Source organism: Medicago sativa, chromosome 1 (assembly GCF_051527215.1).
Source record: "Medicago sativa cultivar Bolivia chromosome 1, Bolivia_mono, whole genome shotgun sequence".
Classification (NCBI taxonomy): Eukaryota; Viridiplantae; Streptophyta; class Magnoliopsida; order Fabales; family Fabaceae; genus Medicago; species Medicago sativa.
Window position 1 is genome coordinate 15,391,072 of NC_140749.1, and position 144,179 is coordinate 15,535,250.

General features: G+C 34.3%; 10 protein-coding genes, 3 long non-coding RNA genes and 1 pseudogene across 18 annotated transcripts in view; 8 read left to right on the forward strand and 6 right to left on the reverse strand.

Annotated features, from left to right (window-relative positions):
• Positions 1–2,709: 2,709 nt before the first annotated feature.
• On the forward strand, positions 2,710–6,304 carry LOC146953021 (uncharacterized). The gene is made up of 2 exons (XR_015026429.1): positions 2,710–3,292; positions 6,023–6,304. It is a non-coding gene; the product is annotated as an uncharacterized LOC146953021 (long non-coding RNA).
• Positions 6,305–20,855: 14,551 nt separating this feature from the next.
• LOC146953022 (rust resistance kinase Lr10 pseudogene) lies at positions 20,856–22,064 on the reverse strand (annotated as a pseudogene).
• A 3,022-nt stretch (positions 22,065–25,086) lies between these two features.
• LOC146953023 (rust resistance kinase Lr10-like) lies at positions 25,087–27,149 on the reverse strand. Its single transcript, XM_085707577.1, has 2 exons — positions 26,432–27,149; positions 25,087–26,338 (listed from the first exon to the last, which is right to left on the reverse strand). The coding sequence occupies exons 1-2, from the start codon at positions 27,030–27,032 to the stop codon at positions 25,221–25,223; spliced, it is 1,719 nt and encodes a 572-aa protein (XP_085563703.1). The 5' UTR covers positions 27,033–27,149; the 3' UTR covers positions 25,087–25,220.
• A 222-nt stretch (positions 27,150–27,371) lies between these two features.
• On the forward strand, positions 27,372–40,951 carry LOC146953024 (LEAF RUST 10 DISEASE-RESISTANCE LOCUS RECEPTOR-LIKE PROTEIN KINASE-like 2.1). Its single transcript, XM_085707573.1, has 4 exons — positions 27,372–28,230; positions 29,879–29,911; positions 37,877–37,900; positions 39,564–40,951. Exons 1-4 carry the CDS (start codon positions 27,396–27,398, stop codon positions 40,832–40,834), a joined length of 2,163 nt encoding a protein of 720 aa, XP_085563699.1. The 5' UTR covers positions 27,372–27,395; the 3' UTR covers positions 40,835–40,951.
• A 2,412-nt stretch (positions 40,952–43,363) lies between these two features.
• LOC146953025 (LEAF RUST 10 DISEASE-RESISTANCE LOCUS RECEPTOR-LIKE PROTEIN KINASE-like 2.1) lies at positions 43,364–62,848 on the reverse strand. The gene is made up of 4 exons (XM_085707569.1): positions 61,845–62,848; positions 58,121–58,153; positions 46,040–46,063; positions 43,364–44,876 (listed from the first exon to the last, which is right to left on the reverse strand). Exons 1-4 carry the CDS (start codon positions 62,767–62,769, stop codon positions 43,618–43,620), a joined length of 2,241 nt encoding a protein of 746 aa, XP_085563695.1. The 5' UTR covers positions 62,770–62,848; the 3' UTR covers positions 43,364–43,617.
• Positions 51,789–54,491, forward strand: LOC146953026 (COP9 signalosome complex subunit 4-like). 3 transcript variants are annotated; one of them, XM_085707590.1, is made up of 8 exons: positions 51,789–52,117; positions 52,211–52,313; positions 52,461–52,531; positions 53,032–53,140; positions 53,225–53,269; positions 53,356–53,424; positions 53,501–53,724; positions 54,099–54,491. In XM_085707590.1, exons 3-7 carry the CDS (start codon positions 52,497–52,499, stop codon positions 53,600–53,602), a joined length of 360 nt encoding a protein of 119 aa, XP_085563716.1. In that variant the 5' UTR covers positions 51,789–52,117; positions 52,211–52,313; positions 52,461–52,496; the 3' UTR covers positions 53,603–53,724; positions 54,099–54,491. The 3 variants fall into 3 exon arrangements, with proteins under 3 accessions (XP_085563716.1, XP_085563710.1, XP_085563720.1); XM_085707584.1 differs by lacking the exon at positions 51,789–52,117 and having other exon boundaries at positions 52,147–52,313; XM_085707594.1 differs by lacking the exons at positions 51,789–52,117; positions 53,032–53,140; positions 53,225–53,269; positions 53,356–53,424 and having other exon boundaries at positions 52,147–52,313.
• A 2,222-nt stretch (positions 62,849–65,070) lies between the features above and the next one.
• Positions 65,071–67,078, forward strand: LOC146953027 (rust resistance kinase Lr10-like). Its single transcript, XM_085707600.1, has 2 exons — positions 65,071–65,713; positions 65,836–67,078. Exons 1-2 carry the CDS (start codon positions 65,071–65,073, stop codon positions 66,945–66,947), a joined length of 1,755 nt encoding a protein of 584 aa, XP_085563726.1. The 3' UTR covers positions 66,948–67,078.
• A 3,774-nt stretch (positions 67,079–70,852) lies between these two features.
• On the forward strand, positions 70,853–75,134 carry LOC146953028 (uncharacterized). 2 transcript variants are annotated; one of them, XR_015007983.1, is made up of 7 exons: positions 70,853–71,128; positions 71,947–72,092; positions 73,231–73,310; positions 73,399–73,556; positions 74,221–74,362; positions 74,456–74,554; positions 74,749–75,134. It is a non-coding gene; the product is annotated as an uncharacterized LOC146953028 (long non-coding RNA). The 2 variants fall into 2 exon arrangements; XR_015007984.1 differs by lacking the exons at positions 74,221–74,362; positions 74,456–74,554; positions 74,749–75,134 and having other exon boundaries at positions 73,171–73,310; positions 73,399–74,213.
• Positions 75,135–79,708: 4,574 nt separating this feature from the next.
• LOC146953029 (rust resistance kinase Lr10-like) lies at positions 79,709–81,714 on the forward strand. The gene is made up of 2 exons (XM_085707608.1): positions 79,709–80,351; positions 80,474–81,714. Exons 1-2 carry the CDS (start codon positions 79,709–79,711, stop codon positions 81,583–81,585), a joined length of 1,755 nt encoding a protein of 584 aa, XP_085563734.1. The 3' UTR covers positions 81,586–81,714.
• Positions 81,715–85,366: 3,652 nt separating this feature from the next.
• Positions 85,367–89,656, forward strand: LOC146953030 (uncharacterized). Of its 3 annotated transcripts, none has more exons than XR_015008000.1 (7): positions 85,367–85,650; positions 86,469–86,614; positions 87,753–87,832; positions 87,921–88,078; positions 88,743–88,884; positions 88,978–89,105; positions 89,271–89,656. It is a non-coding gene; the product is annotated as an uncharacterized LOC146953030 (long non-coding RNA). The 3 variants fall into 3 exon arrangements; XR_015007998.1 differs by having other exon boundaries at positions 85,368–85,650; positions 87,693–87,832; XR_015007999.1 differs by having other exon boundaries at positions 85,369–85,650; positions 87,693–87,832; positions 88,978–89,076.
• A 22,079-nt stretch (positions 89,657–111,735) lies between these two features.
• LOC146953031 (uncharacterized) lies at positions 111,736–118,297 on the reverse strand. The gene is made up of 7 exons (XM_085740750.1): positions 117,961–118,297; positions 117,583–117,863; positions 116,472–117,408; positions 115,909–116,384; positions 115,040–115,243; positions 114,677–114,922; positions 111,736–111,936 (listed from the first exon to the last, which is right to left on the reverse strand). The coding sequence occupies exons 1-7, from the start codon at positions 118,295–118,297 to the stop codon at positions 111,736–111,738; spliced, it is 2,682 nt and encodes an 893-aa protein (XP_085596876.1).
• An 807-nt stretch (positions 118,298–119,104) lies between these two features.
• LOC146953032 (uncharacterized) lies at positions 119,105–120,741 on the reverse strand. The gene is made up of 2 exons (XM_085740761.1): positions 120,498–120,741; positions 119,105–120,369 (listed from the first exon to the last, which is right to left on the reverse strand). The coding sequence occupies exons 1-2, from the start codon at positions 120,739–120,741 to the stop codon at positions 119,105–119,107; spliced, it is 1,509 nt and encodes a 502-aa protein (XP_085596887.1).
• A 4,592-nt stretch (positions 120,742–125,333) lies between these two features.
• LOC146953033 (rust resistance kinase Lr10-like) lies at positions 125,334–129,440 on the reverse strand. Its single transcript, XM_085707636.1, has 2 exons — positions 128,681–129,440; positions 125,334–126,649 (listed from the first exon to the last, which is right to left on the reverse strand). The coding sequence occupies exons 1-2, from the start codon at positions 129,420–129,422 to the stop codon at positions 125,547–125,549; spliced, it is 1,845 nt and encodes a 614-aa protein (XP_085563762.1). The 5' UTR covers positions 129,423–129,440; the 3' UTR covers positions 125,334–125,546.
• A 1,507-nt stretch (positions 129,441–130,947) lies between these two features.
• LOC146953034 (rust resistance kinase Lr10-like) overlaps positions 130,948–144,179 on the forward strand; it is a 41,612-nt gene continuing 28,380 nt past the window's right edge. Inside the window, exons 1-2 of the mRNA XM_085707622.1 lie at positions 130,948–131,609; positions 132,124–132,261. Coding sequence (XP_085563748.1) covers positions 130,961–131,609; positions 132,124–132,261 — 787 coding nt within the window. The 5' untranslated portion in view covers positions 130,948–130,960. The remainder of the gene's footprint in view (positions 131,610–132,123; positions 132,262–144,179) is intronic.

Below are 144,179 nucleotides of genomic sequence, written 5' to 3' on the forward strand. Positions count from 1 at the left end.
GGTTAAGAAGAAAGATGGAAGCATGAGGTTGTGTGTGGATTATCGGCAGTTGAACAAGGTGACAATCAAGAATCGGTATCCGCTTCCGAGGATTGATGATTTGATGGATCAGTTGGTTGGTGCAGAAGTGTTCAGTAAGATTGATTTGAGGTCAGGATATCATCAGATTAGAGTAAAGGCGGAAGATATATCCAAAACTGCGTTCAGAACGAGGTATGGACACTATGAGTATTCTGTGATGCCATTTGGAGTGTCTAATGCGCCAGATGTCTTCATGGAGTATATGAATAGAATATTTCATCCTTTTCTGGACCGTTTTGTGGTGGTGTTTATAGATGATATTTTGGTGTATTCGAAGTCTGAAGAGGAGCATGCCGAGCATTTGAGGATTGTTTTGGGAGTCTTGAAGGAGAATAAGTTGTTTGCTAAGTTGTCGAAGTGTGAGTTTTGGTTGCGGGAAGTGAGTTTCCTTGGTCATGTGATTTCTAAAGGTGGTATTGTCGTGGATCCGTCGAAGGTTGATGCAGTGTTGCAGTGGGAATCACCTAAGTCTGTTTTTGAAGTTAGAAGCTTTCTTGGGTTGGCAGGTTATTATCGGAGGTTCATTGAGGGATTCTCTAAGTTGGCGTTGCCATTGACGCAGTTAACTCGGAAAGGGCAAGCGTATGTTTGGGATGCTAAGTGTGAGAAGAGTTTCCAAGAGTTGAAGAAGAGATTGACTTCAGCTCCAGTGTTGATTTTGCCGAATCCGAAGGAATCTTTTGTTGTGTATTGTGATGCTTCTAAGATGGGTCTTGGTGGTGTGCTTATGCAGAATCGTCAGGTTGTGGCTTATGCTTCAAGGCAGTTGAAAGTGCATGAGAAGAATTATCCGACTCACGATTTGGAATTAGCAGCCGTGGTGTATGTGTTGAAGATTTGGAGGCATTATCTGTATGGTTCTAAGTTTGAAGTGTTCAGTGATCACAAGAGTTTGAAGTACTTGTTCGACCAGAAGGAGTTGAATATGAGGCAAAGGAGATGGTTGGAGTATCTTAAGGATTTTGACTTCCAGTTGAGCTATCATCCTGGAAAGGCCAATGTTGTTGCTGATGCGTTGAGTAGGAAGTCGTTGCATATGTCTGCTTTGATGGTAAAAGAGTTAGAGTTGATTGAACAGTTTCGAGATTTGAGTTTGGTTAGTGAGTTGACACCGGATGGTGTGAGGTTGGGAATGTTGAAGCTGACAAGTAATATTCTGGAGGAGATCAAGAATGGTCAGAAGGAAGATTTGGAACTTGTAGATCGAGTGGTGTTGGTTAATCAAGGCAAAGGTGGAGACTTTAGATTGGATGAGAACGGTGTTTTGATGTTTCGTGATCGCGTTTGTGTGCCAAGTGTTCTTGAGCTTAAGAGACAGATTTTGGAAGAAGGTCATAGAAGTAGTTTGAGTATTCATCCAGGAGCGACTAAGATGTATCAAGATTTGAAGAGGTTGTTTTGGTGGCCTGGAATGAAGAAAGAGATCGCAGAGTTTGTGTATGCTTGTTTGGTTTGTCAGAAGTCTAAGATTGAACATCAGAAACCGTCAGGTTTGATGCAACCGTTGTTTGTGCCAGAGTGGAAGTGGGATAGTATATCAATAGACTTTGTTGGAGCGTTGCCAAAGACTGTTAAGGGTTTTGATTCTATTTGGGTGATTGTTGATCGATTGACGAAGTCGGCACATTTTGTTCCAATCAAGACCGGTATGTCTGTGACAAAGTTGGCTGAGATCTACATTGAGCAGATTGTTAGATTGCATGGTGTTCCTTCTAGTATTGTATCGGATCGGGATCCGAGGTTTACTTCTAAGTTTTGGGAGAGTTTGCAAGATGCTTTGGGAACTAAGTTGAGGTTGAGTTCTACTTATCATCCCAGACTGATGGTCAGACGGAGAGGACTATTCAGAGTTTGGAAGATTTGTTGAGAGCTTGTGTGTTGGAGCAAGGTGTCAGTTGGATTGAATGTTTACCGTTGATTGAGTTTACTTACAACAACAGTTTTCATTCTAGTATCGGGATGGCACCGTTTGAGGCTTTGTATGGTCGGAGGTGTAGAACTCCTTTGTGTTGGTATGAGTCAGGAGAGAGTGCTTTGTTAGGACCGGAAGTTGTGCAAGAGACGACCGAGAAGGTTAAGATGATTCAAGAGAAGATGAGAGCGTCTCAGAGTAGGCAGAAGAGTTATCATGATAAGAGGAGGAAAGACCTTGAGTTTCAGGTTGGTGATCATGTGTTCTTGAGAGTGAATCCTGTAACCGGTGTTGGTCGTGCTTTGAAGTGTCGGAAGTTGACTCCTCGTTTTGTTGGACCGTTTGAGATTATTGAGAAGGTTGGGGTTGTAGCGTATCGGATTGCGTTACCGCCATCTTTATCGAATCTTCATGATGTGTTTCATGTGTCTCAGTTGAGGAAGTATGTGTATGATGCGTCCCATGTGATTCAAGTGGATGATTTGGAAGTAAGGGATAATTTGACCGTTGAGACTTGGCCGGTTAGGATTGAGGATCGTGAAGTGAAGCGTTTGCGTGACAAGGAAGTCGTTTTGGTTAAAGTGATTTGGGTTGGACCAACCGGTGAGAGTGCCACTTGAGAATCGGAGAGTAGGATGAGGGTTGCGTATCCAGAGTTGTTTCCTTCAGGTAAATTTTCGAGGGCGAAAATTCTTTTTAGTGGGGGAGAGTTGTAACAGCCCGATTTTTCGCTAGATTTATCTTAATTATTTATTTGTGTTTGTTATATGTGCTCTTATGTGATTATCTGCCTCTGTGTGTATTTTTGGTTGGGATTCGTAGAATTCGGTGTTAGAAGGGTATTTTAGTCATTTTGGACTTAGGGGTAGTTTGGTCATTTTGAGAGTAGGGGTAATTTTGTAATTTTGGACGAGGATTATTTTTAATGTTTAGTAGGAGTATTATTTTACCAAGTTACTAGAGAGGGTGTAGTAATTATTTTAATTACCATTAAGTGACCGTTAGTGTTATAATTTACCATTAAGTGAGTAGTGACATTTGGGTGTTAGAATAGAAATGGGTTAGGCCCATTAAGGTTTAAGAGATAAGCCCAATTGAGTAGAGCTAGTATATAAACTCTAGTTGTTGGTGAAACTAGGTTTTACAAACATTTTATCATTTCATTTCATTTGAGAGAAGAGATAGAGATAGAGAGAAGAAAGGGTTTGAAGAGATTGAAGAGGAAGGCTAGAGCTAGAAGAGGGATTCATCATCTAGGAGCTAAATTGAGGCTTGGGTTAGAGAATCTTGGTGCTAGAGGTAAGAGGGTTAGATTTCAACCATAATTCATATCTTTTTCTCTTTACCCATTTTGTTAAATTGATGAATTGAATCTAATTGTTGTAAAATTCGTGCATAATTGTTGTTGTTATGTTTGAGAACATGATTTATATGATAATTGCATGTTAGTATGTGAATTAACATGTTTAAATGCATAGTTGTTGGTGCTTTGTGTTCTTGAGCAAGTTTGATGAGAAATGAAGTTGTGATAATGAATTGTGCATGAATTTGTGTTCATTAGTTGTTGTTATTGATTTGAAACACGTTGTTGTTGGATTGGTGCCTTGGGTATTAAGATTGATGATTGGATGAAGAGATTTTGGGTTGTTGTTGAAAGTTGAGGAAGTGATGATATTTTGGTGAATTTTGTTATGTTGATGAATTTGATGTGTTGATATGTTAATCTCAAAACTTATGCAAGTTTAAGTGTTTTGAAGTGTATGTGACCTATGAACATCTTTGGGATTGAGTTTTGGGGTTGGGATGATCAAAATTGGGATTTTGGGGTAAAAAGGGGTTGGAACCGTCACATTTTGAACTGCTGTGAAGCCCATAATCGGCCCCCGATTTGCCAAAATCGGCCACCGATTTCTGGGTTGATTTTCCAGTTTTGACTCGGGAAAAATCGGCCACCGATTTCCCAAAATCGGCGACCGATTTTGTCAGGAAAATCTGGGAAATATTCATGTTTTTCACCCTTTTTCGTTTTGAATTGGCTTTTGGTGTAAACATGAAAGTTGTAGATAATTTTGTTAGCTTTCCAATGGCATTGGTTTGACTTGAAAATGATATTTGGTTTTTGAGTTATGATGAAAATACTCCAAGGAGGTCTTAGAGACATTTTACGAAAAATCCGCATAACTATTTCTAAGTCGACCCAAACCTTATGGATTGCTTCTAAACTTCGAAACTTGAGTTTTATGAGTTCAATAAAGGTGTTTAATGGTATTTAAACTATGATGCGGTGAATCTAACTTGTTTTGATTTGAAAATGGAAATTTTTGTGAAAAGTGATAAAGGGAGACGAACTTTGTGATTTTTATGAATTCATCGTTTTTGGCCGATGAAATGCTTATGTAATCTCTACTTCACATATGTGTGACTTGAGAGGATACATGACATAGGCTATTGAACTCGTTTACTTGGTTTTGGCTTAGGTGCTCAATTATTTTCAATATTGTGATTTTGAGACGAACTTGATTGAAAATGATTTTTGAGAGCCAATTGCTTATGAACCCTTTATGATTAGATTGATATGATTATGAGATGATGTATGAATGGTTGTTGAGTGATGAATATGATGTTTGTGATCATATGTTGTATTTGTTCCTTTATTTGGATTGTAAGGAATTATGTGGAAGTGTGACAACTATATGTTGATTTATGTGGAAATGATTGATGATGTATATATGTGACAGCTATATGTTGATTGAATAGTGAATATTGTTGGTGATTGTATATATGTCAAGTGGTGGTGAATTGTTGTCGATGCATATATACTAATTGAATGATGATGAAAATGTTTGTGATATGTTGTTGTTGAACATGTTAAATGTTTATTGTTGGTGATGAGTTTATACATGCTAATTTGGATGTGATTGGAGAGGAATGCATGTATATACATATAGCCGTTGATTATGAGGAATTGTATGAAGTTGTTAAACTATATGATATAGTTGAATGTTGATGATAGCCGTTGATTTATAGCCGTTGATTATAGCCGTTGAATTGTTGTGAACATATGCATGGTGAAATGAGTCGTATGTTCATGCATCATATGTCGTGTCGGATGTTATATCCATATTGCCGTTGACCGGATACTTGTATCCATATTGCCGTTGATTATAGCCGTTGATAATGATGTTTTTGTTGCATCATAAGGTGACGACCTTGGAGGAGTTTGGTACCACATGCATCTAGAAGAGTCTAGAACATTGCATGCATTTGATTAGTTGATGAGTTGTGACATATTTGAATATGTGACTTGGTGAATTGTGCATGGGTGAAATTTGGTGAACGTTGAGATTATGTGGATTGATGTATATGTACATTGGTGGATTTTGTTGACGGTTGTGAATAATTGAACTATGTTCTAATTGCATGTCTTATTTGTTTGTGCTTATACACTTGGTGAATCAATTGATGATTGTTATTTTAATAATAATGATGAGGTGAGATTTGTATATGTATATATACATATATGATGTGGTGATGTTCTTTGATAATGATGATGGCTTGCTTATAACTTCGATATGATGAATTGTACTTGTTGAGATAACATGCTAGATGAGTAATGAAGTGAGTAATGTTTTCATTGATTGATGTTGATAAATGATGAGCTTTTGTTGATGACTTGATTAGAGGTTGAATATGCATGCTATGCTATGATAATCATCTGATAGCTTAAAATGTAAGTGATGGGGGATAATAATAATCATGTGATGCTAGTGTTCTAGGAGGGAGGGTTATGTATATGTGATACGTGTATGATACACTTGTTGATATGAACTTCGAATGATGATATGGAATGGTTTGAATGGTATGAGAATCATGAATACTGTGAATACATGTATGATTTGTTATTTTGTATTCTTGAATATATCCTTCATTTCCAATGTTCTTGTTTAAATCTTTTATGGATTATGATGATGTAATGCTAACCCTCAGTGGTCTGTGGTGGACCGCCTACCTCTCTGTATGGATGGGTAGACGGCGTGCAGGATGCTTAGTTGTTTGCTTGTTGATGCCGAGGAGTGGAGTTCCTCTTTTTCATGCAAGTGTCTAGATTAGGGCTCTGATCTAGGATAGTCTTTGCATGTTGTTTATTTGACTATGTATCTTGGAGTTGTTGATATATTCTGTTATTTGGGATTTGGAGAATACAATTGTATTTTGTTGAGATCTGGAGATGTTTTATGATTTTTAAGTATGTCCGCTGCTATGTTGTGTAACATGATCTTTATGCATGTATTGTATTGTGGTTTATTCGAAGACGTAGCATCTATTTCTAGAATACGTTAGTATATTCGCGCGTTTTACCGTTTATTAGAAATAGGGTGTTACAATTTTTAATCGCCCCATTTGGCAAAATGATTTTTAATCGCCCCATTTGGCACATGCATATGATTTGCCCTAAATGGCATATGAATAAGAATCGCCCTATTTGGACACTATTACATGCCATGCTATCAATGCAATGTATTATTTTCTTCAAAATCTTTATAGTTTTATATTCTCAAGCCAGCTTATTAATTTCACAAAATCACCACACCTCGAAATTTATAAAATTTCTTAAAACCTCTAAAGAAAAAATCAACAAACAATCACTTCAATCAACAAATTACCAATTTCATAACTAATCAATCATACTTATAATTACCAAAATTCACATATTCTTCAAAATCAATAACAAAAATTACTAAACAAAAATTCTTATATTTATTAATAACAATTAATCTTTTCACACATCCATTGAATCAAGAAGTATATAAAATTCAATATCATAACCTATTATTTTCATTTAAATCATGGTCAAGACTATAGCCCTTACCTCAAGAACTCTAAAGGCCCCAATGAAAGTATGCTAGGGGATTTGGAGCTTCAAGAGGAAACGAGAGTATTAGAAAAGAATCGTTGAAATGTCGTACCTTTAGCCATGCGCAAGTTATAGAGAGGAAGAAACTTAAGACTTTAGAATGGACAACATGATGACGATCCGTGTGAATCTTGGGTGATGTGGTTACGTGGAACACTACATGGTTAAAGGATCATCTTGGCCAATGTTTCAATTATTTAGGAGGGAGTATACTTAAATAATTATATAGAAAGAGGAAGAGGAAATCTGAATTATGCTTAGAGAGAACGAGAGAGATATATATACTGGCTTTGGTTGGTTTGATCAGTCTAGTACAAGGACTAAGTGATGATTTGTTCCTTTATTTTGGGGAGTGGGACGCAGATATAGGAGAAAGAGGGAGTAAGGTTGGCATGACTAAACTAACAGATAATTTTAGTCACCAAAAATAAGGTGGCGCACAACATAAGGAAAGAAGGAGTCAAGGTTTCACTTAGTTTCTATTGGCACACAGGGAATAAATGATTAATTGAGACTAAAGGCTTATTAACGTGCAACAAAAACTAAGGCTAATAACCATGAGAATAAAACTATCAATCTTACATTTAGTCACACGTTTATAATCTTACATTTAGTCACACGTTTATATTTTATCATTTTTTCTTCAAATTATTATTGTTTCATTTGAACCTATTAAAGTAACTCAAAATTGACCAATCAAAGCATATGACTAGATAAATAATAAATATAAGTAAAATTAAGGTTCTAACTAATTAGTAAAAAAATAATTAGTTAAAATTAAATATGTTAAAAAATATAGAGTGATATTATTTTCTTAAATTCTTTACACATAAAATATGTTGTTGAATAAATCATAAATCTAGAGAACTACTACAAAATATATATATATATATATATATATATATATATATATATATATATATATATATATATATATATATCGGGATGTTACAATATATATAATATTGGGATGTTACAATATTTATGCTACATATGTTTTGTAATATTCCTTCTGAAGGAAAAAATTGTTTATAAATATTATCGGAGGGAGTATTAGTCTCATTTCCTCAAAAAAAAAAAAAAAGTATCAATCTCATTTAGGTTTCTGTTACTTTAGATAATGTTAATCACACAATTCATCTTATGTAATTTACAAATAGTATTAAATCAAATATCAAATATCAACATAATTAACATATAATTTTTCCAGAGTTTTCAAGTACACAGCCGTAGGAAAGAAATTCGAGAGCATAAAGAATTCGGGAAAATGCCCACTTGAGAGTAAAAGGGTTTTCTGAACGGGGGTTGTGCTTCTTCTGAGTATAGATCAAAGAGGGTTATATGCATAAAAGTAACTAGATTCGATCTTAAATTAGCACTGATGGTTTGAAGAAATTAATATCAATAATTGAACATCTTCGAATGCATATTCATTGGAATGGTTGAATGGGCCTATAAAAGAAAGAAAAATGAATTCCTTCAAAAAAAAAAAAAAGAAAGAAGATGAAAAATGAATTTGAACATGAGAGAATCAATAAGGGGAAAAAAGTAAGGAGTGATTGTTTTATTTGTGAGAGTATATAGAATAAAGTGGGTTAGTGGTAATTTTATAGATTTATTGAAGGAGTTGAAGATTATTGGGTAATTATGCTACCAAAATATTAGACTAATTAAAAAAAATGTCACGACTATTTAAACTGTCTAATAAACCTTTTTTTCTTTGAAAAAAAATGTCTAATAAACAACTATTTTGTTATCTCATCATAACATGTCTATATTTTCTATTGTTAGATCCCACCAAAGTTCAAAAATGAAGAAATTTGATATAACAGAGGTTGAACAATATTTTTTGGCATGAAAGCGAGCGACATTTGAAAACTAAAATTTAAGATAAAATATTAAACAAATGACTCTGAAAAACTAACAAATCAAATTATCATAATGTTAGGACTTCCGTGAGAGCCTACATTGAGTTGTATAATCACATAAGAATAAGAGCAACCATACAAGTGAGATAAACATCACATCTTCTTTGAAAGTCTTAAGGCATTAGGTACATGAGTCATCTCATTTATATGTTACTCACATCTATTTTTGCATACAATGTTAAATTCTAACTCACACTAAACACATTAACATCTCTTCATTAAGTGTCAGACTCTCCGTATCTATGATGATACCACATAGAACGCTCTCGCTCCCCCACAAAGTTGAATTGGGATATTATACCACCATTGGGCTTTATTGGGGAGCCAACATTGGTATGGATCGACATGTTTGAGAAGGACAATCATAGAAGTGAGAATGATACCATATTTCATCCAAAATTCTTAGGTTTAAGTATATGAGTTTTCACTCTTTTGATGTTCAACCTGCACTTTTTTATCCAACGTTGGGCTTTAACTTATGTATGTTACATCACAATATTATCTCAAATTTTGCCGAAATTCTAGCCTGTGTTTGACACGGGTGTCCATACTAGTGAATCTTAAAGAGAATCATACAAACACTATAGTTGTCGTTAATTTCATTTTGGACAATACTCGTATTGCAACAATTACTACCACAATTTTGCCTTTTAATAGCACCAATACAATAGCGTTTTCAATAAAATGCTATTAAAAAGGCTACAGACGGTCCTATTAATAGCGCTTATGGAAAAACGCTATTATAAGCTGCTTATGAAAAAAAGAAAGGGGGGTTAGATATCGCTTGTTAGAAAACGCTATTATATTAATGCCCATTTATCAGCGGTTTTGGTGGAACGCTATCATATTGGTACCCCCTTTATTAGCGCTTTTGGAAAAGCGTTATTGTGTATATTAATGAATTAATTAATATAAGAAATAAGTGGAAAATAATTTTGTATTCCCACACTTATCAAAACTCAACACGCTCTCTCATCTTTCCTTCTCAACCATTCCTTCAACACTCAAATACCTCAATCGAACTCACCCATTAACACCAAGGTCACTTCAGTTCATCAACTAACTATCGTAATCATCAACTCACCACTCTCAATTCGTAAAACGCCACCACCGTCTTGCTCAACCCCTTCAAAACCCTAAATTTCTCTATTCTTTTTCTCCGCCAAACTCATAGAAACACCCAAAACTCACTTCTTCTTCTTCTTCTTGCTCACAATCGTCACCAAGAAACCCACCACCACAAAAGCCCTAAATTAAGCTACCAATCCCCAATTCGTTACACCTTCCTCAACATAAAACCCTTGTTTCATAAAATTATCATTATACAAGCTTCTGTTTTGGTATTTTTAGATTTGAGAAAAAGAAAGAGTTGTGCTCCATTGAAAGCTTTTGTTTTGCTTTTTCAAATTTGGCTCCTTGAAAGGTTGTTGAAAGGTTTCACTGTCAGATCTGAAAACGACGTTGTTGTCATCGATGGTCGTCCCGATCGTTATGTCAGCCCTTCCGTGGCACCTGTTTCAACATTACATGTATCCCTTCTGAGGTTTGTTATTCGTTCTTGTTTTTTGTTCTGTTTCTCAACTTCAATTTCGATTCAGTTCTGTTAGTTCGTTTAGATTTTATTTTATAACTTGTCATTTTGTTTTCAACAAAGTAAACTAGTGTTTGCTGTTGATTTTAATAAATAATTTGTAACTGTTTAGTTTTTGTTGTGTATTGCTTATATTGATTAAGTTAATGGAAATAGTTTTTTTGTTATTTTTTATTTGTGGAATCTGATGTGAGTTTATTCGAATGAGGTGTAGAGGGAACTTGATTGTTATTAGCATTGTTCTATGTCAGAATTGAGTGCAATTGAAATATGGACTGTTCTTGATTTGGGTCTAAGCACGCTTCTTAACTAGGATTATTAGCTGGATGGAAGAAAGTCTAATTTGTATACACTAAATTGCATTTTTTTTATTGTTAATTTACTTAGTTTTCCATAGATGCACTTGTAATTTGCTTAATCTAAAATGTCTAATTTTTTATACAATGTCAGTAGTGGCCCCTGTGCAAATTTGTGTGGGTCTAGTGTTAAACCTATAATACTTTTGGCTCACAACTTCAATAATTCTTGGAGATTTTCTTGGATAATTTGAATTCAGTGGCTAATGTCGTTGGATATCTATGTCATTATTATGATGTTGAACTTTTTTACTTTGTACTATGTGTAATTTTAGTAAGGTATATAACTATGTGAAGGTATATAAGCACTGACACGGACAATGAACACGACACTGACACACCAACACCGATAAAATTATGAGAAAATGATATAATCCAATGTAATCATAAGTGTCAGTGTTGGACACAACAAGTGTCGGACACTGTGACACACCTTCAATCATAAGTGTTAGTGGAAAAACCGAAGAAAATTTTGGTTTTCCATTTTGTTAGTATCGTGTTCGGAGATTTATAGAAATTTTATGATTCTTCTTGTAGGTAATTTTTTGACACATTGGAACAGGAAAAAGTAGTTTATCCCGAAAACTTTGCCTGGCATTCGAATATTTCACTAATGCAGTTGAGGAACAATCAAACACTAAAGAGGTGAGTCAAACACTAGAGAAGTTGTTGTTTGTCGATATGGTAACTTAACTAAATCTTTAAATTCAATATTTTTTAGTTTATCATCTATTACATGTTTTAGTTGTCTTATCTTTTACACAGCCCCCTCACTACACCCACAATACTATATATTTGTGGTTGAACAATGTTGAAGGGAAGAATTACGTCACAACTGGATCCTTTATGAAGGCGAGCCTGGTTTGGTTTGTGTTGATAGCTAGGTATTTTATTTTTTTTGTCAGGATCCATATGAATTATATGTTGTCAAAGGATTTGAGTGACTAATGCTAATTTATGATAATGTTGTGCGTAAAACAGATGGTAAACTTGAGTGATGTCTTTGATCTTTCTCTCATGTTTATAAGAAATCATTTGAGTCATTTATGTTTCTATTACGGGATATTATCCTTTTTCCATTGTATATTGATGAAAATTGTGTTAAGGAGTACTATCGTGTACTTCTTGTAATATTGAATACTGATGCAACTTCATATGGATACACTTCTTGTTTATTAGTGTCATTTATGAATAGAATGAGACGTGGAAAATTGATTGAAGCTCCTAGTATCACTTTTTTCAAAGTAGGTGTTCTTAAGTGTCACTATTTCATGCAAAATGTATTATACACTATAAAATTAAGAAATTATTAGTTTTCAGACTTGCTTACAACCTTTATATTAAGGACTATAAATAAGCTTATTTCACTAACTAAAGAGTTTTGGATGAAAATTATACATGTCCGGGTGAGAAGTTTGGTCTTTGAATGTGTTAGTACTCAAGAATGGATTCATGGACCTACTTTGGCAACCAAGCACTTTTATGGACATCGACATGTAATTATTAGTACAATTCTAGCTACTTCATTCTTTCTTGAGTTTTAGAATTCTAAGATAATCATTACTATTGAGTCAAAGAAAAAAAATATCATTAATATTATTCATTTATTTTAATGGTTTTGCTAAATTGAATGTAGCATAACAAAATTTTGATTGGTTTTTATTGACTATAGCAGATTGTGGCAATGAGTTTGAGGAATGAATTGCGTGGTCGACACCAAAACCTGGGAGATTGGTACAAGTACTTGAGCCAAGCAGCACTAGCCATCCATAACAATAGTAAGAATGCATTTCCTTTGATCATTACTAAGTTTGGATTTGACTAGATAGGTTCTTTACATGACCATAAACCAAAATCCAAGTCTCCTCCAAACTCATTAACAAATTCGAACTTTTGCACAGATAAAAAGTAAGACAAAAGTTATGGTGCATAAGTCATTTCCTTATGCACCATGCATAAGCATATCACAACCGTCAGATCAGGGAGGGACACGTGTTATAATCTTATCACATCTTCACCTTCTTATCTCTTTCCCCTAACGCCGTTCCGTCAAACCCTTTCCGTCTTCTCCGCCGTTAATCTCATGGCTTCTTGCGACGACGACGACGATAACAACCACCACTCTCACCACCACCACCTCCACCAAACCTTCGCACCTCACCACCACCACTTCAGCTCTTCCTCTCTCAACCGACCACCTCCACCACACCCTCCATCCTCCGTCCACCCCATTGCCGAAACAGATCGGAAAATAGTTGAACCGTCACCAGCTAACTACTCGCCGTCGCCGGTAAGCGACCAACATGTCTTTCGTTTTTCATTTCTTGCATCAACGCTTTTCATGCTTCAGCATTGTTTACAAATCACCTCAATCTGTTGTATCAATGAAAACTCCATTTTCAGATCTCTGTTTAATTTCCAATGCTGATGTTTTTGCACTGTTTTGATTCGATTCATTTCATAATCATGAGAATGAGATAATGATTTTATTCCGAAATCAATTAGCTTGTGCTGTAGGTGTACATATCTTCCACTTTGGTTTTTCATGTTGAAAAAATGGTAGATGAAGTGTGGGTTTTGTATTGTGTTGGTTATTGTTTTGATTTTGCTTTTGTTGTGCTTCATGGTAGAATGCTTGTTTTGTGTTTGATAAAATTCTGCAACCAAACTTTATGACACAATGTTTGTTTTCTGTTTAATAAAATGCTTCAATCAACCTTTATGGTACAATGCTTGATTTTTGTCTGATAAAATGCTTGAACCAAATTTTATTTACTTCTCTAATCTCAGCAATGTGATTCTCCTGCATCTATGTTCTTTAAATGTGTTTTGATTCTGCAAAATGAATGGATTTGTTTGTTCGAAATGCGATTATGTGTAAATTTTAGATTCGATATTAACTAAGTTGTTGGAAACTTAGGGTTGAAGAAATGGATATTTGTTCCTCGATGGTACAGAAGCCGATCAGTTTTCCGTCACACACAACCAAACTATTGCTGCTTCAACTCCAACAGTGGTGGCTATCAGAGACGAAAGGATACTTCTACTGCAGGAGCAGACATAAAGGTATCATTTCTGTTTGCATCGATAATATTGCATAGTCTGGTTTTAGATTGTTTGTTGTTAGTCGCAGATTTTGATTAATTTAAGATTAATTAAGCTCTGTGTCTTATATCTGCTTATAAATGATTTTTGCCTTATGTTCTTCTACTGCATGAGGCAAAGGATCCCTTTGATAGGATTGTTATAGATGGAAGACAGTTGGCCCTGATGGTATGATGTTCATGTTAATTTATGCCCGTGTCTAGTTTCCTTGGACAGGATTTTGCATAGTTTTCACATTTATGATCCTCTAGTTCTATAATGCTGCAATTTGGCATGGGAAATTTAGAATTGAACAAACAATGTGAAAACTAACCTTTCAGATTATTTTACTTGGTAATGTATGTGTTTAGTTGTTTGGGTGATTTATGTGTGTATAAGCTTCCCATTACATAGGAGAATATTATTTTACTTGGTAATGTATGTGTTTAGTTGTTTGGGTGATTTATGTGTGTATAAGCTTCCCATTACATAGGAGAAATATAACTTTTCATGTTTGAAGCAATATAATATAAAAACACAAGGAATCTTCACCTTCAGATTCATAGGACAAAAGTTCATTACTGGGTTTTTTCCTTGACTTTAGTTTACTAGGAATCCTCACCTTATCATGTCACTTTGGTTTCTGCTCTACCTCTGTCAGGACTTTCTACTTATGTTGCAAATATGGTTGTATGGATCATGTGCTTTGGTTTAAGCTTCTGAGTTTTTTAGATACACAGTGTATGTACTTAATAGTCTTAAATGTATGTACATATCTTTCTTAGATGTTGAAATGTAATTAATTTTATGGACTGCAATTCTGAACAAACTGCGTAAATTCTGGTTTTGTAGAAAGGAGATGGTGGTTGATGAAGCAACTGTAATTCAAGAATTCTTTAGAAATGAAGCTCTCTCAAAAGCATCTTTTTACTATGACATCCAAGTTGATGCTGCGGAAGACATAGCTAGCATTTTTGACATAGCTAGCATCCTTTAGGAGCACTTGTTGTGGAGCACTTTGTTATTGGAAATTATAACATTCACATTCTTTGTTGTTACGTATTCATGATTATAGGTTGTTACAAAACCCTTAGACAGTTAGTTTGGTTTCGCATAGAACACTAGCAAAACCATTGAACCATACTTATAGTTTCAGTAATTGTTTTTATTTAAAACCATTTATCAACAATAATTTTCACTATTCTTTTATTTTATTTACCATTTGACAATTATTTAATAGGTTATGAGTGTGTACTATTAAGTGGTTACTTAATAATGATTTTAATGTTTATCACTTTTTTTTTTATTACAAAACCATTAGACAATTATTTTGGTTTCACATTGAAAACTATCAAAATGTGTACTATTAAGTGGTTACATTGAAAACTAATTTTAATAAAATTGAACATTCTTGGGCCAAAAATTAAAAAAAAATGAACGGTATACTATGATAGATACTATAAAAAGACACAATCAACTGATTATGTCACTTTTCGTAGAAACTCGAGAGGTTTAACACGAAAAACAAACATAAAATAAAGCAAAAGTCTGTTTTCTTTTTCTAGAAGATAAATTGTTTAAAACAAATTAATAATTTCATTTAAAACCATTAGGCAGTTATTTTGGTTTCACATAGAACATTATCAAAACCATTTAACCGTACTTATGATTTCAGTATTTCATGCCCCTAATTTTAGTAAAATTAAATTAAATTGAACATTATTGGACCAACAATTAAATAAGATGAATAGTATAATATGATAGATACTATAAAAAGACACACCTAACTATCAAAACCATTAAACCATACTTATGGTTTCAGTATTCCATACCCCTAAGTTTGTTTCACCATAAACTTTTTACAAATCCAGAAATTCATAAACTTGATACAAACATTAACAAGAAACTTAACACTAATCTAGAAATCCGGAAATTCAATAAAAAAAACATTAACGTGCTAGCTTTTGAATCAATTCTTCATCACAATCTTGTGCAACATGTTGCTGTTTCTTTATTTGATGCTTCTTTTCTTTACCCTTGGACTTTCTTGTTTTCTGCTCCTTCTTTTTACCACCATCAGATGATGAAGCTGTGTCATTCCTTTCCTCCTCATCCATTTGTGTTAGCCCAAAACTGAATGATGGCAATTACTCTAGCTTTTTAGTTTTTTTCACCTGCATGATCAAAGATAACCATTAAATCCATAAATTCAATAAAAAAAACATTAACACTAATCCAATCCGTTATCGGAGGTTATATATCATGTTGGACGTGCTAGCTTTTGAATCAATTCTTCATAGTATGAAGTTGCTGCCTTCTCCACATAGTTTCTTTTGCAATTGCTTGAGTTGCTTAATATTGATGAACAGATTCCAATTCTCAAATCCATAGTTTTTGCAGCCTTGTCATTCTTCCCATGGTTTCTCATTTTACAACTTAGATTCTAAACCAAACATAGAAATTTGTTAAAAACAGTTCCAAAGCAAATCAACGCTCTGAAACCATTTCCACAGCAAAATGGTTTCAGAGTAAAACTTGCTAAAACCATTTACACAGCATATTGGTTTTCAGAGTAAAATGGTTTTCTATATGATTTTTAAACAAAACATACTACAATAAGAAATAAATCAACAGTATGAATTCATTTCCTGAGACAATTAAGATTAAGTCTATTTCACATACATGTAAACCATTTTAAATTCAGAGCAAAATAACACATTTTACAACTTAGATTCTAAACCAAACAAAGAAATTGTTAAAAACAGTTCCAAAGCAAATCAACGCTCTGAAACCATTTCCACAGCAAAATGGTTTCAGAGTAAAACTTGCTAAAACCATTTACACATCATATTGGTTTTCAGAGTAAAATGCTGAAAACCATTTCCTAAAATTAAACTATCTGAGTTGATTTTCCAGAAATTAAACCAATTCGAAATTACACATTATGAAACCATTTCCAAAAATTAAACAACAACATTGAATACCACCGTCCAGGTTAGTAATATTCCTTGGATTATCATGAAAGTACGATTGATGAATACGGAGACATCCAAATAATCATATAAAGAACACTTTTATGACAAATTATACAAAAACATCCAAATAATTAACTACTCCACATAGATATAATCAAAATCCAAACCTCATAGCTACAACATAAATAATGATAAAAATGTTGCAATGGAAAGTACATTGAACATGCATTAGAAATTGTGCCTTGAAATCCAAACCTCAATCTCTAACGGTTTGCTGAAAACCACTAATTGGAACAGAAATTGAGAGAAAGTAAAGGAAACAAAAAGCAGAAAACTGAAAACCTACGAATGGTTTTTGCATGAACGATACATACCTTGTTCATCATCGAAATCCATTGGATCAACGAAAAGAGGCTTCAATGGGATTCAAACAACTGCACATAATCACCAGATTAACAATCGCAAGCAAGGAAATGAAATCGAAGTAAAAAGGAACGATAATAGAAATAGATCAATGAGTAACAGGCTTGGGGAACTCGTACTTGGAAATTGGAGAAGAACGAGGCTTGTAATTAGGGTTTACGAACCTTCCGATTGGAGATGAAGATGACGAGTTCGAATGGAGATGATGAATTCGATCTGAGATTGATCGGAGATGAAGGATGGCGAAGGAGGCAGATTCGATCTGAGATTGATCGCAGATGACGAATTCGATCGGAGATGAAGGACGGCGAAGGAGGCGGATTCGAACGGAGATGATGAATTCGATCTGAGATTGATCGGAGATTCGATCGGAGTTCCGGCAGTGGTGGTGATGATGAGTTTCTGGCGGTGTGTTTCCGGCGATAGTGAAAGGTTCCGGCGGTGGTTTCCGGCTACGGGGGTGTAGAAAGGTTAAATTGTTTTTGTTGGACTAGGTGTTAATGGGCTGGACTTATGCAGGACTTATTAGAATTAAGCTTTCACTTGGGGTGTAGAAAGCAATTATGTTGGATGTAGAAAGCAATTATGCACGGTGCATAAGGATCTCCTTATGCACCATAACCACACCCAAAAAGTAATATTAAAATTACATATGTCCACAAAAGTATCTTTCATTAGATAGTTTAATACTTGAATGTGTCTTTCATTTGTTAGATTGGTCATCAAATGTTTGTTCCGTTAGCCAATTTGGTCTATAATACTATTAAGAGAAGACAGACTCTGGAATAAGAGCAAGCTATATCAACTTTTTTTCCTTTATACAGCTTTGCTATCGCTCCTATGAAGCAAAGTGGCGGACCTTCCAAAAACAAAATGCAGTCACTCTCTTTTCTAGCTCCTACATGATGACAACACCTCAACATTCAGAGATTAACGACTATTCACTCTTTAAATTATTAGAGATAATTAAGTATTACTTTTACAAGAATATATATATACATATAGGGGTTTGCTAGAACACACCCACTAGTTTTTATGTGGGAGTGTTTTAGCAAGTTATAACTAAAAAGTTAATAAATACACCTTAAGGTGTATGTTGCTATAACACACCTTCTAACAAAAACAAGTGGGTGTGTTCTAGCAAATCCTATAGGGGTTTGCTAGGATACACCCACTTACTTTTTAGAAGGAGTATTTTAGCAAGTGAATAACTAAAAAGTGGTTAAATACACCCTAAGGTGTAGCTTTGCTAAAACACTCCCACATAAAAACTAGTGGGTGTGTTCTAGCAAATTCCATATATATATATATATATATATATATATATATATATATATATATATATATAGAGGACATTTCAAATGAGAGGACTCTTATTATGAGAGGATGAGAGGGTTAAATCACAACCCTTAGATCTAATCAAACGGTTATAATTACATGATGTCTTTTAGATGCTTATCTCTTTCCGCTTTCTCTCTCACTCGTAATCCATCTGAGCTGCTATGAGTTGTCTTTCTGCTTCGTCCAGTTCTTACAATTTCATCCCTCTTTCCATATGAATCACCAACCTTGTATTTTTTTACAAACGTGACTGCATTTCAAATTTATATATCATTTATGCAGCACTTGATTTATGTTCAAAGTTCATAAGAAAAATTCCAAATTTCAAATTAATTCTGAAAATGTTTCATTTTATCCCAAATTAATTCATCATTAAAGGAATTATGGCGAGAATCAAAAGCTTGCTGAGTTTCATAGTTAAAAGATAAGCTGTATAAAACAATCTTTCATCCCAAATTCTCTTTCATAAATTAATTAAATTTTTTAATAGAGCTGATATAGCAAATAGCCTCGCACAGAATAATGGTGAAGCTAAATTTGAAAGGGATGAAGTACCAAAAAGAAGACAAACTTGCTATTTGATCCAGTGATTGCTCCTGAGTTTTTTTTACCAGATCCAGAGTTGAATAGACAGAGGATTTTAATTGATATTGATTGAGATAGCACAAACAACAACAATAATTTTGCAAGATATTAGTTTTAATTGATTAGCCCAGATTCTTGAGAGAAAGTACAAATCATGGAGCTTGATTTTTTTATCGCGTTGACAGAGAGAAGGAAGAAGGAAGAGGAGTTAGGGAGACATGAAGCACTGGAAAAAGAAATCAAATCATGTCCACTTTCTAAACTCAAGATTCATGAGATCACGTGAAGTCCTATAATAAGAGATTTAATCTCAGCCCTTTATTTTAATCCAACAGTTAATATTTAATGCTCTCATCCTCTCATTATAAGACATCCTCTCACTTGATACATCCCCTATATATATATATATATGTATGTATGTATGTATGTATGTATGTATGTATGTATGTATACAGTTGAATTTTTCTTGTGATTCTTAATGTAGATTCTACTTCCAAAGTCTCTAAAGCATGTATTATGTACCATTCTCTTACAGGTCAACATGTTCAAGTGAATGACAAGAATGAACTTGAAATTGGTAACTTGGTTCAAAGTCAAGAAGGCTTGTCGCCTAACGAAAACTTGAAAAGGTAAATTAGTCCGTTGTGAGTATTATTTGTAGTTCCTTTGAGTATTATAAAGAAAAGTTAAGCACAACTTATTAGTTTCTTGTTGAGTCTTAACTTTGATAAATCTGAACTGATTACAAGTTTTTGTTTTGTTGGTTCACTTTTGTTCGTAGAATATTTCACGCTTTTGATTTTTTTTTTTGCTGATTCTTCACGAAGCATTTGCGTTGACTTTCCTCATCTCTTAGGAGTCAGGTTAGTTAAACATTTGGTTGCATTTTTATTAGTCTTGTTAGTTCACTATGTTCACCGATATTTGCTGCCGGTTCATTTGCGTTAATTTTCCGCAGTGTATAGTATGTACAAAGTATTGATTTTGATGCTTTTTCAATATGTATATGAATTTTCTTTTTCAGGGAAGCATCCATATCTCAAGTCTTGTTTTAAAGCCAAGGTTTTATCGGTTACATTGGAGTCATCGTTCGTCGGGAGGTTCCAATTAGTATGGAAAATTGGAGAAAAAAAGTCAGAGTTTTGTAAGTTACTTTAGGTTTGTCATCGTTCATATATACATATTGTGCAAAGAGTTTGCATTTTTATGCAAGTGTACAATAGATGTCATTTGTAATTAAGTTTTTGATCAACACATTATTGTTGTTTATTTCTATTAATGGATTATTAGTGTTTCTGATACGTATATATATATTTTTTATCGAATTAGTATCTTATTATGATGCTGTTGCTTGTAGATTTAATATTTAAAATAAAAAAATTGGGACTTTTATTAGCGCTTTTCTGAAAGCGCTGTCAAAGGGGGTAGTTAAGATAGCGCTTTCCGGAAAACGCTAAGAAACATCTGCTTATAAATAGCACAAAAATAAGGCTATCTTAGCGCTTTTTTGAAAGCACTATTGAAACACTGCTATTTAATAGCATTTTGAAAGCGCTATTATAGGGGTTCTGACCTATTATAGCGGGGGCTTTCTTAGAGCTTGACAAGCGCTATTAAACGCCCTAATGAATGCTATTAAAGGGGATATTTTGTAGTAGTTATCTTCGTTTGTAGACCTCTCGAGCTCTTTTAGACAAGTTTTCATCTCTTTTATTGGTAGAAAATTTCACTGAAAAGTAAAAAAAAATTGACAATGAAGCAAAGCAAACGAACAACATTAAGATGATGGATTTTAGGTGTAAGTTGAAGACCCAAAAGAATTGCATGGAACTTTTAACTTGTCTCCCTGACCTTGTAGCATTTGCATCACCGTTTTCATGGACGGACGATGCATAGGTTGCCACAGGATGCACCAAAGTCCCACAATTGCCATTTTTTTTGCAATTCTCAAATCACTGTCTGCATCTATTGGGATTTGTATTTCTTCCCCCTTCAAGCAAACTGTGGATCCAATCTGGATATAGAACTTGGAAATTTTCTTCACTTATGGTTGTGTTTGTATTCTTTCCTCTTCCAACAATTTCCAATAGCAACATACCAAAGCTCTATATATATCAGACTTATAAGAGACATTCTTGAAGTTTCTAGAAAAAACTTCTGGTGCCATTTATCCTAATGTACCTCTGGCTGCGGCCATAGATATAGTATTTTGATTTTTCGAGCACATTTTAGCCAAATCGAAGTCTGTAATTTTTGGGGTGAAATTTTCGTCGACAGAGACGGTATAAGGATTGGTGTCAAAATGAAGAATGCTTTGATCACAACCTTGGTGAAGATACTCTATTCCATTGGCTATGCCTAGACCAATTTGTTGCAACTTGTCCCATCCAAAGAAATTATCTTTGTTGATAGGAGGTGAAATGAATTTCTGCAACCAACCATCTGGGAAAAAGTCATAGACTATAGTACGGTGAAATCCATCGGTGCAAAAGCCAAGCACACAAACAACATTGAGATAATGGATTTTTCCCATAGTTCCCACTTCATTTTTGAACTCCTTCCCACCTCTCTCTGCGTTATTGAGCATCTTAATAGCAACAATAATTTGACTCGACAATATAACTTTGTAAACAGCTCCATGAGCTCCTTCTCCGATCTTATCCTTAAATTTGTTTGTAATTCTCTTTATGTCATCATAGGAGAATCTGGTTGGCTTTAAATCCATCTAATCCTTCAAAAAGTTTTCGATTCTTTCATGATCTTCGCCTTTCATCTTGAAATGGCGATGAATTCGAATAATAGCACCAAGCATAATCACTAGCAAAGTTAAACCGATTATTAAACATGTAAATTTAATATTCAATATCCCTAAAAGTTCTCAGAAAAATTTAAGAAATGGAAGTGAAAGGACATGAGCAAAGTTGTGTCACCTGCAGAGGATAAAATAATGAATGCAATCTTCTTGAGGGATCTCCTCCAAGGCCAGCAAATGAAGAGTAGATCACTGCATAGGAGCAGGAATACCAGGATAGAGGCTCGCCTGATACCATTGAGATGGTTAGTGGCGCTGTTAGGCAGGATGATGAATATTTGGGTCAGGATGAGATGAGCATTGAGCAGTTGTATCTGACCTTGCACGATGTTAGGGAGATGTTGATACCAATATTGACTAGGAGGCATAGGAGGCCGAGGAGGCATCAGCAGGAGCAGGAGTAGTGTCATTTAGTTAGTTTTAGGACTTGTTCGTTTTAGGTTTTGTTAGTTTCATTTCCAATCATTGATGACATTTGTTCTTATTTGGTTGACATTTTGTATTTAACTGATGTTGGTGCATTTCTATTTCATCATGGTAATTTGCGTTTATTTTGAATTAAATGTTGATAATTCGTATGTTGGTAATTTATTATTGCTGCTGATGTGAAAATACAATGAAAAAACATGACATTTTATAAGGGTATAAGTGCAGGTTTTTACAATGAAACATGAAACATTCTATGTTGAAACAGGTTTTAACAACTGAATTTGGTTACTGTTGAGGCTTTAGGATGCAACCGCAGCTACCTATTGTTGTGATATGATCCGGCGGAAGCTAACTGCCATTGTGAGATGATCCGGCGGAAACTAACTTCCGTTGCTTTTTTTTTCTTTTGTGGATGAGCTTCCACCTTCACTTTCTGTGGTCGACAACCCACACGTTGTTTTCTATGTTTCTACAACCCACACTCAACAAATATACAGATTATAAGATGCGTGGTGATGGGAGCGAAGGTGTTCGAACAATGGTTCGAACACGTTCCTTCTCATCATCACTCCTCTTAAAAACTAAACAAAAATCCACAAACCTAAACACCACTTATAGTGACAGACAATTAAGTTGTAGTTAAAACCGCCAAACTTATTACAACTTAATATTTTTTTTTAATGGGCATAAACAGTTTATAAGATGCGTGGTGACGTTGGAGAAGGTGTTCAAACATACAATGGTATGAAAACCTCTCCAACATCACCACTCCTCTTAAAAAAAACCATAAATAAGTTATGTGCCAAATCTAATTGATTTTTTTTTTTTTGTTGTTTTTAGCTTTATTCCTTTTATCACATTTCATTTTATCGTTTTTGTTCACTCATTTATCATTTTTGTTAATTTTGCAGTACATTAAGATGAAAAATATGGTGTTCTGGGACACAAAATGGCCACGGTAGTAAACTGCCGCTGAAAAGCATCTGGTGGTTGTTAATTGCCGATGGGGTTAAAATGGTCATTTTGTAGTGTTTCTTAGCATTGTCTTAAGTGAGAACAACAACTTTTTTCTATGAAACCGTTTTATTCTATCTTCTCTATTGCAACCCAATACAAACTATCTTTGACCTCGTTTCTCTTGGACTTGGTCTACCGAACACTATTCGCAAATTTCCCATGTTCAATATCGTCCTCAGATTTCTCTTCAAAATAAATTGTATCTTGCCCTCGATTCTATCTTATGGAGTACAGTATGCAATATGGATACCTCTTGTTGGGCGGTTTTCTCCTTTCCACTCGTTTACTAATCAAAGGTTATTAATTGCCTGCCTTTATCACATTAATTTCTGTCCCTTTCTCATCTCTTTCTCAGAAACTTCACTCTAGACTTGAAGGCACTCACACCAATTGAGTCCACTCGTTTTGGGTCGTTAGTCATTATAGAATGATGACTAGAAGGCAAGGTTCAAGGTTTCGCTACGTAACTACGTTGTGTATACAAACAAAAAATACATGACTAACTAATAAGAGATATTTCCAAACCTAACCAAAAAAAAAAAAAAAATAAAGATTATGCCTCAAGAAGCTGTAAGCTTTGTCTTTGAGGTCAATCAATCAAATCCATGGAGAGGTAGTGTGGGCCTACAACCAGTAAGCATTGGAGAAGACGGCCGTCCACGAAAATTTGAAACCCCTACTGTAATCTTGAAAAAAAAATTATTTGAAAAGTATTGCAAAAAATCTAACGTCACTTGCACTGATAGACAATTAAGTTGTAGTTAAATATAGGAGCAATTGTTTAAACATGATTTTTACCCAAACAACATTTACCTATAGACAATGGATAAATTGACAACAAAATTATTGTATTTCAGATATTTACCTATTGAAAAATGATATTTAATGACATATTTTGTCTGTAGGTACAAGTTTTTTTTCCTTTCTTTTCTTTCAAATTTTGAGGCCACTCAAAGTTAGAGACCCAGTGTCAATGGCCTTGTTACACTTGCACACGGCTCTGATCTAAGCATATGCAATTCTTTAATAATTGTTTAACGGGTTGTAGAGTTGGAAGCCTCACATTGTTTGAAAAAATGAAGGTTGAACACTTTATAAATGAAAAAATATGTGGTGTCCAACTCATTTGTGTGGTTGCACATAACTCAATTAATGTCGATGATTGCCCGAGCTAGAACATCTTCAATATAGAACTCTTAAACTGAGTTTTTAAGGGAGTTTCATGCGTTTCTTCACCCATTTGTAATTTTTAAATATCAATTCCTAATAAGAATTGAACTCTTCCAATGCAACACTTCTACAAATTTATTAATTGAATAACAACCATAACTACATATCATTAAATCTCAACAATAATTTATAAATTTCCTACCAATAATTCTAACTTATTTAACAGAAAATTTATTCCTGACACTCAAAGATTGAAGGAGAGAGTATGCTTGTATACGCATTTTCTAACTTAATTTCACTTAAACATGCTTTGTAATTATTCACCAATTCAAGTAACTATTTTGCATCACTTTTGGTAATGGACAAAGAAGCTTGCATTGAAGATGCTGTTACAATCCTATAGTTTAATACTCTAAGGAGTAAATATTAAGCTCTTGCATTGAGAATGACAAGCACATCAATGTCCACTAAATTTTTCATTTGACATTCAAATTTTACATATATCTCCTTAAATTTACAAATCAAAAGTAAGTAGTTTGTTTCAAAGTAATAAACCATTGACAATATTATATATCGAACATAAGTCTTTTATTATTTTCATCTAATCTAACTCTTTAATCACTTCCAGCTCCAAACTCATAGGTTTTGCAACGATAGTAGCAGTTGTATTGGTGGAAGTTGAAGGCCCAAAAGGATTGCATGGAACTTTTAGCTTGTCTCCCTCTCCTTGTAGCATTTGCAACACAGTTTTCATTGACGGACGATGCATAGGTTGCCACTGAATGCACCATAGTCCCACAATTGCCATTTTTTTTGCAATTCTGAAATCATCTTGATCTTCATCTATAGGGATTTGTATGTCTCCTCCTTCAAGTAAACTGTGGATCCAATCTGGATATAAAACTTGTGGACTTTCTTCACTTGTGGTTGTGTTTGTATTCTTCCTTCCCCCAACCATCTCCAGCAACAACATGCCATAACTATATATATCGGACTTATAAGAGACATTCCCAAAGTTTCTAGAAAAAACTTCAGGTGCCATGTATCCTAATGTTCCTCTGGCCGCGGTCATAGATACAATACTTTGATTTTTCGAGCACATCTTAGCCAAACCGAAGTCTGTAATTTTTGGGGTTAAATTGTCATCGATCAAGACATTATGAGGATTGATGTCAAAGTGAAGAATTCTTTGATCACAACCTTGGTGAAGATACTCGATTCCATTGGCTATGCCTAGAGCAATTTGTTGCAACTTTTCCCATCCAAGGAAACCATCTTTGTTGCTAGGATGCGAAATGAATTTCTGTAACGAACCATTTGGGAAAAAGTCATAGACTAGAGCACGATGAAATCCATCGGCGCAAAAGCCAAGCAATCTAACAACATTGAGATGGTGGATTTTACCCATAGTTCCTACTTCATTTATGAACTCCTTCCCATCTCCCTGAGCATTATTGAGCATCTTAACAGCAACAAAAATTTGGCTCGATAATTTACCTTTGTAAACAGCTCCATGAGCTCCTTCTCCAATCTTATCCTTAAATTTATTTGTGATTCTCTTTATGTCAGCATAGGAGAATCTAGTTGGCTTTAAAGCTTTGTAATCCTTCAAAAAGTTTTCGATTCTTGTATGATCTTCGCCTTTCATCCTGAAATGGCGATGAATTCGAACAGTAGCACCGAGCACAAGCACTAACAAAGCTGAACCGATGATTACACCTGAAAATTTAGCATTTAATATCTTAAAAATCTCAGCTATATATATAATAAAAAATCAATTAAAGAACAAGAACAAACATGTCTCACTCTAACCTGCAGTGGATAGAATAATGAAAGAAATCTTCTTCTTTAATTTGTGTTCACATTTCAAGCATCCTATGTCAAAATTTGTTCCAGACCATGTCAATGAGAGTATGTTGTATTGAAGCATAGCTCCCCAAAATGAAGAAACACGATCAAAGAGTTTAATGCAGTATACAAGATCAGAATCAACGATTGTTTCATAATCCGAATCAGTGACATAAATTGGACATGATTTGATATCTTGCACACCATTGCCCATTTGATTGTCGTTTCTTAGTTGTACTACTGAAGAACAATTGAAAACACTAATATTGACAGTTACTGAAATTCTGGAGAGATAAGGCTTAAAAGGATAAAAGAATGAAAAGTTGTGATCAAGTAAAATTTGAGATAAACAATTTCTGGGATCAGATAGATCTATTCTTTGGATGTCGTAATAAATGTCCCTAACGATGAATTTTAGAGGGACTGGATAAGTAGGAAATTCAAGAATCTTGGTGTTGTGTTTACAATTGAGATTAAAGTGACATCCAATGGATGCATCACTCAGACCAATTCCAAGGTTGATTAGCTGCAATATCATTACTAGTATTGTGATTGTGAGTGACATGTTGAAGTGAATGAATCACTCTTCTAAATTGTTTAATTTCATATATATCTTAGCAAGCCCTCTTGGAGAAGGCTGAAAGTAATAGAAATATACTAATAAGTCTATGCATTGTAAGTTGAAAATAATGCTGCAAAAAATATAGATTAAGAATATTCCAAGTCCAAGACCAACACGACAAAATTTTCATCAAGTCAACAACTACTATTTTGTCCTTAATAATTAACTTGTGCATTGAAAGTCATGATGGACGGCTAGAAGATCCTTCTCAGGTTCTGTGGACTCTTTGATAATGACTTTGACTTTGTCCTTAAAAGTTACAACAAGTATGTATGTATTTTTAATCCATTTCTGCATCTGTTAGTCATGAGCAGAGAAATGGAATCCTTCTCCTGCTTCCTCCATGTATTCATGGTACTTGTGTTAGTACTTTGTTATCATCATCAAATATGTGATGCAGAAAATACTAATAACCAAACATATTGTCCACCTTCTTCATGCGGCAAAATCACATCCATAAAACATCCTTTTCGACTTAAGAATGACCCAGCAACCTGTGGTGATCCAAGGTACGAGTTATCCTGTGAAAATAACATCACAATGTTAAGTCTGTTTTCGGGTAAATACTTTGTGAAGTCAATTGACTACAAAAACTACACAATTCAGTTAGTTGATCCCGGAATTCAAGAGGATGATTGCTCTTCCATTCCTCACTATTTCTTAACTAAATCCAATTTCACAAGTTCTTACAATTATAGCTACCATGGGGATCCATACGAAGTCGGTGGTAGCGGTCCAGTGATATATGTGAACTGCAGCAATCCAGCGAAGAACGATATTATGTATGTCGATACATCTCCCTGCGTCAAGTGGCATTCCAAAGGCTATGTTTATGCTATTGCTGGCGACATCTACACTGCAAGTTTAAACGTTGATTGCCGTGTGATGCTTGTTGCTATGTCATCACTCGTTTCTACTTCTATTACTCGGTTCCAGTCCCAGAATATTTATCGAAAAAATCTTTCCTACTCGGAAATTCATGGTATGCTAAGCTATGGATTTGATCTTTCCTGGACGAAACGTGTTTGTGAAGATTCTTGTGACATTAACCAACAGGACTGCTACATCGATCAAAGCACGGGGGATGTTAGATGTGTGTCTAATTTTTGCTTTTCTCCATTTGGAATTCAAATCAAATGTGGTAAGTGGGACTTCATTGATCATTTCATTAGACAAATTTTTTTAAACCATCGAATTAATTCTTCTTATATTATTCTTAATCCATCAAATTAATTCTTCAATTACTTTAAAAATATAAGAGATAATAGAATTTTTAGGACTACTCTAATCGAAGGGTAATTGTTAGAGATTAATAGGTCAACATGTTTATGAATATCTATTTAAATTTATTTTTATTTATGTTAAAATATAATTTATATTAAACATAAAAGTCAAGAATGCAAAAATTCACATTTAAATAGTCCTTAATATTGTTGTAACTTATAGGTTTTACGGTGAAATAAACTCTAATGCCTTTTCAGCAAGGCCGTTCCTAGAGTTTTACGGGTCTTAGGCATAATATGAAAAGGGCCCTTACATAATACATCATAATTTTTTTTAGCTCATTGTTGTGTTTTTTTAGCTCTTCATCTCGTTTTTATTTTTATTTCGCTTTTTACTACCAAATAAATGTATTTTAGACAACATCGGAAAATAAATTAAATACTCTATATACACCAAAACAAAATAAAATATCGTAGAAGTAGAGAAAAATAGCAGATGCGAAGTAGACTGAAATTTTAGCACCCCATTTTCAACTAAAATAGAATTTGCTTTGTTATGAAAATTATCCCAATATCTTGGATAATAAATATCATCAATATTTTTAATATTAGTGAAGCATATTATTAGGAAGAAAGGGCCCAAAAAAATATCACCAATTTCTTCGATAATAAATTTTCGAGCATATTATTAAAAACAACCAAAAAAATTTATTGGAGGGTGTATATAGAAATTTCTGTGCTGCATGGGATATATATATATATATATATATATATATATATATATATATATATATATATATATATATATATATATATATATATATATATATATATATAGCAAATCTCACTAAAAGGGCCAAAAACATTAACAGATTTCAACCCATTTCTATATCATGTCAAAGTTTGGGCCTTTTCAGAGAAGTTTGCTATATATACCCCCAAACATCCAAATATTTCTATATACACCCCCAACCTTAAACAAAATTGTGGGCCCCTTACCGACAAGGGCCCTAGGCCGTCGCACTCGCGGCCTATTCCCTAGGGCCGGCCCTGCTTTTCAGCATATTTAGAAGTAGGTTAAATGGACTATTATGAAATGGCCTTTGGACACTATGGTGTTCCTTATAGTCTAACAATATTAATATTACTATTTCTTTTATTTTTAGATTTATATTTAACAATGAAATTATATTTCTTTCACTCTTGATAATGCCTAATACTTCCAATAAAAATATCCATTACACGTTTACTCAAAAGTAAAATGAAAAACCAATTAATTATTGAAAGATAAATGAGGACAAAATTGGTTTTGGAATTTGATCTTTACACATCAACACCATTATAGATTATATGAATGAGTTTTTGATTTTGTACACTTCATACATAAATTGTTTTTTGAGAGAATTTATACATAGATATTAAACTACTAATAATATATAGATTGCATTGTTCAAAAACTTCTGAAGCTAAATAATAATTCGTTGAGGCACCGCACAATTTGTTTTGTTATATCACCAAAAGGTTAGAGCTGACATTTTTATTTTGTGTGTGTTTTTCCTTTTTTAGAACATTTGACAAAGCTGCGTATATCGATGGAAGGTAAGAAAATTCTCTCTCAATAAAATTTACTTTTCTATAGAACATATGGTTCTTGCTATATACACTACAAGAAAAATAGGTTTTAGCATCACCTAAAAATTGGATGTTGGTAGGCAAAAAATGGACGCTAACAGCATTTAGCATCAGATTAGCATCCAAAAAAGTAACGACAGTAAAAGCCTCGAAGCTAAGCACTAGCATCATGTTGGTGCTAAAATAGTATTCACAAAAGTGGACGCTAAAACTGATGCTAAATGCCTAATTAAAGGGCATCTAGATTTAGCGTCAGTGAAATGTAAATGCTATAATCTTGTATAAAATACTGAATTTTGTCGTGTTAGTGTTTACTATGGGGACACTAAAACTTATTTTTGAAATCGGTTAAGACTTTAACAGACTTAAAATGTCTCTTCTTTTGTAACAAAAAACTTACTTTCTTCCCACAAATATGTAAAACCATAATTTCCTAAGTAAGCATAATTTTATACAAATACACCTAATAACTAAATATAACTACAAAATTTAATCTCAAAAATTGCATACCTTGCACTACTTCCCCTTAAATTGGTGAGTGCATTCTAGTGTTCTAGTGTTTTTATTACCAAATTAATAAGTAAACACAAGCTACATTCTAGTTTTTGTATGTTTCATAGAAACACAAGAGGTCAAACCTATGCTAACAAACAATCCCTAACTAGAAAATATGTTCCCATATCAATATAAGAATGTTCCCATATTAATAAAATATGAATCAAACACTACCTACGCTTTCTTTCAAATTTAAAGTAAGGAGAAAAGATAGACCATTATGGTCACAAAATCTGCACTTTTCAACAAAGTAGCTGACGAAAAAAGCAGATTTCATATTCCATAGAAATTCTTCATGTTGCGGAATGTGCACCAATGAAAAAAATTGTTCTCCCTCTTTTGTTGTAGAAAACTACTAACAATATCTGAAAACAAACCAATGCATGTTAATCACATCGCAGTATGGGAAACCCAAGAGTAGTCAAAACAATAATTAGTAGAAAAAGTAGCCAAAAGCTTACAAAAAATATTAAATGAAGACATGATTTGCCAACACCAGAGTCTCTATTAGAAGAAGCATGAATGCATAATTACTGAAAAGAATAACCACAACACATCCGCTCTTATCACTGAATAAAACTCACACTTTTCTTCTCAGTTTTCACAAGAAGGAAGCAATCACATAATATTCCACAAAAGAAAGTCCAATAACCAAGCTTCTATGAACCAAGTACACAAGAACTGTCAAGAACATAATTTGAAAAACAATACGGCCTATAATCAACTCATTACCTAATCAGAACAATTTACAAAACAAGTAAACATACAATGAAACTTGAATAACACATAACATATAAAGGCACAAAACACTCATTTAAAACAATTTATATATATTTAAACAAATCACATGATATTTACAAGATTTCCATTTCCAAAATACCCATTGATGGTTAATCAGCCGCCGCCTTAAATTTATCAATTTTGCTTCCTGACCTATTACAGAATATTGACCCTTCTATCCTGATCCAAGACATGTAGACATGCTGCTCCAAGCATAAGAAATTAAAGCCCAACATAGGAAAGAACATCAAAGCCTCCAATAAATAAAACAATAACCCAAGTAAGGATGGAGAAATTTAATTTTCATTGTTTTGTTAATACTAATGTATAGAATGCCTGCTAGGGTTTACTAGAAGATGCACAACAGCTAATTCAAATTCTCCACCTATTACCGCCAACCCCCAACTAATTGGTTTTGTTTAATCATCACGTGGGAATTGTATGTGGATTGCTATCTCAAATTATACTCCCATTAGCATCACGTTGTGGAGTGACTTAATTACTACTACTGCAATCTCAATCTTCACGTTATTAGAGGGTTCCGACCAACTTTCCGTTCAAGTTATCTCCTTCCTTCTTCTGGTTCAACTGATCACACTTAATTTGTTGCAGCTTTGCTTGCCTCACCATGTCTGATTGGCAGGCAGAGCTTGTGCTTCCTGCTACTGCTACAACAACTGCGACGACACTGCTTCCTTCAGACGCTGCTGCCGTTTCTGCCATGCCACTTGCAAACACTACGCTCTCTCCTCTATACCAACTGCCATTCTGAAACCATCTTTTGCACAAGCCCTTCGTGGAGCTCATGTACAATTTTCTAACCCACTGTCGGCACCATCTATACGTGGGGAAACACTGTCTATCAAAATTACAAATGATGCATATTTTCGAAGGTTTGAGGCATGTAAATTAACCTTTGGGGTAGTCTAGTTTTAAACAAAAGGGACAAACCTTACACTACCAAGGATATAGTTGCAAAATTACAGAAAGTATGGAAAGTTAGTGGGCAGTGGTGTCTGCTCTCACTTGGTCGGGGGTTTTACAAATTTTCTTTTGCTTTTCATGGTGATTTGCATACAATATGGGCAGCGGGTACAGTAAATTTGAAGGCAGGTGTGCTTCGGTTATTTGAATGGACGAAGGACTTTAACATTCACACGCAACAACAAACACACATGCAGTTTTGGATTCAACTGTGGGAATTACCACAAGTGTTATGGATGAAGAGAACTTTGTATGAGATTGCAGGGGCTGTCGGGACTCCATTACTAATTGATAATGTTACTAAGAATATATTGTTGGGACATTATGCCTTGGTATTGGTGGATTTGGATGTTTCCAAGGACATTTTCTATGAAGTTATGGTTGAACGGGAGGGTTTTGTGTTTCCCGTAGCAATTGAATATAAGGGGCTTCCAGACTTTTGTACCCATTGTAAGAGCATTGGCCATAATGTAACATCTTGTCGATGCATGGTTACATCCGAGGAAATCGTACAAAAAGGAGCAACGAGTCGACAAGGGTAAGAAACCGGTGAACTCACAGAGAAGAAGCAAGGGTGGAAGCCACATGATAATCCTGAAGGTATTGGTTCCTCTAAGGATTTTGAAATTGCGGCATCCCAACAGAAAAATGACACACACGCATAGACCCTTCAGGTTGCTGAAATTCAACATGAGAATGTGGAGTTTATTAGCACTCAGGCCCAACAGTCAGTATCGCAAGAGGATGTTGTTCCTACAGATGCAGCACAGTTAGAAAGGCAACTTGTTGCGACTTCCCCACAGCAGGTTGTGAAGTCTGGTACTACCTTTCACATGTCGCTGCAGAATGTTTTTGATGAAATTGTCAGGCCGCCGGTTCCGGTTAATGATGTTCAACCGGTCCTCTGTTTGGTTTCGAATTTTCCAAATGTTCAAAAAATTATGGTTGGTCCGATGATCCAGTGTTACATAAATAAATGGATTTGGTGTAAGAATTATTATTGAACAGTGCCACAGCTGAAGTGCCATCCACTCCTTATTTGACGAAGGCGCAGAAGAAACCAGCAGTTAAGGTGTGGACTATTTTAACCCATTCTCAGGGTCCATCCCCTACTCTGCAATGAAGACTCTCGGCCACAGTTTAGTGGGCTCGGTGTAGTTTGACTTGCTGCCATTTTCTTTGTCATTAGACTTCTTTAGGGATATAATTGACTTGTCTAACTATCAATTTCCCTAGGATTTCAGTTGTTCTTTTTCTATCACTTTTTTTTTGTGGGTATTGGCGTAGTCCCACCTCTTGTACATATTTTCCCCCTTTTTTAATAATATGTATGGAGTAGGCGGTGGAAGATGGGTGTTCCAGTTAGGTGCCAACCTAGTTGGGATGTTTATGAACTCCTTGATGCCTTACCTACTTCTTGCCTTATAAAAAAAAAATGGAATCAACCAAGATGCTCTTGGACAGTCAAGTATCCAAAAGATGAACTTTTTGATAATATAATATACTAATTTTCTAATTAAAAATAAATAGAGAGTGACATCCTTTAAAATAGAATAGAAGTAGAAAAGTAACACTAACTATTTTGTCAACCAATCATTATCTCATCCTTTAATGACTAAAAACCATTTACATAACTCCCTATTAATCTTAAATACTCAAATTCCACCAAAACAAGTTATAAGCGTAGACCTTTTAATCCTACTCGAGGTAAATCCTTGACCCTAATCAATATATAGCAAGGCTCCAAAGAAGTCATACCCTCATCAGTTTCAAAAAAAAAAACATGTCTTAACAAACTCTTTATTTCAAATCTGAAATTGACATATTCATTGTGAAATCTAAACCGCGTCAACATTTGTTTACAACAATTAAAAACTCAAATTCAAAAGAATACTAATTTAAGCCAATATTACTCTAAACTATGATTATCAAGAATATAATAGTACCAAATAAGACTAAACAACAACTAAGTCTAATATATCCCCTTGGGCCATATTAAGAAGCTTAAAATCATCAATATAACAAAAATAACATGTCTAATTGAGTGGCTTCTTCAAAAATCTGAACTAATTATATAAATGCTCTAAAAATATAATTTACGGAAGAAGAAAAATGAAGTAAATGGCCGTGCGTCACTTTTCGGCACAACGGAGGTGAACTCCGGTGTAGTGTCCGCCGAAAAAGTTATTCTAATCGTAAAAAATAATATAGGGTTTTTGTTGCAAATCTCATGGAGAAGAAGATGGTTGGATTAATTTTTCAAATGGAGGTTTGTGGTGACCGAAAAACAAAAGTAAACGTGATGGTTCAAAAATTCCAACATCTTAGATCTGGAAAATATATTAGTGGGTAGTGCAGAGGAAGGAGAGGTGATCACAAAAATAGTGTTTTCTTGTCCAAAGGAGGTTGAATGTTGAGGTCATGGTGGCTAGAAGTGTGTTTGGTGGTGGTGTGTTTTAGAGGGGAAGAAGAAGACATGGTTTGTGTTTTTCACGCGAGAAAGAAGGGAAATGAAAGAAAAGAAAAATAAAAGTGTGATGTGGTGTGTGTGTGTGTGTGTGTGTGTTTGTCTGAGGAAAAAAAACATAAAAATAATTGGAAAATATTGGTAAAAAATTTTAGCTTCAGAAATAGTAGATGCTAATGGAAAATAAAAAAGTGAAATATATTTAGCTTCAGCATATATGGACGCTAATAAAAAAATCAAACTAACTAAATATTAGCGTCAACAATAGCAACTACTCTGCTGGAAAAAAAAATCAGTTGTGTTAAATTTATTGGATGCTAAACAACATTTTGTGGACTCTAACATACACTATTAGTATCATAAATGGTCTGATGCTAAAATTTCTGAAGCGAAATAGCTGTTTTCTAGTAGTGATAGAATGTTTTACAAATTAATTTTTTGGCACACACCTAATAGCATCCACAAGTGGGTTACATGTTTTTAGTGCTTAAAACGGATTTGACCGAGAAAGTTCACTTAAGGCTTAACATTGCACACCTACAGAGGAGCCACTACTCAAAGACTCAAAAATCTAGCATATCAATTACATATGCGTTTTGGGGATAAGTTTTCAACTAATTTCATTTCAAGAGAAGTGTCCACCTTGGAGAATGGATATATTATGTTTTAAGAAGCGATGTTGAACCGGTTGCACGGGCCTTTAACACCGTATGAAAACATTTATAATCATTGCTTTTTGCAATTAATTTAATTTTGAAAATATTATTTACATAAATGTTGCCAAAAATAAAGGATTTGTCATTATTTTTGGGTGTGCAATGAGAGGTAATTTCAAAGATTTGTGAACATTTTAAAACATTTTTGGGTGTGGAATGAGAAAATATCGTAATGAATGGATAAACAAACATTCGTGATAAGTAAGTTAGTTTGTCGGAACATATTGTCCTTCTAAACTCGGTGTTGAATGCAGTTTACATTAAGATGCCAGCAATGGTGCTGAAGTTGATTGTTGGACTTCAAAGGAGTTTTCTTTGGGATGGGGCTATGGTAAGGAGAAAAATTTGTTGGGTGAAGTGAAGAAGAGTGTATTTTCTCCTAAGAAAAATAGAGGTTTAGGAGTTAGAGATATCAAGTGGGTAAAGATAAGTCTTCTCGTTAAATTAAAGTGGATGTTAATTAATGAGGATCATCCTCTTTGGAAGAGGATTCTTATTTGATAAATATGGCCTAAGAGTTAGAGGTGGGGTGAAAATGGGTAGTGAGGTTGGTCTTCGTATGCTTCTAATTGATGGATTGACTTGATGTCTTTGGAGGTTATTGGTGGAATTAATTGGTTTAATATAGGGAGGTGGTGAGGAAGATGGGTAATGGAATGAATACTACTTTTTGGATAGATTTTTGGGTCGGAAATGTCCCTTTACAAGTTACTTTTCTGCGTCTTTTTGTGTTATCCAACCATGAGAACTCTATGTTGGGTAGGCATGGCGAAAATACACGTACCCGTGGGTACCCGCCCATACCCTCCCCGATTTGACGGGTTTTCCCCGCTTTGACTGGGGTGGGGTATGGGTTTGGGTTTTCCCCGATTTCAAAACACGTGTATGGGACGGGTAACGGGGTTATATGTACCCACCCCGAACCCATACCCATACCCGTCCCGAATATAAAAAATTACTTTTTTTTTTTTTACCGTTTTTACATAAATACAAGCACAACTCTAGATCATTTCACTCCAGTCCAAATGACAAATGTCATTGTCAGACGACACTTGGGTTCTCTCTCAAGCAGTCAACGTTGCTCACAAAGGGAACATAATGCTTTCCATTATTGCCATTGAGGTTGGAAAAAAGAACCTTTTTTATTAAAAAAATGATTCACTACGGGTACTGGGATGGGGATGGGATACCCGAACCCGTCGGGGACGGGGATGAGATTCAATTTCTTATCCCCGTTGGGTATGGGTAGGGTATCAGGTAAGTATATGAGAATCGGGGATGGGGATGAGGAAGGTAAAACCCGTCCCCACCCCGCCCCATTGCCATGCCTAATGTTGGGGGAAACTTGGAGTAACTCTTACGGTTTGACCTATTGGAATTTTTCTTGGCGGAGAGAGTTGATTTGTGTGGGAAATGGAACTTGTGTAACAATTCCGTAGGACTATTGGATTTTTTTTATGGATCTGAGGAAAGTAATTCTTGGAGTTGGAGACCGAAGGAGGAAGGGGTGTTCATGGTAAAGTTTTGTTACAATGTGCTTGTGAATTTTGGGCTTCTAGATGTGGTTGTTTGTAGGGAGGAAGAAAAGGTGTTTGGTTACATTTGGAAGAGTCCGGCTCCGTCAAAGGTTGTAATTTTCTCTTGGACGCTTCTTCTTGACTGTATTCCGACACGGTTGAATTTGGCAAAGAGACATGCTTTGGATGTTGAAATGTCCAAAAATTGTGTTTTCGTAGAGGAATCCTCAATTCACATTTTCTTACATTGCAAGGTGATTTCAAAAGTGTGGTTAAAGGTGTTTTGATTTGATGCAATTTCATTTTATTTTGCCACAAAATTTTTTTGTGCATCTTCCTTGTTTGACAAACAAGGCCAGGTCGAACACAAGTTGAGAAAGAGTTATTGGTTGATTTGGCATACCGCCATTTGGATGATTTGGAAGGTGAGAAACGAAATGATTTTCAACAATTGTGTAAAGGATATTGAGGATATAGGATAATATCAAAATCTTCTCTTGGTATTGAAGTTTAAGTATAGGTTGAAGATTGTTTCGTGCTTATGAATGGTGTCGGAATTCCAAAGATGGTTTGTCAAGGTATGCTTGGAGGTAGAGGGATTTTCGGGTGATTGTTTTTTGTATATGTTAAGCTCTATGTGTTGTTGTTTTTTAGTAGCTGCTGTCGGCAGTTTTGTGTTGTCTGCCCTATTCTTGTTTATGTTTGGGGCTTTTGCCTTTTCTGGAATTTTATGTTTCATTCTTGTGGCTTATCTAAATGGAAGTTGACCTAAATTTATCAATGTATGAATAGAAATTTTGTGTTTCGCCAACTTTTAAATAGAAGACAATGTATTGTAATATTTTTTTTTTCTTTTTCTTATAATCTTGTTTCTTATGTTTTCTACCGTTGACGTTGCTACAATTTATTGCAGATATTATGCTTGGAATTGTGAAAGGTAATATTTATCTTTTCTTTTTACATTCATTTCTACGTTATTGTATTTTGTATATTATAATTGTTTTTGTATATAAATAATGTCTTTGATCCCTAATCATCTTTGAGGTGCCTCTCCAAAAGAAAAAAATAACTTTCTATAACTAGTCATTGAGCAGCTTACGTGTTTTCCTTCATTGTATTAGGTGTCATCCTCTCACTTAAAATGTCGTCCATAAAAATGTTTTCAATATCATACTATCTTCATCATTAAGTATAAGACAACTTACACAAATCACAAAAATAAAGAAAGTTAGCAGTAAGATTAAATTTGATTGTAATTATTATTATATTTTGACACTTTTATCTTTTAAGAAAGAATGTTAGTTTTTGTTTTTAAGATAGTGTTTATTGTTGATTAAAGAAAAAGACGTAAATAAATAGAGCAATGTTGGTAAAAATAATATTTAATGCAGTTGAAAATACAAATAGATCTGATTGAAAGAGACAAAATTTTCTCAAAAAAGTCTTATCGTAAGAATAGGAGGTGGTACACATTATTTGTGTTGTGCGAAAATGAAAAAAATTCAGATCATTAACATTAAAAATCGACAAAAATTTATATTAAGGGTGTAGTTATGCTAATGATTTGTTTATAAGAAAATATTATCAACATTTTATTTTTAACACTTTTTCTAACTTTTATTCGGTTATTGATTAAATTCATGTGGGTCCTAGAATTTTTTGTGCGACCCATTTTTAAAAGGGGCAATGGTTATTTTGGTGTCTGAATATGTAACGAGTAGTCACAACAGTCCCTCAATGTATTCAAATTCTAAAATAGGTCTTGATTGTGCATTATTTTAGTCAAAATAGTCTCTTGCATCAAAATGCTTCTTTAATTTTGTCATATTAGTTCTTCAATATACTTAATTATTATCATATCAGTCCTTTTAAGTATTTAGTTATTATCATATCAGTCCCTATATGAATAGAGTCAATGTCAATAATAAAAGACTATTTTAACATCAGGGACTATTTTAAAATCTTGATATATTGAGGGACTATTGTAACTACTTACTACACATTTAAGGACTAAAAGGACTATTGTTCCTTTTTAAAATTCAGGAAACACATAAGTTTCACTCAATAAAAAAGTGTATTAAAGAGAGTGTTATAAAAAGAGTGTCCATCTAAAATATTGAAAACCTCAACAAATAAATAGATTATTGAAAATACCAACAAATTAATACCCCCATCAAGAAAAAAAAGGAAAAAACAAATAAATAAATACTCTTGAAGCCCAAAAAGGGGCCGCAGAGTAGTAGTAATTGATATATTGTCTCTCTTTTTTACACATTTTTTTTTTAATCTGTAAAGAGTTGACTCATATGTAAATCTTAAGTTCAACTCCTATTGTTAATGTGATGACCTCTGTTGTGAGTAATATGTATGTACATATTTAAGTATTCTTTGAGCCTTCAAGTCTACCCAACCAAAAAAAATATTGTTAAACGAACTTCCCGTATTGAAAAACTAGGTCTAACGAGCTTCATTTTGAGCTTCTCCACAAACTTCTTCAATGTATTGAAATGGGAGAGTCTATCACAAAATCTATTGTTCATTATGTTTCATGCTCATTGTCCTTTGTCTTGATTAATTTTATCATGATGTAACTTAAACAGGAATACTGAAAATAATTGGGAAGACAAAAAGTTCACAATTATCTGGCGGAAACTTTGAATTATCTGCCAAAGTTGCTGATTCTAAAACTTCCATTCAAATAGGAAAAATCAGTGGCAGATATCTCTTGCCGTCATTTATAGTGAGATTTACAATGGGCCTCATGGTTTTCGTTGTGCTGTTGATATATACATGTCGAAGAAGGCATATATCAATATACGAAAATATTGAAGTTTTTCTGAGAGCGAGTACTTTGATGCCAACAAGATATTCATACAAAGATATGAAAAAGATGACTCGAAGTTTCAAGGACAAACTAGGTGAAGGAGGTTTTGGTTCTGTTTATAAAGGAAAGTTGAGCAGTGGACCATTTGTGGCCATAAAGATGTTAGGTAATTCTAAGGGAAATGGACAAGATTTCATTAATGAAGTTGCAACCATAGGAAGAATACACCATGCAAATGTGGTTAGACTTATTGGTTTTTGTTTCGAGAGATCGAAACATGCTCTTGTTTATGAATTCATGTGCAACGGCTCTCTTGATAAATATATTTCTACCAAAGAGGATGCCATCTCTCTAACTTCAAAGAAAATGTATGAGATATCTCTTGGAGTGGCTCGTGGAATCGATTATTTGCACCAAGGTTGTGACATGCAAATCTTGCATTTTGACATCAAACCCCATAACATCCTTCTTGATGAGAACTTTATCCCCAAGGTTTCTGACTTTGGTCTTGCCAAGCTTTATCCTAATGACAATAGTATTGTCAATTTAACTGCAGCAAGAGGAACAATTGGTTACATGGCTCCTGAATTGTTCTACAAAAATATTGGTGGAGTATCCTACAAAGCTGATGTGTATAGCTTTGGAATGCTTTTGATGGAAATGGCAAGTAAGAGAAGAAATTTAAATCCACATGCGGATCGTTCAAGCCAACTTTTCTTTCCTTACTGGATTTATAATCAATTGACTGAAGAAAGGGAGATAGAAATGGATGATATTAGTGATGAAGAAAAAAATAATGTGAAGAAAATGTTTATAATTGCATTATGGTGTATACAATTAAAACCGAGTGATCGTCCTGCAATGAACAAAGTAATAGAGATGCTCGAAGGAAATATTGAGAATATTGAAATGCCTCCAAAACCTTCTTTCTGTCCAAATGAAAATATTGAGGAAGACCTAGAAGTCGAGTCTAATGAAATTGAATCAGACTCAGTTGATTTTATTGAGGAAGATACAACAGAGCCCTTGTTGATGAATTCTGCTTGATGAAAGAGGAAGAATGTCCGTCACTAATGTAACATTATTTCATAAAAAAGTCATCCTTATGAGTTGTACTATTGCAATTTACCACTTTGAAATAAATAATGCATGTTAATAGAGCAAGGAGCTAATCCCAATTTGCAAGCATAAATATAGTGAGGTAAACACCATGCTTCCAAATCATTGACGACAAAATTAGAATACAAAGAGTTTTGTAGAAGGATATTTTGATCAAGATAACTACTAAGGACAAAATAAACGAATCCAAGAAAGGAAGGAGAAAACAAGTGCACCATGTACTATATTCTTTTTTTTTTTTTTTTTTTTTGGTCAAGTAGCCTAGTGGCTAGAGAAATTCACCTTAAAGATGAATAAGTGGGGTGTCCGGGGTTCGAACACCAGCCCCTGCACAAATTGTGCATTATCCCTTACCAAATGAGCTAAGCTCATGGGGACACCATGTACTATATTCTTAACTAGGAGGCTTTTCAAAATATGATTATAACATCAATCCACACATATATGAGATTTTCTACTACAAAAATAGTAGCTAATTTGCAAATACAAATTTACTGTGAATTCTGCCATATTTGTTGCAACATTGTTTGGGCCGTAAATATAGGTGTGAATTACCAATTTCATTTGTTTGTGAAATTCATTACTTTTTATTATGGGCAAACAAATGAGTAAATAGTAAAATAGCCAAAACCAAAAAGCCAAAAAAAAAATGGTTAAATTAAACGTCGCAAGGTATGTGTACCTCGTTAGCATCAATGTATACACCTAAATGTGCCTTTTAATTAAGCCTTCTTTTCCTAAAACACAACCCAATAACATGGGGATAATCTAGTTGAGAGTAAACATTAATAGCCTTGATGTGTGGAGAAACTCACACCAACAACAACTTGATGTGTGGAGCAAGGGATAATTAAGCAACCAAAATCAAAGTGTATGGAACAGTTATAATCACAAGCCAAAAGTAGAAAAACAACAGCGAGAGAAAAGGATGAGAGAGCACAAAGAAATTTGTTGACTCAGTTCGGTCCAAATTGACCTAGTCTGGGGGAGAGAGCAGGCCTCCGTTCCACTATATGATGAGTAACGTTACAAAGAGATTTCAATGGGTTACAAGAATAAGTCTCCCGCCTAATTCTACCCAAAACCCAGCCTCTTCCCATAACCAAGAGACTCAATCCTAATAGTGTTTCCCAAGGTGAATCAACCCTCAAAACCTAGTGTTTATTCCAAAGAGACAAACTCTATACAAACCCTAGTTTTGTTGTTGCCATTCTAAACCCTTGTTTCAGCCCCCTCTATCTCAAGGTTTACACTGATACAAAGCCTATATTTATAGTAAAAGAATCTCTCATAAATTGGAACAAAATCAGGCCCAAAAATACGTTATATTTTTCTGAATCTGCGCAAAATCGTACTCCGATTTTGCCAGATCGTGCTCCGATTTTTTACGAATGAAAGTGCCAATTCTGGTCCCAAAAATTCTACTCCGATTTCTCCAAATCGGGCTCCGATTTGACAGCTTCAACAAACTTCAATTTCTCCAATTTTGAGTCACTTTCACAACAATCATTAAGATAATGAGAAGAAATTGTATACACTATAGAAAGCAGAAAACACCATGAACTGACAAACATAACAATCTTAGTTATTATATGGAGCAATCAAATTAACCAAACATCAATTTGTCATATTAGATGTACTGTGCACAACTTAAATTTTTTTCCACTTAGATAGGTACCATGTAATATTCTATTTTTCCTAATCGTAAGACAAGTTGATCAGGAAAAAGAGTATACGAAAAGATGGATATATAGATATATATTGTACAGACGAAACTAACATTAAGTGCTAATGATTACTCAACAAAGCTCAAATTGGAGGATTTCTAAGCCACTGATGGGTCCAATAAAGGATTTAATGAAAAACCTTCCTCAGAAGACCGAGTTTGATACTCATTCAACCCAGGTGTTGGAAGAAAACAAAATAAACCTATACACTCTGGTTCAAAATAAATCTCTCAAACTTGTAAAGACCACTAGGAATAAGGAAGGAGTAATCGGAGGAAATGATTTGTTTGACTTGTTTGATGTTGAAGGCTCCGCTATCTTTGTAGAAAGTACAGTTCACAACTGTCTCTTCAAAGAAGCTAGTGTAACCACCTACTCAATACTCAAACTTGAGGTTCTTCCTCACATTATTATTAAGTGTCTCTTGCGAAAAATTGGTACAACAGACAATATAAACAAAAGTTGTTGAGTGTAATAGATTTCACCATATTTTATTTGAAGTCATTGGTTTTATCGTTTACGGTTAATAGTAGTTATTGAGCTAACTTGATCAAAATATTCTTCAACAAAACTCTTTATATTCAAATTAGTGGTTTAGAAGTAAGGTGCTGACCTTAATCTTCATGCTATTGGGAGTTGCTCCTTTGTCTGCTTGCTCTCGTATGATAATATGTTTTCTAATGGCACACGTTATAAGTGAACCAAATATATAAAATTTGTGTCGGATATTATACATTCAACTTTTTTAAAGTTCAAAATTTATCATTTCAAATACAGAAATTCAATTTTTACCTTCCTTAATGTGTGCCCTTGGGACAAAGATAGCATGAGCCATACTTATTTCATATATTATTTTTCAGGTGGTAAACTGCAATAGCACAATTAACAGGGATGGCTTTCTTATGTACTAATATTACATTATTGACATATATTCCATATATAACATAAATGTACTTCTGAAAGCAAATGAAGAACTCAACACTATTAAGCAGAATTCATCAACAGAGACTTTGTTGTATCTTCATCAATGAAACTAATAGAGCCATCATTTTCAGATTCAATTTCATTAGAGTTGATGCCATGGTCTTTCTCAATCATTTCATTTGGATACAAAGAGGGCTTTGGAGGCATTTCAATATTTTCAATATCTCCTTCAAGCATCTCTATCACTTTGTTCATTGAAGGACGATCACATGGTTTCAATTGTATACACCATAATGCAGTTATGAACATCTTCTTCACATTATTATTTTCCTCATATGTAATTTCATCCATTTCTATTTCCTTTTCTTCAATCAATTGATCATAAATCCAAATGGGAAAGAAAATTTGACTTGAACGATCGGCATGTGGATTTAAATTTCTTTTCTTACTTGCCATTTCCATCAAAAGCATTCCAAAGCTATATACATCGGCCTTGTAGGATACTCCTCCAATATTTTTGTAGAACAATTCAGGAGCCATGTATCCAATTGTTCCCCTTGCTGCAGTTAATGTGACAATGCTAATCTCATTAGGATAAAGCTTTGCAAGACCAAAGTCTGAAACTTTGGGGATAAAGTTCTCATCGAGAAGGATATTATGGGGCTTGATGTCGAAATGCAAAATTTGCATGTCGCATCCTTGATGTAAATAAGCAATACCACGGGCCACTCCAAGAGATATCTCGTACATTTTCTGATAACTTAGAGAGATAGTATCCTCTCTAGAGGAAATATATTTATCAAGAGAACCATTGGGCATGAATTCATAAACAAGAGCACGCTTTGATCCCTCAACACAAAATCCAATAAGTCGAACCACATTGGTATGATGTATTCTTCCTATGGTTGCGACTTCACTAATGAAATCTTGTCCATTGCCCTTAGATTTACCCAACATCTTTATGGCCACAAATGGCCCGCTGCATAGCTTTCCTTTAAAAACGGCTCCAAAGCCTCCTTCACCCAACTTGTCTCTAAAACTTCGAGTCATTTTCTTTATTTCTTTGTATGAGTACCTAATTGGCATCAGAGTACTCCCTTGAAGAAAAACTTCAATATCTGCATACATTGATACATGTCTTCGCCGATAAATATATATCAATAGCACAAAGAAAACCAGAAGGCCCGGGATAAATCTTGCTAAAAATATTGGCAAAAGATATCTTCCTATCACTCTTCCTGTCTCGATGCCAATTTTGGAATCTATATCTTCATCTGATGATGCAGCCTTTTTTGTTAAGCCAAATATTTTTAGCACTCCTGTGATGGTTTTATCAAGGAAAAACAATTAAAACGGAAAACATTGTACCGTTTCTTTACAAACCAAGAGAAGAATTCCCCTTAATGGAAAGGTAAACATAATGAAATTAAGACAATGACCTTAAACAATTTGAATATTTATCATTTCACATCAATATTTTTACATCAGAATTTTTCTTTATTACAGCTTTAATATATATTTACCTCATACACTATCTCATTTCTCTTTATCTTTGTTCTCCTAGAAAGTAGGAAAGATACATTGTCGAAAAACTTTGTTAATATTTTCTTATTACATAAATGTGGTGAATTTTTCTACTAAATAAAAGTTTTGGTAAGTTGGGTTGTAGAATGTCACTATGGTCCGAAAAAGTTACAAAACTCAGAGTGTGTTGATAGTTGCTGATAGAGCTACTTACATATGCCACCAATGATATCCTTACATTGACAATAGGACTCAATCTCATAGTTTGGATGAGAGAATGTTTTGAGGAAATGTAATGCTTTGAGGGAATTCAAATACTTTGAGGTGAATTTCATTGTTTGGATAATAAATTGAACTAATGTAATGTAATTTATGAACTATTTTGTTGAAGTTAAATTTAGAGAATTTCAAATGACACCTAAAAGTTAAGAATTTCAAAATTCTTTATTGTTATATAATTTTTCAAATTTTGCATTTGGTCCTCAAATTTTCAATTTGACCCCAATAAATTCCCAAAAATTGCAAATTGACCCCTCAAATGTTTTGAAATTTACAAATTGACCCCTAATTTCAATTTTCATATTTGGCCCTAAAAATTTAAAATTTATAAAAGTTGCCCAAAAATAATGACAATGAATTTTTTTATTACTCCATTCAAACAAAAGTATTTAGAAATAAAATTAATTTAATTGAATCATTTAAATTGTCTAGAATTCATTAAAATTTCTCAATTACCTCATCCAAACACACTCTTATGGAATTTTGATCTCAACCCTTAATGTGTAAGTAGTAGCCATAATAGTCCTCGATTATGCACTTTGTTAGTCAAAACAACCCCTAACGTTAAAAACATTGGATTGACATTACATTTAATAAAAACAAGATTTAAACAACTTAATTGATCTACAATTAACGACGTAAAAAATATTACATATATACAACAAATATAAAATATTACCTTTAACAATGCCAAGTATTATATCTGCAATAAATTGTAGTCCTTTTATCAATAATCAGAGGAGATAACTTACAAGGTTATTAGCTCATAAAAGAAAACATACAAGGCTATAATGTAGGAAGAAATTCTTTTATATATGTCAAAGTGATAATCAAAATTAACTCATTTGAAAAAAGTCCATATGTTAATTTTAATATATTTCATTGACATATAAAATAATTTCATTTTTTTTTGAATGTAAAATAATTTCATATTAATGTTAAAATTTGTAGACATGATCTGTGTGATAATAATTTTTAATCCAATAGTAAATTTTGTCATACAATATGAGGCAACTAATTTTCAAATGTGTCGTATATTTAGATAGACCTCTTTGTGTCATAATATTTGTGGATAATATGATGTTGGATGATGTAGGGGGTGTGGTTTTAGATGGAGTTGGAAGCATATTGTTTGATCGCAGAGTGTTCTTTGTTGGGTGGTAACTATTTATGGAGAACTATTTATGATGGTCATTACTCTTTGTATTACTTTTCTGTGGATTGTATTGTTGAAGGTTTGTCTCTTTGCGTGGAGGTTATTTTGAAATGGACTTCTTATAAAGGATAACTATGTTGGTCGTGGAAAAATCTCTTTGAAGTTACAATGCCTTAGTGAATGTGTATTACTAGAATCTTCTCAACGCTTATTTAGTGAGTATAATTTTTTTGGGGATGTGTGGAATTTAGTATTGGCTTAGTTGAATGTAATAGTGAAATGACAAATAGTGTATTCAAACATGACAATCTTTTACCAGGTTATAGGTTACTTGAAAGGTGGACATAGAGAAGTTTTGTACACGATTTGGATGATTTTAGTTTGGTTTATTTGGAAAAGGTCGAAATGCCTTTCTCTTCCAACATAAAGATTTTATCTTTGGTTTCTCAAAAAAAAAAAAAAATTATCTTGGATAATATTTTAGAAACTAGTATCTACTCTTTTATATGTGTCGTTTTAAAACAATACTCTCTAATTAATGCAGGGGATTTTTGGATTTTTTTTATTGTTAATAGCCTTATTTTAATTTTTAATCCTCCCAAAAATTCGTTTATTTTTTTGTTGCATCCACTCTCTTTTTCCAATAAATTTGATATGCCATCTTTTCTCCAACAACAAACTACTGTGACACATTCGTCCTCTCTTGTAAATTCCTTTTTCGCACACACTAATATCTCTCCATTAAAATTGATGGTCTCTCTCTTCAATAACAAACAATTGTCAATTTATAGATTGCAAAGAAAAAATATATATATTCAAACTTCACATTAGTCAAAATTTAACTGTACTGCAATCAATCTTCCACTATTTATTCTTTTTGAACATTCACAAGAGTCTTTTATTTTTTCATCAGAAATGTTCTTCTAGTATGCACATGAAATTTTTCACAATGTTACTGCTTCTATTAACATAAATTCAATTCTTCAATCAATCTTATCATAAAAATGTTATTATAGAGAATAGAATATAGTTTCACTAAAGTTTTAATTTACACATAACAGAAAAGAAAGTTTATTTAAAAGAAAAACAATATATTAATTTTAGTTTTGTTGGAAAAGAGTAAGTATGAGTAATTGAGAAATGATATAATTGACAAATTGTACTTTAAAGCTATCAAAACAGCGATTAAATAGAAACAAGAAATATATTAAAATGACACTTAAAAATAAAATGGATTGAGTACTTTTGTAATTTCTAAGTTTATAAATGGTGTGTGAGGAGAGGACTACAATGCAAAATACTTTTTATTTTTCGCAAAACCTTCTTTAATAATGATATGCAATGGTTACTTATCAATTGCGAGGAATGGTATTGAGCAGCCTAAAGGGCCTCATTTTTGTTATTATGGAGTCAAGATGAGATCCTGAGAAATTAAAGAATTCATTTCAATAATTAGGCTTTGAAGGGTATACCGCAACGGAAGTTGTACGTAGGATAGTAAGAAAGTATAATTTGATTTAGAAGAAGCTAAATTTGTCTACCTAAACTGGCACCGAAGATGATCGAACCTGAGACTTAGGAGGAGCACACTCCCAAATCCCAATTCACTACCATTAGACCAATCCAAGTGGGTTTTAATAAGAAAGTATAATTGTGGAGTGGAAAGAAGAGATAGTGTTAAAAATTTGTTTTCCTAATGGTAGGAATTGGTATTTTACTCCTGCATATGAAATGCACCATCCATGGCTATTAGCTGAGGATTTTAATGATATTCTGTGTTCAGATAAAAAGAAGGGAGGTGCGGTTATCCGTGTGAGAAGATGCAATAAGTTTGTTGAAAGAAAAAATGCTTGCAAACTACTAGGGCACCTCACCAATCAAACTAGTGCAGCTCGCCAATTCAAGTTTCAAAATGCATGGATGTGTTGGGTTTGATTGTCAAGTTTTTTGAATAAAGGAGGTTAAAATATTAGTTATTGGAGAAGTCCAACATCGCTTAATTTGGTGAAGCAAGGGGAAGACTAAGGCTATATATTGAACTTAGGTTCTTTGTTTTAGATGCACCAGTCAGTAGCACTTTAAGTTTATATCTGAATTAGCTTAAATATTTGTTTTGTGAGAGTGTGGTTGTACTGGGGAATTGGGGTGACAGTGAGAAAAGTCTATGTGATGTAAAAGATTTCAAACGGTAATAATTCTCGAATTGTCGGTTTGTTAGCCTTTATTTTCGACAGGCTACAATAAATGCAATCAATTAAGTTTGACTTAGGTTTTAAAGGAATCTAAATGAGTTTGACAAGCTGGATCAAGTTTATAGACTTAGAGAGATTTCACTGTTCGATGGAGAAGCTTCGACAAGCAAGCAAGATATCGAAGGGAAGTTGGTACCGGAACGACAAGCCAAGCAACAATTACTGTCGAAGAGAAGTCATTTGAAATTCAAAAGATGTCTGGAGTAGTTATTAGCGGTTATGTTCGACGGTTTCTGTATATGCAGTTACTTAGTATAAATAAGAGTTTTTCATAGGAAAGACGGGTCAATTCACATACACACAAAACTTACACACTCAAACTATTCGCATTCATTAGGAGAAATGAGTAAACAAGTTGCAAATGTATGAATCTGTGTACCAATTTACATTCATTTATGCAATTTAAGTTTATCCTTTAAATTCCTTGCAATTTACCTTTCCTTTAGCAATTTACTTCAACGGATTCGACGCGTGTTTGATTTCGACAGTTACATTCGCACTTTTACGTCAAAAACATTCATGCTTTCTGGTAAATGTAAACACAATATGCCCTGAGATTTACTGGTTGATCTCACAAAGTAACTGTTCTCGGAAACTAGCGTTTGTTTGCCAAAAACCAGGGTAAACGAGGTTTAGACAACAGTCATGGTTTTTTCTCCGATTTTGGAGTTTCCACGTTACATTCTTGTGTTGTGATTGAGTTTATTTTTCTTCTTCAGATTTATTATTTCCTAACAGTGGTATCAAGAGCTTTGGTTCGGTGAGATATCACAATTCTTAGTATTCTTTGTGGTTGCAGCCTTGTCTGATCTTCCACATCAGAAAAAAGAGTTGTGATATTGCGAAGGTGCTGAAGAAGTGTGGTATTATGCAGCTAATATGTCTTATTCAAGCGCAATTAAGTTTGACATAGAGAAGTTTGATGGAAGAATCAGCTTTGGCTTGTGGAAATTACAAGTAAAGGACGTGCAGATAAAATCAAGATTACATAAGGCATTGAAAGGAAACACTTCCAAAATGGAGGACGATAAGTGGGAGAAACTAGATTTGAGAGCTACGAGTGCAATTCGTCTGTGTTTGGCAAAGAATGTTCTTGGGAATGTGAAGAATCTGTCATCCGCCAAGAAATTCTAGGAAATGCCCGAAGGGTTATATTAGGCAAACGACATTTCAAATCGGTTGTTGTTGAAGGAGCAATTCCATAATTTACGCATAGACGAAGGTACGAAAATCTATGATCATCTTAGTATTATGAACAATATTGTTTCTGAGTTAGAATCTATTGAAGTTAAGATTGATGACGAAGATCAAGCGTTAAGGCTCATTTTGTCCCTTCCATCTTCTTATGTTCATCCCAAACCTATTTTGATGTATCCGGAGGAAAGTTTGAATTTTGAAGAAGTTGCAACTAAAATTATTTCTGAAGAAAGGAGGATGAAAAGTGATGAAAGCACTTCATCAAGCTCAATGTTGCTAACAAGAAGTAAGGCTAATGGTAAGAAGATCCAAGCAAAGAATATGTTGTGCTGGAAGTGTGGAATGTCTGGGCATTTAAAAAGAAATTGTCCAGGTGGAGCAGTATCTGAAAAAGACTTTAAGGTAAGTGCTAGCAACATCTCCCTTTTTTTGGGGGATGATGGTGATCTTATCTAAAAGATAAATTGTGTCAATGATATTTCCGCTATACCATGCAAAAGGACAAGTTATTGCTAGCGGATTTAGAACAACACACGGGCATTGGTTGACATTGATGCAAGGTGTGTAGTGAGATATGTCGTTGGCTGAAGAACTTACTAAAAGCCAACTTGGGAGTTGCACCATAATCATTCAGCAAGGTCTCGACGTGAAGAAATTCTTGGAATAGTTCAGTTTCAAGTGAAGTATACTCTTTATGGTAGAGTATGATTGTCGGTATAGACAATGGAAGCGGAAGATGAAACTCTTATAATCAAGGTGGACATTATTGGGTTTGATTGTCAAGTTTCTAGAATAAAGGAGGTTAAAAATATTAGTTATTGTTGTGAGTTCGTTAAAAATCACACCAACAAAATACTTGATGTATGGAGCAAATTAATCAAGCAATCAAAATAATGTGGTTGACAGTTATAAACACAAGCAAAAGATAGAACAACAAAGGGGGGAGGTAGAGAGAGAGAGAGAACACGAAAATTTGTTCACTCAGTTTGGTTCAATACTAATCTAATCTGGAGGAGAGAGTAGCTCTCCGTTCCTTGATAATGATGAGTAACTTTACAAAAGATTCTAAAGGGTTACATGAATCAGTTTCAAACCTAATTCTACCCAAAGTCCCGAATCTCTTCTCGAGACCAAGAGACTTATCCTAACAGTGTTTCTCCATGCTTAATAAATGGTGATTCAATCTCAACCCTAGTGTTTGTTGCCAAGAGAAATATCTACAAACCCCAGTTTTGTTGTTGGCTTCTAATCCTTGTTTTTCAACTCTCTACTCTCACACCTTTCATTTGATACAAGGTTTATATTTATAGTGAAAAGATCCCTAAAAAATTGGAACAAATCTCATGTTGAAAATACGTTTATATTTTTTCTGCATCAGCAAGAATCGAATGCCGATTTTCACTTCGGGCGCCGATACGAGACAGAGGTCCCAAAACAACACCCAAAATTGTGGCCCAATTTCTCCAAATCGGCCACCGATTTTGGCATTTTCAAAAACACCAATTTTGAGTCATACTACAACATTCTCCACCTTGACTATAAATTTATGATGATGCCAATTTAACCATCAATCACTTTGCTGCTCTCTCCATGTTTCGTCTTCCCTTGCTTCCAACTACACCAATTAGCTCCACAAGCTTCCACCCTTTGCTTCTACAACCCTCGTAACTCCTTCCGCCCTCTTGAAGATCCTTGCATCCAACTAAACTAGGAATTTTAGGTAGTTCCACAAGTCTACACCATAAACCTCTTCAGCTCCTCGAAGTGATCAAATCCGTCCTCCTGAATATTCATTTGCTTCTAATTACCTTTGGTCTTTTCACTACAAGAAATGTTGCATTTTGCCATGGAACTATGCCAGGAGCAAGTACCCCTGGCAAATTTACCAGGAGCAATGCCAGGGATGCCCCTGGCAAATGACTTTGGAAAAGGTGGGACCCAATTATCATAAAACAGGGGTTTATAATATTATTTTTTTACCTCTTTTTACTCAAATCAACCAAAATATTATCTCTTTCCCAAAAAAACCTCAACCTCAAAATCTCTCGGTGCAGAAGAGAGAGAGAGTGAGAGAACGACAAGGTGAAGAAGAAGGAAGAAGAAGAAGACGATAGAGTAGCGAAGATGGAGCAGGAAGAGCACAAAGTCTATGGTGCTGACATTTCTGATGAATTAGGTTATCGAATTAGGTTAGGTTTTCTCTATCTATATATTCCCTTTTAACATGAATGAATTGATTTTGCAGGAATTGGAGGATATGAAGAAGAGGCTGAAAGAGATCGAGGAAGAAGCTAGTGCCCTTCGCGAAATGCAAGCTAAGGTTGAGAAAGAAATGGGCGCTGTTCAAGGTTTCATTCTTATTATGCTTTTACATTTTTGAAGATTTGATAAATTTTTGTTGATCGATTCATTATTTCATTGTTTGTTCAATTCAGATATGTTTATAATTTGGTTCAATTATTGGTTTTTTAAGCTTTTTGATTTTTTGATTTTAGATCCTGCCGGGTCTTCTGTGTCTCAAGCTGAAAAGGATGAAGTGGATGCTCGATCGATCTATGTCTGTAATGTGAGTTTCACATACCTTTGATTTTATATTTTATATATGATTAATTCAAATTTTATGTTATGTTGTTACTCTGTTTTATATCTGAAGTATGTTATGTGTAAGTAGAACGTTTAGGTGTATGTTGGTTTTTGCTTATATATGATTTTTGTTACTGTTATGTTCTTTTTGTGGGCTGAGATGTGAACTTCTTGATTTATGGGTTTGTTAGTTTGTCCATAAATTATGAATTGTGATGGTGCATTTTTATAATCTGGTCTGGCAGAGTTACTTATAAAATATCTGTTTTTTCTTTTGAATTGAAGAGGGCTGATTCCCATAAAATATCTAAAATTTGAACTCATACATTTAATTGTGTTTAGGTACTATGCTAGATGTTTTTTTTAACATGTGTTTATATTGACTAAACTCTTATGAATCCTGAGTTACATAGACTCCTGAGTTTGACAACCATGATTATATTTTAAATGCTGTGGTTGTTACTCAGTTTATTTATATTACAGGGAAATTAATGAGGAAGCACTTGGGCAAGCTTTATCTGCTGCCGTTACGTGCACAATATTGGCAGGTGCAGGGCCTCAACGTTCTCGTGTTCTTGCCACACTGTACAAGGTAAAGATTCAATCATCAAATAATTTTCAAATGTGAAATCATCAAAAAATTTCACATTAATTTTTGTGTACTTGGTTGGATTAGGATGAGCGATGTTCAAAGTTGAAGATCTATCCCATACTGCAGAAGGTTTCTCTCACCGCCTTTCCTTTTCCTCTTTGTGTGCCTCATTTGACTTTCCACACTGGTCATATAATGTGATTCCTTATATACAGGTGTATTTGGAAAGAATTCTTCGAAAGCCTGAAATTGATGCTTTTGCAGAAGAATTGAAACCACATCAGGTTATTCAAGTTTGTGTTGTATCTTCATATTTTTGCTTGCCATGACGGGTATGTCTCAGCTTTTTCTTTTCCACAGAAAGCCCTTCTTCCAGACAATTTCACTGTGCTGGACCGAGCTATGATTAAGCATAATCTTCTAAGTGCTAGCAAACTTTATACTAATATTTACACTGGTTGATTGTTTCCTAACGGTTGATTATTTGATATTTACACTGGTTATTTTATACTCCTAATCTGTGTGTTTGCCTCTCTTGTAGCTTTGATGAGTTAGGCACACTGTTGGGAATCCCACCTCCCAAGGTATGAAATTTCATGTCCAAAGTCATACTTATTTCTCAGTGAAGAGAAGTACATCTTATAGAAAGAACAAATATGTCAATTGAATTCAGCATTTTGTATTTCTAATTTATATTCCTTATTTGTTTTTGAGGGAATATTCCCTATTTTTTGTGAAGCTTTATTTAAATTAATCATCAGATTTAAACAAGAAAAAATAATAATTGAAAGGTGTGGCATGGCGATAATAGCTTTTATGTAAAGTACTAAACAAGAATGTTCTGGAGTAGGGAAACCCTGCTGGTAGTGATTTTCTTATGTTCATTCAATGTCCGTCCTACAACTTGTAAGATTTGATTTGTTTTGATTTTTTTCTCCCACAATTATTATACTTTCAGGCTGAGAAGATAGCATCAAGAATGATTTATGAGGATAGGATGAAGGGATCTATCGATCAGGTATAAATGTTAAATAACCATTGCAACCTCTTAGTTCGTGAAAGTACTCTGATGAGACTGCTGTTGAGGACTAGGAAGTGATGATCAAATTTTTAGGGCTGTAGTTGGACCAAGAATTAAGCATTAGCCTGATACTCATTTCTAGATTAATATCTTGCAATTCATTGTTGTGCCTGATTATTATTGATTTGTAATAACATGAGTTTATTGAACATCTGAAGCAGGTTAGCTATGTCATACACATTATTTCATCATATCATATGTTTGATTAATAAGTTGTGAGAGAAGATTTGACAGTGGTGTATGCAGTAACTTTAAATTTTGCTTTCATCATATCATAGAGTTAAACTATCAATTATTTGATCTGTGTGATATGAAAATGTGGTTGGAAAAGAAAATTATAATTTATCTCTCTATGTGACATTGTCATTAATCCCCAATTATTTTTGTCATTAAAAACTAAAGAGATAGATAATATTATTATTTACCTCAACAAAAAAAAGATAATGTTTTTTAAAATTATTTTAATTATTAAATTTTAATATATTGATTTTTTAAACAATTTAAAAACGTTTTTAAAAAAAATAATTCGTACGCATTTTGCCAGGGGTTAACCCTTGGCAATGTTCCTGGCATGGTTTGAAAATGACTGATGTGATGCTGACACAGTCTGCAAAAGCCTGCAAATTTGCCAGGAGCTAAAGCCCTGGCAAAGTCATTTGCGATGAGCAGATTTGCTGGTGATTCTGCTCCTGGCAAAACTCCTGGCAAACGTCCATTTGTCAAGGCTTTCTGCATTTTGCCAGGGCTTCCACCCCTGGCAAAATGCAACATTTCTTGTAGTGTTTCTGGTAATCCCAAAATCCATGTCATACATTATTCAAACCCCAAAGTTCCTTTTGTCCTCTTGAAGAATTCCCTTGCTCAAAACTAGAGCATAAAACCCAAGGTCTCCATAGTCATACCATTTTCGATGTCATCAACCCCACCTCAAGCTGAGATATCTCAACCTCAACTAGCAAATGCGTATATCCACTATGACTTTCACCTTGCAACTCCACCTCAAAGGTTGATCACGAGTATTCTTACCTCCGCCTCTTCAGATTGGCCATGAGTATTCTTTCCACCGCCTCTTCAGGCTGATGTTGAATGTTTAACGTCTCTCCAGACGACTACTTCTTTACAAGGCATCAATCTCAAGGTGTGAAAAATCACCTTCTTCCTCTCCCCAACAAGACACCACCAAAGCACCCAGATCCTCATAACCTTCGAACACAATTTGCGCGGGGTTACTATTGTTCTCCGGACAATCCTTCTTGAAGTGACCCATCTTGAGACAGTTAAAGAACTTAAACTTTGACTTGTTACAGCTTTTTCCCCGGTTACCTCTACCTCCACCATTCCCTCTTGAAACACTTAGGCCTTCACCGTTAACATAATCTCTCAACTACTTGGACTTGGCCAACACTCCTTGGTGCTCAAAGCCGTTTGAACTTCTTCCAAGGTGACAATGCCTTCTCTACCTTGAAAGATTCAATTGATCTCGGTAGAGCACACAACAAGAGAATAGCTTTGTCTTCGTCCTCAAGATGCACCTCAATATTTTCTGAATCGTCTAGGATTTTGTTGAACTCTGCGACTTGCTTTATGACGGTCTTTGACTCCACCATCTGAAATGAGTAGAGTTGTTGCTTTAGGAATTATCAATGAGCCAAAGACTTGGTCATATACAATGACCCCAACTTTGACCACATCGATGGTGCGGCAGGTTCCTTTGTGACATCCCTCAAAACTTTATCCCTGGGGCACAAGACAATGGCACTCCTAACTTTTCCACCATTTCGGTCTTCTCCGATTGTGACATGGTGACCGGTAACGCACCTTCATCCTTTAAAACTTGTGCACAATTTTTTTGTATCAAAACTGCTTCTATCTTGACCTTCTATAACCCTAAATTGTTACTTTCGGTAAACTTCTCGATATCCCACTCTGAACCCAAGGCACCTGAATATCGATTTGATCATTTGCCCCATGGTGGCCGCCAATTGTTGCAAATTTGATAAAAATCACACCAATAAAATCCTTGATGTGTGGAGAAAATTAATCAAGCATTTAAAATAATGTGGGTGACAATTATAAACACAAGCAAAAGATAGAACAACAAAGAAGAAAGAGAGAGAGAGAGAGAGAGAGAGAGAGAGAGAGAGAGAGAGTGTGTGTGTGTGTGTGTGAGAGAGAGAGAGAACACACGAAAATTTGTTTACCCAGTTCGGTCCAATACTAAACTACTCTGGGGAGAGAGCAACTCTTTGTTCCACTATAATGATGAGTAACTTTACAAAAGATACCAAAGGGATACAAGAATTTGTTTCAAACCTAATTCTACCCAAAGTCCCGAATATTTTCTTGTGACCAAGAGACTCAATCCTAACAATGTTTCTCCAAGGTGAATTAATGGTGATTCAATCCCAACCCTAGTGTTTGTTGCCAAGAAAAATCTCTACAAACCATAGTTTTGTTGTTGGCTTCTAATCCTTGTTTTTCTACTTTCACACCTTTCATCTAACACAAGGTTTATATTTATAGTGAAAGTGTCCCTAAAAAAAATGGAACAAATCTCATGCTGAAAATACATTTATGTTTTTTCTGCATCAGCAAAAATCGGACGTCGATTTTATCACTTTGAGCGCCAATTTTTTACGAGACAGAAGTCTAAAAACAGCACCCAAAATCGGGGCCCTGATTTCTCCAAATCGGCTGCCGATTTTGGAAGTTTTAGAAACACTAATTTTTAGTCATACTACAACAGTTATTGAAGCAGTCCCACGTCGTTTAGTTTGGTGAAGCAAGGGGAAGACCAAGGCTATATATTGAACCTATGTTCTTTGTTTTTAGATGCACCACTCAATAGCACTTTAAGCTTATATTTGACTTAGTTTAAATATTTTCCTGCTGAGAGTGTAGTTGTACCGGAGCATTGGGGTGAGACTGAGAAAAGTAATTGTATTGTAAAAAAAAATCACATAGTAATAATTCTCGAGTTGTCGGTTTAGACAACCGGTCGTAGTTTTTTTGTCCAATTTTAAAGTTTCCACGTTATATTTTTTTGTTATGATTGTGTTTATTTTTCTTCTTCAACTCTGTTATTTCCTAACGGGCTGATGAAGAATTCTTATAGAGATATGGTAGTAGATTGTTTGAAAATGCTTGCAAACTACTATTTCTCATAATCTTGAGAAATTTCAGCATGAAGTAAAAAGATGGAAATGAAGTACTTTGAATCAACTTCTTTATGAAAAGAAAAATATTATGGCTCGAAAATAGGGGATCCAGAAACTCTTAGTTGATTTGTATTTCCTCAAGTGGATTAATCTGCCTTGGGAAAAAGCTTCAAATTGAGTTGGTATTATGGTATATATTTTGAAATAGGAGGAGTTGATGTGGTTTCAAGTCTGCGTACTAAATGGCTTGTGGATGGAGATCACAATAAATGTTACTATCATTTGAAAGTAGTGAATCGAAGAAGAAACAACAATGTTGTGATGCTTGGAAATAGCCAAGGTCATTGGGCGGAAGATTGGAAATTTTTTCAAGAAAGGGTAAAAAAATGAGTTATATGGACACTTTCTTTACACTTCTTTTTTAAGTAGTGAGACCCAGATAAGTTTCACCCAATAGAAGATTGACGCTTAGATAGAATGTTAAAAAAAGAGTGTTTCTAAAATTTATCTTTCAAGTTAGAGATTGTTAAAAAGAGTGTTTTCTCTTCCAAATTCGTAACTCCTTGCCCCCAATGTGAATGTGTTGCACTTCAAGGTGCGCTTGCACGGTTGCACCCAAACTAAACATTTAATTGAATTTTTTAGGGATTTGTCTTTTTTCTTGAATATATAATAACAGTAGAAGAAAAATATCTTTATTATGATTTATAGAAAAAAATTATTTAAAAGATAACTCCTTACCTTGCACTAATATGAGCCGCTTTGACAGTTGGTCTACAAAACAAACAAAAATAATATTATCTCTAAATATTTTAGAATATACTACCTCCGTCCCTAATTATAAGACCCTTTTGAGAATTTTTCTTGTCCCTTTTTATAAGACCCTTTTGCTATTTTCAACTACATTAATTATTTCTTTACATACATGCCCCTATTTATTATACATCTTTTTCTTCAATCAACAATAAATAACATGTTGAAAACATAAACCAACCCTCTCTCTTAAAGGATAAAATTGTAAAAACAATAACAATTATAAACATATTTAATACAAATATCCACTATCTTAATTCCCGTTATTTTTTCAAAAGGGTCCTATAATTAGGGACGGAGGTAGTAACAAAATAACAATTTTTTGCACTATTTATCTTTGACTTATTTTGTATCTTTCATAAATTTGTTGAATAATGTATTTTATCAATTAGACTATTTACTACATTTTGGAAGTATACATACATCTTTCAACATCTATTTTTCTATTGGCCTTTTTCTTGGCAGGTGTGGAATGCTATTCTTAGTTTGCTAGGAGTGTATTTTTCAATAATAAGTCATTTATCACTCATGCTCAGCAATTTGGTGATATGTTGTAACCAAAAAAAAAAACAATTTGGTGATATGTTTGGGCGTGATTGAATATTGCACGAGAGGTTTTATGGTATTTAGTTGGTAACTATATTTTTTCTACATGAAAATCAAGGAATATAATGTGAATTTTAGCAAAAACGAAGGTAATGTGAATCAAATAAATTAAATATATCAATCTCTTGGGCTTGGCTCAAATGTAAAGGTTTTTATTTTGAATTTCATCAGTTGTGTGTCCCACAGCAAGGGTGTGCACAAGTATATTGTTAAGTTATATCATACAACAGTGATAGGACGATACAAGAAATTTTAAAATTTAAGATATGATAAATTGGGACAATAAAAAAATATTAATGATAAAGAAAGTGACAATTAATCAATTACATATATTTAAAAAGAGAACATCATTGCTACTATATTATATCTCAAAAAGAACATCATTACCTAATGTACATATTATAATGTCTTTTCATTTAGAATCATGTTTCATCTTCTTATTCTTCTTTTTTAAAGAAATACCAAACCAAAACAAAATAATAGAAATCTTGTATCTCGTGAGTATTGGTTTCGTATCCCTAATGTCTTTGAAATGCATCGAACAATTATTTTGTTTAAAAAAATATATTTAATCACCAGATATTGATACTTCATTAATTTTGAAGTATTTGAGCTTCACAGTTAGGTCAATGATACACAATTAAGGATATTTGTTAGCATGAACGATTTTATATTTAGAGTTTAGTTGGTATGTTCTGTCAGTATAATTATTTTACTGATGCATTCAATGCGCTGCTATGTTAATTAATGAATATGATAATTCATTTTTGTTCATATTCATTAATGAGTAAATGGTCATTTTAGTCCCTGACTCTGCACCTCGTTGTCACAAAGGTCTCTGACTCAGGATTAAATACAAAGTAGTCCCTGAATGTGCATTTCTGTTATCAGTTTATCCCTTGGCGTTAAAAAATTATGTTAATTGATGAGGTGGCAAATGTTTTGTGCTGACGAGGTGCATGAGGTGTCATAGGGACTAAATCCGTAAATTTTGAATTCAATCCTTAAATCCGTAAATCTCAAATCCCTAAATCTCATCCAATTCTCTCGTTTGTTCAAAATCAAATCTTCAATTAAACACCAAAATCGAATCACATAATGATGGATGTTGGTGCAAACCTGTCCCAACGAAGTGTTCGTCATTCGTCAAGATCTGGGTCATCTTCCTTAATGAAGTTGTCCTTAACATATAGAAGAAACAAACAAAAAACATTAAAATAGTCATCAATGTCTCTGATTGTGCATACTAACTACCAATTAGATCCCTAACAGTAAACTATTACTGTCACTAAGGTCCCTGACAAACCATGGGTATTAATTTTGAAGAGAATGATGTTGAGAATGATTTTCCTAACGACAATGACAGTTACCATTCTGAAGAGCTAATGAGCCCTATTAGTACCGATGATGAAGGTGATGGAAATGGTAGACAAGTTTTCCCTCAGTTTAATTCAAATGCAAAGCTTGTCAGTTTCACTTGGAGCTAGGAAGGAAATTTGAAACTTTGAATGTATTCAATGAATTTGTGGGGAACTACACAGTATACCGTGGAAAATATATAAAGCGGTTGAAAAAAATGACAAACAAAGGTGGAGAGCTATATGCAATGATGAAAAATGCAAATCAATGATGCAAAAGGTACGTACTTTTTATAGTAGTGATTGTTTTTATATGTGCTTGTGATGCTGCCACTTAGTGACAATAAGTGTTTACAATCAAGGACTTAACCGATAGTAAGTACGCACAGTCAGGGACCTTAATGACCATTTTAATGTTTATGTTTGTTTATTCTATATACTCAGGACAACTTCATTGAGAAAGATAACCCAGATTTTGACGAATAAGTAACACTTCGTTGGGACGAGTTTGCACCAACACCCATAATCTACTAATTCGATTTTGGTATTTAATGGAATATTTGATTTTGAATAAACGGGAAAATTAGATGAGATTTAAGAATTTTAGATTTAGGAATTTGATATTCAATTGAGGGATATTGATTTTTGGTTCAAAGACCCAAGTGACCATTTTCTACTTAAGCTTTGCTATATATAGCGAAGCCAAATTCACAAATAACCCACGAAAGTACTAGCACCGTTTGATCTGCATTTTGGCACAATTCATGGGTGGTGGGCAAAATACATGGGTGCGTGAATAATAATTTGGCTTGAATCCAGTACATGTCGTGGTGTTGTCGAGAGAAAACTTTTCGCTATAAATAGCTTTTTCCTTTCTACTTTCGCTTTAGTCCATGTGACACATCGTACACCTTGTCAGCACAACATTTGACACCTCATCTGTTAATAGATTTTTTAACACTAAGGACTAAACTGATGACGAAAGTGCACATTCAAAGACTAATTTATATCTAATCCTGAGTCAAGGACCTTTGTAACAGCGAGTTGCAGAATCAGGGACTAAAGTAACCATTTACTCATTCATCAATTGTGATAACAACATATTATTAGATGTGTGTAAAATAATGGTAGATATAGTAAGTAATTAAATCCTTATATTTATCATACGTAATGGAAGGATATGATTCTTTCCGTGTTGACATATACTCATATACATCTGTAAGGTTTTGTTTGCGAATTTGAAGGGGAAGGGAAGAAAATGTTTGGAAAAAAAGGAAAGAGTAAGTGAAGAAATAGAGGACATTCGAAGAAGAGGCTTTGGAGGGTTTATTTTTCTTGATAATATAAAACCGTCATCATTTTGGGGAACTACAAAATTGTATTGAAGGAAGGTTTTAGAGGGGTTATATGAATTCTTCAACTTTAATATATGTTGTTATAATATTCTTAAAATTAAAAATATATTAATCATAAACATTAATATATCATTATCTAGAAAAATACTCTTTCAAAAAAAAAAATCTTTCAATTTTTCCTTATATTCTTTCCTTTCCTCCTCTCCAAACTCTCAAACAAAGCCTAAGTGTATATATGAATACGATAAAATTTTGAGGGTAATAAATCCAATTTTTTATTTGCAATACTTGAATACGTAATTTCTAAAATTGAAAAGAAACAGTATTTCTTACCGCATCTTTTGTGGACTTCAATTCCCAATGGATAATCGCAATATTCATCATAACTTGGTTCAATTGGTTCAGGACATTCAAGATCTCCGGTGATGTCGTTCAAGCCGCATGCTATGTTATAGCCGCAAAGAACTCTACAAGCACCGCTCATCCACGATAGCTGAAATCCATAGAGTAGCATTCCATGAATTTCTTGGTATGAAAGGTGTCGATCTGGTACACCTTCTCTGACTCTGACATTAGGAAAATCTGAAGATGACATAACAACAAGCTTCACTTGGCAATAATCTTTTAATCTCCCAACTGAAAAGTGGTGTTTCGAATAGAAATACTCCTCGTACCCATAGTCTTCGTTATCATAGTCCCTCACGTTGAAGACTGCTGCAAAAGCATAAAGATAGCCTTTAGAGTCTGAGTTGATGCAGGGAGCTGTTTCCACATACTCAAGATCATCCTTCACTGCTTTGCTACACTTCAAGTATATTATATGCCCGTCAGAATTGATTTCATATGGATCCCCGTTGTAAGGAATTGTGAAATTGGATGTAGTTAAGAAATAGCGAGGAATGGAGGAGCAATTACCCTCTTCAATTCCGGGATCAACTACCCGAATTGTGTAGTTTATGTAGTTGATTTCCTGCACATAGTATTTACCCGAAAACAGAGTTAACACTGTGATGTTGTTTTCGCAGGATAATTCGTACTTCTGATCACCACAGCTTGTTGGGTCATTCATAAGTCGAAACGGATGTTTGATGTTGCTGATTTTGCCGCATGAAGATGGTGGACAATATGTTTTGTTATTAGTAATTGCATCACATGTTTGATGATGATGCAGTAGTAGCACAGCAACCACCATCAAAATTTCGAGGAAGCATAAAAGTGATGTTGATTCCGTAGAGCAGGAGAAGGATTTCCCTCTCATGATTTTTACTGAAAATGAATTTTCTTGGTCTGGGATTATCAAAAAGAGAACTTTGTTTTAAGAAAGAAAGGCATCTTGTAGAAGAGGACTTTTAGTAGAGGTTCTTTATAAACTATAAAGGGTTAATAGGCTTTTACCCCTTGTAATATAGATGACTTTTGGTTTTTCCCCCTAGGAATTTTTTTTTTTAGATTCCGTCTTCGTAAAATGAAGATTCTTTGGTTTTGCCCCCTGACCTCAATGAGTCTGCAGAATCTCCTACGTGGCACGCTACGTCAGCAGATTCTGCTGACGTGGCGCGCTGACTGTATAATTATTTTTATTTTTTATTGGGGTACACGTGGCATTTTTGTTTTTAAAAAAATTTAAAAAAATTAAAAAATTCTGTAAAATTGAAAAATTAATAAAAAAATTTAAAAATTCTGGAAAATTTTAAAATTAATAAAAAAATTGAAAAAAATATTTAAAAAAATGAAAAATTAATAAAAAATATTAAAAAATTCTGGAAAATTGAAAAATTAATAAAAATGAAAAAATTGAAAAAAACGGAAAAAAATTTGGAAAAATTAATAAAAATCTGAAAAAATTAATAAAAATAAAATAATCTAATAAAATGAAAAATAATGAAAAAATTATGGAAAATAAAAAAATTCTGGAAAATATTTAAAAAAAATTTTAAAAAGATTAATAATTTTTAAAAAAATGAAATTTTCATTCGTATTTTTCAAAATTTTGATTAGTATATATCTCGAGCTTAGGTTTTTTCAGTGTATTTTTTTCCTTATTCTCGGTTTATAAATACACAAAAGTTCCCGGTTTATAAATACACAAAAATTCCCGGAAAAAATACTAATGAAAATTTCTAAATTTCGAAAAATACACAAAAAACCTAAGCTCATTTTTCCAGAATTTCATTTTTATTTTCGAAAATTTAAAATTTCATTAAAATTTATTTTCCAGAATTTTTATTTTCGAGAATTTCCAGAATTTTTATTTTCCAAAATTTCATTAAAATTTAAAATTTTGAAAATTTCATTTTTCCAGAATTTTAATTTTTTTAGAAAATTTCGAAATTTTATTTTTTCCAGAATTTTTTAATCTTTTTTATTTTTTTCAGAATTTTTTCATTATTTTTCATTTTATTAGATTATTTTATTTTTATTAAGTTTTCCAGATTTTTTAAATTTTTCCGTGTTTTTCAATTTTTTTCATTTTTATTAATTTTTCAATTTTCCAGAATTTTTTAAATTTTTTTATTAATTTTTCAATTTTTAGAATTTTTTTATTTTTTTTTATTTTAAAAAAAAAAACAAAAATGCCACGTGTACCCCAATAAAAAAATAAAAAATAAAAAAAATTATACAGTCAGCGTCCACGTCAGCAGAATCTGCTGACGTCACGTGCCACGTAGGAGATTCTGCTGACTCATTGGGGTCAGGGGGCAAAACCAAAGAATCTTCATTTTACGAGGACGGAATCTAAAAAAAAATTTCCTATGGGGCAAAATCAAAAGTCACCTATATTACAGGGGGGTAAAAGCCTATTAACCCAACTATAAATTATGATCCTCTCTATTTAATTGAACATTTCATTCAGAGAAAGAGAGATACAAAATTATTTTTCTAAATACCAAATGAGTTTCTCCGCAGTTCTTGCATAGACTCGTTTTTGGTCTTGCAAAGTTTAATTCTGTTAAAACACTTTAGAAGTCTCATTCGGTTGATTCGATATATTAGATTAAGAGAAACCATCCAAATGGATTTTCGAAACCATATTTTTACCAAAAATCTTAATACATAAGTTTATATATCTTCTCACATATATGTTGTACAACCTCAATTTTTTATCTAATGTAAGATTTTGAACAACATCTGACACATTTATCAAATTCTACCGAGATTATTCTCACCCAAAACATAGTAAAAAATAAAAAATTGTCTTTCTCAAGGTCAAAGTCATCATAGTATTGACCTGGACTTGGAAGTTTTCATTCATACTTTACCATTTTAAATTAATAATTCTGTCGAGATTATTCTCACCCTAGAGTCCTAGACATAATGCAAAATATATTACTGTCTTTCTCAAGGGCAAAGTCATCATAGCATTGACTTGGACTTGGAAATTTTCATTCATGCTTTACCATTTTAAATTATTAATATTCATATCATAGCACTGTCTTGGACCTGGTAATTTGAGTTCTATTTACCATCACGATTTCCCCTTGGTAATTTGAGATAGTATAACTATAAGATCAGCAAACACGATACCAATCTCATTCAAACATAAAAAAAAAAGTGCGAAATGATTTGCAGTCACAGTTCTTCCTTCATAATAACAATATCATTGCTAATACCTTTGCTTGTTAATGGCCAGAATATCCCATCCATTGGATGTCCTTTCAATCTATCTTGTACACATGATAACGAGAAGATTCTTGAAATAGCTGCTTATCCAGTCCCTATAAGACTCCTCATAAGTAACATTAACTACACATCGCAAGTATTACAAGCATCTGATCAGGAAGGCTGTCTTCCACGACTCTTACTTCAGTCCAATTTCTCTTCATCAATTTTTCCCTTTCGGATTATTGATGGTTCTGCGTTGCATCAGCAATTCAATGAATTGACCAATATTAGTTTCTTTGATTGTTCTTCACTAGGACAACGCCATCTGAGAAAGTACTACCAAATGTATGGAGTTGAGCAGCAGGACATGATTTCTTGTCCAATTTATATGGCAGCATTTGACGAAGATATGGTCGATATGAACCTTGTATCCTGTACCAAATTGTCTCAACAAGTTTCTCCCCTTATTCTTTCACATGAATGTGTATCTGGGATACAACAAAACTCAATCTCATTATCATGGTCGGAAACAAATCTCGACAAAGGATGCTTAGAATGTAAGCACAAATTAAAGAAGAAGATTAGTGTAGCCTCTGCAGGTGAGATACATTCACTTCTCTACTTCATTTGGTTTGATTTTTGGGTTGGTTCAAATTTAAGAGAATTTTTTTTAATTATGTAGCTGAGAATTCTGTAAGGATATTGAATGTATGATTTGTAGGTGCAATCATTGGCTCAATTGTGCTTCTTCTTCTATTTGGTTTTATTTTTCAAATATATCGCTATTTTAAGATGAAAAGCGAAGATCATACAAGAATTGAAAACTTTTTGAAGGATTACAGAGATTTAAAGCCAACTAGATTCTCTTATGCAGACTTAAAGAGAATTACAAATAAATTTAAAGATAAGATAGGCGAAGGGACTCATGGAGCCGTTTATAAAGGTAAATTATCGAGCCAAATTCTAGTAGCCGTGAAAATTCTTAATAATACAGAGGAAGATGGGAAGGAATTTATAAATGAAGTGGGAACCATGGGCAAAATTCACCATCTAAATGTAGTTCGTTTGCTTGGCTTCTGCGCAGATGGTTTTCGTCGTGCTTTAGTCTATGACTTTTTTCCAAATGGTTCGTTGCAGAAATTCATTTCTCCCTCGTACAAAAAAGATGATTTCCTTGGATGGGATAAGTTGCAACAAATTGCTCTAGGCATAGCAAATGGCATTGAGTATCTCCACCAAGGTTGTGATCAAAGAATTCTACACTTTGACATCAATCCTAATAATGTCTTATTAGATGACAATTTCATTCCCAAAATTACAGATTTTGGTTTGGCTAAGATGTGTTCGAAAAATCAAAGTATTGTATCCATGACTGCGGCTAAGGGAACAATAGGCTACATGGCGCCTGAAGTTTTTTCTAGAAATTTTGGAAATGTCTCTTATAAGTCCGATATATACAGTTACGGTATGTTATTGCTGGAGATGGTTGGAGGAAGAAAGAATACAAAAACGACCGGTGGTGAAGAAAATATACAAGTGGAGTATCCAGACTGGATCCACAATTTGCTTGAAGGAGATATACAAATCCCTATTGATGAAGAGGGAGATTTTAGAATTCCAAAAAAATTGGCAACAGTGGGACTATGGTGTATCCAATGGCACCCTATGCATCGTCCGGCGATGAAATCTGTGATACAAATGCTTCAAGGAGAGGGGGGCAAGTTAAAAGTACCAACTAATCCTTTCGGACCAACAACTACAACTAATACAAATGCTAATATTGTTGCAGAACGCATGAATTTGGAGCTGGAGGTGATTGAAGAATTAGGATAAATATATATTAATTATACATATGTATTTGAATAATTGTTCATTGTCAAGGACTTGTTACTTGTTAATAAAGTATTATATTTGTGAATTTGGGTATCTATAATTGAAATGTCATATCAAAATTTTAGTGGGTATCGATGTGTTTATTATTATAGTTGCAGATGTTTTGGCCATAATATAAAGTGTGACATAGGTTGCTTTGAAAAAATATGGGTAATTTATTGAACATTCAATAAAAACTAATCACGTAAGTAAATTTACAAGTGAATCCAAGGATACAAAGGGGACTTCATGATCCTATGAAACCATATTTGAAATGTTGTGATTTTGCACTTTTGCATACTATCAAGAAGTAATAAATTTTATTTTTGTGACCCGCCCATTAAGAAGTATGAAGTACTACGTACATGGGCGGATCTACATTGAGGCATGGTGTGGCAGCTGCCACACCAGATCCCAACCCAAAATTTTTTTTTTATACCCATAACATAAGGCATCTGATTGAACTGAGGGAAAGTGGAAACAAAGCAACGATGTGGGTGTTTGGTTGCACGGTTAAAAAGCCAAAAAACACTTCCAGTTCAAAATCTCTTCTGAAAATCGATTCTTCAACTGAGGAGAAGCTGCTATTCCTAGCTTCTGAAAATCGATTCTTCAACTGCAGGTTTGCCTTCCATCAAAATCTCTTTTTTGCCCTTGATTTGTACTGCTTTTCACCTCCCTCATAACTTTCCATCTAATCAGAATTCATTAACTATGTAGTTAATCAGAATCTCATTCTTAAACACGCAGGAAAAGGAACACAAGCAAATGGTCAAATAGTTGCAGTGTTTGGTACTCAAGGGTAAGCTCAAACACTCATCTTTTGTCTATTAATTCAGTTTTGATAACATTGCATTTGATGTGTTTGATAAAATGTCTAAATAAAAAACAATTTATTTCTTTTGTTTTCCTTGACCTTAGTTATGATTGTTTATTTTATTTTTTTTGCTTGTAATATTAATGATATTGATGGAGTTTGAAAATAGCTTCTATGTTTTTCATCAAATGATAATGAGATTGATGAATATTATTTGCATTGTGTGAGTGCTTTATATTTACTCTTAACAGGTTTTAGATGTCTGTGATTTTTGCTTCAGATTTGTTGTTCACTTTATCCTCCATAAGCTCTATATTTCAGTTTTAACTGGTCCTATATAAGCTCTATTTTTTGGTTCAGTTTTAACTGGTATTTTGGCTCTGATTTGCTGGTTTTCTTGTTCAGTTTTTACCACCCTTTTGGTTCAGTTTTACTGGTTTTTTTGGTCTAGTTTTGCTGGTTTATTGTTCTGATCATAGTTATTTGCAATGCCATGATTTCTTATGTTTGTGGATTGAGACATTGTTGATGGTTTGAGTAGACAAGTTTAAGCACCAGAATGAATCATTTGCCAAGAATGTCTTGGATTCATTAGCAGTGAGAATAGATAGATGTCCTAGACTCATGCATCGAAAACGGATATTGCTCCCAACTCGACCAATGAGGTATTATTTTTAGTATAATTTTGCCACACTAATATGCATTGTCTAGATCTGCCCATGACTAAGTAATAAGGTAATCGACTTAGAATCGAACATTACATTTGTGTAGACATTTGTTCAAGGTTTAAAGATCTAACTTTGAATTCGGTTAATAGAGATATAGCATAATTTATATTGGGACCTGAATTCGAATATGGAACACCGATTTATTCACGCCAAACTGCTTGACAAAAAATATTCGTCAACCTTTTTATTCCTTGTAAAATTTTTGTAAGCATTTTAAATCCCTAAAAATGCTAATGGGAAATATTATAAGGACTAAAAAGTGATTTTATTTCTTCTTTAAAAAAGAAAGTGTGAATTTATTTTAAAGGGACTAAAAATGAAAGTGTAGATATTTACTGAGAACGTTTATTTAATTAACCCTTTAAGCAATAATAATATGCATTTTTTTATTAAATAAATAATAATGTGGTCATATTGACTATCTTACAACTTATTTGAAGGGATTTGAACTCCATCTCACTAAATTAAAATGTCAAGCTTCTCTAACTAAACTTATTAGAATTTAGAAGTTAATATAAATTCTGAGTTTTTCGTTGTACCTAGCTCGTCTCAAGCTTATTTGACATATGAGATGTAACTTCATCTCTTTGATCTTGTAGTTTCTAACAGAGATGACACTTAATGGACATTTAAATAATAATAATAGACGAAAAAGTATAATATATATTTACAACTTTACACTGTTAGAGTGAACAATTTACCTTAGGGTGTGCTTGTTTTAAGTTATATTTGTTGATTTCTAGGAATAAAATGACAGAAATATATATGCCTTTGTTTGTTACAAGTTTACTAAATTTTATTCCCGGGTATAAAATGTTTCTGGGAGTAGAAAATTTTTCCCAAAGAAAATTGTAGGAATAAAGTTCTCATGGAGATGGGAATAAATTTATATATAGTTACCTATTATAATCCCTATTTTTATGGTTCCTAGGAATATTATAAAGTTAACCAACCATATTTTTTCTAAATACTTTGGAATAAAATTCTCATCTTTATATTCCAAGGAATGTTATTCTTTAGAATAAATTAGAACAAACACACCCTTAGAGTGTATTAAAATTCTCATCTTTATATTCCAAGGAATGTTATTCTTTAGAATAAATAAAATTCTCATCTTTATATTCCAAGGAATGTTATTCTTTAGAATAAATTAGAACAAACACACCCTTAGAGTGTATTAAAATTCTCATCTTTATATTCCAAGGAATGTTATTCTTTAGATTTAGAATAAATTAGAACAAACACACCCTTAGAGTGTATAAATGATGGATGGTCCAATGAATCTTAAAGGAGAGTCTGATATCATTTTAAAAATCGTGGTCAAGTCTTACGCAACTTGACAAAACCATTTTGTGATATGAGAATTGTTTCTACTTATAAACACATTGTCAGGTCATCTTTTATCCGATGTGGGACTACTTAACACTAACATTAAATGATTTATGGATTAAATTGGTGAGAGGGTACTATTATAGGGACTACTTTTTTTTTTTTTTGAAGGATAGTATGGGGACTACTTAACACTAACATTATTTTTTATATTATTTGAAATAATTTTTTATATTATACATGTATCGTTAAAAAAAAGAACAAAACATAGGATATACATTATCGGCTTATATAAAGATAGTATCTTTAAAAGCTTATTATTATTTTTGGTGTGTTTATCTAACGGTAAAATAAAACAAAAACAAGAAAACTGAGGGAAATGCATGGTGTATATTTATTAATTACTCTTATATCAATGTTCAGAAGTAGCTATCATATAATATTATTACAAAGAAACTCAAGAAGAAAGTGAGGGCCAAGGCCCACACTCTTGTTAACGTGGCTCCGTCCCTGTTGGCAATTAATTAATAAATCAAATATAGATATTATATGTACATCATAATATTTTTTTAATAATAATAAATCTTAAACAAAAGGGAAAATCTTTATTTAAATTATAACCACCTTTGGGTACTCGTTGACACCTTTACCTTTTGTTTTTTTTACAAGCATTCACATCTTACTTCTAGATGCTTTTATTTGTTTTGTGTTAATTACTTCTAATTGCTTAAAATAAACCGAGTTGGTTTTATATTTACGTCTTTTTGTTTAATTTCCTAATCCATGGATGCACTACAAGAAAATATCAGATTTGCTACCAGGATTGTGCTAGGAAATGTAATGGTAGTAAATATCATAATAATTAACTACCATTTGAATGAAATTAGTTTTTTTTATTTTTTATTTTATTTTGAAGGGAGTGAAAGTTAGTTTCATTTTAATTTTTTAATGTAAAACACAGTCATATTTTTCTCTCTCTCTGAAAACACAATCGTATTTTACAGTGAAATCGTATTTCTCTCTCTCTCTCTGAACTTTCCCATTTTCGATCTCACCCTCTCCCTTGCCGTCGCCGTCAGCCCCTCCCTCGCCGTTGCCCTTGCACACACCGATTCCCACCGCCTTTCCGATCTACCACACACCGATGCTCAATCCGGCGAAGAAATCGTTTACGCTCAATCTGACGAGTTTGCCAAAACTTTACGTTTTTGATTCATGCAATTCTCTCTCTCTCCAATACAAGCAATTTTCGTACCTGTGTTTCTTTGGTAAGAACCCTAATTTTTGTAATTTCACCTCAATTTAATTTTCTAGGTTAATTTCTTTGAATCATTCACGTGTAACTTAGCTTGCAGTTAAAATGATTTGAATTAAGATAAATTTCTTTGAATTGCATTGGAAGTGTGTTTGTGTAAATGAAATAAATATTAACTGAAAACCATGAATAATCACGTTTGGTTCTACTTCAGTTCATTCCTATGGAACCTAAAACCTTGTCCTGGTATTTTTTAATGTTGAAATTCCCTTTGGAGCATGTATGAGTTGTTGTTATGCTGCATCAAACTTTAGAGAACTACTAAGTTAGGGTTTGTTTGGATAAGTAGCTTATTTGGAGCTTATAGCACAAACACTTCTCATGATAAGCGCTTAAGGTTACATAAGGTAGTTTTTATAGGAAATGATAAAATAAAGTTCAATTGTTTTTTGTATATGCTATAAGTGATTTTCAGAAGTTATCTTAGGGAACTTACGAAAATAAGCTGAAAAAAGCTTATGAGAACTGTCATAAGCTGTTTATGAGAACTGTCATAACCATGAACTCTTTCTATCTACCCTTATATTATTTTCATATGAGCATTTTGAATTTTTCATTAGCTTGCTCAACTTGGCAAGATTTATTACGTTTTTGGATTGGCGTTTGATATTCATCTGTTTTGTTGTTTAAACATGTTTATTTGATATTGCAACTTGCCCTTGGAGTAAGGTTTGAGCTTAAACATGTTTATTTGATATTACAATTTGCAATTCTTCATTATAGTTTGTAATTGCAATTTACAAACCCAACACCACGTGACTTGTGTCTCAGATTACATTAGGGATTTTGAAGTACCTGCAATTAAGGTAACTGCTCCAAGGTTCACCGAAACGGACAGAGCTAGAATTGAGAAGGCTAGTCGGGAGTGCCTCGCCTTTGATCAGCTGGCTCCTAGAGCTCCTTTATGCCAAAACATGGTATGTATTTTAATGCTACTTTTGTTTGCTTATTGCAATTATAAGTGTTATTATTTTGTCAAAGTTGCAGTAATTTTTGAAGTTTGGATATTGGCTTAGCTCATGTGAGCAAACATTATAAGTTTATAATAGTTTAGGCTTTCAAACCTCATATATCATAACATTTATTTGCTTGTCTTGTTGCCAAGGCTCCTTTTTTCACTGTCATTTCATTTCTAGACATGTAGCAATTTTTTGAACATAATTTGAAACATATTTGAGAGCAGACCATTGCTTTCAACTTGAAGTGCAAAAAAAGCTACTTGTATATGCATTAATCATCTATGATTTTTCTTTTCTTTATTATACCATTATATGTAATAACTCAGTTAAATAAGAACCTGAATCCTCTTCCACGGTGCAGCAAAATATATTCATGTAAAAAAGTGTTACTGCCTGTCTTCGTAAAAAAAAGTTATAGTGCTGCACTTTGAGAGAGGGTCAAGTTCATTAGATGTCAAAGATACAGTTGACAGCATTCATGTTTTCATGCCTCAAAAATCACAATGTATCACCTTTAGCTTGATTCTCAACACTGCAGTAACAGAGTTCGATTTACAGAGCTATTAATATTACATACCAAATCTCTTGGAGGGTCTTTTATCTTGCAGTTACCCCGAGTAAATGGTATGTTCAGTCTACATGCACCATCCTTAATTTTACAACACACACAGAGAGATTGAAAAGGTTTACATCTAAGCTGTGTGACAATCACATGTTGAAGACAAGTTAACTTCCTTGTTCAGTCTACATGCACCATCCTTTCTGTGTGTGTTGTAAAATTAATAGCCAAGTCATATTGTATAGGACTGTCTTGCCACTCTTTTAAATGTTATGTAGTCTTGATTAAAGTGTTTCATGTCTCCAAGCTCTGTGATGTTGTACCAGTAGAATACCTAGTGCAACATGTGATAAACTTAAAATTGGGAACTTTTTACGGGGATTTACTTTGTTTTCAATTGGTATGTTCATGATATGAAGTGTAACCAAAAATTTCGTTGCATGATGACAATTTATTGAACTGTGGAATGCTTGAAAGATGTTGATCTGTTTACTCTATGGGCTGAGGAGACTCTAATTGAGGACAATTTGGTTTTAGACATTCTTTTCCTGGCCTATGATGACCCATTTTGTACTTGTGGTAGTGAGATATGGAAGAAGTTTGGTTCTATTTTCAAGGTATACTAACATACTTATACTTATACTTGATTTGTTTTGTGATATCTTCACAAGTTAGAACCTTGCTCAAGATTATCTTTTTATTCAGGGGATCTTAGCCGGTGAATATAACTTGGGAAAGCTGGCAATTACTACAGAGTCACAGTAGTTGTCTTATCATGTCAAACTTCAGCTGCTGCTTATTTTGATAGAATTCCTAAACTTGGAGAACCTTCTTTAAATGGTTGATGACGAAACACCTTACTGGTTAGACTAGTCTTTGTTTATATCATATATACATTACTTATGAGGAATACACATTGTGTAACTAACAGATAGTCATACCAATGAAATTCTGCGAGTGGCAATGCCGTATTCTTAAGCCTCATTCTGATGGACTGGCTAAGTGCTGAACTGAATGCAGTGTTGTATATTAATTCCACGTTGTCTGTTAGAGTATATTCTAGTTACGAGGCAAATGTTCCATCCTTTGAGTTTTGCCTTAATTATTTGATTTCATTCATTTTCCACGTAAGAGTTTTCAATTGGGAATTTGGGAAGAAATTACATACCTTCTCCTGCATAGTTTTCAAATGTCTTTGCTGCAATATGTCAAACCTTCTCCTTGATGGCTTATACTTTGTATTTGTTTGTGATGTAAATTATATGTCCTAACTCATAAGTCATTGCTAGATCTCTTTGATTTTACCTATAATTTAGTGCCATCTTGTTTGATTAATTTCATTTGCCAGTCTTTAATATTCGTTGGCTGCAACTGTGGGTTTTAAGCCTAGTTCTTCATTCAGAGTGATGCTTCTGTGGTCTTCTTACTGTAGTTCTATAGGTTGACATTATTTTATCTGTTTGTATTTTATGGTTGTTTTTCTAACTGATATTGTTTTATTGTTTAAAAAATTGTTTGGATTTCCAGGAGAGGTGCATCTGGATGGATGCACTAGTTTCTACTTTCAGTACTTTTGAAGTGAATGAAGCTGGTCCTTTAATTCTAGCATGGGCAGTATTTCTTTGTTTACTCTACACTTCCAGGAAAAGATGGGAACAACGAGCTCATTGTATGTGGTTAAGTTATATTTGAAATTTTTTATTTACTACAGCTTATGCGCTTATTACAAATTTTACCCTTTTTTTATTTTCTCTGCCTCCAGGATATTGATCACATTGGTTATGTTCGTCAAGCCTTTGAGGCTAGATCATTACATTACTGTCTCGAAATTCTCGAGGGTGACATTTTGAAGGATTGTGATGTGAGTTATTCTTTCCTGGGTTGTTACAAGTATGTCTCTTGTTCCTCGCAAAGAAAAGTATGTATGTTATTGTTATAAATTGATCTTTTGATGCTGGAATCTATGGTTTGTTAGAACTAGGAAGAATCAACTTGAATGTGATGCTTTAATATTCAGAATATATTTATTTATCAATACTTGTCATGGCTGAACAGGATTGCAATGTTGCATAGACAATCAGTAGGATTGAAAGAGTAAAGTGCATAAAGCTACACTAAATGATTCAACTGTCATGGTATTCTCAATGTGGACGAAAGTGGAGGATGTGAAGGTTGTGGACTGCAAGAAGAGGATCCGAAGAGAAGACCTGGGTTTCAATGGTAAAATAATAATCAATAAAGTCATGCATTTTATGCTCTTCTTGTTGCTCGCTGATTGGCTCGCTAGGACTACACGGTGTCTAGTAATTAGTTGGTTATAGGTGATAATAATATAGAACAAGATTCTTGAGATGTATTTACTTTGTTTATGCAAGGATTCATTGAAATACATGTGATAAATGTTTGCTTCATTCTTCAATTGGTATTGCCAATTCATATTAGAGATTTCAGGTGTTGTGTAGAAATAATGTGTAATTGCTATACGTTGATAGGGAATTAACGCCTAAGTAACCTTTTAAATTTCCCATTTTTTGATTACTTTCGCAGATTAAATTATTTTAGAATTGCTTTAGATCGATTTTTTTATCAAAATAGTTAGGAACTTTAGCTAGAGATTTACTATGAATTGTTTGCGACTATAGCCCAGCCAATTGGTTACGAAACACAAACTTTTGACCATGATTTGGCTACATATTAGTTGGGAATTAGTTAGGAGTTTAGAAATATTAGTTGCAAATTAGCTAGGAAATATTTTGCTAGACTCTTTCAAAAAAAAAAAATTTTGCTAGATAATTTGCCGCCCAATCCATGCTACAGCCAGTATGACAGCTAAATCACAACAAATTAGTAGCTAATTGAGTTTTGCTATAAATTAGCTTCGCTTTAGCTACAATTTCCTTCGTAGCAAATCAGTGTACAATTAATAGTTTTTTCAGCTGTACATTTATAGAAAAATAATTATGTTTATTATATAATCAATGAATAAACCATTTATGATTTTTTGTTCATGGTGTATAGGAATTCATTATTCATATGTGTGGACCAATTAAACTTATTTTAGAGTTTAAAATAGGTTGATGTGACACTAGTTTGTCCTCAAGAAGACTTTGTCAAACTTCAATTTTCCAACTTTTGCCGTGACATATGGGCTCAACGTATGTGTTTTAATCACTACATGTACCACAAGTTCTATCTTGTTATAAGTCATCATCGTCAATTGAGAAAGAGATAAGAAATGAAGAGTTACCAATGGATGAATGTATTTTGTGATAAGAAACGTGGGACAATTATTCTTCGTTTTTAAAGAAACTAAACTAGTCTACCTAAATTGACATCGGAGAAAATAAAACATGAAACCTTGAGAATGAGCAACTCCTAGGTCTTAAGCCAATACGATGAGGCCAACCCAGGTGAGTTATAAACTATTCTTCTTATTAATCATTCACATAGAAAATGGTAGTAATGGGGAAGAGACCAAGGAGGGTGTTTCCTTTGATACTAGTAAAACATATTGCTTGTAAATATTATTACCCTCAAAATAGGGCAAATTACATTAACCTCCCTTGAGATTTAGTTAAATAGCACAAACATCCCCTCTAGTTTTAAACTAAACACAAACCTCCCTTATTTTGTTTTCAAATTTACAAACACCACCCTTCCACTTTAACACCGTTTACTCACCGTTAACTCTGTAACTTTCCTACTAATACCATGAACTCTTCCACGTTGATTTTTGTTTAACCAGGTTGCACTTTAAATTATGTTATAGGGTCCAGGTCTTGTATCAAGTTCAATCCAACATGAATTTTAATTTGAAGTTGTTTATTAATTGAATTTTGTAAATATGCAGATCAACAAATTAAAATGATGAAACTGTAAATTTTGAAAGAAAATCGGACTCAAAAAGTATAACTATAGCAAATAACAGCAAATATAAATCACTCGATGATAATCTTTATTCAACTAATTGATTTATTTTGTCCTGACAAATTGATTTATGAATCTACCAATTTAAAAATACTATCCTTTTTTATCAAATGTTGCTATGCTTTGATTTGAGGAAATATGATGGATTTTTCTTCGATTTCTTGTAAAGAACCTGAGAATGAGTGTCGATTTTAGAGGTGCCATGGAAGGAAGCGTGAAAGTTTGGTAACGGTGGTGACTAACAGAGTAAACATGAGGGGAGGTAAATGTTTTTTTCAAACTAGAGGGGGTGTGGATGTCATTAAATAAACTCTCAAGGGAGGTAAATATAATTTTCTCCACAAAGGCACAAAATAACCCGTGTTGGTTTTATATTTATATGTTTTTGTCTAATTTCCTAATCTGTGAATTTTTTAGAATTGCAATGTATAATTGACAAAAAAAAAAATCAAACTATACATTTTTTTTGAAGAATTGTGTAGTTTATGTAGTTGATTTCCTGCACATAGTATTTACCCGAAAACAGAGTTAACACTGTGATGTTGTTTTCGCAGGATAATTCATACTTCTGATCACCACAGCTTGTTGGGTCATCCATAAGTCGAAACGGATGTTTGATGTTGCTGATTTTGCCGCATGAAGATGGTGGACAATATGTTTTGTTATTAGTAATTGCATCACATGTTTGATGATGATGCAGTAGTAGCACAGCAACCACCATCAAAATTTCGAGGAAGCATAAAAGTGATGTTGATTCCGTAGAGCAGGAGAAGGATTTCCCTCTCATGATTTTTACTGAAAATGAATTTTCTTGGTCTGGGATTATCAAAAAGAGAACTTTGTTTTAAGAAAGAAAGGCATCTTGTAGAAGAGGACTTTTAGTAGAGGTTCTTTATAAACTATAAAGGGTTAATAGGCTTTTACCCCTTGTAATATAGATGACTTTTGGTTTTGCCCCCTAGGAATTTTTTTTTTTAGATTCCGTCTTCGTAAAATGAAGATTCTTTGGTTTTGCCCCCTGACCTCAATGAGTCTGCAGAATCTCCTACGTGGCACGCTACGTCAGCAGATTCTGCTGACGTGGCGCGCTGACTGTATAATTATTTTTATTTTTTATTGGGGTACACGTGGCATTTTTGTTTTTAAAAAAATTTAAAAAAATTAAAAAATTCTGTAAAATTGAAAAATTAATAAAAAAATTTAAAAATTCTGGAAAATTTTAAAATTAATAAAAAAATTGAAAAAAATATTTAAAAAAATGAAAAATTAATAAAAAATATTAAAAAATTCTGGAAAATTGAAAAATTAATAAAAATGAAAAAATTGAAAAAAACGGAAAAAAATTTGGAAAAATTAATAAAAATCTGAAAAAATTAATAAAAATAAAATAATCTAATAAAATGAAAAATAATGAAAAAATTATGGAAAATAAAAAAATTCTGGAAAATATTTAAAAAAAATTTTAAAAAGATTAATAATTTTTAAAAAAATGAAATTTTCATTCGTATTTTTCAAAATTTTGATTAGTATATATCTCGAGCTTAGGTTTTTTCAGTGTATTTTTTTCCTTATTCTCGGTTTATAAATACACAAAAGTTCCCGGTTTATAAATACACAAAAATTCCCGGAAAAAATACTAATGAAAATTTCTAAATTTCGAAAAATACACAAAAAACCTAAGCTCATTTTTCCAGAATTTCATTTTTATTTTCGAAAATTTAAAATTTCATTAAAATTTATTTTCCAGAATTTTTATTTTCGAGAATTTCCAGAATTTTTATTTTCCAAAATTTCATTAAAATTTAAAATTTTGAAAATTTCATTTTTCCAGAATTTTAATTTTTTTAGAAAATTTCGAAATTTTATTTTTTCCAGAATTTTTTAATCTTTTTTATTTTTTTCAGAATTTTTTCATTATTTTTCATTTTATTAGATTATTTTATTTTTATTAAGTTTTCCAGATTTTTTAAATTTTTCCGTGTTTTTCAATTTTTTTCATTTTTATTAATTTTTCAATTTTCCAGAATTTTTTAAATTTTTTTATTAATTTTTCAATTTTTAGAATTTTTTTATTTTTTTTTATTTTAAAAAAAAAAACAAAAATGCCACGTGTACCCCAATAAAAAAATAAAAAATAAAAAAAATTATACAGTCAGCGTCCACGTCAGCAGAATCTGCTGACGTCACGTGCCACGTAGGAGATTCTGCTGACTCATTGGGGTCAGGGGGCAAAACCAAAGAATCTTCATTTTACGAGGACGGAATCTAAAAAAAAATTTCCTATGGGGCAAAATCAAAAGTCACCTATATTACAGGGGGGTAAAAGCCTATTAACCCAACTATAAATTATGATCCTCTCTATTTAATTGAACATTTCATTCAGAGAAAGAGAGATACAAAATTATTTTTCTAAATACCAAATGAGTTTCTCCGCAGTTCTTGCATAGACTCGTTTTTGGTCTTGCAAAGTTTAATTCTGTTAAAACACTTTAGAAGTCTCATTCGGTTGATTCGATATATTAGATTAAGAGAAACCATCCAAATGGATTTTCGAAACCATATTTTTACCAAAAATCTTAATACATAAGTTTATATATCTTCTCACATATATGTTGTACAACCTCAATTTTTTATCTAATGTAAGATTTTGAACAACATCTGACACATTTATCAAATTCTACCGAGATTATTCTCACCCAAAACATAGTAAAAAATAAAAAATTGTCTTTCTCAAGGTCAAAGTCATCATAGTATTGACCTGGACTTGGAAGTTTTCATTCATACTTTACCATTTTAAATTAATAATTCTGTCGAGATTATTCTCACCCTAGAGTCCTAGACATAATGCAAAATATATTACTGTCTTTCTCAAGGGCAAAGTCATCATAGCATTGACTTGGACTTGGAAATTTTCATTCATGCTTTACCATTTTAAATTATTAATATTCATATCATAGCACTGTCTTGGACCTGGTAATTTGAGTTCTATTTACCATCACGATTTCCCCTTGGTAATTTGAGATAGTATAACTATAAGATCAGCAAACACGATACCAATCTCATTCAAACATAAAAAAAAAAGTGCGAAATGATTTGCAGTCACAGTTCTTCCTTCATAATAACAATATCATTGCTAATACCTTTGCTTGTTAATGGCCAGAATATCCCATCCATTGGATGTCCTTTCAATCTATCTTGTACACATGATAACGAGAAGATTCTTGAAATAGCTGCTTATCCAGTCCCTATAAGACTCCTCATAAGTAACATTAACTACACATCGCAAGTATTACAAGCATCTGATCAGGAAGGCTGTCTTCCACGACTCTTACTTCAGTCCAATTTCTCTTCATCAATTTTTCCCTTTCGGATTATTGATGGTTCTGCGTTGCATCAGCAATTCAATGAATTGACCAATATTAGTTTCTTTGATTGTTCTTCACTAGGACAACGCCATCTGAGAAAGTACTACCAAATGTATGGAGTTGAGCAGCAGGACATGATTTCTTGTCCAATTTATATGGCAGCATTTGACGAAGATATGGTCGATATGAACCTTGTATCCTGTACCAAATTGTCTCAACAAGTTTCTCCCCTTATTCTTTCACATGAATGTGTATCTGGGATACAACAAAACTCAATCTCATTATCATGGTCGGAAACAAATCTCGACAAAGGATGCTTAGAATGTAAGCACAAATTAAAGAAGAAGATTAGTGTAGCCTCTGCAGGTGAGATACATTCACTTCTCTACTTCATTTGGTTTGATTTTTGGGTTGGTTCAAATTTAAGAGAATTTTTTTTAATTATGTAGCTGAGAATTCTGTAAGGATATTGAATGTATGATTTGTAGGTGCAATCATTGGCTCAATTGTGCTTCTTCTTCTATTTGGTTTTATTTTTCAAATATATCGCTATTTTAAGATGAAAAGCGAAGATCATACAAGAATTGAAAACTTTTTGAAGGATTACAGAGATTTAAAGCCAACTAGATTCTCTTATGCAGACTTAAAGAGAATTACAAATAAATTTAAAGATAAGATAGGCGAAGGGACTCATGGAGCCGTTTATAAAGGTAAATTATCGAGCCAAATTCTAGTAGCCGTGAAAATTCTTAATAATACAGAGGAAGATGGGAAGGAATTTATAAATGAAGTGGGAACCATGGGCAAAATTCACCATCTAAATGTAGTTCGTTTGCTTGGCTTCTGCGCAGATGGTTTTCGTCGTGCTTTAGTCTATGACTTTTTTCCAAATGGTTCGTTGCAGAAATTCATTTCTCCCTCGTACAAAAAAGATGATTTCCTTGGATGGGATAAGTTGCAACAAATTGCTCTAGGCATAGCAAATGGCATTGAGTATCTCCACCAAGGTTGTGATCAAAGAATTCTACACTTTGACATCAATCCTAATAATGTCTTATTAGATGACAATTTCATTCCCAAAATTACAGATTTTGGTTTGGCTAAGATGTGTTCGAAAAATCAAAGTATTGTATCCATGACTGCGGCTAAGGGAACAATAGGCTACATGGCGCCTGAAGTTTTTTCTAGAAATTTTGGAAATGTCTCTTATAAGTCCGATATATACAGTTACGGTATGTTATTGCTGGAGATGGTTGGAGGAAGAAAGAATACAAAAACGACCGGTGGTGAAGAAAATATACAAGTGGAGTATCCAGACTGGATCCACAATTTGCTTGAAGGAGATATACAAATCCCTATTGATGAAGAGGGAGATTTTAGAATTCCAAAAAAATTGGCAACAGTGGGACTATGGTGTATCCAATGGCACCCTATGCATCGTCCGGCGATGAAATCTGTGATACAAATGCTTCAAGGAGAGGGGGGCAAGTTAAAAGTACCAACTAATCCTTTCGGACCAACAACTACAACTAATACAAATGCTAATATTGTTGCAGAACGCATGAATTTGGAGCTGGAGGTGATTGAAGAATTAGGATAAATATATATTAATTATACATATGTATTTGAATAATTGTTCATTGTCAAGGACTTGTTACTTGTTAACAAAGTATTATATTTGTGAATTTGGGTATCTATAATTGAAATGTCATATCAAAATTTTAGTGGGTATCGATGTGTTTATTATTATAGTTGCAGATGTTTTGGCCATAATATAAAGTGTGACATAGGTTGCTTTGAAAAAATATGGGTAAATTGAACATTCAATAAAAACTAATCACGTAAGTAAATTTACAAGTGAATCCAAGGATACAAAGGGGACTTCATGATCCTATGAAACCATATTTGAAATGTTGTGATTTTGCACTTTTGCATACTATCAAGAAGTAATAAATTTTATTTTTGTGACCCGCCCATTAAGAAGTATGAAGTACTACGTACATGGGCGGATCTACATTGAGGCATGGTGTGGCAGCTGCCACACCAGATCCCAACCCAAAATTTTTTTTTATACCCATAACATAAGGCATCTGATTGAACTGAGGGAAAGTGGAAACAAAGCAACGATGTGGGTGTTTGGTTGCACGGTTAAAAAGCCAAAAAACACTTCCAGTTCAAAATCTCTTCTGAAAATTGATTCTTCAACTGAGGAGAAGCTGCTATTCCTAGCTTCTGAAAATCGATTCTTCAACTGCAGGTTTGCCTTCCATCAAAATCTCTTTTTTGCCCTTGATTTGTACTGCTTTTCACCTCCCTCATAACTTTCCATCTAATCAGAATTCATTAACTATGTAGTTAATCAGAATCTCATTCTTAAACACGCAGGAAAAGGAACACAAGCAAATGGTCAAATAGTTGCAGTGTTTGGTACTCAAGGGTAAGCTCAAACACTCATCTTTTGTCTATTAATTCAGTTTTGATAACATTGCATTTGATGTGTTTGATAAAATGTCTAAATAAAAAACAATTTATTTCTTTTGTTTTCCTTGACCTTAGTTATGATTGTTTATTTTATTTTTTTTGCTTGTAATATTAATGATATTGATGGAGTTTGAAAATAGCTTCTATGTTTTTCATCAAATGATAATGAGATTGATGAATATTATTTGCATTGTGTGAGTGCTTTATATTTACTCTTAACAGGTTTTAGATGTCTGTGATTTTTGCTTCAGATTTGTTGTTCACTTTATCCTCCATAAGCTCTATATTTCAGTTTTAACTGGTCCTATATAAGCTCTATTTTTTGGTTCAGTTTTAACTGGTATTTTGGCTCTGATTTGCTGGTTTTCTTGTTCAGTTTTTACCACCCTTTTGGTTCAGTTTTACTGGTTTTTTTGGTCTAGTTTTGCTGGTTTATTGTTCTGATCATAGTTATTTGCAATGCCATGATTTCTTATGTTTGTGGATTGAGACATTGTTGATGGTTTGAGTAGACAAGTTTAAGCACCAGAATGAATCATTTGCCAAGAATGTCTTGGATTCATTAGCAGTGAGAATAGATAGATGTCCTAGACTCATGCATCGAAAACGGATATTGCTCCCAACTCGACCAATGAGGTATTATTTTTAGTATAATTTTGCCACACTAATATGCATTGTCTAGATCCGCCCATGACTACGTAATAAGGTAATCGACTTAGAATCGAACATTACATTTGTGTAGACATTTGTTCAAGGTTTAAAGATCTAACTTTGAATTCGGTTAATAGAGATATAGCATAATTTATATTGGGACCTGAATTCGAATATGGAACACCGATTTATTCACGCCAAACTGCTTGACAAAAAATATTCGTCAACCTTTTTATTCCTTGTAAAATTTTTGTAAGCATTTTAAATCCCTAAAAATGCTAATGGGAAATATTATAAGGACTAAAAAGTGATTTTATTTCTTCTTTAAAAAAGAAAGTGTGAATTTATTTTAAAGGGACTAAAAATGAAAGTGTAGATATTTACTGAGAACGTTTATTTAATTAACCCTTTAAGCAATAATAATATGCATTTTTTTATTAAATAAATAATAATGTGGTCATATTGACTATCTTACAACTTATTTGAAGGGCTTTGAACTCCATCTCACTAAATTAAAATGTCAAGCTTCTCTAACTAAACTTATTAGAATTTAGAAGTTAATATAAATTCTGAGTTTTTCGTTGTACCTAGCTCGTCTCAAGCTTATTTGACATATGAGATGTAACTTCATCTCTTTGATCTTGTAGTTTCTAACAGAGATGACACTTAATGGACATTTAAATAATAATAATAGACGAAAAAGTATAATATATATTTACAACTTTACACTGTTAGAGTGAACAATTTACCTTAGGGTGTGCTTGTTTTAAGTTATATTTGTTGATTTCTAGGAATAAAATGACAGAAATATATATGCCTTTGTTTGTTACAAGTTTACTAAATTTTATTCCCGGGTATAAAATGTTTCTGGGAGTAGAAAATTTTTCCCAAAGAAAATTGTAGGAATAAAGTTCTCATGGAGATGGGAATAAATTTATATATAGTTACCTATTATAATCCCTATTTTTATGGTTCCTAGGAATATTATAAAGTTAACCAACCATATTTTTTCTAAATACTTTGGAATAAAATTCTCATCTTTATATTCCAAGGAATGTTATTCTTTAGAATAAATTAGAACAAACACACCCTTAGAGTGTATTAAAATTCTCATCTTTATATTCCAAGGAATGTTATTCTTTAGAATAAATTAGAACAAACACACCCTTAGAGTGTATAACACACCCTTAGAGTGTATAAATGATGGATGGTCCAATGAATCTTAAAGGAGAGTCTGATATCATTTTAAAAATCGTGGTCAAGTCTTACGCAACTTGACAAAACCATTTTGTGATATGAGAATTGTTTCTACTTATAAACACATTGTCAGGTCATCTTTTATCCGATGTGGGACTACTTAACACTAACATTAAATGATTTATGGATTAAATTGGTGAGAGGGTACTATTATAGGGACTACTTTTTTTTTTTTGAAGGATAGTATGGGGACTACTTAACACTAACATTATTTTTTATATTATTTGAAATAATTTTTTATATTATACATGTATCGTTAAAAAAAAGAACAAAACATAGGATATACATTATCGGCTTATATAAAGATAGTATCTTTAAAAGCTTATTATTATTTTTGGTGTGTTTATCTAACGGTAAAATAAAACAAAAACAAGAAAACTGAGGGAAATGCATGGTGTATATTTATTAATTACTCTTATATCAATGTTCAGAAGTAGCTATCATATAATATTATTACAAAGAAACTCAAGAAGAAAGTGAGGGCCAAGGCCCACACTCTTGTTAACGTGGGTCCGTCCCTGTTGGCAATTAATTAATAAATCAAATATAGATATTATATGTACATCATAATATTTTTTTTAATAATAATAAATCTTAAACAAAAGGGAAAATCTTTATTTAAATTATAACCACCTTTGGGTACTCGTTGACACCTTTACCTTTTTTTTTTTTACCAGCATTCACATCTTACTTCTAGATGCTTTTATTTGTTTTGTGTTAATTACTTCTAATTGCTTAAAATAAACCGAGTTGGTTTTATATTTACGTCTTTTTGTTTAATTTCCTAATCCATGGATGCACTACAAGAAAATATCCGATTTGCTACCAGGATTGTGCTAGGAAATGTAATGGTAGTAAATATCATAATAATTAACTACCATTTGAATGAAATTAGTTTTTTATTTTTTATTTTATTTTGAAGGGAGTGAAAGTTAGTTTCATTTTAATTTTTTAATGTAAAACACAGTCATATTTTTCTCTCTCTCTGAAAACACAATCGTATTTTACAGTGAAATCGTATTTCTCTCTCTCTCTCTCTGAACTTTCCCATTTTCGATCTCACCCTCTCCCTTGCCGTCGCCGTCAGCCCCTCCCTCGCCGTTGCCCTTGCACACACCGATTCCCACCGCCTTTCCGATCTACCACACACCGATGCTCAATCCGGCGAAGAAATCGTTTACGCTCAATCTGACGAGTTTGTCAAAACTTTACGTTTTTGATTCATGCAATTTTCTCTCTCTCCAATACAAGCAATTTTCGTACCTGTGTTTCTTTGGTAAGAACCCTGATTTTTGTAATTTCACCTCAATTTAATTTTCTAGGTTAATTTCTTTGAATCATTCACGTGTAACTTAGCTTGCAGTTAAAATGATTTGAATTAAGATAAATTTCTTTGAATTGCATTGGAAGTGTGTTTGTGTAAATGAAATAAATATTAACTGAAAACCATGAATAATCACGTTTGGTTCTACTTCAGTTCATTCCTATGGAACCTAAAACCTTGTCCTGGTATTTTTTAATGTTGAAATTCCCTTTGGAGCATGTATGAGTTGTTGTTATGCTGCATCAAACTTTAGAGAACTACTAAGTTAGGGTTTGTTTGGATAAGTAGCTTATTTGGAGCTTATAGCACAAACACTTCTCATGATAAGCACTTAAGGTTACATAAGGTAGTTTTTATAGGAAATGATAAAATAAAGTTCAATTGTTTTTTGTATATGCTATAAGTGATTTTCAGAAGTTATCTTAGGGAACTTACGAAAATAAGCTGAAAAAAGCTTATGAGAACTGTCATAAGCTGTTTATGAGAACTGTCATAACCATGAACTCTTTCTATCTACCCTTATATTATTTTCATATGAGCATTTTGAATTTTTCATTAGCTTGCTCAACTTGGCAAGATTTATTACGTTTTTGGATTGGCGTTTGATATTCATCTGTTTTGTTGTTTAAACATGTTTATTTGATATTGCAACTTGCCCTTGGAGTAAGGTTTGAGCTTAAACATGTTTATTTGATATTACAATTTGCAATTCTTCATTATAGTTTGTAATTGCAATTTACAAACCCAACACCACGTGACTTGTGTCTCAGATTACATTAGGGATTTTGAAGTACCTGCAATTAAGGTAACTGCTCCAAGGTTCACCGAAACGGACAGAGCTAGAATTGAGAAGGCTAGTCGGGAGTGCCTCGCCTTTGATCAGCTGGCTCCTAGAGCTCCTTTATGCCAAAACATGGTATGTATTTTAATGCTACTTTTGTTTGCTTATTGCAATTATAAGTGTTATTATTTTGTCAAAGTTGCAGTAATTTTTGAAGTTTGGATATTGGCTTAGCTCATGTGAGCAAACATTATAAGTTTATAATAGTTTAGGCTTTCAAACCTCATATATCATAACATTTATTTGCTTGTCTTGTTGCCAAGGCTCCTTTTTTCACTGTCATTTCATTTCTAGACATGTAGCAATTTTTTGAACATAATTTGAAACATATTTGAGAGCAGACCATTGCTTTCAACTTGAAGTGCAAAAAAAGCTACTTGTATATGCATTAATCATCTATCATTTTTCTTTTCTTTATTATACCATTATATGTAATAACTCAGTTAAATAAGAACCTGAATCCTCTTCCACGGTGCAGCAAAATATATTCATGTAAAAAAGTGTTACTGCCTGTCTTCGTAAAAAAAAGTTATAGTGCTGCACTTTGAGAGAGGGTCAAGTTCATTAGATGTCAAAGATACAGTTGACAGCATTCATGTTTTCATGCCTCAAAAATCACAATGTATCACCTTTAGCTTGATTCTCAACACTGCAGTAACAGAGTTCGATTTACAGAGCTATTAATATTACATACCAAATCTCTTGGAGGGTCTTTTATCTTGCAGTTACCCCGAGTAAATGGTATGTTCAGTCTACATGCACCATCCTTAATTTTACAACACACACAGAGAGATTGAAAAGGTTTACATCTAAGCTGTGTGACAATCACATGTTGAAGACAAGTTAACTTCCTTGTTCAGTCTACATGCACCATCCTTTCTGTGTGTGTTGTAAAATTAATAGCCAAGTCATATTGTATAGGACTGTCTTGCCACTCTTTTAAATGTTATGTAGTCTTGATTAAAGTGTTTCATGTCTCCAAGCTCTGTGATGTTGTACCAGTAGAATACCTAGTGCAACATGTGATAAACTTAAAATTGGGAACTTTTTACGGGGATTTACTTTGTTTTCAATTGGTATGTTCATGATATGAAGTGTAACCAAAAATTTCGTTGCATGATGACAATTTATTGAACTGTGGAATGCTTGAAAGATGTTGATCTGTTTACTCTATGGGCTGAGGAGACTCTAATTGAGGACAATTTGGTTTTAGACATTCTTTTCCTGGCCTATGATGACCCATTTTGTACTTGTGGTAGTGAGATATGGAAGAAGTTTGGTTCTATTTTCAAGGTATACTAACATACTTATACTTATACTTGATTTGTTTTGTGATATCTTCACAAGTTAGAACCTTGCTCAAGATTATCTTTTTATTCAGGGGATCTTAGCCGGTGAATATAACTTGGGAAAGCTGGCAATTACTACAGAGTCACAGTAGTTGTCTTATCATGTCAAACTTCAGCTGCTGCTTATTTTGATAGAATTCCTAAACTTGGAGAACCTTCTTTAAATGGTTGATGACGAAACACCTTACTGGTTAGACTAGTCTTTGTTTATATCATATATACATTACTTATGAGGAATACACATTGTGTAACTAACAGATAGTCATACCAATGAAATTCTGCGAGTGGCAATGCCGTATTCTTAAGCCTCATTCTGATGGACTGGCTAAGTGCTGAACTGAATGCAGTGTTGTATATTAATTCCACGTTGTCTGTTAGAGTATATTCTAGTTACGAGGCAAATGTTCCATCCTTTGAGTTTTGCCTTAATTATTTGATTTCATTCATTTTCCACGTAAGAGTTTTCAATTGGGAATTTGGGAAGAAATTACATACCTTCTCCTGCATAGTTTTCAAATGTCTTTGCTGCAATATGTCAAACCTTCTCCTTGATGGCTTATACTTTGTATTTGTTTGTGATGTAAATTATATGTCCTAACTCATAAGTCATTGCTAGATCTCTTTGATTTTACCTATAATTTAGTGCCATCTTGTTTGATTAATTTCATTTGCCAGTCTTTAATATTCGTTGGCTGCAACTGTGGGTTTTAAGCCTAGTTCTTCATTCAGAGTGATGCTTCTGTGGTCTTCTTACTGTAGTTCTATAGGTTGACATTATTTTATCTGTTTGTATTTTATGGTTGTTTTTCTAACTGATATTGTTTTATTGTTTAAAAAATTGTTTGGATTTCCAGGAGAGGTGCATCTGGATGGATGCACTAGTTTCTACTTTCAGTACTTTTGAAATGAATGAAGCTGGTCCTTTAATTCTAGCATGGGCAGTATTTCTTTGTTTACTCTACACTTCCAGGAAAAGATGGGAACAACGAGCTCATTGTATGTGGTTAAGTTATATTTGAAATTTTTTATTTACTACAGCTTATGCGCTTATTACAAATTTTACCCTTTTTTTATTTTCTCTGCCTCCAGGATATTGATCACATTGGTTATGTTCGTCAAGCCTTTGAGGCTAGATCATTACATTACTGTCTCGAAATTCTCGAGGGTGACATTTTGAAGGATTGTGATGTGAGTTATTCTTTCCTGGGTTGTTACAAGTATGTCTCTTGTTCCTCGCAAAGAAAAGTATGTATGTTATTGTTATAAATTGATCTTTTGATGCTGGAATCTATGGTTTGTTAGAACTAGGAAGAATCAACTTGAATGTGATGCTTTAATATTCAGAATATATTTATTTATCAATACTTGTCATGGCTGAACAGGATTGCAATGTTGCATAGACAATCAGTAGGATTGAAAGAGTAAAGTGCATAAAGCTACACTAAATGATTCAACTGTCATGGTATTCTCAATGTGGACGAAAGTGGAGGATGTGAAGGTTGTGGACTGCAAGAAGAGGATCCGAAGAGAAGACCTGGGTTTCAATGGTAAAATAATAATCAATAAAGTCATGCATTTTATGCTCTTCTTGTTGCTCGCTGATTGGCTCGCTAGGACTACACGGTGTCTAGTAATTAGTTGGTTATAGGTGATAATAATATAGAACAAGATTCTTGAGATGTATTTACTTTGTTTATGCAAGGATTCATTGAAATACATGTGATAAATGTTTGCTTCATTCTTCAATTGGTATTGCCAATTCATATTAGAGATTTCAGGTGTTGTGTAGAAATAATGTGTAATTGCTATACGTTGATAGGGAATTAACGCCTAAGTAACCTTTTAAATTTCCCATTTTTTGATTACTTTCGCAGATTAAATTATTTTAGAATTGCTTTAGATCGATTTTTTTATCAAAATAGTTAGGAACTTTAGCTAGAGATTTACTATGAATTGTTTGCGACTATAGCCCAGCCAATTGGTTACGAAACACAAACTTTTGACCATGATTTGGCTACATATTAGTTGGGAATTAGTTAGGAGTTTAGAAATATTTGTTGCAAATTAGCTAGGAAATATTTTGCTAGACTCTTTCAAAAAAAAAAATTTTGCTAGATAATTTGCCGCCCAATCCATGCTACAGCCAGTATGACAGCTAAATCACAACAAATTAGTAGCTAATTGAGTTTTGCTATAAATTAGCTTCGCTTTAGCTACAATTTCCTTCGTAGCAAATCAGTGATTTTCTTGTAGTGATGTTTTAGAATAGTGTACAATTAATAGTTTTTTCAGCTGTACATTTATAGAAAAATAATTATGTTTATTATATAATTAATGAATAAACCATTTATGATTTTTTGTTCATGGTGTATAGGAATTCATTATTCATATGTGTGGACCAATTAAACTTATTTTAGAGTTTAAAATAGGTTGATGTGACACTAGTTTGTCCTCAAGAAGACTTTGTCAAACTTCAATTTTCCAACTTTTGCCGTGACATATGGGCTCAACGTATGTGTTTTAATCACTACATGTACCACAAGTTCTATCTTGTTATAAGTCATCATCGTCAATTGAGAAAGAGATAAGAAATGAAGAGTTACCAATGGATGAATGTATTTTGTGATAAGAAACGTGGGACAATTATTCTTCGTTTTTAAAGAAACTAAACTAGTCTACCTAAATTGACATCGGAGAAAATAAAACATGAAACCTTGAGAATGAGCAACTCCTAGGTCTTAAGCCAATACGATGAGGCCAACCCAGGTGAGTTATAAACTATTCTTCTTATTAATCATTCACATAGAAAATGGTAGTAATGGGGAAGAGACCAAGGAGGGTGTTTCCTTTGATACTAGTAAAACATATTGCTTGTAAATATTATTACCCTCAAAATAGGGCAAATTACATTAACCTCCCTTGAGATTTAGTTAAATAGCACAAACATCCCCTCTAGTTTTAAACTAAACACAAACCTCCCTTATTTTGTTTTCAAATTTACAAACACCATCCTTCCACTTTAACACCGTTTACTCACCGTTAACTCTGTAACTTTCCTACTAATACCATGAACTCTTCCACGTTGATTTTTGTTTAACCAGGTTGCACTTTAAATTATGTTATAGGGTCCAGGTCTTGTATCAAGTTCAATCCAACATGAATTTTAATTTGAAGTTGTTTATTAATTGAATTTTGTAAATATGCAGATCAACAAATTAAAATGATGAAACTGTAAATTTTGAAAGAAAATCGGACTCAAAAAGTATAACTATAGCAAATAACAGCAAATATAAATCACTCGATGATAATCTTTATTCAACTAATTGATTTATTTTGTCCTGACAAATTGATTTATGAATCTACCAATTTAAAAATACTATCCTTTTTTATCAAATGTTGCTATGCTTTGATTTGAGGAAATATGATGGATTTTTCTTCGATTTCTTGTAAAGAACCTGAGAATGAGTGTCGATTTTAGAGGTGCCATGGAAGGAAGCGTGAAAGTTTGGTAACGGTGGTGACTAACAGAGTAAACATGAGGGGAGGTAAATGTTTTTTTCAAACTAGAGGGGGTGTGGATGTCATTAAATAAACTCTCAAGGGAGGTAAATATAATTTTCTCCACAAAGGCACAAAATAACCCGTGTTGGTTTTATATTTATATGTTTTTGTCTAATTTCCTAATCTGTGAATTTTTTAGAATTGCAATGTATAATTGACAAAAAAAAAAAATCAAACTATACATTTTTTTTGAAGAAACAAAAATGATATATATTAACAATGGCGGTGAAACCTCCTAAGCACAAGATGTACTAAGAAGTCACCCCTAAAAGAGTCATACAAATGCAGTAATTACAAAAAATCAGGTGCGTCGATACCCAAACAAAGCATAGGGTCCGACCACCACTTTTGATAACCGTACACAAATGTGGCTTTACTAGCTTTTAGCCACCATAAAGAATGTAATTTTACTTTTTCTGACAAACCTTCAATGGATGAGTGTATATTATTAAAAAGTCTGTTGTTGCGCTCATTTCAAACCATCCACACACATAGTAACCAAATAAGTTGAAGAAAGGATCTGCGCGCCTTCGAGTGACCTGTACAATTAATAAAAACTATACATTTTTTTAACAAAGGCAAAGTTAATTCATTTTATTCAAAATCAAATGGTACAAAGTAATTGGTACAATATTAAAAATATGGGAGCTAGAGTTAGATAAGAAAGCTCTAGAGATACTACGAGCAACCTTATTTCAAGCTATACATTTATAGAAAAAGAAGTACATCTATAATATAATTAAAGAATAAAACATTTATGATTTTTTCCTTCAAAAAAAAAAAACATTTACGATTTTTGGTTTAAAGTGTATATTAATTTATTACTCATATGCGTGCACCAATTAAATTTATTTTAAAGTTTATAATATATTGATGTAAGACTAGTTCACTCTGAAGAAGACTTTGTCAAATTTTAATTTTCCAATTATTATCATGTCTTGTGGACTCAAGATATCTACTTCATCACCACATGTGCCACAAGTTATTTGTTGTTATAAGTAACTGTCGTCAAATGAGAAAGAGAGATTAAATGATGAATATATATAGTTTGTGATAAGAAATGTGGGACAATTATTCTTCTTTTTTGGATAACCTAAACTAGTTCACCTAAATTAAAATCAAAGAGAATCAAATATGAGACATTGAGGAGGACCACAGTACAAGGTCACAAACCAACGCCATATGACCAACTCAGGTGGGTTTACAATTATTCTTCTTATCATCGATTCGTTTAAAAAATGGTAAGAATAGGAAAGAAACCTAGGAGGATGGTTCCTTTGATACTAGTATAACATATTGCTTGTAAATATTATTACCCTGAAAGTATTAAGTTGACATCATTAGAGTATGACATCATTAAAGTACAAATAATAGACATGGACAATTTATGCAAACACGTTCTTGGATTTCCATGGACAAAAGCAAATCTTTACTACATTAGAATATATAACTATCTTAGATTTTTATAAACTCTAAATGGGAATGAAGATAGTGGAGGTCAGATGTTTGAGACATGCTAACCTCTAAGGCTTAAGAGAGGTTACACGTTCATTCAACATTATGTTACTTAAAATAAATGGTTTCAAACATATACATTCAATCATAGTCAGGTGTGTTTTACCATATGACCAACTAACTTACATTAAAAAAGGATAACTAATGATAGAAAAGTATCTTGGCCATTTTCGGATTGAAATTCCATATGGATGCATGTTAAAATCATAAAATAAGTTGAACTTTTTTAAACTTGAGTACTATTAATGTATCCAAACTGAGTTGAACTTGTTCAAATTTGAGTATTTTAGATCCTCTAAATTTATATGTAGGTGACCTGCTTAAACTATATATTATGTGATGTCCGATTATTGTTAACTTGTAGAGAAGTAAGCTAATTTAATTATATTCTTTGAGGTATAGAAACATCTTGCTCAAATTTTACACTATGTCTCAGCCTGTTTGATGTCTTATAGCTTTGCTTCTATCTTTTAAAATCATAAAATAAGTCGAACTTATTTAAATTTGAGTATTAACGATGTATCCAAACTTTGTTTAACTTATTTAAATTTTGTTTACGCTATGTCAGCTCATAAATTTGTTTGTCTTTTATATTTTCTTCTAACACTATATTAGATGAGATAATTTGCAAATACAGTATATTATACTAAATCAAAATAAAGGTGGACATATAATTTAAAGCAAAAAAGACATATTCATTAGATTTTCTTGGGATAAGGAAACATCATACACGTTGTTACTGAAAACATAAAACAAAAATATATCTCTAAACCATCATTGGTAAGTCTGAGATTAAAAACAGAAACAACTTAAAAACATATAAGAAAAATACATAGAACTAACCACATCTGAATCTCGTGTAATACAATCAAAATTCGATTTTATCTACAACTTGAAAAACCCCAATTAGAAATTTCTAAAACATGGATTGACTCAAAGAAAATATGATGTATCTAACCTGTGAGAGGGTGAAGATGATTTCTGCTGAGGAGGTTAAGCTTTAAAAATAAGAGATAGACGTGAGCATATGAATGACATTCATTGCGTGACAAAGGGGTGAGAAGGTCAAATGTTAGAATTTATTGTGTGGTAAATGAACATCTAAAAGATTGATCTTAAAGAAGAAGGTCAAACAATTGCATTTAAATGAGGACAAAATTTTCGGATTTGATATGAATGAAATTCATTGCGTGACAAAGGGGTGAGAAAGTCAAATGTTAGAATTTATTGTGTGGTAAATGAGCATTTAAAAGATTGATCTTAAAGAAGAAGGTCAAACAATTGCATTTAAATGCGGAGAGAGTTTTCGAATTTGATATGAATGGCAAAAGTGCATTTAATGAATGACAAAGGAGTGAGAAAGTCAAATATGAGAATTCGAAATGCTTTAAGGACATTTAAATGAGAAATTCAAACAATTGAATTTGAAATGAATGACATTTATTGCGTGACAAATGGGTGAGGAGGTCAAATCTGCAAATTTATTGCGTTGAAATGGGAGGGAAAAAGCTAGGTTAAAATTAGGGTTAGAGATTGCTTGACCAGACAAGCTTTAGAAAGAAAAGATTTCTTAAAATAACCCGTGTTGGTTTAAATTTATATATTTTTGTTTAGTATTGTTATACCCTAATTTTGGACCTAAAAATACTAGTCAATTTCTCTTTTCTTGCATTTCAAGTCATTTGAACTATCTCTGATCGATTGCATCTTTCCTTGCATTTTATTTCAATGTTATTTGCAAAATTTACATGTAAGGGCATTTTAGTCATTTCCTATGTCAAAATTTCTCTCAGTCTTTCAAAATTTTGTTTGAGTCCTTTCAAATAGTTTGAATAAGTCTTCATTTCAATTCTATGTCAAAATCCATTTTAAAATTGCATTTGAAGTCATTTTTAAGTCAATTTTGCCCCTAGGGGCATTTTAGTCTTTTCAAGTGTCAAGTCACTGTTTAAATCCTAAAAATTATCCCTGAGTCTTTTAATTTTGCTTGTATGAGTCCTTGATTCAATTTCTGTTAAAAAACCATTTTTCAATTGACATCTGAGTCATTTTCAGTCGTTCTAGCCCCAGGGGCATTTTGGTCATTTCACACGAAATTTCGGCAGAGAGGTACTTTAAAGTACCTCATTTAGGCCATTGGTTCGTTTTAGTCTGTTTTGTCAATTTTAGACGTTCCACTTTACGTTATTTTCCAATTACCAATTTTAATTCAATTTTATTTTAATTTTAGTCCTAAATTTCTAATATTTGCGTTATAGTCCATTTTTTGTCTTTTTAGTATTTTTGCAGATTGGTCCTTTTGTTTGTCATATTGTGCAGAAAAGTCCCAAAGTCAAAGCAGTTACAAGGCAGTCAAAGTTTGTTACAAGCTATGCCACGTGGCAATCAGCCATTGGTCCAGGGCGCACATGTGTCAGCTATAAAGCCAGCCAACTCACCAAAATTCTGCAGAAGCAATCATTACATTCCAACTCATCACAAACAACTTTCCCATTCTCTCTCTCCATTCCACAGATCAAACACCACAAAAATCACAAAAAATTCTCAAGAACATTCAAGAACACACTTGAATATTCATCCAACTACCGTAACCAAATTATCACAATCAATCACGCAAAGAACCAATCCAAACTCGCACAACATTACAGTGCAAATCCAAGGACGAATTCACGCAGAACAATGCACACATCAAGCAGAAAAACGGATCCAAGCGCAATTAATCACGAGCTTGCAACGAATTTGCAAGGTTCTCAGAGATTCGGTGCGAATCATCATCATCGAACCTAATCCTCTGCAATCCGAGCTCAGATTCACCACGAAGGCAGCAAAAAACTGAACGATCACAGACGAGGCAAGAAGAAGAGAGATCGAAGTGAAAAGGAACCGGTTCAGTGCAATCACAAGGAAAAGTCCAGTTCTGCGATAAAATCACAAAGCTACGAACAGATCGAGGTAAAGGTTCCTCATCTCTTCTCTTTCTCTTCCGTTTTTCAGTTTGAACCGAGTCAAAAATGTAGATCTACTCCGATTCTGACCTCTCCTCGGAAAATTAATCTCGAAATCATGTAGAGGAGGGAAAGAGCTTTAAAATCATGTAAAAAGGTTTTGAATCGAAGTAGTCTACAGCTCCGACGCGGCGGCGCCGCCGTCGGCCACCACGTCGGAGTAGAGAAGAAGATGATCGGAGAAGATGAGTCTGTTGCAGACTCTCTCTCTCTAGTTTCCTTTAGAGAGAGAAATAGAGAGTGGAAATGAACCAAGAACCGGTTCGAAGCCTTATATAGGCCAAAGAACCGGTTCGGACCTTATTTGCTCCACTAACCCGGTCCAATTGCGCTCCCAAGCCCAGTCTGCCTTGTTTTTACACGTTCTGTTATTCACACCCCCCTGTCCTGCATGTTTTTGCTGTTCTTTTGCTATTTGCACCCTATCTGTCCAATTTCCTTCACAAAAATTATTGAATCTTTTTTCTATGTGTTCTTGATATGCTCCTTAACATTTTTGTGATATTTTTTGGTGCTAAAACCTGTAAAAAAATATTTGAAGTTTTTTTTCTTATTTTTGTTAGAATTAATAATTTCCTTGAACTTTTTAGTCCAAAAAGCCTTAAAAAATGCCAAAAAAATTCATATAGATTTCTTGATATTTTTGTAGTATTTTGTAATAATTTTCACATGATAAAATTGGTTAAAAAGTGTGTGATATTTTTCTTGGCAATTGTTTACTATGTTAGTTAAAAATTGTGAAATTTTGTATGTTTTTGTGTCCAAAAAATGCTTTAAAAAATTCTAAAAAAATTGCATACACTTTTCTTGATAACTTTGTAGTGTTCTTGTGATAATTTTGCATATTAAAGATTGGTGAGCATGGTGTGGTTAATTTTCCTAATGTTTTGTGACATTTTGTGCTAAAAAATAAATGAAAATTCATTTGATTTTAATTCCAATTGCTTGATGAATGTTGGTGACCTATACCTTTTGATTCCATAAGGTTTAGCTACTGTTTGTGTTTGATATTAGTGCATGAGTATGAATTTTGATTAGTTACTTAGCTTGCAAGTTAGTTGAATAGTTAAATAATGCAAGTATGTTCAAAGTTTGTTCTAAAATGCCAAGAAAATCATGCGGCCTTAATCTCCATTCCAAGACTTTATCATAAACCTTTTAAAATGTAATTAGAATGTGAGAATTATAGGTCACTTGGTTCTTGCATTTTGTGAATAAATTTTAGCTATATTTGCACTCTTTTGCCTTTATTTTCTATCCTTTATGTCCTAGTACTTCTCTTGCTTTATTTCCTTTGATATTGCTCTATGCTACTAACCTTTCCATTTCATGTTTCATATTCATCATAAGCATTCCCACTTCATCTTCTTCTCCATCTAATTTCTTGCATTTTAAGTTTCAATTTCATGCCAAATTTAAAATGTAAATACTTAGAGGTTTTGTAATATTTTACCTTCATGCAATTTTAATTTCTTGGCAAAGAGGCCATAGAATGTATCTAGGGTGTGATGTAAAGGACAATGGACTCTAATGATGTACACCGACACAAGCACCGACACATGCACACACACCACTATAGCTAGAATATGCATGTTTAGATGTATGCTTAGGATTGTATGTTTAGATGAATGCCTAGGACTCTTACTTAGAAAAAACCAATTTTCCAAACAAATGTGAACAACTTCACTCAAATCTTTTCCAAATAAACCTTGGGATCCAATATCCCATTGTATTTTCTTTTCCATTTTCTTAATCAAATTTCAATGAAAATAATCAAACTTTGACTTCTTTTGCAAATGACTAACTCAACCTCACTATTTCCTAATCTCATGCCCTTGAGGCCTCTTTCTATTCTTCAAACTCCATTTTTCAAACTTAAAATCAACCAACAAAAACAAAAACATTTTTGAGAAAGAACTACGGTGGATTTGATCCCTTAAACGGGTACGTAGGCAAGGAATAAAATTCCTTCAATTCAACTAAAATAAAAATCCAAAAACATTCTTCTCCCTCCAATTCTTCACTTAGAACATCCTTAGGTTTAATAAGCATTTCAAAATAGCATTTAAAAATAAAGCGCGCGCGTAGGAATTAAAGACGGTTCCTATAGGTTACTATAGTCGTTATGGGTGCCTAACACCTTCCCGTAGCGAAAACAACTCCCGGACCTCGATTCTCAAGGGTTTTGCTTACTTTTTCCCTTCCCAAGAAAAAATAAGATATCACCGGTTTAAAAGGTTCAAACGTAATCAATGTTTGACACCCGAAAACCAAGATAAAACAGCTGGCGACTTCACTGGGGAGATTCGAGAGTTACGCCTAGTCTTTATTTCCACGCTTGCGCTTGTATTTTTACTTGCTTCCTTTACTTGCTTTCCTATGTGAATAAATGTTTAATTTCTTGCAAACGTGTGGGGTGAGAATGTCAAAAGTCCTGCACCCGGGCTGAGTGAACTTAGGATTTAGGAGGGATATAATCGACAATTCATTCCGGGGGTTGCCTCGTGTTTTGGATTATGCGATCAATCCCACATAGCTGAGGCATTTTGGAGGTGATGTTGTCGGCGCGAGTTGTCGCGTTTAGGCACTTTGCTTCTAATTGTTCTATGACGCTATGAACCGTAGATAACCAAACCCATCCATGGCCATTTTCTAGGATGTAGTGCGGAGGCTAAACCGGGTGTTGTCTCGAGTTTTAGTCGTCACGCGATACTACACTCAAGTTAGACCTTCCACGTATAATCATGGAGCGAGAGTTGTCTCGTGACACCATGAGATACGTCGGAGAGGTTGCAACTTGGGAACCTTTTTAGAACCCGGTTACTATTATCCTAAAGCCTTAGTTTCACCGGACACCGTGTCCACCCATGACTCCTCGACTTTGAACTTCAAACCCACCATGTTTTCTCCGAATTTGAACATAATCATGCATTCATGCATACATGCATACATGCATAAACTTTTTTGTCATGCATTGTCATCGAAGGGCTTAGACAAGTTGAAATTGTAAACATTGTAGGGATGAAGATGACTAAGTCCTACAAGTTCAAGGAAGTGGATTTGGCTAGTTTGAGGGATTTGGCACTCAAGATTGAGGATCCGACTGGTTTCCGACGCCGTTATGGGACTTTACTTCCTATTCTCCATACTAATGTGGATGAGAAGCTTGTGCACACTCTGGTGCAATTCTATGATCCGGGGTATCGGTGCTTCACTTTTCCAGACTTTCAGTTGGTGCCTACTCTAGAGGCTTATTCTTCCTTGATGGGTTTATCTATTGCTAAGGGGATACCTTTCTCAGGACCTGAAGATCCTCTTCCTCCATTGGTTATTGCTAAGGATCTCTATCTCAAAACCACCGATGTCTCCAAGAATCTTGTCACTAAGGCACATATCCGAGGGTTCACTTCAGAGTATCTTCTTGGGAAAGCCAACCTCAATACCACTTGTCAGGACACTCTTGAGGCTATTCTTGCACTTCTCATCTATGGGCTTATTCTCTTTCCGAATCTTGATGGCTTCGTGGACATGAATGCTATTATGATCTTCCACTCCAAGAATCCGGTTCCTACTTTACTAGCTGACACATACCATGCTATTCACGATCGTTCCAGCAAAGGTCGTGGATACATTCTTTGTTGTGTGCCTCTCCTCTATAGGTGGTTTATTTCGCACCTTCCGCAGTCTTTCCACGACAATCCGAGGAATTGGTCTATTTCACAGAGGATTATGGCTCTCACTCCTAATGAAGTGGTTTGGCTCACTCCCGCTTCTAGGGTCAAGGAAATCATCTTGGGTGGTGGAAAGTTTCTTAATGTACCTCTTCTCGGTACCCGGGGTGGAATCAACTATAACCCGGAGCTTGCTTTGCGACAATTCGGTTTCCCGATGAAGGATAAACCCATCAATCTTGCTACAGCTCCTTACTTCTTTCACTACTCCAATGCTCCCACCGGAATTAGAGAAGATTTCATGCAAGCTTGGACCAAACTTCGGAAGAAAGAGGTGAAGCATATGGGTGTGAGGTCCGGTATCGCTCATGAGGCCTATACACAGTGGGTGATAAGCCGAGCTGAGGAGGCTGGTACGCCTTACCCCTCTATGAGATATGTGTCTGCAACTGTTCCTACCATGCCTTTGCCTCTACTCCCACCTACCCAGGAGATGTATCAGGAGCATCTAGCTATGGAGAGTCGGGAGAAGCATCAGTGGAGGGCTAGATACTATGAGGCTGAGAACCTGATCATGACTTTGGATGGAAAGGGTGAGCAGCAGACTCATGAGGTCTTGACGCTGAAGAAAGAGTTAGCTAAGGCTAAGAGAGAGATTGAGGAGAAAGATAGACTGCTTATGAGGGACTCCAAGAGAGCTAGGGGGGCCCGTGACTTCTATGCACGATACTGCAGCTATAAGTCCGACTCTGAGGACGATGATTCCACTTCCTATGCTTGAGGATTGCCATTTTCTGTTGTTATTTCCATCTGTTCATGTTGAAATTGTCTTGTAAAACCATATGTTGGTTGTGTGTTTCCCGTTTATGTTAATTGTTGTTTAGTAATGTTTACGAGTTTATAATTTGTCTAAAACCCTTCGATAGCGTAAAAAGAGTCTTTTTTGCATGCATTTACACATTTCATGCATCATATGCATTCATTGACCACAAAAAAACTTCTCTCGTGCTCATTGCCTCCTGGTTTTGTCCGCCGCAGTCTGAAAAGTGGCTCGTGTTCGCAAAGTCTACCAACCAGATAGAATTCATCAGACAAGATTTCACAAGAGAAGGATGATGGCTAATTTTGAAGAAGAGAATGCTCAGCTCCGTGCCGAATTGGCTGCTATAAAAGAAGACTTGGCTAAGGCTCATGACGCTATGTCCGCTATGATGGCTGCACAGGAACAACCAGCCACTTCTGTTCCAGTTACTGCTGAGGTGATTCCCTCTATCCCACTGTCTACTGTGGCTACTGATGCTCGTTTTGTTATGCCCAACGGCCGTCCTTATGGCCTCTCAGCTTACTACTCTCCTAATACTGCCGCTGGTGTCTCTGGTTTTGCTGGTCAAGGACAGATTCCTGTGTCTACTGCTATGCCTCAGGTGACTACCGTTGTTACCGACCCTATTGTACATACTGTGCAACAGGTGATTGATGTTGATACTCCGCGTGGACAAGATCCCGCAATGGAAGCTATGAAGAGACAGTTAAGGGAGTTGGCTGGAGAACTCCGTGAGGTCAAGGCTAGCCGAGGAAACAATGGTGCTCCTGCTAAAGCTCGTGATCTGTGCTTGGTATCCCGATTTGAGGTTCCTAAGAAATTCAAAGAGCCAGAATTTGACAAGTACAATGGGACTTCTTGCCCACACAACCATGTTATCCGGTATGTCCGAAAGATGGCTAACTACGCCGACAATGATGCACTGATGATCCACTGCTTTCAGAGTAGCTTGACAGATGATGCAGCAGATTGGTACACTAGCTTGAGCAAAGACAACATTCATACTTTTGAGGAACTTGCTGCTGCTTTCGAAGGTCAATATGAATTCAATACCCGTCTGAGGCCAAACAGAGACTCTCTCAAAGCCCTATCTCAGAAATCAGATGAAACATTCCGTGAATACGCTCAAAGGTGGAGAGGGGCAGCTGCCCGTGTTTCTCCTCGACTTGATGAGGAAGAGTTAACACAGACATTCCTGAAGACTCTGAAGAAGGAATATAAAGAGAGAATGATAGTCTCTGCTCCAAACAACTTCTCTGATATGGTTACAATGGGCACTCGATTAGAGGAGGCCGTCCGAGATGGTATTATTGTCCTTGAGAAAGGTGAATCATCAAACAGTGCACCAAAGAAGTACGGTAACGGACATCACAAGAGGAAAGAATCTGACGTGGGGATGGTGTCTGGTAACCCGTCTGCAGCAGCCATGCAACTACCTCTGCCTTATCACTACATGCAATACTCTCAACACCCTTTCTTCCCACCATTCTACCAGCAATATCCTCTGCCACCGGGTCAACCACCAATGCCCGTCAATGCTATTCCTCAGCCAGCGCAACAACAACCTCCTGCTCAACAGCAACGGCAGCAACAACAGGGTCCCCGACCCAAGCCTTCCTTTCTAACAATACCAATGCGGTATGGTGAGCTGCTCCCAACTCTACTAGCTAAGGGACACTGTGTCACCAGACCAGGCAAGCCTCCGCCTAATCCATTACCTCCGAGGTTCCGTCAGGATTTAACATGTGAATTTCATCAGGGTGCTCAAGGTCACGATATCGAAGGTTGCTTTGCTCTGAAATATATTGTGAAAGATCTGATAGAAAAGGGACGTTTGACTTTTGAGAACAGTGTTCCCCATGTCCTTGACAACCCGCTTCCAAACCATGCTGCTGTCAATATGATTGAGGCCTTTGAAAGGATTCCTGTCCATCAAGAGGATCCCAGGCTGGATGTCCGCAACGTCGTTACTCCCTTGGTGCCATTACATGTCAAACTTTGCCAGGCTTCTCTGTTCAATCATGATCATGATTCTTGTTCAGAATGTCTGCAGAATTCTATGGGCTGTTGTGTTGTGCAAAGTGATATCCAGAGCCTGATGGATGACAAGTACTTGATTGCCAGTGATGTATGTGTGATTGTGCCAGTGTTCCATGACTCTCCTGTTGAAAGTGTATCTCAGGCAAAGAATGTTGAGCCTTTGGTGATCAGGCTACCTGGCCCTGTATCTTATACCTCTACCAAAGCAATTCCCTACAAATACAATGCAACCATGATTGAAAACGGAGTGGAGGTGCCTCTCGTATCCCCAGCTACAGTTGATAATGTTTCTAGTGAAGTTACAACTCTGAGAAGTGGAAAAGTCCGTCCACCGTTGTTTCAAAAGAAGGTGGTGACACCTATTGCCACGGTAACTCCACCAGTTGCTCCTCCTATTGACAAGAACACCAGCCCAGCAGGCCGATCTATTGAAGAGTCCAATCTGGACGAAATCCTGAGGCTTATCAAGAAAAGTGACTATAAGATTGTTGACCAGCTGCTACAGACTCCTTCAAAGATATCCATCCTGTCTCTGCTCATGAGCTCTGAGGCTCACAGGAAGGTGTTAATGAAGATACTCGAGCAAGCTTATGTTGACCACGAGGTCTCTGTGGATCAGTTTGATGGGATAGTGAGTAATATTACTGCCTGCAACAACTTGGGGTTCGGTGACGATGAGCTCCCCGAAGCAGGGAAACGCCACAACTTGGCTCTACATATCTCAGTACATTGTGGATCTGACATGATATCTAATGTGTTGGTAGACACCAGATCGTCTCTGAATGTAATGCCTGAATCCACACTAAGGCAGTTAAGTCATCATGGAATTTCTCTGAGGGGTAGCAGCTATCTGGTTAAAGCTTTTGATGGATCCCGCAAGGATGTTCTCGGGGAAGTGGACTTGCCAATTACCGTTGGTCCCGAGACATTTCAGATTACTTTCCAAGTCATGGATATCAATGCCTCCTACAGCTGTCTCCTCGGAAGACCATGGATCCACGACGCTGGAGCAGTCACATCCACTTTGCATCAGAAGCTCAAGTTCATGAGAAACGGTAAGGTTATCACCGTATATGGTGAGGAGGCATTTCTGGTTAGCCAAATATCATCGTTCTCTTGTGTTGAAGCAGGGTCCTCAGAAGGGACGTCGTTTCAAGGCTTGACTGTCGAGGGTGCAGAACCCCGGAGAGCTTGTGCTAGCATAGCTTCGCTGAAAGACGTCCAGAAGGCTATTCAAGCAGGACAAGCTGCTGGCTGGGGCAAAGTGATTCAGATTTTGGAAAACAAGCGTAAAGAAGGCCTTGGATTCTCCCCGACATCTGCTGTTTCAAAGGGAACCTTCTACAGTGCTGGGTTCATCAATGCTATTGCTGAAGACGCTGCTGGAAGTAGTCACGTGCCTGCATTTGTTATACCAGGAGGCACCGTGAGAAATTGGGAAGTCATCGATGTTCCTTTAGTCATGCATGCTTCCATGTAATGTGTCTTGTTGGTCATGTTTTTCTTGTTTTCAAAATAACAATCCTTTCGCTCTGCCCAAGGCGAAAGTGATATCTTTGTAAGGGCGTGTTTGTTTCGACATTGCCGTTATCAATAAAAGTTGTCGTCTTTCTCACGACTCTTTGTTTTTTACTTTTTCGTGCCTTTTTCTTGGAAATAATGGTAATGCCAGAAAAAACCAAAACACCTGTATTTTTCTTATTAATTTCAAAAATCTGCATAGAAAACATTTTTCTAAAAATCATCCCAATCATATTATGCAGATTGAACCATAATAAACCCGTTGAACACAGTGACCCTATGGTTCATCCAAATTTTGAATTCCCTGTATATGAAGCTGAAGATGAGGATGATGATGAAGAGATACCATATGAGATCACTCGACTGCTTGAGCAAGAAAGAAGAGCCATTCAGCCTCACCAGGAAGAGATTGAGCTTATCAACCTGGGTACTGAAGAAAACAAGCGAGAGATCAAGATTGGTGCTGCACTTGAGCCAGAAGTGAAAAGGAAGATCATTCAGCTTCTCCATGATTATCCAGATGTCTTTGCATGGTCCTATGAAGATATGCCGGGTCTAGATCCCAAGATTGTGGAACATCGGATACCGACAAGACCTGAATGCCCTCCTGTCAAACAGAAATTGAGAAGGTCTCGTCCAGACATGGCTCTTAAGATCAAGGCTGAGGTACAGAAGCAAATTGATGCGGGTTTCCTCATGACAGCTGAGTATCCTGAGTGGATTGCCAACATCGTACCAGTACCAAAGAAAGATGGGAAAGTTCGAATGTGTATTGATTATAGAGATCTGAATAAAGCCAGTCCGAAAGATAACTTCCCATTGCCTCATATTGATGTGCTTGTTGACAGTACTGCTCAATCCAAAGTGTTCTCCTTCATGGATGGTTTCTCTGGTTATAATCAGATACGAATGTCTCCTGAGGATAGAGAAAAGACGTCCTTCATCACTCCGTGGGGAACGTTCTGTTACAAAGTAATGCCGTTTGGCTTGATAAATGCTGGTGCTACCTATCAAAGAGGTATGACGACTCTGTTTCATGATATGATTCACAAAGAGATTGAAGTGTATGTTGATGATATGATTGTGAAGTCAAGTGATGAAGAGCAGCATGTTGTGTATTTAAAAAAGATGTTTGAAAGATTAAGAAAGTACAAGCTGCGGTTGAATCCTAATAAGTGCACATTTGGTGTAAGATCGGGAAAGTTGCTAGGCTTCATTGTCAGTCAAAAAGGCATTGAAGTTGATCCTGATAAAGTCCGAGCCATCAGAGAAATGCCGGCCCCTCAAACTGAAAAGCAAGTCAGAGGTTTCCTCGGACGTCTGAATTATATTTCAAGATTCATATCTCACATGACTACTACTTGTGGTCCAATTTTCAAATTGCTCAGAAAGAATCAGCCTGTTGTATGGAATGATGAATGTCAGAAAGCTTTTGATAGCATCAAAGAATACCTGTTAGAGCCACCTATCCTTGTCCCGCCAGTGGAAGGAAGGCCTTTGATTATGTATCTATCAGTGTTAGATGATTCAGTGGGCTGTGTTCTCGGTCAACAAGATGAAACTGGTAAGAAAGAGCATGCTATCTACTATCTGAGCAAGAAGTTCACCGACTGTGAGACTCGGTACACAATGCTTGAAAAAACTTGTTGTGCTTTAGCTTGGGCTGCCAAACGCCTGCGTCATTATATGGTGAATCATACAACTTGGTTGATATCCCGAATGGATCCAATCAAGTACATCTTTGAAAAGCCCGCTGTTACGGGAAAGATCGCACGGTGGCAAATGTTGTTGTCTGAATATGATATTGTGTACAAAGCTCAGAAAGCAATCAAAGGAAGCATCCTTGCTGAGCATCTTGCTTGCCAACCTCTTGATGATTACCAGCCAATTAAGTTTGATTTCCCTGATGAAGAGATCATGTATCTGAAAGCAAAAGACTGTGAAGAGCCACTGATCAATGAAGGGCCGGATCCCAATAGCAAGTGGGGATTGGTGTTTGATGGTGCTGTTAATGCTTATGGTAAAGGAATTGGGGCCATCATTGTAACTCCGCAGGGGCACCACATTCCTTTCACCGCTCGAATAACCTTTGACTGCACAAACAACATAGCTGAATACGAAGCATGCATCTTGGGCATCGAAGAAGCCCTTGATTTGAGAATTAAGCACCTTGACATCTATGGAGATTCTGCACTTGTCATTAATCAGATAAAGGGTGAATGGGAGACTCATCATGAGAAGCTGATCCCATACCGTGACTATGCAAGACGTCTGTTGACATACTTTACCAAGGTTGAGCTGCACCACATCCCTCGGGATGAAAACCAGATGGCTGATGCTCTCGCTACTTTGTCTTCCATGTTTCGTGTGAATCACTGGAATGATGTGCCCGTAATCAAAGTGCAGCGTCTTGATAGACCCGCTCATGTGTTTACCATTGAAAATATGCCAGATCAAGCTGATGGAGATGTGAATGGTAAAAAGCCTTGGTATTACAACATCAAACAATTCTTGCAGGATCATGAATACCCACCCGGTGCTTCCAACAGGGATAAAAAGACTCTGAGACGATGGGCTAGCAAATTCCTTCTGGACGGAGAAATCCTATACAAGAGGAACTATGATATGGTCTTGTTGAGGTGTGTTGATAAACAAGAAGCTGAGAAGTTGATGCATGACGTGCATGATGGTACCTTTGGGACCCATGCTTCGGGTCACACCATGTCAAGAAAACTGTTAAGAGCCGGCTATTACTGGATAACTATGGAACGTGACTGCAACAGACATGCCAAAAGATGCCACAAATGTCAAGTTTATGCTGACAAGATTCATGTGCCTCCACATGCTCTCAATGTTATCTCTTCCCCATGGCCTTTCTCTATGTGGGGCATTGACATGATCGGAAGGATTGAACCAAAAGCTTCCAATGGACATCGTTTCATCCTAGTGGCAATTGACTATTTCACCAAGTGGGTTGAAGCTGCCTCCTATGCCAATGTGACCAAACAAGTGGTTGTCAAGTTTATCAAGAATAACATCATCTGTCGATATGGTGTTCCCAACAAAATCGTCACTGACAATGGTTCCAATCTGAACAACAGCATGATGCAGGCTTTATGTGAAGAATTCAAAATTGAACATCACAACTCTTCTCCTTATAGACCTCAGATGAATGGCGCAGTTGAGGCCGCTAACAAGAACATCAAGAAGATTGTTCAGAAGATGGTCACTACTTACAAAGACTGGCATGAAATGCTACCTTTTGCCCTGCATGGTTACCATACTACAGTGCGCAGTTCAACCGGGGCAACTCCCTTCTCTCTTGTATATGGTATGGAAGCAGTTCTCCCTCTGGAAGTGGAGATTCCATCTCTTCGAGTAATCATGGAAGCAAAGTTAACTGAGGCTGAATGGTGTCAAAGTCGTTATGATCAATTGAATCTGATTGAAGAGAAACGTATGGATGCTATGGCTCATGGACAGTTGTATCAAGTGCGAATGAAGAATGCTTTTGACAAGAAAGTCCGACCTCGAGAATTCAAGGAAGGCGAACTTGTATTGAAAAGAAGAATAAGTCAGCAACCCGACCCAAGGGGCAAGTGGACACCTAACTATGAAGGTCCTTATGTCGTCAAGAAGGCTTTCTCTGGTGGTGCTTTGATTCTTACACACATGGATGGTGTTGAGCTTCCAAATCCTGTTAATGCCGATATAGTCAAGAAATACTTTGTCTAAAAAGAAAAGAACAGCGTGGTAGGTCGAAAACCCGAAAGGGCGGCCTAGGCAAAAATGCGCTTCCCGGTGGATCGAAAACCCGAAAGGGCGATCCAGGCAAAATTAGGGACAAAAAAAATGAATATGAAGAAGCTCGCTGAGATTGTACGCAACTCAGGCAAGAATGAGCGCCTCGATGAGCCGAAAACCCGAAAGGGCGGTTCATGCAAAAATGAGGTTGACAATAAAGACAAGTAACTATATCTGGCAAATCACCATCACCCCTTGGGGCATCTGCAACTGTCAATGATCTTCTTCATCAGAGGCTTCTGTACTTGTGAATTCAAAATTTCTATGAAATGTAGCGGTCATTGTGTTCAATGTATCACCAACCAATAAAATTACCATTTTCCAAGCTTTGTAAATCCGTGAAGCCATGCCTTTGGCTGACTTTCACTCTTCTACATCAATTTGAGCCTTTCTATTGTTTGAAACTCTATTTTTCTTTCTACTTTCAATGCTGTATGCAAAACATTTTCTGCCTATTTTGATAATGTTAATGTCTGAAACAAACATTCTTGAAAATTGAAAAATCTTTTTCTGTCTATTTTGAAAGCAAACCTGAGCAACAGGGTACATTTCAATGAAACATGCATGAATGAATGAATGTCAATGTCTATTTCAATATGTGTTACAAGCAGGTTACTCCCCGGGATGATCTGTGGTCAATGGCAAGAATGAAAAAACAGAATGAAAATGAAAAATGAGAAAGTATAAATGAAAAGCTCGCTAAGTTGAAAACCCGAAAGGGCGGCTTAGGCAAAAATGAGCACCCCGCTGATTGACAACCTATGAAGGCAATTCAGGCAAAAATGGGGCAATGAAAAATCTTATTCCCCGGTGAATCGAAAACCCGAAAGGGCGGTTCAGGCAAAAATGGGGTTTGAAAATGAAAAATGAAAAGAATATAAAAGCATTGACCACAGATGCGAACATCCAATGTTTACCCAGGACTGACACGCCTAGCAACGGCGACCTGTATCCAAGAACCTTCCAAGGGTCCCTCCTTTACAAGTTTTATTGCCCTCAGCCATGGTTTTGATACGTCTCTCAACGACGGTCTCTCCAAAGAGGTTTTTCCCCTGTGAATATGTTGCATCACGAGCCACTACGTGCCCAATCTTCCAATGTTTTGTCTATCTTTGTGAAACTTCTCTGTCAAACTGCCAATCAATCATGCATTTCAAGCATTCATACATGCATAATCATGCATTTTATGTGCTCATACATCCAATAATCTTGCTATACCATACATACATGTTGCATATCCAACTTTCAACTGCCAAATTCAATGCAAGTTTCAACTCTCCAACTTCAATTCCAATCTCAATTTCAATGTCAAACTGTCAAATTCAACCCAAGTTCAATTGTCAAATTCGAAGCAATCTCAACTTCAATCTCCGATTCCAATGTTGACATCCAATGACAATGTCAATGTCAATCTCCAATTCCAATGCTGACATCCAGTGACAATGTCAGTGTCAATCTCTAATTCCAATTCCAATGCTAATCTCTAATTCCAATTCCAATGCCAATTTCCAATTCCAATGTCAATTTCAATGTCAATTTCCAATTTCAATCCAATCCCAATGTCAAAATTCCAATTTCAATCCAATTCCAATTCCAATGACAAATTCCAATTCCAATTCCAATTCCAATGTCAAATTCCAATTCCAATGCCAATTTCCAATTCCAATGTCAATTTCAATGTCAATTTCCAATTTCAATCCAATCTCAATGTCAAATTCCAATTTCAATCCAATTCCAATGTCAGTTTCCAATTTCAATTCCAATTTCAACGTCAATGTCAATATCCAATGTCACTGTCAATGTCAGTTTCCAAGCCAATGTCAATGTCAATGTCAAATGTCAATTTCAACTTTCAATTCAATTCAAACCAATGTCAATTTACTCTCAATTTACTCTTGGGCCAACAAAAATGGTCATGTCTATTTGCAAATCAGGTCAATGACAATTTACCCTCAATTGGTATCTTGTTAAACCAGACTCTCAATTTGTATCTTGTTACTGGTCAAGTGCCAGGTTCGATCCAAAAAAGAACCACTTGTACCTGTATATATACATGTGCTTCCGGACAAACGGCAAGTTCGATAGAACAGTTTGTACCCAGCTTATGCTTTGTTATTGGTCAAACGGCAAGTTCGATTTGTAGAACAGTTTGTACCCAGCTTATGCTTTGTTACCAGTCAGACGGCAAGTTCAATCTGAAGAACAGTTTGTACCCAGCTTATGCTTTATTATCGGTCAAACGACAAGTTCGATCTAGGAGAACAGTCTGCACTCTCCCACATGATGTGGTGATAATCCAACAAGCAAGTTCGATCCAAAGAAACAGCTTGTATCAACCCTCTTGTCTATAGCTCCAGCCAAACAGCCAGTTCCATCCAAAGAACAGTTTGTGTCTGTCTATCTGTCTGTGTTTTTAACCAAGTGTCAAGTTCGATCAAAAGAACCGCTTGTATCTGCCTATATGTCTAAGTTTCCGGTCAAGTGCCAAGTTCAATTCCAAGAACAGCTTGCACCTATCTCTTGTTTTGTATTTCTTGGTCAAGTGACTAGTTCGACCCAAAGAACAGCTTGTACCTTACTTTCTATCCCTGGTTTGTCTACCCTGCCAATGTCTATCTGAATCCCCGGTGACATGACAGGTTCCATAGACTCCAGTCGTTCGTCTTGCATTCATAATCAAAAGTATTGCATAGCATTCATAACTTTGAAAATCTGAAAGCGTATTTTTACATTTAAGTATCTTCGTCCCGTCAACTCTAAGACTTCGTCTCTTGACTCTCCGGACAAAGAAACTTAAATAGGGGCAGCTGTTATACCCTAATTTTGGACCTAAAAATACTAGTCAATTTCTCTTTTCTTGCATTTCAAGTCATTTGAACTATCTCTGATCGATTGCATCTTTCCTTGCATTTTATTTCAATGTTATTTGCAAAATTTACATGTAAGGGCATTTTAGTCATTTCCTATGTCAAAATTTCTCTCAGTCTTTCAAAATTTTGTTTGAGTCCTTTCAAATAGTTTGAATAAGTCTTCATTTCAATTCTATGTCAAAATCCATTTTAAAATTGCATTTGAAGTCATTTTTAAGTCAATTTTGCCCCTAGGGGCATTTTAGTCTTTTCAAGTGTCAAGTCACTGTTTAAATCCTAAAAATTATCCCTGAGTCTTTTAATTTTGCTTGTATGAGTCCTTGATTCAATTTCTGTTAAAAAACCATTTTTCAATTGACATCTGAGTCATTTTCAGTCGTTCTAGCCCCAGGGGCATTTTGGTCATTTCACACGAAATTTCGGCAGAGAGGTACTTTAAAGTACCTCATTTAGGCCATTGGTTCGTTTTAGTCTGTTTTGTCAATTTTAGACGTTCCACTTTACGTTATTTTCCAATTACCAATTTTAATTCAATTTTATTTTAATTTTAGTCCTAAATTTCTAATATTTGCGTTATAGTCCATTTTTTGTCTTTTTAGTATTTTTGCAGATTGGTCCTTTTGTTTGTCATATTGTGCAGAAAAGTCCCAAAGTCAAAGCAGTTACAAGGCAGTCAAAGTTTGTTACAAGCTATGCCACGTGGCAATCAGCCATTGGTCCAGGGCGCACATGTGTCAGCTATAAAGCCAGCCAACTCACCAAAATTCTGCAGAAGCAATCATTACATTCCAACTCATCACAAACAACTTTCCCATTCTCTCTCTCCATTCCACAGATCAAACACCACAAAAATCACAAAAAATTCTCAAGAACATTCAAGAACACACTTGAATATTCATCCAACTACCGTAACCAAATTATCACAATCAATCACGCAAAGAACCAATCCAAACTCGCACAACATTACAGTGCAAATCCAAGGACGAATTCACGCAGAACAACGCACACATCAAGCAGAAAAACGGATCCAAGCGCAATTAATCACGAGCTTGCAACGAATTTGCAAGGTTCTCAGAGATTCGGTGCGAATCATCATCATCGAACCTAATCCTCTGCAATCCGAGCTCAGATTCACCACGAAGGCAGCAAAAAACTGAACGATCACAGACGAGGCAAGAAGAAGAGAGATCGAAGTGAAAAGGAACCGGTTCAGTGCAATCACAAGGAAAAGTCCAGTTCTGCGATAAAATCACAAAGCTACGAACAGATCGAGGTAAAGGTTCCTCATCTCTTCTCTTTCTCTTCCGTTTTTCAGTTTGAACCGAGTCAAAAAATGTAGATCTACTCCGATTCTGACCTCTCCTCGGAAAATTAATCTCGAAATCATGTAGAGGAGGGAAAGAGCTTTAAAATCATGTAAAAAGGTTTTGAATCGAAGTAGTCTACAGCTCCGACGCGGCGGCGCCGCCGTCGGCCACCACGTCGGAGTAGAGAAGAAGATGATCGGAGAAGATGAGTCTGTTGCAGACTCTCTCTCTCTAGTTTCCTTTAGAGAGAGAAATAGAGAGTGGAAATGAACCAAGAACCGGTTCGAAGCCTTATATAGGCCAAAGAACCGGTTCGGACCTTATTTGCTCCACTAACCCGGTCCAATTGCGCTCCCAAGCCCAGTCTGCCTTGTTTTTACACGTTCTGTTATTCACACCCCCCTGTCCTGCATGTTTTTGCTGTTCTTTTGCTATTTGCACCCTATCTGTCCAATTTCCTTCACAAAAATTATTGAATCTTTTTTCTATGTGTTCTTGATATGCTCCTTAACATTTTTGTGATATTTTTTGGTGCTAAAACCTGTAAAAAAATATTTGAAGTTTTTTTTCTTATTTTTGTTAGAATTAATAATTTCCTTGAACTTTTTAGTCCAAAAAGCCTTAAAAAATGCCAAAAAAATTCATATAGATTTCTTGATATTTTTGTAGTATTTTGTAATAATTTTCACATGATAAAATTGGTTAAAAAGTGTGTGATATTTTTCTTGGCAATTGTTTACTATGTTAGTTAAAAATTGTGAAATTTTGTATGTTTTTGTGTCCAAAAAATGCTTTAAAAAATTCTAAAAAAATTGCATACACTTTTCTTGATAACTTTGTAGTGTTCTTGTGATAATTTTGCATATTAAAGATTGGTGAGCATGGTGTGGTTAATTTTCCTAATGTTTTGTGACATTTTGTGCTAAAAAATAAATGAAAATTCATTTGATTTTAATTCCAATTGCTTGATGAATGTTGGTGACCTATACCTTTTGATTCCATAAGGTTTAGCTACTGTTTGTGTTTGATATTAGTGCATGAGTATGAATTTTGATTAGTTACTTAGCTTGCAAGTTAGTTGAATAGTTAAATAATGCAAGTATGTTCAAAGTTTGTTCTAAAATGCCAAGAAAATCATGCGGCCTTAATCTCCATTCCAAGACTTTATCATAAACCTTTTAAAATGTAATTAGAATGTGAGAATTATAGGTCACTTGGTTCTTGCATTTTGTGAATAAATTTTAGCTATATTTGCACTCTTTTGCCTTTATTTTCTATCCTTTATGTCCTAGTACTTCTCTTGCTTTATTTCCTTTGATATTGCTCTATGCTACTAACCTTTCCATTTCATGTTTCATATTCATCATAAGCATTCCCACTTCATCTTCTTCTCCATCTAATTTCTTGCATTTTAAGTTTCAATTTCATGCCAAATTTAAAATGTAAATACTTAGAGGTTTTGTAATATTTTACCTTCATGCAATTTTAATTTCTTGGCAAAGAGGCCATAGAATGTATCTAGGGTGTGATGTAAAGGACAATGGACTCTAATGATGTACACCGACACAAGCACCGACACATGCACACACACCACTATAGCTAGAATATGCATGTTTAGATGTATGCTTAGGATTGTATGTTTAGATGAATGCCTAGGACTCTTACTTAGAAAAAACCAATTTTCCAAACAAATGTGAACAACTTCACTCAAATCTTTTCCAAATAAACCTTGGGATCCAATATCCCATTGTATTTTCTTTTCCATTTTCTTAATCAAATTTCAATGAAAATAATCAAACTTTGACTTCTTTTGCAAATGACTAACTCAACCTCACTATTTCCTAATCTCATGCCCTTGAGGCCTCTTTCTATTCTTCAAACTCCATTTTTCAAACTTAAAATCAACCAACAAAAACAAAAACATTTTTGAGAAAGAACTACGGTGGATTTGATCCCTTAAACGGGTACGTAGGCAAGGAATAAAATTCCTTCAATTCAACTAAAATAAAAATCCAAAAACATTCTTCTCCCTCCAATTCTTCACTTAGAACATCCTTAGGTTTAATAAGCATTTCAAAATAGCATTTAAAAATAAAGCGCGCGCGTAGGAATTAAAGACGGTTCCTATAGGTTACTATAGTCGTTATGGGTGCCTAACACCTTCCCGTAGCGAAAACAACTCCCGGACCTCGATTCTCAAGGGTTTTGCTTACTTTTTCCCTTCCCAAGAAAAAATAAGATATCACCGGTTTAAAAGGTTCAAACGTAATCAATGTTTGACACCCGAAAACCAAGATAAAACAAGTATCCCAATCGATGGATGTTTTAGAATTCGAGTGTATAATTAATATTTTTTCAGCTATACATTTATAAAAAAAGTATGTTTATAATATAATTTATGAAGAAAAAATTTATAATTTTTTATTAAAGGTTCTATCAATTTATTTATTTTTTTGGAGAAACTAAAATGATATAATAATAACAATGGTTCACCCTGCACAAGGTGTGCAAAAGGAAAACCACCCACAAAAATTTACAATGTCAAGGTGCTAGCAACCGCAAAGCACGAGCCAAAAACAGGCAACAACAAAACCAATAGAAATTACAAGATAACGCCCATGCAAGGGAACAGGTTCTTACACCAATCATGAAAACTATAGGCGAAAGAAACCTGTTTGGCTTTAATCCACATGAAAGAATTTAATTTCACCTTTTCAAGTAGAACAGAAGGAGTAGAGGCCACCTGTTGAAAGACCTGATTATTCCTTTCCTTCCATATTACCCACACAGATGCAAACCATATAATTTTCAGGAACAAATGAGTAACTCTAGGTAACCCTGGCATATTAATAAATTGATATAAGTGATGTCTAATATCTCCAGGACTGACAGAAGAGATACCTAACCAATTCCAAACCTGATACCAGATAGAACCGAAAATCACACAGTCAATAAATAAATGTTTAGTCGTTTCTGTATGACCACACCCCGAAACACACAACGCATTGGCTGAAGAAAGAACACTCCGACGCACCAAGTTGTCTTTAGTTGGCAACCTATTACGAAGAAGCCTCCAAGCAAATAAAGATACTTTAGACGGGATATGATTATGCCAAATGTTGACGTCATGATTTCTGACCACCGGATCTCCTGAATCAGTAAGATAGCGGTAAGCACTCCTAACTGAGTACCCATTAGAAGGGTCTAGAGTCCACCTCCATTTATCAGAAATGTTATCCTGCAAAACAATGTTATGAAGTAAAGATGAACACTCCCTCACACTTTCCTCCTCCCATGCCAACAAACGCCGCCGCCATAACCACGCTCCACCCCCTCCTCCCACCCTAACCTACTCATCTCCTCCACCGAACCCTCCTTATTCACCGCTAAATCAAAGAGACGGGGAAATTTGTCACATAACGGAATGTTCCCCACCCACGTATCATACCAAAATAAAGTATTGCTACCATCGCCTAAAACCCGCTGAATGTTGTTATCAAACCACCTCCCAACACCCTCTCCAACCCCCTCACGAACCCTACATAACATCTGCCACCAATGCGAGCTATGGCTGCCCCCATCTCCCAACCGACCCCCCACCTCTCCATACCGAGCTTTCAAAACACGATACCACAACCCCTCCTTATCTGTCAACAACCTCCAACACCACTTCCCTAGCAAAGCTAAATTAAAATCACCTATCCACCTAACCCCCAAACCTCCTTCCTCCTTTGGAGTACAAATAGACTCCCAATTTATCCAAGCAATTTTTCTATTTTCCTCACTACCCCCCCAAAAAAATCTAATAAACAAAGATTCAATAGAAGAGATTATACCTGCAGGGGCTTTGAAGAAGGAAAGAAAGTAAACCGGAAGAGAGGATAGGACAGATTTCAAGAGAACCAGACGGCCACCGAAAGACAAGAATTTTTTGTTCCAAGACGACAGGCGAGAAGCAATGCGATCGATGACAGGTTTCCAGAAACTAAGTTTCCTTGAATCACCACCGATAGGCAAACCCAAGTAAGTAAACGGAACAGTACCCCTTCGACAATTCATAACCAACGCCGCCTCTGACAACCAAGAATCGTGAATATTAACACCTGTCAACATGCTTTTGTTGAAATTGACTTTCAAACCCGACACTTCCTCAAACAATAACAATACAGCTCTCATAGACCGCACATTCAACCAACTTTTTTCACCTATGATAATAGTGTCGTCTGCAAACTGAAGGTGTGTGAGCCTAACCTCATTTTCACGTCCAACACCATACCCATCAAAGCGATGAGCAGCCACCACCGCGTTCATGAGCACATTAAAACCTTCTACGGCGAGCAAAAATAAAAAAGGAGACAATGGATCTCCCTGACGAAGACCTCGCTCAATAAGAAACTCATCAGTCGGACAACCATTAACCAATACTGACGTCGTCGCCGTCCCAATACATTCAAAAATCCATTTACGCCAAAGTGTTGGAAAATTCATATTCTTCATTACTGCATCTAGATAACGTAAATCAATCGAATCATAGGCCTTTTCAAAGTCAACTTTAAACAAAAGTAATTCTCTTTTTGAACATCTGGCTTCATCTACCACTTCATTAGCTATCAAAATACCATCCAGAATTTGCTTCCCTTTGACAAAAGCCGATTGCGATTCAGAAACCACCGTACCTACTACCTCATGAAGTCTGTTGGCGAGAACTTTGGACAGCACCTTATACACACATCCGACTAACGAAATAGGCCGAAAATCATTCAATCTTTGAGGACAATTCACCTTTGGTATCAAAGCAATAAAAGTAGAGTTTAGACCCTTTGTCAATTTGCCGTTACGATGAAATTCCACCATAAATCTCAAAAAATCTTCCTTTAGAATATCCCAGAACTCCTTAATAAAACCAAAATTAATACCATCCGGACCGGGACTCTTAAAACTGTTACAGTCCCACACGGCCTGTTTAATTTCCTCCAAAGAAGAAGGCTTTGTTAGGTTACCCGATTCACGAAAAGACAACTTTCGAAACGAAATACCATCCACCCCAGGACGACGAGCTGCACTAGACTTGTAATGATTAGAGAAATGATTGAAGACGGACGCACGGATATTTTCCACGCCCTCCACACGCATGCCATCGACAGACAACACATTAATAGAATTGTGACGTTTGCGACCCTCCAAGATACCATGGAAAAACTTAGAATTTGCATAACCCTCCTGTAACCACATCAATCTCGACTTCTGCCAATTAATACTAGTCTGAGTCCGAGCCAAGGAATGCAATTTAGCTGATAACTCATGCAACTCTGAAATCTCTTCACTATGCAAGTTTGACACCTCACCTTTTGAATCCAAAGCCGCAATTTTGTTTTTCACCTCTACTATCCTTCCTTGCAAATTCTGAGAATGTTGATTATGCTAGTCCTTTAAGCAATTTTTTAACAACTTAAATTTCTGTTGTAACACATAACCGCCCCAGCCTTGACAAGTAAACGAACACCACTTCTCGTGAACAAAATCTCCATAACCAGGAAAGTCGGACCAACATTTAAGCATTCGAAAAGGGCGGGGTACCCAATTAACTTCATCGACATAAAGCATTAAAGGAACGTGATCAGATAGACCCCGCTGAAGAGCTAACTGAATACAATTTGTCCATCTTTGACACCACTTATAAGATAACAAGAAGCGATCTAGCCTGCTCATGGACACACCATCTCCCTTGAACCAAGTGAATAAACGACCACTAATTGGCAAATCAATTAAAGAACCATCAGCAATGAATTTATTAAAAGAGTCTGCATCCGCTTGTCTGAACACCGCTCCTCTACCTTTCCTCTCCTCCGTCCCACAAACTGAATTAAAATCACCACACACATAAGCATTCATCCGCACTATTAACAATGATAGGAAGCATATGATCCCACAATAACTTTTTAGCAGCAAAATCACAGGGAGCATACACATTGATAATAATAAAATCTTCGAAAGTAATAATATCTGTTCCTTTAATGACAAGAACATGGCCAAAACTCATCGAGGACCAGACATGAACACTAGCCGAATCCCAAACTGTTAACAACCCACCAGAAGCTCCTATTGAAGATTGAAAAGAAAACCCACAGGGAGAATCCCCCCAAACCGCTCGAATCACAGAATCATTCACCACAGTCAACTTTGTTTCCTGCAAACACAACACTGCCGGACGTTTCTCATTAACCAACCTCCGAATCTCCGCCCTCTTCTCACCACCCCCTAAACCCCTCACATTATAACTAATAATCTTCATCGATAACCACCTTCCACCCCAACACACACCGACACACCCACCCTACTTACACCTCGACACCTCCCTCAGAACCCTTTCCTAACTCCCTCACCACCTCACACCCTCCTGCTGCCCTCCACTCTCTCCTACCCTCCTTAGACAATAAATTAAAACAATTAGAGGTGTCGCACTGATATTCCAACCCCACAGACTTCCCTAAATTCCGAACATCCGCCGACAACACATTTTTATCATGAACCATCACCCAATTTTCCAAATCTCTATTAACCGAAGAATGAGATGTCTTAGTATTTGCAGAATTTAAAGAAGAGTTCGAAATTGTAACCTTAATTGTTTGTGAGTGATCATTGCTAGCTTGCCCTCTCCTTTTAACATTACGCTTGTGTTTCTTCAAAATGTGAATGATTTGCTTCCGATCAACATCCGGCATACGTGCAATTTTTTTCATAAACCCAAGTGAGTGCTTAAATCGCCTACCCTTCTTCTGCCTCGAATTTACTTGTACAACTTATGAAGGTATTTTTTCCGAAGCAAAAATGAAAGAATTCTCTGCTGGAACAGCTGCTGGAACGTCGGCTTCGATGCAAACAGCCGGCTGTTTCTTCAACCAAGATAAACTCCAAGGGCCTGCTGAAGAGTTAGCCTTTGGGGTGTCATCCGTCTTCAAGGAATTACCCTCATCTGTTGCACAAACCGAAGGAGAAGACTGCTGCATTATTGGTTCCAAAACCGGAGATAAATCCACTCGAAAAAATTCAGTCCCTTCCTTCAACAATTCCTTCTTCGACGTCTGCTGTTCAAGAGATTTCATAACTGCTTTTTTTTCTCATCATGTTGATTCCAATCCTCACGTAAATCTTGTACCAGTTCATCGAGTTCCCATTCACCTTGAACTTCATCCGCTATAAAATCATTATCATGTTGAGATACATTGTCCGGCCTCAAAACGACATCTGCCTCTGTCATAAAGACATCCTCCCCCAAATTACAACCCCATTCCTCCACTATCTTAATTTCGTACATGTGATCATCTATAATAAATTCAGACAACTTGTTAATTATTTCAATGGTAGGTGTCGAGATGAGTACGTGTGCAAAATCCAGCCTAGCCTTTTCAAATGTGCAATCGTCAACATGGATAAATCTGCCCAATCCGGTGACACAAAGTTTGAAAAAAGTGTCATGCATAGCATGAACTGGAATACCGTAAATACGTAACCAGGCCCCCTGTTCATACCTAACATCCTTTGTCGTCCACTTATGAGCATTAATGAATAACATGCCAAAAAAATCTCTTGCCTCGTTGAAAACATGACACACATCTTCCCCATTGAGACAATGTATAAAAACTCTATCACCCCCCATTGGAATAACAACCAAATTAGAAAAACCTGCATCCTCTACCTTTTGCTGTAAAGCCACCGCTGATTCCCCTGAAACCAACGTCGCCACCATTCCTGCACTCGCCCACTTCAAATCCTCCTCTCGTGAATTAAACACAGGAACAAACTGACTTACGGTTTGAACCTCTTTTGACTGCTTCACATCCACCAGCTTTGGCCCATCCTTGTTCTTGTTCACTTCCAACGGTTTAATAACCACTTTCCCCACCGGCACCGAAACTGCCCCAACCGTCACAGCACAATCGCCCTCCACCTTCTTCTCTGCCGCTGATGGTTTATTCCCACGACCTACCGCCTTACTCCCTCCAACCTTGTCAACCACAGGCTCCTTCCTCACACCAGCATGTGAAGGAGAAACAACCACGTCGTTACGAGCGAATCTGTCAAACTTAGCTTCCTTTGCCCATATCTGACAATCCTCCACCCACACATTATTCAAAGCCTGTAAAAGTTTGTCAGAGTTTTTCACATTAACATACCTTACGAAGCCAAATTCTTGCCCGCGAGCATTACGGTGCCTTGCAACATAGACATCCGATAACATTCCACACACTTCGAAAGCTTGCCGTAAACAAAACAGTGGCATTTTGTCAGGAAAGTTTGTGACGTAGAATGACGCTTTCTGACCTTGATTGCCATCTACCAATGCTGCACCAGAACCATGCCACTCTGAAGACACAACACGTCCTCCCACAAAATTGGAAGACCTCCCATGAACCTACCTTCTTCTGCTTGCCTGTCTCGATAATAATCCTCAGAATCTCAATCCAAAACCTGTTACCGAGCTTGCCTTGAACCTGTCACCGTCTTTCCATAACCGTAGTCGCCTCTTGATCTGTCCCTTCCTCGAATCGCCGGTTCCGTCGCTTTCCTCTTCTTAGACCTCACCACAGCCCAATCTCCCCTATCCCCCCCAATATCTGCCACCCTGGCGGGACCCCTCTCCCCCCCTATGTGTCTCTCTGCCGGAGAATAGCTCCGACGCGGATGTCGTAGGATAACCCTAGGGTTTCCGCCACTCTGTCGCTCGCTGTCTCTCATGATGTTTTTTTTACATAAACATTAATATTATGTATATTCTATCAATTTATTATTCTTATGTGTGAACCAATTAAACTTATTTTATAGTTTAGAATATATTGATGTGAGACTTGTTCACTTTGAAGAAGACTTTGTCAGACTTTTATTTTATAATTGTTGTCATGACTTCTGGACTCAACATATGTGCTTCATCACCACATGTACTACAAATTCGATCTTGTTATAATTCATCGTCGTCAAACAAGAAAGAGATAAGAAAGGGAGAAAGATCAATGGATGAATATATTTTGTATTAAAGAATGTTGGACAATATTTTTTCTTTTTGGAAAAACTAAAGTAGTCTACCTAAATTTACACCAGAGAGAATCAAACATGAGACCTTGACAAGAAGTAAACTCTAAAGTCTCAAGTTAATACGTTGTAGTCAACCCAGGTGGGTTGTCAATTATTATTCTTATTATCCTTTTAAATATAAAATGGTAGTAATAGGAAAGAAACCTAGGAAGTTATTTCCTTTGATACTAGTATAAGATATTGCTTGTAAATATTATTACCCGCAAAGTACTTCTAATTGCTTGTCATACTTTAATTTTCCAATTACTATCTTGTCTTGTGGACCCAAGATATTTGATTCATCACCACATGTACCACAAGTTCTTTCTTGTTATAAGTCATCGTCGTCAGATGAGAAAGATAGATAAATGGATGAATATAGTTTGTGATAAGAAATGTGGGACAATTTTTTTTTTTTTTTGGATAAGATACACTAGCCTATCTAAATTGAAATCAAAGAGAATCAAAATTGAGACCTGGATAAGAAGAATAGTACAAGGTCCCAAAATAACGCCATATGACCAACTCAGGTGGGTTGACAATTATTCTTCTTATTATCGTTTCGTTTAGAAAATGGTAAGAATGGGAAAAAAACCTAGGAGGATGGTTCCTTTGATACTAGTATAACATATTGCTTGTAAATATTATTACCCTCAAATTATTTCTTGTTGTATGTTAATTACTACTAATTGCTTAAAATAAGCCGTGTTGGTTTTATATTTACATGTTTTTGTTTAATTTCCTAATCCATGGATGTGTTAGAATAGTAGTGTATAATAAATATTTTTTTCCAGCTGTCCATTTATAGAAAAAGAATTATGTTTATTATATAATAATGAATAAACCAATTATGATTTTTTGTTCATGGTGTAAAGGAATTCATTATTCATATGTGTGGACCAATTAAACTTATTTTAGAGTTTAAAATATGTTGATGTGACACTAGTTCGTCCTCAAGAAGACTTTTTCAAACTTCAATTTTCCAATTTTTGTCGTGACATATGGACTCAACATATGTGTTTTTATCACTACATGTACCACAAGTTCTATCTTGTTATAAGTCATCATCGTCAAATGAGAAAGAGATAAGAAATGAAGAGTCACCAATGGATGAATGTATTTTGTGATAAGAAATGTGGGACAATTATTATTCGTTTTTAAAGAAGCTAAACTAGTCTATCTAAATTGACATCGGATAAAGTAAACATGTGACCTTAAGAAGGAGCAACTCCTAAGTCTTAAGCCAATACGATGAGACCAACCCACGTGCAAACCGATGTGAAATCTTGTTTTTAACCAATGTGAAATCCCCTTTCTGTAATAGTGGACAAAAAATGAAACTTCTTACGATGTGCTTCTTTCTTTCTAGTTTCCACGATTACCTCTTTATGAGGAAATCTTTGAGAAACAAAAAAGAATAGACAGACTCTAACCATTCATTAGTGTTTGCTTTATTTTATTGGCAAAACTACGATTGTGATCTTGTAAGTTAATCTTTTTTATTTCTTGGATTGGTCCTTCAATTTTATTTACCTCGAGTCGGTATTTGTTACATTGTATTTGCATCGATAACCTTTAAGTATTCTTCAATTTTATTGTCATCCTTTACGTTACCGTTGATGTCAATGTAAACCACAAATTTCATTCCATATATAAAGATAAACTACAGTAGAGATGAATGAATGATTGACTATTTTTTTGTTTAGTAAATCCTTTTGTGAGTTTTCTCAATATTCAAATATCATGTGTGATTTTTATTGGAATTTGTTAAAAAGGCTAACGGTGGAAACATAATAATGCAACATAAGGAACAATTCAAAAAATTAAAAATTAAATTAAAGAATCACTTTAGGTAAAAGATCAGACTTAAAAGAGCACAAATGTCAATTTTCACGAATTAGAGGAGAATTTGTTCAAACCAATTTGTTAAAGTACCGTGAACCAGTACACGTGTACCAATTCACAGTTCACAGCTTCTCAAGAGAATATCGACTATGATCCTAACTTAATCAAAATCTGCTAATCAAACTCTATTAAAATTGATAATAGACAGACTAGCCTAACAAAAGAAAATACTTCTTATTTTCATAAAGTGTTTCACCATCAAAGGGCCTACCATGAAAAAACTTTGATTTCTCCATTATTGTTTTGAATAGTCCTTCTTCCATTATTTTTTTTTTTTGAGGGAGTCCTTCTTCCATTATTGAAGAGTGGAGTTTCTGTGAAAAATATAAGAAAGGGAGAGGTATTGACAAATATGTTTTATGATGACAATTCGACGAACAATTAGTCTTCCAATAAACCAATTTCATAGTAAAATGGTGGAAACGGGAAAGAAGCACAATAGGAAGTTTCGATCTTTTTTATGAGACAGGAATTTTCATTTTGACATAATGGAGTGGGCAGCAAGAGATATGAAATATGAGAAATTAGTGATTACAGGTTCAAATTTGTAGTTAATGATTTTTTAATCTAGTTTAATATTTAATTTAAAAAACTAAGAATGGAGTGTTCTCCTATAAGACGTTCAATTCTTTTGTGCTAATTTCAATGGGCTAAATAAGATGCCTAGAAAAAATTAAAAATTAACAAAATTTGAAAATACTAATTAAATTTCCCTTTCATCACATTAAATATTTGAAAATACTACTTTTGTTTGGTTTGCATGAGTCCACGTAGATAATTGGTTAAAACACTACTGGAGTTCTGTGAATTTCCTACGGAATTTTCTACGAACAAATATCCTCAGGAATACTCGAGGATTTTGCTGCGCATAAATACTATCCTTACGTATTTTACCTGCCTAAGAAATCCTTGGAAAATTCCGCACGTCTTCCTGCGGGTTTTACTGCGGATCTTCTGTGATTTTCTTGCGGAATTTTCATAATCCGTAGGTAATTACGTAGGAAAATTGAGAGTTTCTGATATTGATGTTCTTATATATAGATGATGTTATATGAAGAAAATACATAGTAAAAATAAAATGTGATATGAAAGACAAGGATTGAAAAATTATCATATATCTGGAAATTTTAAAACTGCTATAAACATAATTATCCATCAAAAACAATATGATAGCAATGTTGACGATAAAAAAAATAGCAATGTTGGTCAAGAAAAAATAATAGTTGTTCTCTTTTATTTTTATTATTGAAATTAAAACAATATTATATTAAAAAGAGAGAATTATTTTTACAAAAGCACCAGATTTGGATTCTCTACATTCAAAAGATTTACGTTCACCTATATTCACTTGCATTTTCAGTTAGTGTAAAAATCCTAAGAGAGAGAATGGAGAGAGATAGCATGGTAGGTGGTAATGACAAACTTTACCTTAGAAATAAACTAAATGTAGGTAAATGTATGATTTTTTAATGTAGAGAATCCAAATCCAAATCCAAAAGCACTCCTCGATCTTTATAGATACCCATTTATACTATTTTTTTTCACCACGGTGAAAAATTCTAAAGGAAAATACTTAATTGGGCACAAAGGTTTGAGCACTTGGTTTGAGCACACATACATAATTGAAAAAATATAGAGAGAGAAAATAATTAAATAATATTTCTTTTTAAATAATTAAATCAAATATACTTTTTTGTGTAGGTGCCTAAATGATGGGTCTAAATGCTTGTGTCCAAGCAAGTCTTTCTCAATTCTAAAAGCGTATGTTTTAAAAAGTTTTTCAAATTTATGTATTAATGTATTGAGGTTTAAAGTGTCACATCAGTGGTATCAGGTTAAGTTTGTACCGTCGGACAATGTGTCATGCGTCCATTATGCTTGCATGTCTATTCTGTTGTTAGTGTTATTGTATTTGCACTTTGTTCATCCCTCTTGCTCTTCTTCCGATACTGAGAATTACCTAGAGATTGATCCATTCATTTGAATTTTATATGGCATATTTTACTATGCTCAGTTGTATGTCTTAACAGGGTTTGAACTTTATGTCCTTCTATTTTGGAAATTGTGGGGACTAGGACAAAACCCAACGAAAAAACATTGTGCAAGACCAACAACTCCCTCGTTAAAAATTTTACTAGGAAAATCCAAATGGTTAAAACCATTGTGAAAGGAAAATGATGCAGTGCAAGAAATCAACACCAACCAAAGATAAATTCTTAAGGAAACCAATACTACATAAGCAAAAGAAGAGAGTGACACATCAACTAAATCTAAAATTATCAATTTAACTTTATTCTTATTAATTGCAAATCTTGAGATGTAATTCAACACTCATAAACCTATCAATCTTCTAATTTCTTAGTGGATTAAACTTTATTCATATATTTGGTTTCAACATTAGTATTACACCGTTCAATCGAAAGTTTATAACATATAACCTCTGTAAATCTTTACAAAAATATAAAACTATTTTCTATTCAAGTGTATCAAGAATAACGTCATACATAATTATATGTAAGATGTTAATCTTGACACACTTGATAATTTTATAATATGATTGTCTTATCTCATTCATGTATAGATTCCAACTCTAAGGTCGAAAATTTTGTCCGGGTTTCAACAACTCTGGATGTCGTCGAGTTAAAAGGGTTTGGGGGAACGATCAAGTTTTCTTCTTCCAGAGCCTCTAACATTTGGAGCACAACTTTTATAGATGGACGATTTATTGGGTGCCACTGAATGCACCATAGTCCTACAATTGCGAGTTTCTTCAAAATTCTATCATCTTCTGCTCCTTCAATAGTCACATGCATATCTCTCCCTTCAAGTAGATTGTGAATCCATTCTGGATATAGAACTTGAAAATTTTCCTCAGATAACTGACCTATATTTTTTCTTCCTCCAACCATTTCAAGCAGTAACATCCCATAACTATATATGTCAGCTTTATACGATACATTTCCGAAGTTCCTCGAAAAAACTTCAGGTGCAATGTAACCTAAAGTCCCTCTTGCAGCAGTTACTGACACTTTGCTTTGATTTTTAGAACACAATTTTGCCAAACCAAAATCTGTAATTTTTGGAACAAGCTTGTCGTCTAATAACACGTTATGGGGATTAATATCGAAGTGAAGAATTTGCTGATCACAACTCATGTGAAGATACTCAATACCTTTGGCTATGCCGAGAGCAATTTGTTGTAGCTTCTCCCATCCGAGAAAACTGTCCGTATCATCAGGTCGGGTTATGAAGTTCTGTAACGAACCGTTTGGAAAGAAATTATAAACAAGAGCACGATAGGATCCATCAGCACAAAATCCAACCAAGCGAACAACATTGATGTGATGAATTTTTCCCATAGCTTTCACTTCGTTAATGAACTCTTTTCCATCGCCCTCGGTGTTTTTAAGCATCTTAACAGCAACAAGAATTTCATTAGATAATTTACCTTTGAAAACTGCACCATGAGCTCCTTCACCTAACTCTTCCCTAAAATTATTTGTAATTCTCTTTATATCAGCATAAGAGAATCTTGCAGGGTTGAGTGTCCTGTAGTCCTCTAAGAACTTTTCGATTCTAATCTCATCTTCGCCTTTCAGTTTAAAATAGCTATAGAGATGCAAACAGGCTGCAATAATCAGTGTTATCATAACTGAACCTACGAACACAACTGCATAAAACAACACTAATTAATTTATGAGTAATTATTGCCTAGGAACGAGTATAATATATTGACTTTATGCATACCAAATTAAAACATGACACAAATAAAACTTGTAAAAAATCATTAGATATAAAAATGAGAGCATGGGTCTCCGAATCTATTAGATATTCCCTAAAAATGTGGAATAAGGAGTATTATTAACACTCAATTTCAAATACTCTCTAACACTCAATCTCTAATAGGATGAATTTTATAGGGAAATGATTAATCTCGTGATAAAATATGTCACGACAAATTCACGACATGTTTTTTTTTTTTAATATGAATTCTTTGTGTTTCAGCAGCACTCTCTTATTTTTGTCATGTAATATTCACACCAAATTAGTGGGCAGTATTTATTTCAAATATTAGATTTAGTGGGAGCAAAACAGAGTAGCATAGCACATTGAAGTATATAAATTAAAGACATATGTTTTGAGATTGAGAAGATGAGTTTAAGTTTAGAGTAGTGATACATAGACCACCTTATGTGGCATGTATCAATTGTACACCCACATACAATTGTGATATGTGTCCATGTGGTCCCTACACACACAAAAAAACTCACATTCACACACTCTCGCACACTCTTAAATGGAAGTGGTACATAGTGTGTATTGGAAAAAGGGTGTCCATGAAACATTATCCTTAAGTTTAGTAGGCAAACGGTTACCTACCTAACACTTTTTTATTTTAAGAAAATATAAAAATAAAACTTAAAAAGCTTGTAGAAATCAAATGCTAGCACACTTCGTGATATTTTCGGGATAATGGCAGTTGCTATATATAGCACTGCTCAATTTTATATGGGTCTCACTTTGAAACTGCATCTCACGTAACATGGTGAGACCCACATGGATTTCAGTGAAGTACACTTTGAAACTGAACACTCAATAGCAAGCTTTCCTATTTTTGACTGTGTTGAAAAAATGCTGAAATATATTTTTGGTTTATTTCAATATACAACATTTTATTTCTTTCTCCTCTCAAAAAAAAATATATATACAATATTTTACTTTTAGGGTCTTTTTGATCCCAACAAAAAGAAAAAAAACATTTTACTTTTAGTTTTTGTAAAATAATATCAAATGTTTTGAATCCTTATAGATATATCATTTTTTCTTTTGATCTTTTCAAATTTCGTTTAGTCTATATAAAATTTGTTTATGGTAGAATTAATCTATTATATATGTATATATAATATTCATTTTAATCCTTATAAATTAAATAAAATGCACTACATACTCCTAGGATTCTTTCAAACATAAACAAATATTTTGGATATTAAAATAAAACAACAACCAAAAATAAATAAAAAATGGCGTATCTGTATGTAAGAGATATAAAAAAAATATATTGGATGTTAAAACCATTGTTGTCAAAATTCCAACTTAAATCCTAAAATCCATGATTTTGCAACTTTATTCACCTTCAACGACTCAAATCCATATCAAAATCCTAATAATATCGCATCAAAATCGCACAAAATCGTGAAATCCATACAGAATTGCAGGATTTTAAAAGGTTTTGAAGGATATTTTATGGACTTTAAACTGAGACATTTAGATATACAATTAATAACATATATTTAGCTTTATTTTTGTTTCGGTAAAATCCATCGATTTTGATTGTGATTTTACGATTTTTTTATCGTTTCTACAAAAGTAATTGAGTAAAATCTATTAATTTTGATTGCAATTTTACGATTTTCGATTTTGCTCTTTTCTTTCAACCTGTGGTAAAATCCCAATTTTGACAACCTTGTTTAAAAAAAAAAAAAAAAAAAAAATTTAACAAACATGTTTCATGGACAAACAAGTTTCCCTACACCTACGACCACTATTTAATCACATGAAAACTGCTGTTAATTCAATATAGTATAAGTTGAATATTGTCTATGACATTTGATCAAATGGCAAAACACAATCCCGTACCAAGATTGATTTCCTTATACACATTAGACCAAAGTCTTACGATAACATGTAAAGTATCCCTCACCTGTGGCATATAGAAGTATCTTCTTAGTTGGTTTGTGATGACGGTCAAAACATTCTATCTCGTCTTCGGTTCCATTGTTTTTCAGTTTGCACATCTTCCCTTCTATTTCACACTTGCTACAATTGGGTTTTGACCATGTCAGAACCAAAATATTATAATATTGCAGCCTATTCCACAAGTGCCACGATGAAGAAACAATATCTAAAGTCTTGGTGCAGAGTATTGGGTCCAAACGCGAAGCAAGGAGTGTATCTCTAGAATCAGCAACATAAACCGGGCAGGATAATGAACTACAATCCATGAAAGTGAAGCTAAAATTGTAGTTATATTTGTTCGGGAGATCCAGGAATAATTGAAAAGGAGAAATTTGTGATTTAAGTAGCTTTAAAAACTGTCTTGGAAGACAATTTTCAGGGTCAGATACTTCTAAATATTGGTATTGATAATCAATTACTGTGACTTCGAGTTTAATTGGACCAGAATGTGAATGAAGCTCAAGCAGAGTTTTGTTTGTGTCTGAACAACTAAGATTAAAGCCATTATAACTGCATCCATATTCTGTTTCTCTGTTGTTAAGTCGGAAGGGAAATCGGATTGGCGGGCCGTGATGTCCGCACCTAAAATCCTTTCGACTACAACCATTAACTTGGCACATACCTAAGTTGCAATTACAAAGCAAGATGAGAATCAAGACCACCAAAATATTTGTAAAGGTGACCATTTTTGTAGTTATTGATAGCATTAGGGTAACATATGGTTTGGGGAGAGACATTATAAGAAGAACCAGATTATAAAAATATGTAAGGATAATAATTGTGACGATAGTCCACATTGAACCATAATATTTGAAAATCCACAAAGAAAATCATATAGATATTTAAAAGACTTTTCTTTTTCTCCATGAAGTGAACCATACGATCTAAAAGTCCACATTGAAATTACATACACCCTCCGGTCACTATTATAAGCAAAAATTAACATTTTAGATTCATTCATTAAATGATGTATGTGGTCTATAACAAAGACCACATACATCATTAATTCAATGAATGTAAAATGTAGATTTTTGCTTATAATAGTGACCGGAAGGTGTATATATTTTCTGTTTGGCGGCTTTCAGAATAATGCTTATAATGTTCACATTCAAAGTAAAACTCTAAACTTATAAAAAAAAATGCATTAATTTTGTTTTCGACCGGCTAAAAGGTAATATCTACTTATCAGATGCTCAATTATAAAGTAAAACCCAACACTCTCCCTTATAAGTAGAGCTCCACTTTCAAACAAGGTAAGTTAATTTTTTTCCTTCAAACCTCTCAACCTTCTTGTTTTCCATTTGACTTGGACGTCGGAGCGCTTGTGCAGGTACGACCCCATCTGTTTCACCGGCAATTGGGCACTTCCATAAATTCTGACGAGATATTCGACAACGGTACACTTTTCTTCTATCGATCCATCTGCAATGTGAGATTATATATCTTTCTCAAGATAATATTGTTACCGGACACAACAAATTTAAAATTTATTGGATTTGTTTTTGTAACAACCGTTTGGATCGAATTGCATTAATCTATTATTTGTTGTTTTTTTTATTTTGATAATGCTTATTAGTTAAATTTAATATATTTTTTTTACTATTTCATATATTTTTAAAGGACTATTTCATATGTTTTAAACATAATTGTTAATTTGTCCGTCCACCATATATTTTTAAAGGACTATTTCATATGTTTTAAACATAATTGTTAATTTGTCCGTCCACGTGTGTTTAGCTCAGTTGGTAGGATGATGCACCCAGGGTTCAAAACTCCGACTCCACAAAAAAAAAAACATAATTGTTAATTTCTAGCGTACTATAAAATATATTTTGTAGCTAATTATAATACCCATGTGTATGGGATAAGCTAATCATTGAAGGGATTCAACTCCCCTAAAATCGGATTACACACATTCAAATATTTTAAGATATCGATAATTATTCAATTACGATCGGACGATTAAAATTCAATCTCTAAATTTTATATAAAAATAAATATTTTCCTTTTTTGGAACTATTGATGACCGATGTCCCAAGTACACGATTAATGTTCCTCTTAGGACTGTTGATCACTGATGTCTCAAGTGCATGATCAATGTTCCTCTTATAAATAAATGCATGTAATCCAATTCCTAATTGAAGAACGTATTAGGAAATAGCGTAGGAAAGTTCCATCTTGACTTAAGATTACATTTTTCCTTTAAAACTGTACTCTACCACCAAAACTAGCATTGTGAGTGAAAATGGTTTCAACCTCTAACTTTGGAGAAAAACCCAGATATTCAAGAGTTGTGATAGTGTTTCTTTACTTGTTTCTACTTCCACACAAAACTTATCCACAAACTTGTTCTTCTTCCTGTGGAAAAATTTCCAACATAACTAATCCATTCAGATTAAAACATGACCCAGACCACTGTGGTAACAGTACGTACGAGTTGGATTGTGTGAACAACATTACAGTATTGAATTTGTATGATGGTTATTACTTTGTGCAATCAATCAACTACAACAATTACACAATACGAGTTGTTGACCCAAACATTCAACCCACCAATTGCTCCTCTCTCCCTCACTTCTTCTTATACAGCAACAATTTTACCCAAAAAGATACTAATTCATACGAATACAGCTTATTTCGATCGAATTCCACGTATGAGTTTTCCGATTACATTGATTTATCTAGGCCTGTAATTTACATGGAGTGTACAAGTCCACCTAGTAACGTTGTGGATATGTATTATGCGGATACAACTTCATGCATGGGTCAACACAACATATATGTAATTGTTGGAAACCCACAACTTGGAATATTGGAGCCTCAATGCCGTGTTAAGCTTGTTACTCTCACATCCTTCTGGGGAGATCCACATATTTACGACAATAACGTTATAGGTACAAATATCTTCTCTTCCTTCTTCTATAACCAATGACTCAATTTGACTATATATCACTATTTTATTTTTTTGAAGTATACTATATCGCTATTGATAGCATATTTTATAATCCCTTCAAAAAAAAACATATTTTATAAAGATAAATGACGATATACAATATATTGTCGGATTTATCTCGCTAAATATTTTGAAAATATATATTTTATTTTTTTATAATTCTTGTTAGTATATATTTAAAATATTAAAATTCAAAATTTTATATTGTCAAGTCATTCCATGTAAAACAGTCAATTGAATATCTTACGACCGATGGAATAGGGCAACTATGATATGGAAACAAAAAGTTGACACGAGACACTTTTTTTTTTTAATTAATATTTTTAATCTTTCAATTAAATCAATATTTCTTTTTTTTAAATGAATTAAATCAATGTTTGAATTGAAATGTATTTTTATATGTTGATTATATACGGTGTAGATTTTTTTGTCTATAAATATTATTTCTTTTATAGGCAACGTATCATACATCGATATTCAGAAGGCACTAGGCTATGGATTTGAAATTTCCTGGATGCAAGCCTTTTGTCCTTGTGATAATTGCTACCTCAAGGACCCTACTGGCGAGATTCAGTGTTCCAGAGACGACTACTGTAAGAACTTAGTCCTCTGTTACATTTTCATTACGTCAGAAATGTTAACCAGTGCCTTTGGGACAGAGGCACTAGTTAAGGATATTAAATAATAACTTTTTATAAAAGTTTGTGTAATTATTGAATTGAAAATTGAAAAACTTTACTCCATCCGTCCCTCAATAGATGACTTAGTTGACTCCAACACATGTTCCAATGCATATGTTTTATCTTTGATATCTACAATTTTCTACTAAAAAAAATTATGAAAAATTAATATTTTAAAAATATTCATCAAGACGAATCTAACAACATCTTACATGATATTATTTATCTTTGTGAATTAGTAGAAAGATATTGTCAAAATATGTCAAGTCAATAATGTATATTGTCAACTAAGTCATCTATTGAAGGACGGAGGGAGTAACATTTTTAAAATAAATAATTACTTAATTTAATATACTTAAAAGTGCTTTGGGGTAGATGTTAACAAGATCCTATAAAAAGAAATAAATCATTTTATTGTCCCAGTTGCGGTAAGAGCTTAGCTAGCATATTTATTGTTAATAAACTAGACTAGGGTTTTGGAGAGAATTAAAAAGAAGACGTAAGGTTACGGTTTCCAATGACATTAGGTGTCAATATGTTATAAGAGAATATAAGATACTCCTGTCCTATTTACAAGAAACAATTTATTTTTTACATACATTGAATAATTTACGTATCTAGTCTACAATTTAAACAAGATACATAATTTATTCAATGTATCTAAAAAGTCAACTGTTTCTTGTAAAAAGGATCGGATGGAGTTATAAAGGTTCAATAATTTATTAACAAATACCTATCTTCAAACTCGTGATGCAACTATAGAAAGGGAGATGTTAACTTGTGCCCTTAAGGCACAAGTTAATGAATCAAATATGGAAATTGTTTATAGGAAGATGTGCATTATATTTAATTCTTAAGTTTTTAATGAGTTGAATGCACACAATTTTAGACAATATTTTTTTTTTGGGTTTCTTAACATGTGCACTTAGGGCACAAGTTAACACTACCCCTATAGAAAACATTACTAAGAGTCAAAAGTTGAACCTTGAACAAAGTGGATATGAGGTCGTTGCTTTTACGAACTCAACTTGGGAAACATTCATTCGGGAAAAACTTCAGTGACTTTGTCACTCAGTGACTTTGTGACTTTGAACGAATAAAATTTTGACAAATGTCAAAAACTTCTAAAACCAGTTTTAGGAAAAATGATTTTATTACCTTTTATTTTAGATCCAAATTATCAGGATATTACTCAAGTAAAAGCACAAATTAAATGGTGCGAAGAAACAGCTCGATATTATCTAAGAGAAGATTTTGATTATTTTCTCTTTAAAGAAAATGTAGAATTAGCTGATCCGTTAAGAAAAAACCTTAAAAAATTAGTCAGATAATTTATGGATGGATTAATAAATCCATTTGGAAAAATAATACCACAATCATTCATATTAGAACTTAATTATAATAATATAATTAGAGTAAAAAACCAAATTGAATGGTGTAGAGAAACAGCATTTTGGTTCCTAATAATTGGAAATGATTATTCTACATACTGGGAGTATGAAAATTTAGCAAATCTTTTAAGCCTTAAAATACAAAAGTTTACACATGGCTAATAAAGGTGTAAGTGAAAAAATACAAGATATTTTTGAAAATCTAACAACACTTCAGAAACAGTTAGACAAAATAGTAGAAGTTCTACTAGAAAATGAGTTCAAAGAAAAACTTGAAGAAAAATTATCTAATTTAGAAGAAAATCAAAAATTGTTAGATGAAAAAATTTGTCTAAAAATAGATGATCTAATTGATCTATTAAAACTTTTACCTATAAGAGACAAATGTCTAACTCTAGAAGAATTACAATCTTTTGTCAAAAAAGAGGGGGGAGACATAGTAGAAATTTCAGAAAAAACTGAAAAATCAGAAAAAGAAGTACACTTTTTTGCACCATTACCCTAAAAATGGACGAAACAGAAGAAGAAATAGCTAATCAGCTAAATGAATTACAAACATTAATGGCTTCTCTAGATATTAATAGAAAAAAACCAAATAACCGAAGAATCTGATGACGAAAACAAATTTGTCTACGATTTTGGATCAGAAAGTTCTTTTAGTATGGAAGAAGAACCACAAGTAGGACTTGTAAAAACTGATGAACAACCAGAATCATCAGTACAGGGTCGAAAAAGAGGACGCCGAGAGGGTGAAGAAGAATTTATCGACCAAAAAATTATTCAAGACAAAATGAATGATAGAAAATTTAAACAAATACCATCTAAATATATACCTACAATAAATCGCCACAAAGAAGATAATGTTTTAAACATTGACTGTAGTGAGGATATTAAAAAAGAGCTAAGGAGTTGGTATCATGATCACATGGTAACAATCCAATTAGACCCTACACTAGGGAAACTAAGTCCAAAAAGTATTTTTAACTATTTAAAAACAAAAACTATAAGAAATGCTTGGAGTTTTATGTCTGAAAAATCAGATTCAGAACTTCCATCAACAACTGAAGAAGTAATAAATCATGTCTATTCAATTTTGAAAAAAGAATTTGTAGGTTTTGATGCGCCAGAAGCAGAATCAGACCTAGAAAACACAAACATTCATAGAATCCTTAATCTAAGAATCTGTGATATGTGTTATGTTGAACCATTTATATGTGAGTTTAGTAAATATTATTATGCAATATCTCCACAAAAGAGATTACAATATAATCTTTTAGGATTATTCTACAATAAACTTCCATCATCTGTAGGAACAATAATGGAAAAAGTAATCCAAGAACACCTAGAAGTAATCGTAGGATTAGAAGATACTCTAGGAACAAGAATAACTGCATTAAGGAAATGGATATCCGAAAAATGCATGGAAAAAACTGCTAAAAGAGAAGCAAAAAAAAACGTTTGCTGTGATAGAATTCGAGACAAAGTAGGAAACTACGGTTGTAATAAACTTAGAAGGAAGAAAAAGAATAAGTTTTTAGAAAAATAGATCGTTCTGAATATAAAAGAAAAAAGAAATTCCCTAAGAAATTCAATAAACAAAAATATTTTAGAAGAAATAAAAAATATCCTAAAAAGAATTCATGTCCTAAAGGAAAGAAAACATGCACATGTTGGTTGTGTAATGAAGAATGACATTATGCAAATGAATGTCCTAAAAAGAAAGATTCTAAAAAAGAAACCTTGAAATTAATTTGGGAAGTAGGTTTCGAACCAATAGAATCAGATATAGATTCTGACGAAAGTAGTATTTTTGAATATACTACTGAAGAAGAAATTGAAGAATGAGTAGAAAAATTTTAAAAAATGGAAACCTTAATGCAACATTTATCCATATAACACTGAATAAAAAGAAAATTATGGGTTACATTGATACTGGTGCCACTTTATGTTTTGGTAGGAGATCCATAACAAAGGAAGGATGGATTAGACTACAAAAACCAAAAGAAATTATCTTTGCTGATAAGAAAAAACACCAAATTTGGTTTGTTCTAAAACATGTTTTTATAAAAATTGAACATAGGTATTTTTATGTAAGATCAATTTATGAACATGACTCTGGAATAGATCTGATAATAGGAAATAACTTTTTAAAGTTATATAATCCTTTTATTCAAAAACTTGACACTATAACATTAAATTGGTTTGATGTCAATAACCCAGAAGAAAGTGAATTTGTTACAACAAACATTATAACAAAAAATGAAATTTTAAAAGCAATTTCAGAAAATCTTAATATACTTAGATGTATGTGGGATAAAAGAAAGTTTTACTTAACGGTCGAACAAAATTTAGAATACCACTTAGATCAAGTTTGTTCCGAAAGTCCATTAGATTCTGTAGTAAATAAAATACAGGATTTAGTTGTCATAAAACTTAAAGACCCTAAAAAAGAAGTTAAGGTTCTATACAAAATCCCTTATTCATCTGATGATAAGGAAGAATTTAAAAAAGAGATAGCAGAATTATTAGAGAAAGGTCTAATAAGAGCTTCTGTCAGTCCACATTCAGCGCCAGCTTTTTATGTCAGAAAGCACAATGAGATAAAAAAGGTAAGGCTCGAATGGTAATTAACTATAAAAAACTTAATGATGCAACTATAAGTGATTCTTATAAGTTACCAAGAAAAGAATATATTTTTGAAAAGATAAGAGGATGTAATTGGTTTTCATCTCTCGATGCAAAATCTGGATATTGGCAGTTGATGTTATCCGGAGAAACAAAACCTTTAACAGCTTTCAGTTGTCCAGAAGGACATTTTGAATGGAATGTTTTACCATTTGGTTTAAAACAAGCACCATCGATATATCAAAGATTTATGGACAATACTTGTTTTATCTTGGTTTTTCGGGTGTCAAACATTGATTAAGTTTGAACCTTTTTAACCTTTGATATCTCATTTTTTCTTGGGAAGGGAAAAATAAGAAAAACCCTTGAGAATCGAGGTCCGGGAGTTGTTTTCGCTACGGGAAGGTGTTAGGCACCCATAACGACTATAGTATCCTATAGGAACTGTCTTTACTTTCTACGCGCGCGCTTTATTTTTAAATGCTATTTGAAAAAATGATATTTACACCTAAGAGTTTACTAAGTCAAGAATTGGAGGGAGAAGAAGATGTTTGAATTTTTATTTTATCGGACTTGGAGAAGTTTTGACTTCTTGCCTACATACCCTTTTAAGGGATCAAACTCCATGTAGTTCTCTTCCAAAAATGTTTTTATTTTTGTTGATTGATTTTAAGTTTGAAAATAGAATTTTGAAGAATAAGAGGGAGAGGCCTCAAGGGCATAAGATTTGGAAAAAATGTGCGGTGGAATTAGTTATTTTGCAAAGAAAAGGTCTGAGTATGATTAAAATTCATTAAGATTTTTGTTTAAGAAAATAAAGGGAAAATCAATGGGATTTTGATCCCAAAGTTTATTTAGAAAATGATTTGAGTGATGTTGTTCATATTTTTTGGAAAAGAGAATTTTTCTAAGTATCGCGATTCCTAAGCATACATCTAAACATACATTCCCTAAGCATACATCTAAAGTAACCATGTGATATGTGTGCATGTGTCGGTGCTTGTGTCGGTGTACATCATTAGAGTCCATTGTCCTTTACATATGCCCTAGTTTACATGCTATGGTCTTGCAAGAATTTAAATTGCATAAAAGAAATTACAAAATTCCTAGGTCATACATTCTAAGTCTTGGTATGAGGATTGAAGTGCAAGAAGTGAAACTTAAAGTGGAAGGATGAAATGTGCTTATGAAACATGAGATGAAAATGTTAGTAGCATAAGATATAGAGCAAGTAAAAGCCACTATAACAAAAGTAAAGAATTGACATAAAGACAAGCAAAAAATGATGTGAAATGGACCTAAAAATTCATCACCAATGCAAGGTTTGAATATAACCAATAATCCCCATATTTCAAAGAGTTCCCAAAGAGTTTCAATTCAATTTTCACAAAGAGGATTAAAGGAATGCACTCTACCAAACATCTAAGACCAAAGTTAGGCAAATTCCACATTATTTATTTACAAACACAACTTGGAAAGCAAGCCACCAAAAATCACATGCACATGTCCATTAAAAACACATTCAAACTGTAGTAAATTCCTCACAAAATCACATACTATGAATCACAAATATAGGTCAAGAATTGGAATCAAATTTAAGCCAAATTTCACAAGTTTTTGACATAAAATCTCAAGAATTTAAACAAGAAAATGTGTCAATATTTTTTATAAAGTTTTTCAGTGCAAAATCAACACAAGGACATCACAAAAATATCAAGAAGTTCCTATAAATTTTAGAGAATTTTCTAAAACATTTTAGGCATGGCAGGGGTTCAAATAGCAGGACAACAGGTATACATAGCAAGAAAAACGAAGGAAAATGAAAAAAAAAAAAGTCCAGGCCCAAAGGAGAAAGGTCCAGAAAACACAGGGAGTTTCAGGGACCGTTGGATTGATCCAAACGGATCAACCCTAGATCCAACGATGGGGAATGCGCTGGAATGGACCGGTGTTAGACCGGTCCGGTTCAGTGGTTTATAAAAGCTAAGGGGGACCGGTTCACACCATTTCACACCTTCACTTCTCTCTCTTCTCTCATTCTAGTGAGAGAAGCTCTCACTTCTCTCTTAGAACTTCATCTTCCTCCTTGTGTTTTCTGGAAAAAACGAAGAACACCGATGAAGATTCCGGCGACGGTTAGGTTTCCGGTGACGGAACCACCGCGTCGGAATCCCAATCTTAACCGTTTTTGAAAGCTTTTTGTGCTGGTGTGTTCGTCTTTTCTTCCTGAGTTTGAAAACCTAACTCGTTTTTCCTAAACCTTACTAGATTAGTGCAAATCTACACTTGAAGTTACGATTTCAACTTTGTTTCAATCTTTCCAAAATTTCTTGGAACGAAACCCTAACCTAACTTATTTGTTACGCTGATTACAGATATGGACTCTGATTTGCAAAATAAACGGTGAATCCTCGTAGATTCGTATTCTAGGGTTTCGGTTTCAAACTTTTCGAATCTTTTTCAAAGTTCTTCGAGAGAACAAGTCTTAGAACTTGCTAACCTACTCTGATTCACCGTTTATTTGTGTTTGCGAACCTTCGTTGAGCTTTTTTCGATGAAAAACGAGGAAGTTTTTGTGATTACCTGGATTGGAATGGAGATTCGAACAAAGATCCTCCAGAAAGCTTCTGATTCTTCTAGTAAGTGTTGAACCGAAAATAAATTGGTGAAACTCTTCTTCTTCTTCACCGGTTCAAAACTTTGCTTCAATTCCTTCTTCTTTTCTCTCAAAACCATTCTTCGTGATCGTGGCGAATTCGTCACCGTAAGTGATGAATTCACACTTGAATTGCGAAGAAAACGATTCGATGATGAAGATTTGATAATAAATCTCTGAGAATCGCTTCAATTTTGTTGAAATTGCGTTGAATTTGTAGTTCTGGAATTCTAGGGTTTTGATTTGGGGATGAAGGTTCTTGGTGTTCTTGAGAAACGGTTACAGTTTTGATCCTTTTGGAGAAGAAAGAAAATGATGAATGTGTTTGTTGAGTTGGCGTATTGTGATTGATGATGATCCTGTTGCAATGATTAGGCGGCCTTATATAGGCTGCCATGTGTTCTGATGATCCAATAGGACGTTGACACCTGGATTGGACCTTAACAAACTCGGCCTTGGCTTAAAATTGACTTGAGGACTTTTCTGCAATTTTTGAGACTTGAGGGACTAATCTGCAATTTTGTTAAAAGGACTACAAAACAAATCTTAGAACAATAAAGGACTGGACTGTAAATTTTTAAGACTAAGGACTAAAATGTGAATTGAAAAAGATTTTAAAAGAAAAATAAAATGGAAAGAAGGACTAAAGTGCAATTTCTGAAAGTAAAAGGACCAAAATGAAAATAATAATAAAAAATGGAATAAAATTGGTAAAATGGACAAAACATAAAGTGAAACGATTAAAAATAACAAAACGGACTAAAATGAACCAACTACTAAATGAGGTAGTTTAAAGTAACCTCTCTCTGTCAAAATTTTGTGTGAAATGACCAAAATGCCCCTAGGGACTAAAATGGCTCAAAATGACTCAGATGCAAGTTTTGAAATGGGTTTTAACATGGAATTGAAACAAAGGCTCATACAACAAATTAAAAAGACTCAGAGACAATTTTTCAGAGATTAAACAGAGTTTTAACACTGGAAATGACTAAAATGCCCTTGAGGACTAAACTGACTCAAAATGTCTCAGATGCAATTTTTTTGAAAGGGATTTTGACATGAATTAAATCAAGGACTTATACAAACAACTTGAAATGACTCAAAGACAATTTTCAGGGATTTAAAATGAAGCTGGACACATGAAATGACTAAAATACCCCTTTGTTATGAATTTTGCAAATAATATTGAAATAAAGTGCATAGAAACATGCAATTGATCAGAGACAACTTCAAAATGACTTGATATGCAAGAAAAACATTTGGACGGTTTTAAATGCAAGAAAACATGGACAAATACACAGTTGAAAAGATTTTTTTTAAGCTAAATTGGGAGATAAAGCAAGGTAGAATATCAGTGTAAAATAATAGCAAATTGACAATCTTCCAAGAGTAATAGCCACATATCAAAGATAGAAAAACATTTTGAGCAAGTATTTTTAGGTCCAAAATTAGGGTATAACAATACTCTTAAAGGTCTTGACCATATTTGTTTTGTATACATTGATGACATTCTTATTTTTACTAAGGGAAATAAAGAACAACATGTCAAAGATGTCACAACTGTTTTAAACAGAATAAAAGATAGAGGTATTGTTTTATCCAGAAAAAAGTCAATACTTTTGAAACAAGAAATCGAATTCCTTGGTCTTATCATAAGAGAAGGAGGAAAACTCGATTTATCACCACATGTTCAAGAAAAAATTCTACTTTTTCCTGATCAATTAGCAGATAGAAAACAAATCCAAAGATTTTTGGGATGCCTAAACTACATTGCTAATGAAGGATTTCTCCAAGATTAGGCAAATGATAGAAAATTTTTACAGAAGAAGATATCTGAAAAAGTGCCATGGTCATGGACACAAAAGGATACTGAGGCTGTAAAATCTTTAAAAGAAAAACTAAAAGTTTTACCACAACTATACAACCCAACAGAAAATGATTTTTTGGTTGTAAATGTTGATGCAAATCAGTTTACTTGGGCTGGAGTTATGAGGGCTTTACCTAATGGTAAACAAAAACTGGGACTAAATCTCAGTGGATATGTTGAGGATGAAACCCCACAACAATCCTATACCATTGTGGGCGCAACCCCACAGTTAAAATCAGATATCCCTAATGGGCGATCAGATATAAAATCAGTCTCGACTGATACAAAACTTGAATATTCAAGTAATAACATCCGAATTAAGGATAATGAACTTGTATTGTGCAAGTATGTTTCAGGTTCTTTTAAAGATGCTGAAACAAGATATCATATTAATGAGAAAGAAACTCTTTCTTGTTTAAAAGTTTTGGAAAAATGGCGAATGGATTTAATTCCATCAAGATTTTTATTAAGAACTGATTCAACTTATGTTAGCGGATTTTGGCGCTACAATTTAAAAGTTGATCATAAACAAGGAAGACTTGTTCGGTGGCTAATGCGCATCCAACAATTCTATCCTTATATTCAAATAATAAAATCAGAAAATAATTGTTTTGCAGATACATTAACAAGAGAATGGAGCAAGCTCTAAAAGTACTTCAAAATAGCCTAAAACAAAAAGATGAGCAGATCCAGCTTCATCAACAAAAGATAAATCAGCTCTCTTTAGAGAGGGGGGAGATGATTAAAATGATTGAAGAACTAACTAAGTTCGTAAATGTTGAAACACCAACAACAACAATAACAACAAGCGAAGATCCAACAAAAAAGACTTTGAATGAACAACAAAGTTTTTCATCAACATCTTCAGCAGGTTCTATGCCAGAAGAAGATACAAAAAAGTCATAGGCTGACAAAGTCGAACAAGAAGATGAAGAGTCAAAAAATGGTTCAGACCAACCAAGCGATGTTGTCGATCTACAACCAGCAAAGAAGGTATATGTCATCTTTGATGGTCCAATGAATGGCATCTACAACAATTGGGCAATTGCAAGCCTCCACATTAATGGCAAAAATGTCAGACACAAAGCTTATCCAACAATGGAAGAGGCAAAAGAAGCTTATAAGGCTTCCTACAAGGAAATAGCCATAGCAAAAGATATTGGCCAACCATCAAAAATGGAATCTAAAAAGAAGGTTTCAGTAGGCTCAATTATAAATCTCCAAAAAGAAAAAAATAAGATAAAGACCCTTGATGATTTCATGGGAAAATGGAGATGGCTAGCCAACTTCAAAGAAGAACTGGCAATTGAATGTTTTTATCCAGTTAATACTAAACATGGGGTAAAAGCTAATATAGTTCCAGGAATATCCAAGGAATTACTTAAAGAATTCTATGACTACGGAATGCTCAAGACTGTATATCTTGAGGAAAAAGAAGGTTGTAGATTTCAAGAACTCGCTGATCTTCCAAAAGAGATTGGTGATACATCAAAAAGATTTAATGACTTCCTTGCCAAAGGAAGAGAAATATTTCTCCAATTCGAACAAACAAATCCATGGTTCGAAGAAGAAAATAATCAGATGGCTGTAAGGCCAAGAACAATCATAAAGATAGGCATTTCAAACAAAACCTATCTAGAACCAAATGCAACAAGTGTTGGATGGACATTAATCTCATTTGTTCAACAAATGAAGCGTTTTTATGATTACCTAATCAAATATGGGTCATCCATTATCAATTATAAAGTTTTATATGTCTCAGATTATTGTTTCATGGTCTGCGATTCAAAGAAAAAGGTCTCTACAGAGCACCTCAAACAAACACTTCAATTCGAAGAATTATTCTCAGGATTCGAAAATGCTCTCCACCGGATCCCAGATGAAGTACAATAGGAGTGTTGCCAATACTTCTCAACCTACAAAGGGCATATCTGTAAATGGTGTGCAAAAGACAAAGTGTCGGCAGAAGAAAACAAAATACCGACAATTCCAACAATTGGAGATAAGGCAAAAGAAAAGGCCTAGACACGCGTCATGTAGATATCTTGATGTAATAGTGGAACCTTATCATCTGAGTCAGATGGGGTCCACTTAGAGATAAGAATCTTATCACTTTAGGTGATAATGCGTTTTCTTTTTCTTTGTGTGTTTTAATTGTCTTTTTTTTTTGCTGTCACGGATAAGGACATGTGAACTACTTGTAAGTCCTATCCTCCTATAAATAAGAGCCTCGATGCTCACTTGTGGATACAACTAAAATCAATGAAGTAAGTACCATTTAGTTTATGAAAAACATTGTTGGGAAAGGACTTCGCAGGATTTGAGGTTGTCATAACCAAATCGAAAGATTTTAAAAGTTTCCAATATCAATAATCGAAAGATTATTTCAAAGTCCAAAAGATCGAAAGATCAGAATCATCAAAAATCCAAGACAAAGTCAGGTATGATTTTAAATACTTTATAGTTTTTACATTTCACAATGGAATTTAGCATGATAAAAGAAAATTCATCTGGTTTCATGGCAGATGTATTAATAGATCATATAGAAAAGGTAGATTTTACCTTAAAACCAGAAGAAAACTTCAAACAAAAAAGTATTTTTTCTTTAATAAAAGAAAAACTATCTAGAGAAAATATTCTAAAATATGGAATGATGGTAGGAGAAATTCTCGTACCAATGGAATCAACAGATGGATCCGTTGTGATATCCATAATTGATAAAGAACAAATAAACGAAAGGTTAAAATACTTATCGTTAGAAAAATGACAGAAGATAGGATATATTCATATATCAACCATCCAAATAATCATAAAAAGTACTTTTATGAAAGGAATAAATTCAGAGCTAGAACTTCTTATAGAAGATGCTAGGATGAATAAAAAACATTCACAAATAACCAAAGGTGAAGGAAATTTAATAGGTGGAAAAATAAAATTTGACATAAACTTACAAATAGGTTTGAGTCTAAATGATATAGATCTGGACAGATCTTTAGTAATTCATTATAAACTCAAGGATCAAGATCTTATGAGACCAGGAAATCATCCTTTTAGTATAAGTTATAAGATGAATTATGCACTAAGTAACTCTCATTATAGTGTAGAATTCAGTGGAAAAGAAAAAATACAAATAGATGAACTATTTGCACCATTAGTAAAATTAGAATCACCAATTCTAAAACCACTAAAAAGATCAAAATCCATTATGACAATAGAAAGAACACCTCTTTTAAAACAAGAAGAAAGTACTAGTGAATCAAGGTTTTTACCTCCAAGAAATTCGTTAGATAGT

Excerpts from the sequence above, each read along its gene's own strand:
- LOC146953023 (XM_085707577.1), bottom strand. The coding sequence starts at position 27,032 with ATGTCACTCACAATCACAATACTAGTAATGATATTGCAGCTAATCAAC. Across the intron at positions 26,339-26,431 it reads CATTATTCTATCCACTGCAG|GTGTAATCATCGGTTCAGCT; the intron begins GTTAGAGTGAGA and ends CTAAATTTTCAG.
- LOC146953024 (XM_085707573.1), top strand. The coding sequence starts at position 27,396 with ATGAGCAGAGAAATGGAATCCTTCTCCTGCTTCCTCCATGTATTCATG. Across the intron at positions 29,912-37,876 it reads GCTGCGTATATCGATGGAAG|ATATTATGCTTGGAATTGTG; the intron begins GTAAGAAAATTC and ends AATTTATTGCAG. Across the intron at positions 37,901-39,563 it reads TATGCTTGGAATTGTGAAAG|GAATACTGAAAATAATTGGG; the intron begins GTAATATTTATC and ends TAACTTAAACAG.
- LOC146953026 (XM_085707590.1), top strand. The coding sequence starts at position 52,497 with ATGAAGTGGATGCTCGATCGATCTATGTCTGTAAT. Across the intron at positions 52,532-53,031 it reads GATCGATCTATGTCTGTAAT|GGAAATTAATGAGGAAGCAC; the intron begins GTGAGTTTCACA and ends TTTATATTACAG. Across the intron at positions 53,270-53,355 it reads TCTATCCCATACTGCAGAAG|GTGTATTTGGAAAGAATTCT; the intron begins GTTTCTCTCACC and ends CCTTATATACAG.
- LOC146953025 (XM_085707569.1), bottom strand. The coding sequence starts at position 62,769 with ATGAGAGGGAAATCCTTCTCCTGCTCTACGGAATCAACATCACTTTTA. Across the intron at positions 46,064-58,120 it reads GCGGCTCATATTAGTGCAAG|ATATAATACTTGGCATTGTT; the intron begins GTAAGGAGTTAT and ends AATTTATTGCAG. Across the intron at positions 44,877-46,039 it reads AATACTTGGCATTGTTAAAG|GAGTGCTAAAAATATTTGGC; the intron begins GTAATATTTTAT and ends AAACCATCACAG.
- LOC146953027 (XM_085707600.1), top strand. The coding sequence starts at position 65,071 with ATGATTTGCAGTCACAGTTCTTCCTTCATAATAACAATATCATTGCTA. Across the intron at positions 65,714-65,835 it reads GATTAGTGTAGCCTCTGCAG|GTGCAATCATTGGCTCAATT; the intron begins GTGAGATACATT and ends TATGATTTGTAG.
- LOC146953029 (XM_085707608.1), top strand. The coding sequence starts at position 79,709 with ATGATTTGCAGTCACAGTTCTTCCTTCATAATAACAATATCATTGCTA. Across the intron at positions 80,352-80,473 it reads GATTAGTGTAGCCTCTGCAG|GTGCAATCATTGGCTCAATT; the intron begins GTGAGATACATT and ends TATGATTTGTAG.
- LOC146953031 (XM_085740750.1), bottom strand. The coding sequence starts at position 118,297 with ATGAAGATTATTAGTTATAATGTGAGGGGTTTAGGGGGTGGTGAGAAG. Across the intron at positions 116,385-116,471 it reads GAATTTTCCAACACTTTGGC|GTCTTCGTCAGGGAGATCCA; the intron begins GTAAATGGATTT and ends TTATTGAGCGAG. Across the intron at positions 111,937-114,676 it reads TGTGGATTAAAGCCAAACAG|AACTGGACTTTTCCTTGTGA; the intron begins GTTTCTTTCGCC and ends ATTTTATCGCAG.
- LOC146953032 (XM_085740761.1), bottom strand. The coding sequence starts at position 120,741 with ATGAGAGACAGCGAGCGACAGAGTGGCGGAAACCCTAGGGTTATCCTA. Across the intron at positions 120,370-120,497 it reads TTATGGAAAGACGGTGACAG|AGTGGCATGGTTCTGGTGCA; the intron begins GTTCAAGGCAAG and ends TTGTGTCTTCAG.
- LOC146953033 (XM_085707636.1), bottom strand. The coding sequence starts at position 129,422 with ATGCTATCAATAACTACAAAAATGGTCACCTTTACAAATATTTTGGTG. Across the intron at positions 126,650-128,680 it reads GATACTTCTATATGCCACAG|TTGTGTTCGTAGGTTCAGTT; the intron begins GTGAGGGATACT and ends TGTTTTATGCAG.